At 36.8% G+C, this 121,994-nt stretch overlaps 2 protein-coding genes across 2 annotated transcripts; both read right to left on the minus strand.

The window, feature by feature from the left end:
- Window positions 1-41,616: 41,616 nt before the first annotated feature.
- Window positions 41,617-60,956, minus strand: hs3st3b1b (heparan sulfate (glucosamine) 3-O-sulfotransferase 3B1b). The gene is made up of 2 exons (XM_052571003.1): window positions 60,066-60,956; window positions 41,617-44,494 (listed from the first exon to the last, which is right to left on the minus strand). Exons 1-2 carry the CDS (start codon window positions 60,641-60,643, stop codon window positions 43,876-43,878), a joined length of 1,197 nt encoding a protein of 398 aa, XP_052426963.1. The 5' UTR covers window positions 60,644-60,956; the 3' UTR covers window positions 41,617-43,875.
- Window positions 60,957-65,402: 4,446 nt separating this feature from the next.
- LOC127969200 (protoheme IX farnesyltransferase, mitochondrial) lies at window positions 65,403-102,419 on the minus strand. The gene is made up of 7 exons (XM_052571002.1): window positions 102,270-102,419; window positions 101,430-101,572; window positions 100,687-100,963; window positions 100,063-100,187; window positions 74,739-74,809; window positions 68,892-69,124; window positions 65,403-66,683 (listed from the first exon to the last, which is right to left on the minus strand). Exons 1-7 carry the CDS (start codon window positions 102,325-102,327, stop codon window positions 66,280-66,282), a joined length of 1,311 nt encoding a protein of 436 aa, XP_052426962.1. The 5' UTR covers window positions 102,328-102,419; the 3' UTR covers window positions 65,403-66,279.
- Window positions 102,420-121,994: the final 19,575 nt, after the last annotated feature.

The raw sequence follows: 121,994 nt of genomic DNA on the forward strand, positions 1-121,994 counted from the left end.
TTGGTAGATCAAGGGGCACATTCTCTTCAGAAACAAATGTAATCCACTCCGTCTTCAGCAGCTCAGATGACGGGAGTTAATAAAGACTGCTATGTTCATTATTACATCCAACAACAAAACACCTTGATCGGCCGCTTATGAGACATTCTTGTCTAAATCTGCTCCAGCGGTGAAACATTAATGGATTGATGACAGCTCATTCAGGGCAGGTCTAAGGTAAGACACCAGTCCAGTTTGTGCTGAAACACCACTGTCAATCAAACTATCGTGGGAGGAGCCTGTCTGTGTGATGTCACACAAACAGGCATCTGAGATCAGCTTGATTTGAGAAAGGGGAAATGATTTAACAAGATAAAAAAATAATAATAATAATAATAAAAAAAAAGTGGTGTGGATTTTTATCATTATTGGGGGGTTGTGTACACACACTGCCAACACATATTTCAGTTCAGCTTGTAGAAGTGTATGCATCATCCAATGACCCCTTCAACGGATTTTAACTGGAAAATTAGACCAAAAAATCATTAAGAATAAATAGCATTATTTCATGCAATGAAAATTAATGTATAAAAGTATATTTACTAAAAGTTAATCAATTTTAACATATGGATATTCTCAAACCAAAAGTTCATGGCCTAAATTTCTCATCAATAAAACCTCCGTTTTGATTTCAAAGGCCATTAACAATCTTTCTGGGAAACCAAATGGAATGTTTCAGAGAAACTGAACCTATATAATGTGTATCATAAATTACTTAGGATCATCTAAATGACAAACGAGTAACTAGTCCTCTGAAATTGAATATCATATTTTGGCTAGAATCTTAAACAGATTTATATCCTATCCAAAAAAAAATCCCTATAGAATATCTTAATTTATATTTATCAAGCCTAAGAATTCCGGATCACTTTTAATTCTCATTTTCCATCTCATTTAGACAGACAGCACACAGAGAAGAGAGAAGACGCCCATATCAATATCCATCAGCTTGCTAAAACAAATCAAAATCAGCATAGAATTCCTAACCGGAGAAGATACAGCGGTCCAGCAGGTGTGAGAATCCCATCAGTGAGCATCCCAGACGAACGTGCCCCTTGGGAGAATCTGGAATGGCAAGAATTTACCGCTAGTGTAAAGAGTATAAGGTTCTGAAATGATCCATTGTGTATGAGTACCTAGTCTCATGCGCATGAGGAAGCATAACTCAAAAGAGACTCATGCCCTTGACATTGTCTGGTCATCCATTCCTTTTCCTATAGATCATTCCATTTATGATTCTTCCCGCTCACAAACAGGCATTCATACTGTAAAAGCAGCCTAATGTCAAAGACAGACGGCGAGTCTGTCCACATCCTCCCTCATTGGTCACAGATCGGAGATGGATGAATGTGATAGCAGAATAAATCGGTTTAAAGAAGAGTAATGTTATACTGTGTCATTTGTTGTGAGTTATTACCGGTGTCAAGTTGCAACAACTGGACAGTTACGAGAGTTGATTTGCATGAATAAAACCCAGTGTTTTTTATCATGGTACATTTGGAATATGACATAAAAATATAGTGTGTGATGACATGACTTAGTGTGCTGGCACAGTGTCTCAAAAGAACAGTAAACCCTTTTTCAACATCTAGAACTTTATTTACAACCGATTTCAGAATTTAATGGGCCTTGAGAAGAAAAAAATGGACAATATTAAGATAAGAATATGATGGAGGTTGCGCAGATGTGCAGAGCCTGCTGCAAATGAGGCAAAGAATGGGGAAATTGTCCTTGCATTTTCTTTATTAAGCTGATAGGTAGCAGGCCACACTGCTTCTGGAAAACGTACAAAACGGAGAGCTGCATGGAATTTCCACTAGACGCTCCTCACGCACACATGAGTGTTTTCAAACCAAGCATCTCATTTTCTATCGCCGTTCTGAGCTCGGTTTCAAACCCACATTGCCCTCATAGCACAAACACAAACATTGTCAAAGCCCTCTGAGAGCTTCGGGGGGAAAAAGCCAAAGTCATTACATCTACAATCTAGATCTTTTTGAAGCATAGCATTCACACTAATCTGAGGAAGAACTACATAGGTAGCACTGGCTCAGAGCTCTCTTACCCAAACAAGAGAGAGATGAATGTGAAGTGAATGGGTGAGGAGAGAAGAAGGAAAAGCTCTGCCAGTTGGGATTACATCATTCCATTGAGATGTAGAGATTAAATTGTGGTTTGGATCTGAAGTCTTGAGACCACAGTGTTAGACTGCTGAAACCAGGAATATTTTTAGTGGTTTGTGCCCATTTTATAGGATAAAACGCTCCTTTTCTTGTTATAAAACAGAGTGGTAGTGATAAAGAAGACTTTAAGACTGTCTGAATGATTTTGTCTCCATTGTGAGGTCCAAATGTCCCTGTAAGGACTGCAAAGATTGAAAAAAATGGAATTAAAAAATGTATGAAATATAAAAATTTAAAAATGTAAATAACTGTGTAAAAAAAATTACATTTAATTAAAATAAAGTATGCTCATTGGAACATTCTATTCACCGAAGAATCATGAAAAAAAATATATATTTTTCATTAAAATAATAATAATACCATAATAATGGTAATCATACATATTTTCTTGAATTTTTCTCTCCATGGATGGATAGATGGATGGACTTTGATAGAACGATCTTGGGAACAGAACTTCTTGCTTTACACCTAAAATAGTGCCACACCATGACGTTTGGTGAGACATAACTGTAAATCATACAGATTTATGTTACCAGACAGCAAGATTATTACTTTATGCAAGTCGGCTGACACTTTAAGACAGAAGCAATTTCAAGGGAACGGATATGAAGTGCTTTTTAAAGAAGAGCAGTGATTAATCAATGTTTAGGACTCTCATAAACAGAACCCCTCACATAAAGTTTCACTCCAATCCCTTCTCTCTCCTAATCTAGCTCTCCTGTGTTAACTCGGAAGAAAATAACTTGATTTTTACCTCTCGTTCTCACTGAACAAATAATGTACTCCATCCACACTCTCCATCCTGAGGCCACTGTTTCCTGCTGGTCTTATCTTCCCGATAAGCCTTGTTGCTGCTGGAAATCTGGCATGAGGAGAGAGAAAGAGAGTGAGAGCCTTATCTAACTTCTACTGGTACTCTGGCTGACACAAGGCCAGGCAGGTGGCTTTCCATTGGGTGGAAGTTTCTCCGGAGGGCTCTAGGAGTCTGGAACCTTCTCCAGATTACAGTGTGAGTCTCACTCAAGGTCATTTTTAATTATGTGAAAACAAACATGGGTTAAAATCTCAAGACATTAGCTTAGTTAGTTTGAAATCCCTTTTCCTAAATGTTTTGTATTGGACACGAATGGCACAATAAGCTTAGTTTTACATGATCCTACTGTAAGTACCTTACAGTTTCACCAGGTGAATAATGTGTGACATTTGGGGATCACAAAATCATAGAGACCTGGAGGCGCAAGTATCACCCAAATATTTAGTTAACAGTACAAACAGGGAACAGAAAAATAATGTGACAGGAAGTGACATGCACTACGCTCAAACTTTTTTAACATGAGTTCCATGGCTCAATTGGCTGGACTGCATACTTGCATTTATCAGTGTTTGGGGTAATGCATTACAAAGTAATCCGATATACTTTTTAAAGTAACTAAAAAAGTAATGCATTACTTAAAAAAAAAAAAAATATATATATATATATATATATATATGTATATATATATATATATATATATATATATATATATATATATATATATATATATATATATATATATATAGCTGTGAGTGAGGTGCAGAAGCACTACCTCCATCTTAAAGCTTTTTCATTTCACTTTTGTTGTGAAAGACCTTTACAGTTGCCAAAAATATAACTTTTGGGCTTGATATAAAAAAACAAAACAAATAAGCAAGCCCATCCTTAGTGACAAAAAATAACGCAAAAGTAACGTAATGCATTACTTTCCATTAGAAGTAGATATGTAATCCCAAAATGTAATTAATAAACTTTCCCAAACACTGGTGCTTATACTTAAATATAATCCAACACATGTACAGTACAGACCAAAAGTTTGGACACACCTTCTCATTCAAAGAGTTTTCTTTATTTTCATGACTATGAAAATTGTAGATTCACACTGAAGGCATCAAAACTATGAATTAACACATGTGGAATTATATATGGAATTATATACATAACAAAAAAGTGTGAAACAACCGAAAATATGTCATATTCTAGGTTCTTCTTTTGCTTTGATTACTGCTTTGCACACTCTTGGCATTCTCTTGATGAGCTTCAAGAGGTAGTCACCTGAAATGGTCTTCCAACAGTCTTGAAGGAGTTCCCGAGAGATGCTTAGCACTTGTTGGCCCTTTTGCCTTCTGTCTGCGGTCCAGCTCACCCCTAAACCATCTGGATTGGGTTCAGGTCCGGTGACTGTGGAGGCCAGGTCATCTGGTGCAGCACCCCATCACTCTCCTTCTTGGTCAAATAGCCCTTGATGCCTTCAGTGTGACTCTACAATTTTCATAGTCATGAAAATAAAGAAAACTCTTTGAATGAGGTGTGTCCAAACTTTTGGTCTGAACTGCATCTAGTAAGAAAGACTCATGAGTAGCAACCTTTTTATTTTCGGTATGTCATTTGTGTTTCCATGCCGAAAATGGGGGGTCTAACCCTATAATATATATATAAATAAGCAATATTGAACAGTAAAACGAATCAAAATAAATACAGACCCATCTGTTTTAATAGATCTGCTTTTTAGTTTCTCTAATCCTTCAGCTTCATGTGCTAATAAACTTTCTTCTTGTATAATTCCCATTTTGCCGAAAGCTAATTAGGTACGAAAAGCTTCATTAACTCTTCTAAATGATAGCTCACCTCAGGGCATGGCCACAGTGTGAGTTTCACAAAACACTTAGTCAGCTAATCATCACTGAGAGTTTCCTTAGGATACTCATTATGAATGCATTTTAATAGGCTCTACTATTCCCTTAGCAGAGTATGTGCTTGTGTGTGGCCACTGAAAGCATCCACAATTCACAATGATGTGCTTTAAAAGACAGCACATTCACAGAAATGGGCTTAATTGCTTTCATAAACACACACACAGACACGAAAATGACCCAAATCTTCCACTGTTTATCATCCGGAAAATGGTTTTAAGGCTGTCTGCTTATATTAATGATAAATGTATCTGCCAACACTTATCTAGAATGACATTTATTCATTCTAAAACAAAATTAACAGTGCTAAAATGTGAAAGTGAATGTGGAAATATAGCCAAATAAGGGAGTTCATTTAAATGAATAAAAGCACCACCAAAGTGTTATAAAAGTACAAAAGGAATTGCACACAGCTGTATGAAGCCATTTGATTTTGTGTGAGGAATTTTGTGTGAGGAACAGACTGAAACTGAAGTTGTACTTTCTTTTTTCTTTTTCTTTTTCTTTCTTTTTTAAAAATAATCTATTAATGTAAACATATTAACTCTATTTATTTTAACTCTATGAATCAGTCCATTAATTTCACAAAACCAGACTCATTCATTTACAAAACCATTGTGATTTCAGGTTCAACTCACTAATTCAAAGCTCCAGTCCCCATTTCACCAGTTAATTATTCAAAAATTATCTTCTCATGTTCCACAGAAGAAAACCATGAATCTGGAACGATTTGAGACAGAGTAAATCAAATTTTCATTTTAGATGGAACTAATCTCTTAAAACACTACTTGTTTGCATAAGACTGTAAATGCAACCATAATTGGTTGACCAGGCTTGTTTGAGTAAGTATTGTACTTCTACAGAAATATCTGGTTTGGTCAATTACATGCCACTGCTAAATAGTTTGTTTTATAGGAAATTATTTCCACTTCTTTGGGCCACAAACAGTTGCTTTTAGCATGACAATTCCCAGAGCTGGGTTTAGAGTGACAAACTTCCAGTTCACTGCACATACATCAAAAATGAGATGCCAAGACAAATTCATGCCATTTTCTGGCTTAGTTGCAATTACAGTTTTGTTGTTGTTTGTTTGCTTCAGCCTGCCCAAGGCATACCAGGCTATTTAAACTGAAGTTCTCGTATAGCTTTTTCACAGCACCGGAGGTACTGGGATACTTTTATGGTTTGGCATTTTCATGTAAAAAAAAAAAATGGGGAAACCCAAGCTCCTCCATTGGTATTCCTCTGCATTTTTACGATGTTCTCACCACATTTGTTGAATGCAGCCACTGGAAAACTGGAGAAGATGCCATTGTGTGATGAAGGCCATGGCGCCCTTTCAGTGAAGAACTTTTAGTTTAGATGTGAATTTATCCAGTGACATTTCAGCAGGATTATTTCCTTCTTCTTTGTTTACGCTTGCTGTGTTTATGTTGTCTCCTCTCATTTAAAATGACTGAGACGCACTTGGACTGTGAGTATTGCCTGAAAAATCGAATCACAGTTTTAGAAGTTTTTAAGCAGATAAGTACAGCGTGCCGTGAACTACGCTTTTAAAAGAGTCAAAATGTAATGGGAATGACAGTCAAATGCAATCCTGAGAAGAAAAAAAAGTACAGTTATAATAAAGCTTGTTCATTTAAAACTTTCAACAACATCTTATTTACTTCTAGATAAAATCACACAAGAAAACAGTCCCTTAAAATGAAGTCAAACTTGATGTCATGAATTATTTTTTTTTTTTTTTTCAGAAAATCTCCAAAGAAATACGAAGGGCTTTACTGTTAACATATGTCTATAAAATAATAGGCTGATATATATATCAAATTGAGAATTTATACCATCTACAAAGAGCCATCTAGCCGCCATCGAGCCATCACAACAAGGACCATATAGGTCTTTTATTTGATAGGTTTTACCCTCCAGCATTTCTAGCTAATCATCTCTAACAATCTAACAACCTTTAGAGTTTTAATGCTACATAAACACTTAGGAAGGCATAATATTACAGTAGAAGAGAAGGTGGGGGTCTTTTCAATGTCCAAAACATCAAAATATGTCCGGTGTGTTAGCCTCCGGCTCTGGCAGTCAAAAGAACCTGGTCTCTCGCTAACTGAGAATGAGAACGAGCCTCTTGGAGAACCCCCATTTCCTGCCCAAACTCAAACAATTTAAGAAATGATGAATAAAAACATCTAAGCCCATTAAGGAAACTGAGTGAAAATCCTCATAACACTCTGAAAAGCATAAAGCAGGGAATCCGATATCCTCATAGCCATGGGGAATGCTAGTGTAGCTGGCTAACCTGTCTCTCAATCTGCCTTCAACTACACTAGATTACCTTTCCCGAGTCCCATGGGGAATATAGGTGGTGTGAAATGTCAAGAATGCTACAATCAGATTTAACATGAAAAGAAGATTGTTTCATACAGACTCTCTCTTTCTTGGACTATTTCGTTGCTCTGTGTATTTTTGTTTTTTGCAAGAAGTTGAGCTAATTTGTTGACAGGGTGATGAGGTCATAAACTTAAATGTACCTTTTCACTTTTAAAGTCATCCTAAAGTAAACCTATTTGCTTCGCTTAGCTTCTTTTCCCTCTTAACTATTGTCTCATGTGTTGAGTATGTAGCATCTCTGGCCTGATAGTTTGAGAGCAAACTGGCTGTATAAGCCTTAAATCAGTTACACTGATAGATAAATTTGCAATTTAATCTGAAAAGTCTGATTACCCCCCTTGTAACTACTAGTGAGTCTAGGTCATATTGGTGAACTTCTTGTGAGTTGGGTGCATTTCAGTCCATCGTTCATTACTTCAGTCTATCTGGAGCTTTAAGACTGCACACTCAGCTTTTATTCATTTGACCACCTTATGGGTTTCCGAGTTAATTTAATGTTGGATGTATTGATCTTTTTCTAAATAGCCCCAGGCTACATTCTCACAGACTGTGATTGGAGTTTTGGTGACTAGCATTTGTAAATTAACTGGCAATTCAATGACTTTAGAGACTTGCACAGCAAAGTAATCAGGTCCATTTTGCATTCTTAAGCTTTGCTGAGGTGGAGTAATTACACTACCTTCTTCAATGCAAGTCCCAGACGTTATCGCTATAATGCTGATACAACTCAGAGAATGTCAAAAATTGAAAGTACAATGAAAAAGTGGAAAAACATCCATAAATTTGTACAACAAAATGGAAAAGATTTTATTTTGCGTTCTTGAAAAGTTTCACATACAGATGACAATATTGTCAAAATGATCCCAATTCATTTTGAAAAAAAATGAATAAGTTTTCAGTTATTTGTTGAAAACAGTTTTGTTTTAAAAAAATAAAATAAATAAAAACACTAAAAGAGAACTCAATGTCTCAGATTGCACCTATATTTTTCAATTACAGGTCAGAGAATTTAATTTTACCTCAAATATATCTAATGAAAGGTTAAGGAATATATCTAAAACAAAGTGGATACATAAATAAAAAAAAAAAAAAAAACCTGAACTTTCCATTAAGTCTCATGCTCATAAAAGAGCAACTTCTGAGCAAGACTGTAACTTTCTCCTCTGGGAATTTACATATATTTGTTTTAAAGTTACAGATGATAGATACCACAGGTGATAGTATGAGCTTTCTAGAAGACGCAAAGAACAAATGGTTTAACGCAACAAGTGGAACGCCTCTAGGAACGGTATGAACGCAGCTCATGGCTCAGGACTCTGAAGGGGGTAGAGGTGGATCAGGACTGTAAGGAGGCAGATGGCCCTGGTGGGGTAGGAGCCATACAATTTCACGCTGAATTTTGTGCAGATGTGACTGCGGTAACTGAAGCGAGAGGCTGCAGGAGTCAGTGACAGCCTTGATTGATACTCTCAGAGTCCCACTGTGTAGTCCTTCCACATAAAATAAATAAATAAATAAATAATTATCCTAGATTTACCTCCCTAACCAGTTAAAGAAATAGCTCACCCAAGAGTGAAAATCTTTTTTTTTTTAATTTGCTCATTTACCCTCATGTCATTCCAAACCCGTAGGTGTTTTTTTTTTTTTTTTTTTTTTTTTTTTTTTTGTGCATTTGCGCATTTGTAATACAAACATACTTTTGAATAATATATTGGTTGTTTTACTTGCAAATATACAATGAATGGGGACTGGAGCTTTAGAAGCTTCAAATACGATGCAAAAGCATCAAAGTAGAATTGTGCGCTATATTTAAAGTCTTCTAATACCATAATAGAGCTTTCTGTGATGAACACACTAACATTTACTTGAAAACTCATTAAATCTTGAGTTTGGATTATTCAGACCATTTTTGTTTGTTTGTTTGTTTTAAATGGATCATGTGAGACAAACATTAAAAAGATCTGATTCAGAAGAATGATTTGTTCACAAAAGAAACTTACAGCAAGGAAATTTAACAACTTAAATTTATGATAATCCCTATTATTTAAAAAAGAGTTAAAAAGAGTGAACAACTTTTATAGTACTTTTGTATGGTACTTTCTTGAAAGTCTACAGTCATTACTTGGTATGGAATATTCTTCAAAAATTCATTTGTATGTGTGTGTGTGTGTGTTCCACCAAAGATAGAAAGTCATATGAGTTACATTTGGAAGTGAATAAAGACAGAATATTCATTTCGGGATGAAATATTTCTTTAAAAACATACAAAATATTTGAAACCACATTTAGTCTGGACTTTTTGTGTTTCATCACTGAAAACCGAGAAGAATGAGTGTGTAACCCAGAGAAAAGTACATTTCAAAAGACTGGACCGACTGATGGACATTGATGGGATACAGCTGGTTAAAGGATATTTGACTTTCTCTTGTTCTCTTTCTCTCTCACACCAGTGTGCTGGCTCTATTGACAGAACATGAATGAGTTCATCAATCAACTGACTGCATTATTAAGCAGGTCTTAATTATGCCTCGAATAACAATCCTGCAGTAATGAACAATTAAGGCAGAACACAAAACAAAGAAACACATGGATTCCAGGCACTCTTTATATTTACATTTACCACATTTTTTTATTCAATTTGGAACCTGTGAACGGATCTTTATTTATTTATTTACTCACAAAGCATGCGAAATGGATTTATTCAGCATAGTCTGAAACAAACAATTTAATCATGCTTGCAATCAGCCCTTAACTTCCTCTTGGCAAGTGAACTACATTTTTTGGCTTCTTCACAAATAAAAGGCATGCTGGTAAAGAGAGAGAGAAAGAGAGGAAGGTACAGATGAGTACTTTTCCATTCATTTAAATCACTGTGCCATTTTCCTTGGACGGTAGGAAATTCCCAGCGGATGAGCCAATAACGTGCTGGTGATGCACTATTGGTGTGATTCATTGGTTGTTGAAAATTTAACAGATGTTTCGTTACCAGGACATTTGTCTTGTTCAGTGCGTTCCTAATGTGCCAGATTTTAGCTCCAAATGAAACGAAATGAAAACGTGGATAGCCAACCTCAAAAATTCATCATGCTTTGCTTTTTCCTTGTGTAGAAAATCACATAAGAACAATCCAAACTAATTCCAGTCCGCAACCTCTCAAGCGTTGAGCTGATGAACATTTGGGTCACTTTATGTACTTTAATGCTGTCATGATCTCATGAAAATTAGAATGAGAGAGATTTTAAATGAATTTAAACTGCAATTTGGTTTGATGTCATTTTTAAAAACTCACACCAAATTCATTTGTGAGAATGTTTGGAGTTTCCCCACATTCCTAGTACCACCCCTCACTTTTGATGATGATTGACAGGTCCCACCCATATCCCCTGGCTGTTTCCTTTCGATGTGAAATCACACAAAATGTACATTGAGCATGGACAACATCAACATCACAAACTCATGAAAATAGACTGTTCCTGTTATCTAGTATCACATTTTTGTTTATAATTAGCTATTCCAAGATTTGGAATCATCAACCGAATACAGTATAATGTTAGGTATGCATTTTGAGAATAGCATACCATAATAGCATTTTTTGAGAATATATATATATATTAAAATGAATCCCTGCTCAAAATATGGACTTCACGTGGAGATAACTATGGCTACTGGAAAATAACTGTTCTAAACTTTTTTATGAACTGTTAAAAGCGCTTTAGATAGGACTTGGTGACAGCCTGTGCATTAAGCTCAGTCGCACCTTGTAGCTTGAAGGAGGCCATTGGTGTGGTTGATCTTGTGCGGATGCCAAGAAACTGACAGCGGTCCTTAGTTTAGGCTGTTGCTGGAGGACAGAGGGTAAATATAGCCAAGCAAGAGCAGGTATGTCTCAGGAAGGATAAGGGTGGAAACTGACACATGTGGAGCCCATCCTTGGGCATCCATTGCTGTCACCCTCCCAGTGAGTCTTATCTGTCTTATTTGGGGGGTGACAGAGGAGAGGCTAATGCTACTTACGGGTCCAAGCGATGTTTGGAAAAAACTCCAGACAACAGTCAGGACAGACTGTAATCTGAAGTGCACTGGCCCACTCAGAAGGATTTTAAAACCCTACTGCTTGAGATTAGATAACAATGAGCACAGATGACAACAGGCCATGGACTTCAGAGGCAAGCTGGGAAATAGCTCTAAGGGGGACAGGAAAGAGGTTCTGAAGGGTAATTAGCAACAATGGGAGTCATTCACTATCCATGCGTACACACATATTTGATTCATGATTCATTCATGAGTTTGAAGCTTTGTTGTTGTTGTTGTTTTTTAATAAAAAAATAATAATAATAATAAATAAAAACAAATTTTCAAATGTTATATATTATATTACAATCATGATTTAGTATATTTTCTTTTTTATTTCTAAATGTAAAAGAAAAAGAAAAAATATTTAAGTGTATGATGTTTTTTTTCTATATTTAATTATAATAAGTACATACAAACAATATTATAATATTTATAATATATCATATATTACGGTTTTATATACAGATATGCAATGCATATTTTAAAAAGTTTTGAAAGCATATTACAAAAATAGTGTAAGATGCAAAAAAGTGTGAGATAAAAAAAATATAATTATAAAAGAATATGCAAAAAACCTTAATTTAATTATAAAAGTGTGAGATGTTTTTTCTACATGTAATTATATTAAATACATATGGACAAAATATATTATTATATTATATCATTACATATAGACATATTAATATGCTATATATAATATGTATACCTTTATCATGTATATATAAACACACATATGCACATATATATTTAAGATAATTATATTATGTTTTTATATTAAATACAGTACTTTTAATTTATGAATATAAATATATACATGCAAATATATATAAAAAATACATACTTTGTGTGTGTTTTATACATATATATATATATATGTATAAAAAAACCTTATAATTTAAACCTTATATATTATATATATAAGCTACATAATGCACATTTTCTAATAATTGTTATTGTTCTAATACAATTTTATTAATTTTAATTTTATGTATATTGTGAGTACAATTATTAGAAAATACTTGTGCATAAAAACAGCTAAAATAAAAACAGTTGCTCCTGTAAAAGTGAGCTTGGACAGAACCTCTTCATATGGAGATGGTTTGGGTGTGTATTATGCTAATTACTGTCTGCAGGCATGCACTCCCCAATGTGGATTCATTAACATTTCAACAAAGGTAGGATCAAATTTATTATGTGCGTAACCAGAGAACCTTTTCGGTGCATATCAGAATGCAATTTACACCATTTTAATTCGGCCAGTTTAAAGAACATGTTGAAAAATCGGGGGCACACGTCGAAAATCTGAACAGCCAGTTTTCTAAACCAAACCATCACAGCCACATGTAGAGAAACAGATGAGTGAATTGGTATTTGCTGAAAGATATCAGGACAACATAAGTGGCTGGATTTTGGAACTATCAAAGTCATGCCTCAAGCAAAAGAAGATGGTTTAGTTCCTTCCGAAGGAACCAGCTCTTTTGGCAATGCTCATGTGAAAACACAACCATGTGTGGATGTTGTGTGATGTGGATGGTTGGGTGTGCGTGTGTTATAGAGACTAAAGGAGGGGAAGTATGGTTCCATCTGTTTTGTCCATCTGTCCATCAGTGTCTGCTCATTCTTTTAGACTGTAAGCAGTCACTCTTTCCCTTCACTCTCAATGTGAATGTTCATATGGCTATGTGTCTAAATCTGTGGGTTTGCCTTCTGGACCAATTTCAACATGCCAGGCTTTTTTAGTTCATGATTGCCAGTTTGTTTTTATATATGACATTTTTTGTGTGTTTTCATGAATATGTACTGTATTTTTGTCTTCATATTATGTTTTTGATGTAATATTGGTCTAACTTTCTGTAGAACGCCTCTGATAGGGGAAGTGATCGCCTGTGGCAAGGAAGTGTTCCTTGTCATCACCAGCTCTCTTGTCATCAGCCTCCCAGATTTTTTTTCTCAGATGTGGCTCTCTTGCCTGAAATGTCTCATGCCTGCGTTGTGTTTCTGCCTGCTTGTGTCATGGTTGCTCTTGACAAGAAACCACTTGTTGAATGTTGACCTTCGCTGTGGGAAATTAAAAGGAGGAAAAAATAAGAAACCAATATTTCCAAACAAAAAAAATAGAAACTAACAGCTTGTCCCACTTTCCGTGTCCATGGATCACTGGCACATGTTGGCCACAAAAGTGTCTACTAACTCAGGCAAGATTTACTGACCATTTGCAAACTGTGCCAATTGCTTTGAATTATTGGATGAAGTTATGAGAGAAGAAATGGGCTCTGTCCTGCTCATGTCCTACATCACAAAGAGCAGAGTGGCATTTTCTCTGTGTAGAAACATTTATACTTGACTATTTTTTTATTATTATTGATTTGTGTGTTATTTGTAATGGACTCTGTATTGTTTGAGTGGAATGCACGTATTGCAAATGCATTATTTAGTAAACAAATAATACACATTTCTATGAGGGCTGTGCTTCACCAAATAAAATTTTATAAACACCTGTTTACAGCACTTATTCGCACGTAAATAAAGTTTGAGTGTCGACATGTAATATTTGAGGGAGCGTAGAGCCATGACTGATATAAAGGAGAGCTAGCCCACTGTAAGTCGGGAGATGTGTGCTGGCACCCTCTCGTATTACAATAATGCATCTAATAATGATCCATTTTGTATTGGTTAAAATGTACGTAGACTATTTCAAGTTTTTCAGGATCGGTGCCTATGCTCATATTGTTCCAAACCCATAAGACCTTTGTTTATCTTCGGAACAGAAATTAAGATATTTTTAATGAAATATGAGAGCTTTCTCACCCTCCATAGACAGCTAAGCAACAACCACATTCAAGGCCCAGAAAGGTAGTAAGGACATCGTTAAAATAGTCCATGTGAAATTAGTGGTTCAACCTTAATGTTATGGAGCTAAGAGAATACATTTTGTGAACAATGAAAACAAAAACAACTTTATTGGTGGCACTCTGATGTAGAACCTAGATGCGCTATGCCTTGACGAATGCACATGCATTGAAGACTGACAGGGAAGAGAAGAAATTGTTGAATAAAGTGATTATTTAAATTTTCTTACCAGACCAAAAGTATTCTCACACCTTCATAATATTACGGTTGAACCACTGATGTGACATGGACTATTTTAACAATTCCCTTATCTCCTTTCTTGACCTTGAACATGGAACTTGTGATGCTGCAGGTTCAGAAAACTCTCAGGTCTCATCAAAAATATCCTAATTTGTGCTCCAAAGATGAATAGAGGCTTTTCAGGTTTGGATCGACATGAGGGTGAGTAATTAATGCCAGTATTTTCATTTTTGGGTGAACTAACCTTTTAAAGCAAGGGATAAGAGTCCAGTTTTATAAACTGCTGGCACTGAAAAGAAAGAGCCCTCTAATGGACATTGCATTAACAGTGCCAAAAACATACAGGTGCCTCTCGATAAATTGGAATGTTGTGAAAAAGCTAATTTATTTCAGTAATTCAACTAAAATTGTGAAACTTGAGTTTTAAATAAATTAAATGCACAAAGGCTGAAGTAGTTCAAGTCTTTGGTTCTTTTAATTGTGATGATTTTGGCTCACATTTAACTAAAACGCACCAATTCACAAATTAGAATACTTCATAATACCAAAAAAAAAAAAAAAAACGCACTACTTGGTAGGAGTTCCTTTCGCCACTGCATCAATTCGGCGAGGCATGGAGGTGATCAGTTTTGTGGCACTGCTGAGGTGGTATGGAAGCTCATCTGCATTTTTTTTTTTTTTTTGGTTTCTTGTCTCTCAATTTCTTTTTGACAAGTATACGACAACTGTAGCCAAATTCATTGACACGTCTGTATGCGTTGACCCCAGCCTCAGTCTATTCCTTGTGAAGTTCACTCAAATTCTTGAATCGATTTTGCTTGACAATCCTCATAAGGATGTGGTACTCTTGGTTGGTTGTGCATCTTTTTCTTCCACTCATTTTCCTTCCACTCAACTCTCTTTTAACATGCTTGGATACAGCACTCTGTGAACAGCCAGCTTCTTTGGCAATGAATGTTTGTGGCTTACTCTCCTGAAGGGAGTCAATGATTGTCTTCTGGACAACTGTCAGATCAGCAGTCTACCCCATGATTGTGTAGCCTAGTGAACCAAACTGAGAGACCATTTTGCAGGCTCAGGAAACCTTTGCAGGTGTTTTGAGTCGATTAGCTAATTCACACGTCACCATATTCTAATTTGTTTAGATTTAATTGAATTGGTGGGTTTTTGTAAAATGTGAGCCAAAATCATCACAATTAAAAGATCCAAAGACTTAAACTACTTCAGTCTGTGTGCATTGGGTCTATTTAATACACAAGTTTCACAATGTGAGTTGAATTACTGAAATAAATTAACTTTTCCACGACATTCAAATTTATTGAGATGTACCTGTATATTTCTATTTAAATGTCAGATTCTTAAAAAAAGTTTGGCCAGTCAGAACAGGAGTTAATATCACATGCGCATTAAAAAATGAGAATGTATTTTTTCAATATGGCTGCTTTAGAAATGTAAGTCAAGTCTCATTAAGAAGCCATTCAGCCTTTCTGTACGAACTCAATAAGAAGCCTTTCAGCTTTTCTGTACAAACATGAGTGTTTTTTTACTCTATAAAATGCACAATATATTTTTTAGAATATTTTAATGCTGATTTGGAATATATCATTGAAACATGATCTTGAAAACAATTTTGGACATTTCAATTTGTCTCTACCCTAATTGATAAGATTTGTACTTGAATCCTTATTGCATAAAATAATACTATAAAACAGTACAGTAGAAAATTCTGTTTCAAAACGCCAAATCAAAAAGGGGAGATTTTAACATAGATTTAAAAACAGATATTGAAGGTGCAGATATAATACAGAGAGGCAGGGCATTCCACAATCTATCGAGATTGTGTGGTCACTCCTGCATTTCAGCCTCAATTTAGGGATGCATAATAATCTCTGGTTGGACAACCGGAGAGACAAGAGGGGCCGATGTTCAGTCAATAAATCAGAAAGATAGGTAGGGGTCAGACTGTTTAATGATTTAAAAACTAAGAGAAGAATTTTGAAATTAACTCAGTAGCGCAAGGGTAGTCAGTGTAGAGAATGTAAAACCGGTGTTATATGCCACCGTTTTTTGGAGTACGTTAAAAGCATAGCAACTGCAATTTGAAATATATCTGCAAGCGAGATAGAGCTGCTGACTAATCCCTGCATACAGTGAATTGCAGTAGTCCAATCTCGATGTAATAAAAGCATTAATTACCTTTTGGAAATTTCTACTAGATAGAATTGGTTTAACTTTCACTAGTAGTCAAAGCTGATAGAAACAGGATTTAATGACTGAATTTATCTGTTTGTCAAATTTTAGACCATCATCAAAGATAACACCAATATTTTTTTACTTCACAGATAAGGTTATATCGCCTAGGGTTACTTTAGGTGCACTAAGAGAATCCGATGGACCAAACACACTTATTTCAATTTTACTCTCATTAAAATGTTAAAAATTTAAAGACAACCAGGCTTTCACATCAGACAGGAAAGACATACGTGCTTCCAAACCATTTGAATTCTGTTTTAAGGGCAGATAGATTTGAGTATCGTCTGCATAGCAATGGCATGACAGACCATGCTTCCTAAAAATAGAACCCAAAGGGAGCATATATAGTAAGAAAAGAATAGGAGCTAGAATGGAGCCTTGGGGAACACCACACGACAAAGAATCTACATCAGAAGAGTGTTCACCAATGTTAACTCTGAAACTTCAATTTGATAAGAGTAAAACAATTCAAGAGCAATTTCTTTTACAGTTAATTTTATTGTTCCTACACAGTGTTCCAAGTAAGCAAGCAGGGTGACATGGTCCACAGTGTCAAAAGCAGCACTCAGGTCTAGGAGCACTAGCACAGCATGATCCCCAGAGTCACCAGTTAATAAAATATAATTTAAATCATTTGCGGTCTCATTCGAGTGGTGTTTTCTAAAACCTGATAGAAAAACCTCAGATTTTTATTTTCATTTAGAAAACTTTGTAGTTGTTGCAGAACTACTTTTTCAAAGATCTTTGAAATAAAAGAAAAAATTGAAAAGGGTCTATAGTTAGCTAAAACCGAAGGATCTAAGTTTGGCCTCTTAAGCAAGGGATAGACTGTGGCATGTTTTAACACATCAGGTACAATACTAGTATCCAAACTCATTTTGATAATGAGTATCTTAAAATTTCAAGGGAAATTTGGAGCCGGTCCTTTTTGCACTTATGCTCACACTCTCCTACAGAACTGCCTCAGAGACCATATGTTTTCATCAATCCATGGCTCAGATCTAGGTTTAAGTTTAGAGGATGCTACAGCATCCACACATGTGGAGTTCAGCCTGGACAAGAGATCCTCTGCACTCAAGTCACATTGATTGACATCTAATGATTTAATAACATCACAGAATGCTAATGAAAAGGCTTTGCTGGTCGTAGAGTTAATTAATCAAGATTTACGGGTACACTGAGTGTCTTTAGGAATATCTGAAACCCAAAGAACAGAAAACAAGACTTATTTATGGCAGAGATAGAGATTTTGGGTCAGAAAACCCATTGTCAAACACCTCAGGACCAGACCGAGAAAAGTCATCTGATAGCATAAGATCAAGTGTATGTCCAAGTTTGTGAGTGAGGACATTCACATGTTGTTCTAGATCAAATACATTTAGTAGAGCAACAAATTATTTGGCACTGTGCAGCATACATGTATATTAAATTCTCCACCAGATTTACGAGGTGAGTTAAGAAAACAAACATTTTGGAAGTAAAAGTTCAGATAATGGGCTAAGATCCCCAGTAGTAAGCCAAGATTCTGTAATGAGTAAAAAATCTAGCTGATGAAGAGAAAAATTGTTTATAATAAATAGTCTTATTTACCACTGATCTGACATTTAACAATGCCATTCTAAACCAAGGCGAAAATTTCAGACAATACCTCAGACTATGGTGTCTGGGGAAAAGCACGAAGATGGTGCAAGCACACTCCTCCATGGTGGACTCGGGGCGACCCGTAGACAGGAAGCAGAGCATCCGCAGCCAGAGTCAGTGAAATATTCAAATTTTCTCACTGGATCCAGGGAGTGCCAGCGAATAAAGAAATCACTGGCCAAACCCTTCCCATGGACAGCCTGAAAAGGCCACGACTCACGTTGTTGAGCCAGAAAGTGCTTCAAAGCAAGACCACCGCATCTTCCACACCATTTCTGATGCCTCCTCGCCGTTAGGGAACTTCGAAGGTAGCCATGTATTGACATCATTAATGGAGGAAGTAAGTGGTATGGACCATGTCGTGCTTAAGATAATAGTTCATTTGCGCTAGGTTGTAGGCTTAAAAGCAACGATTTGTCATAAGCACTATTCGGAACGGGACTAGTTTTCTAAACTACGTTTGAGTTTCGATTCTTACCACCTGACGTCTGTGATTTTCATGTACCAATTCGGACGGTATTAACATCTCCGTGTTTATTACAGAGGTGGGAGGGTCTGATTTGTGCATCTGGGCGTCACAGAGATCACGCGCTCTGTATGCGTGCATTGCATTCATTCAGAATGATTGCCTTAGTATTATTACACAATAAATACTAAATGGCTAGTATAGCAAAACCATGTTAATGTGTGGTTCCTTTAGTTTAACTTGTTTTCCTTTTTTTTTTTTTTTTTTTTAAATGTAATTAAAACATTATGTAACTGAGTAAATAAATGAACGTGAGTAATCTTACCTGATGCTGATATTACAATAGCCGGTATTAACAGTTTACGCGATCTTGCTCTTGATTCTATTATTTGTATTATTTTTTTATTATTATTTATTTGCCGCTAAGCAAATATATCAAACATCCGCGCGGTAACAGCATCTACGGTAATTCACGTTGGCCAAAATACACAAGGAAACGCGTTGTGAAATAAAATATCACCGGCAATCACAGACATTCGCATTCGGACGGGATTAGTTTTCTCAGAGGATCACTGAGTTTGCTGAAAAACGGTAGGTAATTTGCGCTGGAATTATCACAGAAGTTGTGTGAGAAAAACACAGACGTGGCAGATTCGGACGGGATTAAAATCTCTATATCTCTAACGACCCCCTGTAAAACTATAGACAAATAATGACAAGACGCACTATATAAAATAAGACATAAAACTAACTAAAACAAACAAACTGAAGATTACACCACAAGACCAACGGCACGCCACAGACACTGATGTGCCATCTTGAATCTTGATCAGGTCTGGAGACATGGTGCCAGGAGACATGGCTACATACAGGCAACAGCTTGCTTATTTGTCCTTCTGTAAATGAAAAAAAAAGTGAGGGGGAGTGATTGTGTGGTCATTTTCCATGCTGTTAAGGCTTTTGTATTATTATTTTCTACGCTCATGTGTTTTGCTGTTCACTGAAGCTTGTAAGCCCCAAAGACATTACAAGGCATGTATTTAATGTTTTTGGGTATTATGCTCTTATCAAGCCAGATATGGAGACATATTAAAGGGAAATATTTTAACTGCTCTATAAATCCGGAGGATCAACAACCATATGTGAAGTCCACTAATCTTATTTGAAAAGGCCTGAAGCATTGAGAGCGACAGTATGGTTTGTATTAGCCAACTGAAACCGATTTACCAAACGCTCCAGCCAAATGTATGGTAGATTAAGGAAAAAGAAAGAAATGGGATTCACTGACGGGGTGTAGGCTACGGTTTTGACAAATCCAGGGAAGACATGCTCTGTGCATTAAACATTCATATATTTATGAACACACGTCCAGCTTAGCACTACATTTTGGCGTAAAGTAAATACAAAACTTTGTAAAACTTAACTAAAGGAAGTTGCTTTAGCACAATCTTCATACCAGGAGAAAAACTGAGAATGAATAAAAGAAATGTAATTCATCACAGACTGCCGGCCTTCTCTTCCGAACCAATTGGAAAAACCACGTTCAAAATGGAAAAGCTTAAGTGATGTCAAAACATCTAAATGAAGTGGCCTGTGAGTATACTGACAGTAATGTGATCATAAACCAAACAATAGTAGAATTAAAGATCTATGATATTTATAGTGAATCTGAGGCTTGCACAGCGGTGTTTAGACTTCCCATGTGGAGGAATGGAAAATCCAAGTAGGATGAGTGTGCCTTTTGTGTGCTGCTCTTTCAGACATGAAAGGGCCTCCAGGGATTCCACTCCAGATTCAGCAATATTGAGCATCTGCAAGCATGAAACCACAGAAGAAAAAAAAAAAAAAATCTTTGTGTTGACATGACTTATTTAACGTGAAGGATGGAGTGCACTTACAAGCGCATATCGGCACAGCGAAGAACTGACTTAATGCAGAGTCGATATGGAGGTAATGAAAGCAACATTAGATTTAAAGCGTTTGGGTAAAATGTCAGAGTTTTGTCAAACAAGCTGAATTTAAAGCATAATGGACAGAATCGGATATTATAGTAAATATACAAAGGATTGACAGCTTCACTGATCGAATTACACATCCAATAGCCCAAACATCCAGATAAGTGGTTCTCAACTGGTTTGTTTTCCGATTCAGATTTTACTTTGGACATCAAAAATGTTTATTGTGTAAAAAGTTATAAATGTTGTTAAAAATGTCCTAAACATACACTATTATTGCAATTTAAAATAACTTAGAAATTAAAATAGCCATAATTAATAAAATTACAATTTAATAAATAATTATTAATATAAAATATTTTAAAATGTGATTTTTTTTTTTCTCTGTGTGATCTTAGTGTCACACAATCCTTTAGAAATCATTCTAATATGCTGATCTGTAATATTTCTTATTACTGAAAACAGTTGTGCTGCTTAATATTTTTAAGGAACCTGTGATAATATAAAAAAAAAAAAGAAAAAAAAAACAGAAAAACTAAATATATTGATATTTATATAATATTGGAATGAACTGTTTGCCAAACAATAAAGCCAAATTATATGCAAAATAATTTTCTAATTATAAGAACTCACTAGTTAAGAACCACTGTATTAACTCAATTTCCTAAAATTGTGTTAATAATAACTATTTACGGATTCCATGTGAATGATTTAATCTTAGATCTAGATTTAATAATCGACACAAAGAGGAAACCCTCTTCCATGCTGATAATACTAGGCAGTTTGAAACTATATGCATGGGTTTGCAATGAAAACCAACCTTGTTATGTGAAATATTCCAGAATATAGACATAAAGAACAGTGGAAAGAAGCCTTGGGCTTGGAAGCTTTGGCTATATCACAGCAAATTTCTATATATCATATTATACAGACATTTATGTCAGTATTAATCATGGATAACTATTAGAACAGAACGTCCATACATCCGGCATTCCAGAAAAAGTCTCCATGCTGTTTTCATGGGATGTGTACATTCATGGGCATCAGTGAACCATCCATCACTGGAGCACAGGGAATGAATGAAACATGGCAAACAACTGAAAGAGGAACTACGGTGAGAGCAGAAGTATGCCAATAGCAATGTGTGGATTCGATTGAGGAAGTGATTCTGGGAAGCAGTTTAGTAGTGAGGAAGATGAACAGTAGAGGTTCAGTAAAAACCATAGAGCTGGTGCTGCTGTTTCGAACCGAGACCAGAACAGCGAAGGGGGAGAAACTAACCCAAGAGACAGAAACCAGGCAGTTGTTTAAGACATTACTGAGGAAGACACTAAGAATGGAGGGATGAACTTGAATTAAAGCATGACACTTCATGACACTTGTTTTTTCCATCATCTTAGCACTAGGAGAGGAAAATGAACCTCAGTGTATTCAGAAAAAGACTTTCAGCCATTAAAATCCAAATGAACATGAATTTAAAGGATGCATGTCTCAAATTCAGCTGATGCTTTCAGTACATGGTCTGGTGGTTCCTGCAGGCGTATTAAATAATGAAAAGTGCTGAGAACAAAATATTGGCTCTGTGATTAAACGAAAAACATCAATTCTCAGCCAAAACATTCTGGCCTTTCCCAGAGTTCATGCCTTTCTATCACGTCTGCTGAGAAACTGAAATGCCTGCTCAAGAAAAAGACAAAAAATTGAAGAGATTTGAAGAAATTACTTAACCTTCATATTATGTTCCAGTTAATTTGACCCCAGAGAGGATTTCATTTCCCCTGAAAATGCTAGTTTGTGTGATCATATTGGACTAAAACTTACTGACTGTTCTCTCACAGGGAATATCAACTCCTCACCCACATTGTTACTTATGGAGCTCCCAAATACCTGGCCACCACAAATAGCTCATAAATGTATTGCTACTCCATACTATTACCAAATAATGACAAATGACATAATGACAGATTTACAAACAATTTTTAAAGGCCTGTGATTTTGGACCAGGAACACTAAATTAGCACAAAAGTTAGCTAATATTATATCTTGATTCTTCTTTTGGTCAATGATTTTTATCTTACATATTTCAACCCCCCCCCCCCAATACATATGCATAATATGTATGCTTAATACATCCCACAACCCCCTTCCGCCTGCTCTTTGCTGACCAGTGTCCGTGAAGAGATGCTGACCTCTGACCTCTGTCTGCTCTGGTGGTCAGTGTTGAGGCCGTTGAGAGGCCATTGTCCGGTCCTCTGGAGGAGGCAGAGCTTTGTGTGGCTAGGACATGACGGATGCTGTGTGACCCCTGCAGGGGTTGAATGTGTACCCTGATGCCGGGGCAGCTTCTGTAATTAGGCAGGATTAGTCCCCTGACAGCCCAAAGTCACGGCCCTCCCACGCTCCAAACTACATCATGCTCTCATAGCAGAAGTGCAGGGGCTGGTCTTCATGATTTACACTTTTTATGTTGGCTCTGGGTGTAAGGGTATGCACAGGAAGAAGGATGAAAATGGTCAGTTGTATTCATTTTACTGAGCCTAGTGAGCCATCACAACCTCAATTAACACTACTGTAAAATAATGCATTAATGTGAAATCTCCTTCAAACAAACTTTTTTTTTTTTTTTTTTTTATTAATAAAATAAAATAAAATAAAATAAAATAATCAGAATCAACACTAACTTTCAAGAGCGTCTCTTCCTCTCTGAGATTCTTTGGTACTTTGGTCCATCTTTCTTCTGCTCATCTCTTCTATCCATTAGACAGTTTTCCCAGAGTGTCAGAAGAGAGACATCAAGCTGTCCTCTCGGTTTCTCTCTGGAGAGCTCTTCACAGCGTTCACACCATGCGGACAGGGCTGTGGACTGATGAAGTGGGAAATATATTCAGCATATGGTGTTTTAGATGACACAGAGTCATCACAGTCACTGTAAGCAGTTAGCTCAATGCATGAACACTTATTCTGCCATGCTTTGCTAGATTTTAGGCTTGTTCCTATTTATTTTGCTGTACTTTTTTTTTTTTTAATGTAAGCAATACACTGCAAAACAAATCTGAAAGAGCTGCTATAAAACACTGTATAAAAATAAAAGGGATAGTTCAGACAGAAATTACAATTCTGTCATTAGTTACTCATCTTGTGTCCTTCTAAACCCCGTAAGATCTTTGGAATACAAATTAAGATATTTTAGATGAAATCTGAAAGCTTTCTGACCCTACGCAGACAAGCAATGCAATTGAAACGTTCCCAGGCCCAGAAACATAATTATAAATACCAGTTGGTCGTCTAATCAGTTCCGCTACAAACTTCTTCTGTCCAACTGCATGTGGTTAATATGACTTCAGTAAACAATCTCAATGAATCTCAACAGTAAATATTTCAAAACCAGCCTTCCAGTCAAAGAATTAAATTCCAGCGAAAAACAAAAAAAACATTCTCAACTGATACCAAATTGGAGAAAGAAAGGATATTAATTATTAAACCAGTTCTCCACGTGAACAATGCATGTTCTGCAGATGGATGGTTTGTATCATATGACCCAAACGTGTTTCCTATACAAAAGCTATATACATCCAAACAGAAGATGTCATGTGTGATGCTGACAGGCCGTTCAGACCCCTTGAGCTCCTGAAGAATGATTATGTAAATGCAGGCATTCTCCACAAACGCCTCTTCTTGTGCCATTGTTTTTGTCTCATATGCAAATGATAAATAATCTATTGATCAGTCATTTACCCCTTCAAGCTGTTCGGGGCCTGATGGGGCACGCAGGGCACGAGTCTCACCACCCCTTGGGGTCAGGATGGGCACTGATATCAGCTATCGGGCAAGCCGTGATGCAACAACGTGTACAAGTCCGCATGTGTTTGTAAGTGGGTGATTGAGCGCACAAGTGTGAGCGAGCCTGTAAACAGAGTGAGAGTGTGTTTGCATTAGACCATGCAGAGAACAGACTGCGTCTCACACACAGCAGGGCTCCTTTTGGGAATTGATCAGTTAACACCAATAAACCCGGCAAGACTCCAGAGACGGTGAGCAACTAGACAGACTCAAGACAGACTGAAAACGTCTCCGCAATGTTTATTCAGCCTGCCTCACCTGTCTCAACATACAACATACAAAATAAAAAATAATATATGTTCCAATATAAGACTGAATGTGACCCTAGAAGGTTGTAGGCTATGAAGGCTGCAGACTACAGTCCCTAGATGTGCAGTACTTTGTAATTGTGTATGTCAAGCATATCATACTAGATTAGAAGGGTGATTCGGTTTACATTAATAGAATAATCGATTTCCATGCAAACAGGTCATTTATGAGAGAGAGAACATGATTTCCCCTGTCACAGTGTCACGCTATTACATATAACAATTTGAGAAATCACAGAGCAAATTTCATGCATTTTACAACAAATGGAAAAAAGTCAATTACATGCAAATAAGCACAGCGGAAAACACGCCCCCCTGCTCACATGAGCACATATCACAAATGAGAACCATCTGACCTCAGACGGCCCCATCGCTGAGGAGAAGGCCCGAGTTTTGTCATAAATGCCTCCCCCGTCTTAAGGGGCCCTGAAAAACAAAAGGTCTCAAATGACTTTCATACCGCTGTGAAATTAAGTCTCATGGAAATCAAAAGGAGATGAAAAGAAGACATGCTAAAACAACTAGCTCCCTTCACAATCAGTTGGAAATTAGTGAAATCACACGAACAGATGGTAAGGACTACAGACATGAGCTCATGACATGACTGGGTCTGTGTTATAATGTTATATGACCTTTACATATGTGGACTGGTAAATAAATACTATATATATATATATATATATATATATATATATATATATATATATATATATATATATATATATATATATATATATATATATATATATATATATATATATATATATTTATAGATATTTATATTTATTTTGTATTTTATATAAGTAAAATACTTTTTGTATTTTTATTCAGTAATGTAAATTGCAAAGTAATTGTTGAAAAAAAAGCTCAATTTGAAGTTTCAAATAAATTCATAAATAAATGTGATGAACTGTGGCTGTGAGTTTTGCAGACACAGGACCAGAAATGATCAAGAAACTAAAATCTGACATACTGTACAGGAGTATCAAAACCCTGCATGCCGAGTACTGGACTTACAATAGCTTCATTTTTATACCAAGGTCTTCAGATAATGAATGTGGAAAATTCAAACATTATAACAAATCCAACTGTGGAGTTTGTTGCTATCCCATCCTCCCTGACTTCTTCTCGTGATTCCAGAGAAGACAACATTATCTCCAAGGCCAGTGGGAGTTGAAACAAAGAATGAATGTCTTTGTAAAACATGGAGGAGAGGACTGTGTGAGAGGAGAGAGAAAGCTGGTGTTTCTGCACCTGTTGTCACACACTGCTGTGGTCCAGACCGGTCGCTGGACAGCACTGGCCAGTATCTGAGGGGGGCTGGGAAGGCCAGTGGAATTCTAAACCTTAAATGACAGCTATGGCTGGGTCAACATCCCTCACGTTACTGACAGCAGGAGTGTGTGTGTGTGTGTGTGTGAGTTTCACCTTTTTCAGCGAGGTGGCCCAGGGTTGAGGTAATGTTTGTGGCATGTTAAATATTAGCTTAGCTGTGAAAGTCATTAGCAGTGATTTCATTTAGCCACCAGTTATGTTGTTACACAGTTAGAGAGTGCTTCAGTCTGCCAGCGTTGAGAGAATGTAACCCGGTGTCCTCCTTTTCAAAACAGAAAATACAAATAAAACTACAAAAATATAGGCTGAGGATCTCCATGTGTATATATATATATATATATATATATATATATATATATATATATATATATATATATGTGTGTGTGTGTGTGTGTGTGTGTGTGTGTGTGTGTGTGTGTGTGTGTGTGTGTGTGTGTGTGTGTGTGTGTGTGTGTGTGTGTGTAAAACAAAAGCCATTCTGCTCTTCTCTATTAAAACAACACCATTAAAGAGAATCAACATCAGAAAAGTTGTCCATACAGCTCTCATCCTCTAAAACCATTTTGTTTGTTTTTTTTTGTTTTTTTTTTGGAGAAATGAAATTTACATTTTGCCTTGAAAATCTCATTTGACAGCCATTGTCACCATTCACTTTCACTGCATGGAAAATAGCTCTTGGGCATTCTTCTATAAATAACTCCTAAACAACAAAAAGTCATACAAATTTCAAAAGACATTTGGGTGCCTACATGATGACAATTTTCCTTTTTGTAAAGTATCCTTTTCAAATAATAAATAAGTATTGAATTAACTCTAAAAAAAAAAGGGGGGGGGGTTATTTACTGGCAGAAAAGGAGATTTTCTGTTAAATTACGGATATTTCCTTCAACTTTAAAATAGGAAAATTCTGTAGATTTACACTAAACAGGCCTATTTTTAATAGTAAATAAATGCAGCACAATTTGAATTGAACATGGTTTATTTTAACCTCATTCAAACATTCTTAAAAGAGCATTCAGCGGCTTTTGTTTGCTTTAAAATATTATGACATTATTAATTAAATAATGTGTAAAGCTCCATTAAAATGCTTGTATTGTTGAACACTTTTTAGTTATAAACAGCAACAGACAAAAAAAAAAAAAAAGAAAACATGAGCAGGAACTTTTACAATACAGGTGTTGCACCAAATAGCAGTCACAAATATAAACTTGAACTGAAACTGCCAAGATTAAAAAAATGAATACAGACATGGCTGTCATTAAAAACTGCTATGGACTTAAAGTTAAAACTCAAGTTAAATGTTCCAGTGTTGACACCATTTTCCTATTATTAAAAAGGACAGTTCACCCAAAAATGTGAATTTGAAATCTCTGTGATTTATGTCCCTCCATTGACAGCACATGCAACTACTATTTCAAGGTCCAATCAGGTAAAGATCGCAGATTTCATTAAAAAGGATCTATATTCGCATTCCAAAAATACACCAAAGTCTAACAGGATTGGAATGAGATTTTTCAAGTAATGTTTTGGGTGAAATAACACTTTAAGTAAGATTACTAACCTCTTATTCATGCTAAATGATCTGCATCTACAATTGAGATGGTTCTCCAAAAATATATAACAAAGATGCATGCACTCATGCCTCATGTTTCAATCGTAATTAAGAGCAGGGCTCCAAGTGTTTGTGTGTTTTTAGTATGTCTTGCCATGTGCTAATTTGAAGAAACTACTTTTTTTTTTTTCTGTATGTTCAGTCCAAGTTCCACGTTGAGATTAAAGAAAAAAAAAAAAAAAAACCCTGTACATGGATTCTTGAAGTTGTTCATACATGAGTGTTGGAAGCGAAGCCATTTGGTTCACTTCATCTGAACCTATGACCCTCGTTCAGGATTTCTTCACAGGAAGACTATAAATGACAAGAAATGAAATGAGTGAAACTGAAATACAGAGTAACATGGAGAAAAGGTTAAGATGGAATAATCAGCTGCTATTCCAAATCATTTCCAGTTCAAACATTGTTTATAAAATGCTAAACTTGGATTTCCAGGGGTCTCCAATTGCATCTGTCATGTAATCTTGTCAACGTTTTATGATATACTTAAAGGGATAGTACACCCAAACCTGTAAGACGTACGTTAATCTTCCATGCAACATCGTTCAGTTACTGAATTAACTTCTTGTGTGTGTGTGTGTGTGTAGCAAAAACAAGACAATAAAAAGTCTAAACCTACCTTATTTGGTAGAAAAGGGGATGGTGTTATCCTTTAAGAATTCCGTGATGTCAAATTTTCACCTAGTCGTTTCTTAATCACTCTTAAATAATAATAATAATAATAATAAAACTCGTAACGTTAAATGGTGTCTTCTTTTTTTTTGAAAATTCCTCTGCCAGCTCCTGTTGAAGGCATAAAGTGCTCTAAACTGTTGTGCTGGACTTCAGATTGAACATTATCACATCTGCTTAACGTCACCTTAGATACGGCAGATGCTTTACACATGCTCAGTAACAAATACACCGCATTTACAACAATAATAAACAATTGAGCACACTGTAACACGTAGGCTACCTCCACGTCGAGTAAGATGTGATGCTGAAAATGTTGAATACGACGGCTCAGACATTGCCAAACCAGCCACACAGCAACAATGTTCCAGTTTATGTTGCAGTTAACAAAAAAATATTTTACTGCAGAAGTGTAAGAACGGTTCCCCAAACCCAAAATCTGACTTTAAAATTAAACTTTGACCGAGACTATCTTCGTGAGTAATGGTGCCCACTCTAGCACTGTTTTCACACAGATAATCAACTGAGATTCTTGTGTAATTCAAAGCGCAATTCAAAAATATATAAAAACACCTGTAAAAACCAAATACTGAAAATTCCTTCTAATTATTATGGTATATTGCAATGTATTTTCACAGATTTATTTTTTTATTATTATTATTATTTTGACAGACAGTGTTGTTTGCATTTAATGGTTTATTTCAAATCGTTGTTCCTTTGTGTCTTTTGCATTCACATTTTAGAGATTCAGAGACTCTGGGCTCAATTATTCATGTGTGCTCAGCGCTCCGCTGTAATCCTGGCCGACACTAAAAGTCTGTCTAGATTTAGCATCATGAAATTTTCATGGTTAAGAGAGAGGCTCTTTCTCCATCTTTTCACATCTCTGCTGTACACTTTTCTCTCACTCCACACACAACAGTCTGCTTTACGGTTTCATATTCTCCCTCTCACTCTCTCTGTCTGTCAGAAACACACACACACACACACATACACACACACACTTGCACACCTTACACTTCTCTCTGCACTGATGATGGACAAGGCCTTGAGCCCTGAGGCAAATCAACCAGGACACTGAAACACATCTGGGTTTGTTTAGTTTCTCTTGATAAGAAATTTATACAGGTCTAAACCAATAATTGATAACAGAATTTTCCTTTTTGGGTGAACTAGCCCTTTAATCCAAACAATTATACACAATACCCAAACTATATAGTGAATATTCAAATGTTTAATTTCTCACATAGGACAGAAACTGAATTAAGGCTTTCCACTAGTCATAAAAGATGTACTACACTATCAGTCACTGTGCATGTGTGTTTGTGTAACTGCACTGTAGGATGTTGTTTTCTGCTTCTGTCTTTCCTCAGGCGTAGAAGCAGCAAAATATCAGATCATCAAGATCTCGCCAAATGGTTATATGGCAGCAGTTTACTGTGCTAACAAGAATCATTTGGTTTAGCTTTTTTTCTGTCATGAAGACATCTGCTTCCTGTTCTCCAACTCATCAAATAAGAGAGAGAGGGGGGGAAAAAATCATGGTATAGGATTAGGTTGCGCAATAAATTTCCTATGGATCAAAGGGTTGATTCTTCAGGTTTAATGGAAGGGTTTGCACCTGTATCGGCCATATATCTCCTATCTTAATCTTTTCTTTTTTAACAGAAAGACAGAAAGCGCTCTTTGTTAATTTTCCTGAACCCAAGAGCAAAGAAATCTCCCCCAACTCCCTCGCCACCATCTCTTGACAAATCATAAATACATCATTTATCATACTGAAAATGGCTCCAACTGAGCACTTACTGTACATGGAGATCATTTTTATGATTTAGAAGTGCAGCTCATTTTTGCTTTTAACATGAAACTCTAAATCAAACCCAGACAAACCCGCTGCTTTTCCCTCATTACACTCATTTTCAGTGTCTTTCTGAAAACCAAATCCCAATTTTCACTCTTTATGCATTCCCTTTCAACAAAAGACATTGATTACAAGAGAAAATGTACTTATGGAGACCAGATTTGTGAAGCAACTAACTAAAAGTAGTGACATTCTACAGTACCATGATTGTTTATTACCACACGCAGCTATGGATCATGTTTTTGCCATTTTGTAGAATTTCTGCAATTTTGCAACAGCCAAGCAAACCAAAAAAAAAAAAAAAAAGTAAATAAGTTTTGGTGAATTAGCTTGTTAGTTAAAAAAATATATTTGTTGTAGAAAAAAATAAATTAATGAATAAATAAATAAAAATAAAATAAAAAAAAGTTAAAAGCACTTCTACAGACAGGCCAGTAAGTTTTCACTGCAAATTATCTGACATTAATTCCTGGAGTGATGGCAATATTAGCGTAGCAAATGTTAGGCCACGGGAAGTCATGGCCTAATGGTTAGAGGGTTGGACTCCCAATCGAAGGGTTGTGGGTTGTGGGTTCTAGTCTCGGGCCTGACGGAATTGTGGGTGGGGGGAGTGCATGAACAGTCCTCCACCTTCAATACCACGACTTAGGTGCCCTTGAGCAAGGCATCGAACCCCCAACTGCTCCCCGGGCGCTGCAGCATAAATGGCTGCCCACTGCTCTGGGTGTGTGCTCACAGTGTGTGTGTGTGTGTGTGTGTGTGTGTGTTCACTGCTCTGTGTGTGTGTCCATTTCGGATGGGTTAAATGCAGAGCACAAATTCTGAGTATGGGTCACCATACTTGGCTGAATGTCACTTCACTTTCACTTTCAATATTAACGTTTCTCCCGTTATCTCAGTGTAAATGATTGCGTGGGAGAAAGACAAGGCCGATAACTTACAATGAGTCTTTCTAATTACAACACAAATCTTCGTCTACCTTCCTCATCATCAGTTCTGTTCATCATTAGACCACCCACTCCACTGCAACATAATCTGTAAAAAAAATCATGGAAATATCAGGGAATTTAAGAGTTTAACGTCTTGGAAATTAATGAGATCTTAAAAGAGTCATGGAAACATCCTGAGAAATAATGAATCAACAAGAATTGTGAATTGTGAGTTAATCTTTCAAAAGTAAATAAATAACTCTTTATTCTTTAATAATAAAAATTGAAAAGTCATAAAAATGGGTCAGTCTAGGACGTTTTTTGGAACAGAGACCCTTTTTTTTTACTTCTGTACATGGTTATTTTCATGAACAATTTCATATTTCATTTATATACAATTTAAAATGTGAGGGCTTTTAAGCGAAAACAAGTTTATAAAGTCACATTTGTCTCATTTGAACCCAGTTGGGTAAAGAACAAGTTTTTGAGGGTGTATTTGAGCGGTTTGTTCCCATTTCCCCGAAGTCCTGAAGCCTGTGAGTCCATTCTGCTGAACCCTACCGACAGAGTTAAGTATGCATGGTCAAGCATTTTTTTATGGCTGGTTTTATAGGCCACATTTTATGCAGGTTTATATTGCACTCCGCAACACAGAAGAAAACTAACCTCTCTCCCTGTGGTCCCCTCTTTTGAGAGAAGAGACCCATTAAGCCTCTGTTTTCTTATTTAAAATGGTAGGTGTAAAAGCATGTCAGGTCTTCACCTAAGATGTGCTTTATGAACCTCGATTTAGTGCATCTACTGTCACATCTTCATGACTTCACCTGCTTAAGAAACCGCCTCGAGTTATGATGTGAAAGTGAGCCACAAATGCTACCGACAGGGAAAACAATGAAAATGGGAATACTGTACCCCACACACTAGCCACAAATGTGTTAAAATTCAGACTTCCATGAAAAAGGAATAACATTCAGTTAGAAAAAAAAAAAGATCTGAGTTTGATTGGAATGAGATGTATATGTGATCGAAAAGATGATCTTAAATGAACAATTTAGCTTTAGAATAGTTTTGTAAACCTCTGAATCTGACTATTTTCATGCAAAAAAAAATGGATGTTATATTCTTTAGAATATATTATTTCATGGTCAACAGGAAAAAGAAACTCATACAGGTTTAGACCAGCTTTAATTGAGTAAATGATGCATTTTCCATTTTTTGGTTGAACTTTTACTTTAACACTAACAATAAACTTCATTTTTGATGAAGCTCTTACAAGTTGAACTTGAGAGTAATTTTTTTTTTTTGTGGGGGTGAACTCTCCCTTTAAATGATAGTGTTTAAATCAGTATGAAATCAAAATTGATGATTAAGTTTGTTTATTATGTTATTTGTATGTACACCTCATTAGTATCCACCAATCTAATCAATTCCAAGTCATGCACCAACATTTGTTTTTCTCATTTTAGAAGCAACTTTACTCATATATGTCTCAATAGGGAAATAATGATGATCTCAAATTTTGCTGACTTTAAGAGGAGTACAGGCATGGTCTGATATTTTGTGTGGTGCATATTAAATCTGTGTATGTAAACAGTCACTAACAGGAACTAAGCAGCATCTAACTGATGCTAAATGATGCATGGTGTTTACTAACTCCCTGCGTTAGTGTCTGATCGAAGTTTGCAGTATGATTCCAGCTGTCGGAGCGCATACACACACACCACATGGTTCCTGGAGAGACTAATCCCTCAGTGAGACAGACAACATGAGGGATGAGGCCACCCAGATCCTCTACACACTCTTCTTCAAATCACCCATCAGGTTTTTCTCTACATTTTGCTATCTCAAAGCCTCATGAACTCTATAACAGCCTTTTTCTACTAGCCACTTTAACATCTCACTTTTTCTCAAAAGAATATTTTCATGTTGCTGGCTTGTCAAGTGGTAAATAACTTTCAGACCATAATAAAACTACACAGTACATGCATATATATTATGTAAACAAAAACATTTATTTTGGATGTTATTAATCATATATTAATCATATATTTGGCATATATAAATGTAAACCAAATTCTCGTATCATAATATGATATATTACATGATTCAACACACTAATGATCAAAAGTTTAGAATAATTATGATTTGATATATATATATATATATATATATATATATATATATATATATATATATATATATATATATATATATATATATATATATATATATATATATATATATATATATATATCAAATCATAATTATTCTAAACTTTTGATCATTAGTGTGTTTGAAACCTGTAACACTTGTAAAAAACAGGACCTCAAGATTAAACACATACTGTGGACCTAGGTGATTTTTTAAGACATGAATATCATTATCATCAAAAAAAAAAACATAACACAGAAAAATATAGAAATATCCCATAAGCCCTGAAAAAATAATTCCAATACTTCAACAGAACGCCTTGCATCAGCCAGATCAAAATTTTATTTTGTCAGCTATTAATTCTGTTAAACAAATTTAATTTTGTATTCAATGGTATTTATGCTAAGAAGATTTTAAAAAATGTAAAAAAACAATTGCATGAATGGAAGCCTGCCAGCATGGACTTCTATCATAAATGTTTATGCATATCTAAAGTGACTTTGGCCATGTGCTGTAGTTATGGCAGATATGTAATGATGCATGCCTGAACTAGTTTTGGTTGAGTGATGACATGCCATTTCTGTAATATTCACATACATACACATGACTGAATGCACAATCTCACCCGGCCTGTAAATATCAGCAACTGTCCCCGTATTGCTATAGGGGATTCGGTCAATCTGCCAGGTGGGAGATGCAGATGTTAAATGGCTGGAGGTAAATTTATTGACTTCATTCTGTCCTGAAATGCCACACAGCCATGTGATGGTCCCAGGATGAGGGGTGTTTAGAGACACACACACCCAGACATACACAATCACACCTACGCACACACACAGGTTTTTGGACCCCAATTGCATCAGTGAAATTTGCTAGTGAAACTTTTTGTCTGGCAATCCCAGAAGTCCAATGCCGGTAGCTTATTAAGCTTATTAACCAGCCCTGTGGTCACAGGAATATATGAATACATTATTACACTAATGCAATGACCTTAAAACTGTGAGAGGCATTCACACTCTCAACCATGTTGTAATAGTTATAAGTGGAAAAAAATGAAAGGAATCTGCAAATCATTGCAGTAAATATCACATGGCAAATCTGTACACATTTGTTTCTATCCTACAAGTATTGGGGGATGATCTGCATTAAACTACAGAAAGAGTCATATGATAGTGAACATAAAGGAGAGAGACAGATGATTGTTCACAACCATTATTCCCTTTGCATTTATGCTATGAATGTGAACCAAAAAATTCATGCTAAACACTATTATTAAGATTTCAGTCTTAGATGTTCTATTGAACTAATACAGGTGAATCATGTTATCGCTATTTTTTAAAACCCTATAATTTGAACAGAAAAAAATAGCAATTTTAACAATGCATCACATTCTGAACTGATAGATAGATTTACTGTTTTTCAGACCCCCCCACCACCACCACCACACACACACACACACAAACACCCATCCCCAAAATAGAGTAAAACTGCACATTTCAGAGTGGCCTTTTATTGTAGCCAGCCTAAGGCACACTTGTGCAATAATCATGCTGTCTAATCAGCATCTTGATATGCCAAAACTGTAAGGTGGATCTCAGCAAATGAGAAGTGCTCACTAACACAGATTTAGACAAATTTAAGAACAATATTTGAGAGAAATAGTCCTTTTGTGTACTTAGAAAAAGTCTTCGATCGTTGAGTTCAGCTCATGAGAAATGGGGGCACAAACTAAAGTGTTGCTTTATAATTTTGTTCAGTGTAGATAGATATAATTAAATTTTCTTCAAAAACTGTTAAGGTCAATTACATCGGTGATACCATCACTGAGAATGAGAACTAGTGAAAACAGAAACAATAATGGATAATAAACGAATGGAACTGCAGGGTTTCCTTGCCTATCACACACGCACAGACAGAAAGGCATCAGCAGCTGATAATGTGCTCGATAGACTGTCTAATACCTATAAATGTTTTTACCATTAAACACACAACCACACACACACACACAAATGTGAAGAACACAGTCCACTCGATCTGTTCATTAGGGCTTTGCTGAGCCTCCAGCCTTTGAGAATGACTAGAGTCTCATCAGACAGCAAATTAGAATCATCCTTTCGTCTGTGCGGGAGAGACTTCCTGAAGGGACACGAGTCAATTGTCCCATTGCCGTGCTCACACACAACCAAAATGTTCCTGCTCTCTGAATTATTGATGGACTTCAGTCAGTGTGTCTGACCACATTTAAGTGTTTCCACGGGGGGTCCAAAAGCAATCAAAACACACATGAGCACGAGCATGAGCACAGCTGGTCGTTTCGTATCTTCATCAGTTGTCTTTTGTTATGATGCCACGCCACTCGTTGCTATTGATGTTCGCTAATAGGACACACAATTAAACTAGTATTTGACATGTCCTTATGCCAACTTAATCTGAGATAATCATGCATGCACATATACTGAATCTCTCCAGCTATGTACTGAATTATCACTAGCTGAATACACTCCGTTAACACTGTACACTGCTTACTACTGTGTTTTTTTAACGGTAGTTAGGCACTATGCAATAATAAATGCTTCTGTAGTATATTTGATTGTTGTCATATGTTGTCAAATTATTAATTCATCCTATATTCTGCAGACACACAAAGTGTAGTATGCTAGTAAATATTATTGTATATTGTACTATTGTTAAGTTTACTGTGCAAAATTCAAAATAAATAAATAAAAATAAATGTATGATTTATTTGTTTAGTTTTTTGGCTATATGATAAATAGCTGTCTAATCAAAAAAATTGTCAAGAAAAGAGATAGTTGTTGAATTCGTCAGTGCATACTACTCTTAATATTTATGTCACAAAAAATATAGTAGGAAGAATGGTAGTTAAGCGCAATGCATTGTATAGCAGTGTTCTTTATAGTTAACTGAATGCTAGAATACCTCACATTTTGTAACCTAGTATGTCTTCTAGGTATTCAATGCACATAGAAGATTCACAAACTGTGCACAGATCAAATTCTGTATAATGTAAACAGTAATAGCATATTAGAAACAAAGTTCTTTCATTCAAATTCTAAGCTGCAGAAAAGGGCGCACGTATCTACAGTGCCCGTAAGATTCAATCCAGCTCTCTTTTAAACACCACACACCTTCATCCAGCCACAACTTTTTCCAAACCCTCTGTTTTCTTTGTATGTCTATCCCCACCTGCGTACATACCATGGCATTTATTTACATTTCCTCTTCTATGTCTACACTAAGCCAACACCATCATAAAAAGACAGCTGCATGATCAGGCATGCTGCTTCCTGCAATAGTCACCCCATCATAAACCTCAGTGAGATCCTGCACAGGTAACCTGTGGTGTTTCCTGTCACTTGTCTGTTGGCCAAATGCTCCTCAGTAGGTGCGATGATCAAAATTTGATATTTTTATAATAGTAAGTGATGGAAAATGTTTAATCTGGTTGGCATGAGTGTAGATTATCAACTGAAAGGAAGCACACAAGCATATTCAATGGAGTAACACACACTCTGAGAAAACCAAACTGAAGGAAACACCTGTGAGAGTGTTGTATGTCACACAGAATGGACAGTTCCTTTACACCGTGAACGTGATTCACAGCAAACACGAACTTGTAGAGTAGTGGAATTTTCCAGACATTTAAAGAGCATGAGAAATGCGCCAGGATAACTTGTTTATAACTTGTTGATTTTCAATGTCTAAAACAATGCTCTTGGATTTCCTTCAAAGATTCAAGACCACAGCACAAACTCTGGCAAAAGCAGCCACAAGTTCTTGAACTGAACTGGCCACACCTCACAGGAAGCTGAATTGGATTTGAATGGGAGAAAAATGAATTTGTTGAACCGTAATTCAAAACAGAGGTGAAAACATGTCAAAAACATGTTGAATGCATGCGAAAACCACCATGAAGTTGTAATTCTGAGTGGGAAACTGGATTTTATTTGAGCCTCAAGTTTTCAAGTTGGAGACGAGAAAGAGGACGCCATTGATGCAGCAACTGCATTATTAGTGAATTTGTTGGAATTCAATTAATTTACAGTAAAACTAGCTAAGATGCATGTACAAAATATGACAGTACTTATAACATTTTTACATCACCTACATGGATTGAAGAAAAAAATAATAACATATAACAATAACATAACTGATGTGCATTTTTTATTTATTATTTCTAGAAGTAGTTAAAAAAAAAAAAATATATATATATATATATATAATATTTTTTTTTTTTTTTTTTTTTTTTTTTTGGTAAAAAAGTAGATTGTTGTCTTGCTCCAACCAAAGTGATTTGAACATACCTGATGTCAAAATTCTGATTTCTCAACTCATAAATACGAACTTCCCAGTTGCAACACCATATCTATCAGTCTTTAACTTTTAGAACTGAATGTTTTTGTTGTTGTTGTTGTTGTTTCAAACAAGCCAAGCTAATAGTCAAAATTTGGAAGAACATTGCTTTCCAAGATGAAAAATGATAATAAAATAATTATATTAATTTTAATTATTACTTCTTTTCATTCAAAATGAGTTTTTTACCTCAATTCAAATTCAACTAAAATGTAGGAATTTATTCGGAATTCCAGGAAATCCAGTTCTGATTGACACACTCTTTTGTAAATGACCCATAATTTACTGCCAGTTCTATTTCCTCCATCCTTGACAAATGTGCAACAAGAGAAAAACAAAGTTGGTTACATTCCCAACTATAACAAAAAATGAAGGAGTGTTTTGTCATGAAAGTGCTTCTGCTGCACACTATGTGCCACTTTTTAATGGAAAGCAGCATCATGTAGTTCACAAATGAATGTGGTATCATGGGGTCTGAGCACGCTGAATTATTGATTCCTACCTTCTTTACTGCCAGACATATTTTTCTCCATGGTAGGCCTTCAGGAATAGTTTTGCTGGTTAAATCCAGTCGGATCAAATATGCATACAAAGCATTCACAGTCATGGGTGGTGGGGGTGGGGGGGGGGATAAATACTGGGGCATGAGGGCTTTGCGTGTCAAGAAAGGGCCAGGTGTCTGCACCCATCCAAACCTCAAAAACAATAGCAGCGGTACCCACAACATCCCTGCGGCGGCTGCGACGACAGCAAGTCATCGGTTAGGAGTAAATAGCAATTACTGGATACCATTCAGTGCCCAGAGCTTAACAGCAGCAGCAAAAACACTTCCTCTGAAGGTGTCCTGGATCCGAGCCCTCGTGTCTTTAAGGAAGAGACATGTCATTCACCTGTAAACCGCCAAATCAGGTTCATCATTTATCGGTTTGGGTCATGCCAACAGAATGAGGATTTGGATGGAGGCCAGTAAAGTCGGAATGATGTAAACAGGCTAACCGGAATGAAGTCTACACTTCGGCTTATGGTGAGCAATTATCTAGTCTCAGACACGCCGGTGTTGACTGTTATCTTGATGAAAGGAAAACAATTATGGCATGACGCAGAAAAATGGAAAACTGAGACATGTCTCACTCTTCACGAGGCCAAGTTTGTTCCCTCATGGCATTATTTTCAGCTATCTCTAACAGGGTATGTCAGTTAGCTAAATATGTGACAAATTCCAGCAGGAATGATTTGAGTTAAATCTTCTAAATCCTTCCAATCAGCAATTACCAAAACAATAAGTAGACTGGCGGTTTTGGGATTAATTTACAATTATTGTAGCTGCACACAAACAACATGGAAGTGTTGCCGTGTGGGCAGCAGACTCCCTGTTGTTTACAGCAGAGCATATGGCTCTTGCCCTCATCTCTATTCCCTAGAATGCTTTGCTCCCCTGGAGGACAGAGGAGTCACCCAAAGCTCGTCTTTGCTCTATTCCAGCCAAGGATCTCTAAGATCGGGTAACACCTCAGCTCCATCGGGGGTTCTCCAGAGCCAGCTGTGTTTTTAGTACATGTCAACCCTACAGAATGTCAGCCGGCCCTTAGAGTGGAAAAAAAGAGCTGGAAACACAGATGAAAGTGGCAATAGTCACTATAGAAATAGGGTAGTATTTGATTTGATTCAAGAATGAATTAATATTCAATTGATTTAAAAATTTCATACTAGCATTTATGTATCCAAAGGTAGGTTTCCTTACAGATATTTTATGCAATTTTTGAGATATCAAAAAAAAAAAAATATTTATGTGATTCACTAATTTGACCTTTATCATCTCAGATACTCAGGAGGAAAAAACTGAAAATTGACACAGGAAATTGCAAACAAAATTGCTCAGGAAAGATACAATACTGCAAAAGCATTTTGACCTTTTGTTGTGACAACAGCAAATTTTGTGCAATATTGCATTTTGGGGGTGGGGGTGGGTGGGGATTTGGAATGGAATCGAGACACTAATATTTCCAGAATGCATTATGAAAAAAAGATATGCTTGCGTGAGGTGGATACTGTATTCAGTACAAACACAGGAATATGCATGAATACACATTTACTCAACAAATGCATCAAAGTTATTTGATTTTGTTCAAAAGTCATGTGACTGAATAATGTGCTGAAATTATTATGATTACTATGAACTACCAGAACTGTCTGAATGTGATAGTTTTGCTGTGTTCTTGAGCAAATAAATGCTGATTAATACAAACATTACATTTTCAGTTGGATGGAAACAACTACTGATTTCAAGAGCAGGCCAGTAATATAAATACAACAGCATTTCCTACTTTTAAACTGTCCAATCTGCCTATATGGCACACATACACTTACAGAAGAAAAAAAAAAGAAAAAAAAAAACTTTTTTTGGGGGGGGAAATAAAGTAGTTTGAAGCAACCTGCGCAACCAGCAGAACACAAAAGATCCCTCATACATCCCCAGGTGACCCATATAGGGCTTTGTAAGGTGTAAGGTTTTAGTGTCCATGGCAGATGCTGCTCCACCACACTTTCTAACCCAGGTGCAAATCACCTGTCCCCAGAGACTGCACTGCCCGAAAAAGAAGAACTGCAGTCTTGTTTGATAGCCAGCGGCTCTGACCAGCAATAAGTACACCAGTGTGTTTGGTGGATCTCACCACAGGTACATGGACAGAGATGTTCTTTCATTAGAGGGTCAGTGGGTGGGCTGCAGGAATGTATCCACCGACTGTCTCCTCTATATGAGGCAATATGGAGAAAGAAGGTGTACTACAGTAGGTGCTGATGTAGATGCTGCACAAATCCTTCTCCGAATCATTTGTAAAGAAACTACAAAGACCTTAGACTAAACTACCTTAGAGAAAACCGTACGGTCTAGAAAACTATTCTAAAAACCCAGTTATTGCTGTGAAAAAGGTAGAGTTCACTAAAGCACAACCCAGCTATTTGTGACAACATGATCAATAGCTGCCATAACCTAAATCTGCCTTTAAATAAACGAGTACAGTGATTTGGCAGCAACAGGGGAAAATGAAGTCACACAGTAAAATGAATCACAAAACAAGCCATTAAACAGTAAATATATACAAAACACTACAAATGGTGGGGCGCATTAATAAATCTTAAGCTTTATAGCAAAATAAATCATGAGTTGTGAACGTGAATTCCTTCCTTTCACTTTCAGACCATGTTATAACTATTTTCAGTGATGACTGTATCAAAATCTAGCTTATATTTAAAAATGTTTAATGCATATATATATATATATATATGGTATAGGGGATCTCAGAAGGGTCATGTGCAAATATAGTGACCTTGCTTGACCTTTAAAAGATTTCAAAGTCAAGAAACTACATGTAAAATGCATACTTGTATAGGTATATAAAATAAAAATAAAAAAAATAAAAAAAAAAAAAAAAGGTTCAAACTAAGATTCTACTGAAATGTACACTATGCAGATTTACTTTTTCACTGAGGATTTGTAACTGGTCTTAGAATTTATTTTACATCAAGATGCAAATTAAAGCTTTAATGGGAGAACTGAACCGATTAAAAATTTGATTTTTCTTTAGAATGATACCAAATTAAAATTCAGAAACACATTTCAAACTTAATGGTCAATGACTGTTTATCTATCATGTCTTATACTACAAGGCGGCACATTAATTGTGACCAGAGACAAGACAGAGTCGAGTAGTTTGGTAAAATATATATTTTATTTTATTCTTCATACAAAGCAAAAGTATGAATGTTGAGTATTTAATTATCTAGAAACATCCGTTCCATTTTCTCTTTTATGGTGTAAAATTAATTTTTGATACCACAAAATACTTGGTTTACATGTCTTCCTCACCATTTGTACATAAAGATCATTTCTAGTCTATGTATTTGTGTTATACTCAGAGTAAGACAAATATTTCTAACATCTGGATATCTCTATGAGGTTGAATAAAACTCAACCATTAAACAGATGCATCAGCACACACTGCCTGACCGTGAACAAAGATATGAAATGTTGCTCATACCAACTTTTGACAGATCAGAATTCATATGCAGTTCACATGTAATCAGTGAGGGACAAACTTTACCCAGAAAATGCCTGAGCAATAAAGCTCCTCTTCAACATCCCGGGACAGTTGTTTCTGAACCCAAAATCTCAATTGCACTGGTAAAAATCGCAGGAGGCCCATGGGTGAGCATTTGATGACAATTTGCTTGACCCTATTTCACTGCCATCATCCAACTGATTTGCTTTTAAATGCAATGTGAATGCAAGAAATAAGCTTTGATGATTTGATTACAGTTCACATTGTTTCTCTTTTGCCTCCTCAGAACATTACTTGATGAATTGAATAAAGTAGGGAAAATGCCCTGGGAAATGTACCTTAATTCAGACTAGAAGGCCAACAAGAATCGTACGGCTGTGTCCTCACAGCTGATAAATATTACAATCTCCTCTCTAAATGAAAGGAAGTTGGCTTAGCACAGGACTGGTCCGAGGCACAGCATGTTGCATCAGCTGATACAGAACTTTTTCATTTAGTTTTTTTTTTTTTTCTTTAAATGCATCCATCCAAAAACAAACAATTAGATAAACACTTCCCTCTGCATTTCATTTTCCAGTAAATTAAACAGGGGTGAAAAAGGCGAAGATTCAGTACATTCGTAATGCTATATTCTGCCTTAAAACCTCCCTGTGACCTCACCCCTTCAATTCTGCCCCAGGAACAGCATCTTAGCATGATGTTGGCATAAAAAGTGACATGTTGGCTCCATGCACCCTTCAGACTCTACACCTTGTGAGCTGATCCTGAATCAGGTGCTCTGAGTGAACAGTAACCAGAGCTGCATGAAGCCCAGTCATTCATCTTGCCTTCGAGACAGCCGCCATCTCAGTGGTCACAGGATGAATTTCACAGATAAAGAGCGACCGACTGTCTTCCGTGCTTTCAAGTAGAAACATAGACAAAAGCACAGAAAGGCTTGCATGAGAAAAAGATGAACAATGAGGCATCTCGATTCAAGCTCGTTAAAATTTGGCAAGAAGAACAGAACTGAGATGTGGCGGAAAACGCGTTTTGATGGGGTGAATGAGAAACGCTACTCCTTCACGCTAGGGGTTTTATATTCTAGTATGAGTAAAGCTTCTTCATAAACATAGGGGCCTGCCATCTATGAGGCTTATATGTCATCATTTGGCTCTTGCTTTTTAAACAAATCCAGTTCCTTTCAATGCTATCTTGACCTTTGAACCTTTCAGACAGGACAGCAGGCCGTTTCTGAGGTGGGAGAAAAGCTAATCGATCAGTTCAGATATGTTACGCGATTAGCATAATGTCGACATGCTGCCTTGCTGTTGTCTGAGATACGATTTAGCCATCGGCAGATTGGTCATTCATTACAGGAAAGGCCAGCGGTCGACTCTAAACATGAGTGACACTGTAAGTAGCAATTAGGGCTATTGAACGTCATGCTATTGAGTAAAGAAACACATCGGATCAGCTCTGTTGCTTATCGGCCGAATGTAGAAGGCCAATATGGAGTGTAATGAAACACGAAATGCGGTCAGAGAGTGAAATATAGTCCATTCCCAAAGATACACATCACTATACAAGTAGAACTGTATAAAGTCGCTGTTGGTTTGTAAATGCACAATACCCGTAACAAACTTTTTTGTCTGTCTTTGAATTTCGGAAGCACCATTAAATTAATTGTGAATGGAAATACGCACAGCAAATCAAAAATGTGGAATGTCGGTGGTGAGACTAGAGTTGGGCCGGACGTTATGTACAGTATGTTTAGGCAGCTTAGTGAATTAATTGCTTAGAAATTAAAAATAAATTATTATAAAATAGATTTCTGTACATTTTACATATACATAGCAATCATCTCAATGTCTTTTTGCCATTTCAAATACACAGAAAAAGAAAGAAAACAATGAGTCTTCCATTCACGGTTAATCCCAACCAAAGTTATGCCCAGTCATCTGGTAGAACTTCATGTTGAAAGGCCTGTAGAAGTCTCTAAGTCTCTGCACGACCTCAGGGTGAATGTTTGGATGGGTCCGGCCTTTGGTTTTACCCAGGCAATGGGGCTTGCTGCTGCCCTCTGCCTTTTTGAGACAAGGGAAGCCCTTGGTCTGGTTGAAGTAGAAGTGTTTGTCTGTGATGATCCTCTTGAGCCCCAAGAAGTCCTGCACGCGGCCCAGCTCTCCGGCCGGGTCACTGATCAGCCGCTCTCCACTCACGAACAGGATCTGGCTCATGGGGAAGAACTGCAGCCAGTTGTCCAGGTGTTTGGCGTAGATGCCGATCTGAATGGCGCTCCACGAGGTGTCGATCAACCCTGTAGTCCTGTTTTTGAACGTCAGGCTCTCAAAAGTAGGAATGTCAGGCTTCTTGGACAGTGTCTGTGTGTAGTCAGAGATGGCTCGAGTGACAGGGTCCCGGACCACCACGATCACCTTGGTGTCGCGGGACATAGCATAGATCCGGGCCGGAGCCTCGCGGGTCACAAAGTAGCTTGGTGTTTTCTCCATCGTGATCTGGCCATCAAGGGTCTTAGGCATTAGGTCCCTATGGAGAAAGAGAGAGAAACGAAATGGGATAAAGATGGAGGTTTAATGAAAACAAAACTTTTCATAATGCAATCAAACAGATGGAGCATGTGGCACTCCTCAATCAATGAGTCGATTTCAAGGCCTTGATTCTGGGTTAAATGTGATTTGCATCGGTTGCGAAACAAAACATGCATACTATGACACAGATGCATAAACCATGTTAAATGGCATGGCTGCTACTTTAGAGTAAGGGTTTTCTAATGAAATACAGAAGCATTGGAGAAGTGTTATTTGCTCCTTTGTTTCCTAAAAATCATGCCTAGATCAACCAATATTGCATTTTTCAAGTCTGTTCATACAGACTACTACATAAAAACATATGCATTATGAATATTGAGTATTGACAATTAGTATTATAATCATATATAATGTTAGTATATGATTATAATTAGTATTATAATCATCATTACATTAATAGACATAACATTATAAAGTTTATTTTAGAAGTCCCAATATTCAACAATTAATGTTTATGCTTCATTATTTTAACGTCCAAATATATATAGCGGATTCTGAATATGATTCCAATAATGTTCCAAAGTATGACCTCAACAAGGGTCTTACACTACTGACCACCCAAATCTAAACAAAGACTTATACTTCAAAGAGGCCGACACAAATGACCACACTTAGCAAAGGCCTTCAAAACATATGTGGATTCCACATGAAAGTTGTTCAGCCTTGTTTAAAGACAGCGATCCGCTTTAAGGCAGTTACAGGGTGAAATGGATAGGGTATGTACAGGACCGCAATCAAGGGACATTTTTAAATGAAAAGTGAACACGCATGTTAACGCCAAGCAAGCTTTGGTTTCACAACTCTGTCCAATCAGGAAGAGTGGATTATGGTGGAAGAGGTGATAACAGAGGACGTTGATGGACACATGGGGGTATGGATCCCATTTCATTGGCACACACGCTTAGAAACTTTGACGTGTTAAAAAGTGCGGAAACACATCTGAAGAAAGTTTAGCTTCTGCTGACTGAAAATTTCAAGGCATTGAAGATGATATATAATGAGAAATCAACCAAAGAAAATAACAGAACACCAAATTTAAGGGATGGAGATAAGTATAGATAACATAGTGTGAATTTCAACCATGCTCAGACGTCAACAGACCTAGAATGAGCCTCCTTGGGGTATCAGTGGGCAAACAGATAAAGCTCTTGCTGGCCTGTTGTCTCTGGAGTATCGAGCCTTGTTGTTCGCACCAGGGCTAATTTACTGCCGCATTGTGAAGTGCGCTGTCAGCGTCTGGTGTAATCCTGCTTTGCGTATTTACACCCTGCGGAAACGAGGCTACGGGCAATTCAAGAGTCTGCAAACAATTTGTTGAAGGATATCACACACACACTTCAGTGGATCAGTTTATTCCAACTCTCCAAACAGTCTTCAGTAAAAGCCGGACTATTTTTACCACTGGTGTTCTCTAGTTAGAGGTGAGAGCCCCTCAGCACCAAAGCAGCGAGAGGTGTTATCATAAACAAAACCAATGGAGAGTGTTTCAATGCGGACATAAATTTCAAAACTATATACCAGGTGCTGCTGTAGACCTAGATTTTTGCTGCACTTTGCTATTTTTTTTTTTTTTTTTTGCTATACAGCAACTGCAGTGCACTAACTCTCTGCACTAAAGGATTTTTCAAGATCACACAGCTGAAACTATGTGTGAAAAAATCCCCATTTTGCAATTGAAAATCAGGCAGCGCTGGATTCAGAAAGCGAGAACAGCCTAAGGCTGCAGGAGGTAACGTGTTGATTTATTTGATGGAAAACTGTTGGCAGATTTGTGTGGTTACATGGCTTCTCTAAAGAGCTGGCCACAGATCCAATTATGATTATATCAGTTTGATTACTGCTCTGTCAGAACACTGGAGTGAGAGTTTGAGGGAAAGAACACAAGGGGAAAAAATCCTCATTAATCTCTGTGAAATGAAAACAGATTATGTTAGTGCCTTTTTATGCAGTGACGCACTCTCGTACCATCATCTGCACGGTTTAACTGTTTATCTCTAGTCTGGAAGAAATATAAATGTGTTGGCTTACTAATATTTAGCCTCTTAGTGTGTGGTTTTAGAAAAAAAAAGGATATTTACTAACTATTGCACAATAGGAGCAAACCAGTTGTATGTGTGCATGTGTGGTGCTAATGAGGTGAAGAGATAATGCAGGCTTTTACAGTTAAATGAACCACCCACACCTACTGTGCTGGGGAGTAAAGAAACACACACACACACACACACACACACAAACTGCAGATACAAAACACACATATATCCCTGTATATAAAGGATTAAAATTGCTAATAGAAAAACAAGGAAAAATGAATGGATGAAAGGATAGATAGATGGATAGATTACAAGACACTAAAAAACGTAAAAGCCTCCAACGATTCTCTCACCTCACTTCTTTTACTTTGGCAGAGGGCAAAAGAAAAGTTAGGGAGGGAGGAAAGGGGTTGAGGAAGACAAGTAGGCATGCTCTCGGAAAAACAATAGCCTTTCTTGCCGGTTTTGATTTATGAGGTGCTTCTTTTTAGACATTCCGTCAGCACACAGGCAAAGCTTTGACACCGGGGCCTTCTTTTTTCCCCTCTTTTCTTTGAAAACCGAGCATTGTCCTTCAATGATCTGAAAGCGCAAGGGCCGTGGAGAGGCCATAGAGAAAAGGGGGAGGGTGTCCATTGAAGGATGAGTGGAAAACACTTCTCCAGCTCTCTCAGGGCTGGGCGAGAGGAGGCTGTGGAGAGCTCTTGAGCCGAACGTGTGCCTCGCCGGCATACAGGCGCACGCTGCCACTGGAGCAGGTAAAGATACTCTGTGTATTAATTATTAAAATGGGGATTAGAAAGTGGATATGAGTGCTCGAAATGATTCTACTGATAAAAAGGGTCACTCCTCTCAAATGATAAGGCAAGGTCAAAGACTGCCCTCGCCTCTTGGGTTTTCTGTCTAATTCATTCATAATGCAATTCTGCCCATAATCATAGCTGTTCTGGATCAACTCTGGATGTGTGTTTAGTGCACCTTGTTTAAACTGGAGAGAACATCAGAAAGTTAACTTTTTTTTCACTCCAATATATTTTACTCCATGACCCTGAGGGGCATGTTGAAAGGCTTTCTATCCAGTAGAGATAAATCAACAAAGAAGAAAATGACAGACCAAAGCACAACAGAGAACAAAAGACACAGAAGGGAGTTTTTATAACAATGTTTTTGTCCTCTGTCGAATTTGTTTTATTAAGAAGAGCATGTTTTGCTTAAGATAGACACAGTAGCCCCCAAGCTTGCTTTATCTATGATCTCAATGCTTTCAAGTGACAAGGATTATAGTATATCTGTCTTTCAACTCGGGCATTATTATGGTTATATTCATGCCAGCTGATTGGGACTAGAAGCATGTTTTATATCTACCGCTTTGAGTCTTGGAGGGATCAGAGAAACACAGACATATCTGCACTTTGTTTCTGAAGAGCAAGTCAAAACAAACACAACTTTGGAACACCTGTGTGTGTGTGTCTTTCATAGACATCTCCTAAGCATAAGAACTCACCGCTGCTGCAGTAGCGGCAAGCTGAAGAGCTGTCTGAGTAAACTGCAGTGCAATAAAGTCTCAGCAGTCAAATAAACTTAAATTAATTGCCAATGAGTTTAACAGCTCAGCTGCTTGGGCTTGGTACACTAGTAAGATAAAGAGCAGAGCAGCAGAACAGTTATGTGAAATGGCAGTCCTTGTTCCAGAATGGTAGTTTGAGAGTTTGCCTGTGCATGAGAGTGAAAGTGTGTCATAATCATTAAGGGCTCGTTCACTCATAAATTAATGTTTTCATCATTGATTCTCCATCATTTTGTCTCAAAGTTTTATATGACTATATATATGTGTAAATTGTATGTGCATATATATATATATATATATATATATATATATATATATATATATATATATACTTTAATAAAATCTGTTAAATAAAATCATTTGATAATACAATATATATAATAAATGAAAAATAACAAATAACAAAATATTTGAAACTCATTTTAGTGAGTAAATAAAATAATAATAAAAAAGAGTCTTATACATCTGCAACCAGTGGTTCACACACTATAGCCTCGGTTCCATAATCAGACTATTGATTAAAGTGTTCTAACCCCAGACTACCAGTGTCACGAGGATCAGAGTGTTTGAGTGACACTTCACCCTACCAAAGGCTGGCACTTTTACCCCTTGCACTTTAGACTGTCAGAAATGGAGGATGGAAATAAACAGATGTGACATTCATGCATGAAAAGACGATGGCCAATACTAGAAATTGTTCAGGAGAAAGTCCGCTGCCACGTCATGAACGGGTGAGAGTGAGCTGATAAGCGACCGTCTCTCTCTGGGCTAAATCATTTAAAGTTCTAGTTTGAAGCATGACTTCAAGTGACCACTTCTTTACTGTCTGGAAAGCCTGCCGGGACGGAGGCCGTGTGGCTACATCTGGTAAATCCAGGCACCTCCCATGCCGCTCCATACAGACAATATTTTCTGCTCTTTGTCGTCATAGAGACCTTAGCTAGGCTGTAGTTTTGAAATACACCCCGCAGAGTCTGGAGCCTTGACAATATATTTAACCGCAGAGCAAAACTGCAGCCGTAAATCTATGGAGGAAAGCTGGATTTTATAGCACAAGCACCAGGAGAATGGTAATGGGGTGGCGAGGGGAGAAAAGAAAGAGAAAAATAGCGAGTGACAGAGCCAGGATGAGCATGTGTGCAGCAGCTTTAAGTTACCGCTGTATTTTGAAAGGTACGCAGCCACTTAGAGCCTCCTGACGGTTGGTTTCCTGAGTGAGAATTGCCAGAGATCTCCTCTTAACCTGCAAAGCTGGAGCCAAGACAGTAGATTGTACTAGCACGAGTGTTTTATGAATATCCCAAATTCTAATGGCTATATTTTACCTTTTCCTTGCATAACCTTTCTCGTTTCACGTCTAGCTCTTCCTCGGGTTTCTCCTCAGCCTCTGATCTTTGCCATGCAACCCTGGCGTGAACATAAAGAGGTGTAAACGGCCATCTCCGTCGGGCCCGTCTAAGGTGTTGGTGTGTCTAAGCTTCAGTTTCTGACATTCTCGCTGATGGATCTCGTCACTGGATCTGCATCCGATGGACGGAGAAAGCCTCTCTCACGTGGTTCGACTGCTCTCATTGATAAATAATGAAAGAACAGAAGGATTGTAGACATTTCCGACCTGCCTTTCTCTGAAAATAGACACACTCTTCCTTTAGAGTCGTCTCTAAAGAGGGTTATACCTTAATGCTGATCTAGTTTCTCATTAAATTATTATTGCTGAGCTAGCAGCCAGACTCAGGCTTTCTGAAAACTACTTCATCGGTGTCTTAAGGGCTAAAAACATCTGCTTGAAACTGTGAACGGTTGGCCCCTCAACACTAAAGAGAAACATTGAGTTGTTTAATCTGTATATTTTCTCTCTCAGAGCAGGGGGCTTTGGTTTTGGGATCAAGACTGGTCTGCTTTAGGGTGTCAAGGGCAGAAAAATATATTTAGGTCTCCCTGTAGTGCTGTATATAGAAAGACATTGGACATAAAGTGAGTATCGTGAGAGAGGGTATCTACTCAGCAATCATACTGAGGTCTAGGCTTGACTTGTGCCAACCACAATTTCAGGCCCATTTTCTTTCTTCTTTTCTTTCCCTCTCTCACTCTCAAACTCATTTGAAACCACAGCAGCCTCTGAGAAGGACAGAACACACATAAATCACTGAGACCTCGGGCTCTGTACATTGCAATCTGCCCAGACTCTGTTTCAGCTTTATTTGCTGCCATTCAACACCTACCAAAATCTCTTTAAAACAAGAGAAGGGTGTGTTTTCTGCTGTCTGAAGAACACATTGAGTTACGTCCCCTACAGTTGTGCCAACTGAGTGGAATTACTGTGTGTTAGCGTAGCAACAAGGCTGCGCAAGAAGAGGCTGCCATCAGCTCTGAATAAAAGATGGAGGGATGAGATGGTAATAAAGTGCACTTTTCTCTCAATCAGGCATGCATCTTACAGTGCTGTAGCATGTACTTAAGATCTGTTTGTAGGGCTGGCAACTTTGACTCTATTGGAGAGGTGCTTCTGTTTAAAAAAGTAAGTAGGATGAATTTGTCACTGCTCATCTGACCCACCTGACCATTGTGGTCTCTGAATATGTCTATTTTTGACTTTTTTTTTTTTTTTGTGTGTGTCTTTTGTCTGAAAATTAAAGGTCTGATAAATTAACATTTTAACATTTTGCATACTATGCCCTGTAAAAAGTGAGGTTTTGGACAAAATCAGCATAAATCATTATTTTGTACATAAATGACTTTGCACTGATAAAAAAACAACACATTTTATAAAAGTTTTAATTCAGAACATACTAGAACAAAAGTACTAGAACTATGTTTTGATGTTTACGATTAAGGTACGTCGACCCAAAAATGCGTAAAAAATAAATAAATAAAAAATAAAAATTGGCTCATATTTAATCCAGTAGGCATTGCAGGCATTTAAAATCATTATTACCTGTCCTTGACAATCGCAAGCTACTTTATTAGCAAAAATAAATTATTTACGCTGATAGTAACCAAAATTCAGTTTTGTCTAGGGTATTTCCAAACATTTAGGTGGTAAATGGATAACCTGAAAAGGTAAATAAAAAGTAAATTAAATAAAAAATTCAGTTTGTTGAATGCAACTCTATATAAAAAAAAAAAATAATAAAAATAAAATAAATAAATAAATAAATAAAAAAAATATTTTATATATATATATATATATATATATATATATATATATATATATATATATATATATATATATATATATATATATTTCATTATAACAAATCGCCCAATGCATATAATTTTGTATCCTATATTAAGTATTGACTGCCCCATGTTCACTCGCAGTAATTCCACAAACAATAGCCTTTCCATTGAATCTACTTGAGTTATTAGCAGTGATCAAGCCAGTACCCCAGTGTTTATCTTGCTCTTGCTAATCCGCAGTGATAAGCTTGTTTACTTTGGGTGTTTGTAGAGGGTTTTAACGGACTCAGTCCCACACTTCATTTACATTCCCACTGAGTGACACAACGAGTCTCTAGACTGTTAGCGGTGTTTAGTGTAACTAGACTTGATGAGATTTTAACTTGTTTACTAAGGCTATTAGCAAAGCTACAAAGCCAGTGTGCAGTTTTGCTTTGAGTCTAAATGTTGCCTTGTATTTTTTTTACACATACTATTGACGCTGGAAAGTAAAATAGTTCTGCTGGCATGTCAAAAAGATCATCTCATCGGACAGTAGGATACCTCGCTAGATTGTTGTAAAATTGGCAACAAGACTTTCAAGATTTCAATAAATTTTTCAATGTTCAAAGCCATCACACTCAAACACAAGAACACACATGCATGCACGTATTATATCCTGTTTTGCTTGGCACAAGATCTGCTCCAGCTGAGGAGCTTTTGAAGACAGGTGAGCTTTAAAGAGCTGGGAATTTCCTCCAAGTCTGTCAACTGGTTACATCAGAGGCTTCCAGCACAGCTGCACTACTTTGACGCTGCAGGATAATGGTTTACAAATTCTTCCAGACTAGTATTCTTCATTGTTTACCCATAAGTAGCTAAATTAAGTGGTGATAGCACCAGAAATGACAATTAAACTACAGGTATAAGACAAGACGACTAACAAGAGTGTACAGATCTCTCCTAAGGCAACTCCACAAATGTATTTTTGGCCGGTAGCCTAGCTACAGTCCACTTTGGTATATCAGCACCAGTTGAAGACAATGTAACTGGCATGAAACACAAAGAGATCACTGTCAAATGCTTCTGCTGAAAGTAATCAGCCGAGTGCGGATGTCACAGGTGTAATTTGATTTCAGGGGTTGCTATTTCAGCAGGCATGTTGATGTATTGCGAGTACGATGACAAATGTTTTTGCTTTCCTTTCTCTCTGCTGTCCGTGTTCCAGAAGGCCTTAGGGTCTCACAAGAAACAAGATCTGAAGTCTTGGTGCCAAGAGGACAAGCCATTCAACCACATAATGCAGATTTGAAGAGACATTTGAGAAATGGGCTATGAAACCAAGAAAAGCAGTCAACTAATAACGTGCTAGCTTGGTTTGTTTTCAAGTCTTTTCATTCCTGATATGACTTCAGCCAATGATATTCTTATTGGTTGCTGAAGTGAAAACATACAGTACTACAGAGTATGCATTCAATTAAGTATGCACTAATATTTAAATTCTGACTCATGTATAATTGTACTTATTGTCATGTTGTAGCTAATAAGTAAAAAAGGGCAATTTTAAAATTGCATTCTGAAACAAAAAAAGGCACCACAGCATTATAATGAATTTTAGCTGTATTGTAAATTATAATATAAATGAACTTATGCAAATGATTTAAGTGTATTAAATATTTTATTAACTGTTAAAAGCATTTTTTTTTACAAGTTAATCTAAACTTAAAAATAAGGAACAACAGGGAAAATGAACATGCACTTATATATTAAAAATAGTGGGACATAAACAATTCAATATCTATTTATTGTGCATCATTAAATGCAATGAAACATTATATACAATATAATATATAATATGAGACTATGAAGTAGAAAGTAACAGAGTAAATCTGTGCATTATTGACAATGTAAAAAAGTAAAATTCTCACTATAAAAAAAGATGACATACAGACTTGTCATATGTTCTTACTTATTTTCTAATGGCTGGTTCTTTTCCTAGAAGAGCAAGAAAGAAAGAAAACAATGCAAAAAGCTAAAAAGAGAAAGTGAGAGGACAAAAGTGGTGACAGTTCCTGGGCTACAGGGAGACACTGGCTTTGTTGCCCTGGAGCTCAGCTCATGCTGTGCTCCTCTGGGCACATCAGCAGTGTGTGTGTGTGTGTGTGTGTGTTCCTTTAATTATCTGCTCTTTTCTCGCTGGGGTTAATGGAAACCTCAGGGGGTCTCTACTTCTCCCTGATCCTCTGCTTTTCACTTTCTTCACAGATAGACAGACAGTCACACACACGCACAAACAAACATTGTGCCTCTAAAAAAATAATCTGCAGTCAGCGGTTATATAGTATCACTTCAAGCTTCTTCTCACTTCTCACTGCTTCTGCTAATAATCCTCCTTAGGGCGTCAAACTTTCAGAAAATGAACTCTGATGATCACACACTTGGGAGGAGACAGACCTGGAAGGAGAAATGGGCCAACAATTACCGGACCGCGTGCTGAAGCCCCCAGGCTCCTGTAAATGCTGTTTATTTAGCTATAATGAATGAGCATTTACTTGTTGAAGAAAGAGAGCATTATTCTAACATCCGACATCCAAATTATCGCCTCGTTTAAAAAGAGCCCAATTCACTGCAAGCTCAGAGGGAGGGTCCGTACACAACAGGCCACTGAAATGTGAAAAAAGGTGGAAGGGGCTGGGTTTTATCTTGCATATTTGCATATAGCTGGTTTTAAACGGTCCAATCAACCAGAGAGAGTTTATACGTAAATTATTTCCCAATACTAGGAAGAAAAAAGTTGAATGATCAGTTATAAACAATCCCTCATCTTCTGTTTGTCACTGGTTGCATATGTTGGGTGTTTGAATGTGTGTATGAGAGATAATATTCCAGTAGGAAGGTTAGAAACACGAGCTTTTGACATCAAGTTCCTGTCTGCCTTTATTTTATCCTCCAACAGGAGGTTCCTGCTGAGGGCGGCCATGTTATTTTGCTTTTCTCTGGAGGAGACTGTAGTTTCTCAATGGCAGACCACCACAGTGGGCCTCTACTGTCCGCCTCTCCCCATGCCATCCCTTTTACAATTAGCCGGTGGTAATTTGGCGAATGAAAGCCCCTTTCTCTAGACTAAGACCCTCCTTGCTTGGTCTACCCCACTGGTAAACCCATGCCAGCTCAAGTAGGGGCCCACTTTCTCTCTGACCAATGTGCCCGGTTGGGGGTGGCCTTATGTGGGCACTGAGGCCTACAAAAGCCCCGCCTCTGATGGGGGAACTAGAGCTCGATGTGGGGCCTGACTCTAATATAAGATACAAGGAGAGAAGACACGTACGAGAGGGTCTTTATCTATGTTCTTCTACAATTACACATCATATATAAGTCAAAATGTGAGGTTTAGCAGAAAAAAACAAAGAGGAGATGGAGAAGATAAGATGGACCGAGATTCTCTTCTCAGAAGTGTGAGAGATGAGTTCCACAAGAGGAGAAAGCAGAAACAGAGCTGAGATTGAACACAAAAGCAGAGTAATCCTTTGGTCTAAAGGATGCTGAGCAGTTTTGCCAACACTAAAGCATCATTTGGAGGCAGTCCTTTGAATGTCCTCAGTCAGCTCTGCTCACGCTTTCAATAGAGGATGTCAACCTGCTGACTGCTGAATGGATGACCGGTCAAGGTTCAGATCCAGCTGAGTAGAGGAAGTCTATTCGACTATGAGACCGAACTGCTTTCATGGATGCTGCTCCTTAATCCTGACCTGGGATCAGTTTATAGTTTTAAATTACACCAATTACCAAAGTGACTGAAGGCAAAGTATCTCAATCAAAAAAGAAAGTACTGAACCAATTTCTATATATATATATATATATATATATATATATATATATATATATATATAGAAAACATTTCCATTTAATTCCCATCAATTTTGGAGTTTAATAACTAAATGTGTGTGTTCAGGCAGGATGGGGCTTGATCGCGCCTCACCTGCAGTGCAGATGGTCTTTACAGAGACAACGTTGCTCAACTGATTCACAGATAACTCAAGCCACAAAGACCTTTGACCCAACACTACACAGAGCCCGGCACAGCGTAAACTAATCAATACATGTAGTCCCAAAGAGTCTTAGCTATCTGTGCGAGTGTGGGTACGTTACTTTTAGAAATGTCACCAACTCCCTGAATCCATCAGAGCAGTCACCAAATCAAGTTATTAATTTCAGTGATAAAATATTTAAATAAAATATACTAACAATAATAAAGCAATATAATATCATATGTCCTGATGTTCATTTTTAAATTACTATTTACTTTTATTTTGTAATGTGCCAAATTAGAAGCTTCCCTGTATAACTTACAACAATAGTTGAAACTTTTTCATATGTGGCCCCTGCTTTGTACAAGCGGGGAGGAGGGGGTTACTGGCCCCAGTGTCCGTATGGGTCACCTACATGATTGTTTGAACACCCCATGGAGTGTGGGTACAAAAGCAGAGGCATCCATCCAAAACTAGCCATTCCATGGATGGAAGTGCTTATCTGGACAAGGTGGCAGGGGGTTACAGCCCTCCAAGCACTTCAGAACTTTCAAGTGACATGCTTTCAAGAGCGTTCTCTGGTCCGATAGCGGAACGGGATTTTTTGCGGAGCACTTCCCTCTTTTGGAACAATGCTCCGCTTGTCCCTTTGTTGGCCTGCGGTTACAGACCGTGTTGTTTAATGGCTGCTATTCAGAAAACACACCCTTAATCTCAGGATGGAGTCGGGGATTGCATTGTGCTACTAGATACCTGACATTCAAACACTCGCTGGAGAAAGATACACAGACTAAAAGTAACCAGATGAGTATCTGTTTACAGTATGGTTGAAAACCAGCAAGGAGGAGTCGACTAAAAAACTGCTTTGGCAGAGTTGAAAATTATGTAATATTAAGTCAAACGCAGCACCAGGGCCTCCACAACGTTTGCCGTTCCAGCTGGGACCCTGACTGTCTGGGTGGGTGTGTGGGATTTTTGAGAAGCCAACTCAACTGCTTATTAAATCATCAGAGTCTCCGCGAAAAAGCAGCAAAACCAGCAGAGATTTTGCAAGGTCTCACAAATCAGAAATGTAGTTGAAACTGAAAACTGCGAAAGGAGAATTGCCAAAGTTATTACTCAACAATTCAATCCACTAAGACTTAAGCTATTCACTGTAATATCTCTAACAAATAAACTGGCAGTTGTTATAAACTTTACATTGACCAGACATTCTTGGGAGAAGATCATAACAAAATGTGAAGTGCCTGCAGATAATGTTTGAATGTCTATGAATCATACACCAGACTTACAGTATCTAAAACAGCCTGAACAGGTCTAACCAGTACTGAGGAACAAAAGCTCATCTGCCATATTTCTTTCTATAGCTCACTGTAGCACAAAAAGGTTAATCACTACTTTCTGATAAACAGAGTTAACAGATCCACAGTAAAACACCTTATTAAAAATGACTTGCATGCTTTCCATGCGCTGGGATTATTTTAAAATGCATCGTTTCTGCACTATGAACTCTTCCATTACACAGAAAATCACTTTTACTGAATATGGGACACTCTTAAAACTTAAGATTTAGAGTCATTTTCAGTCCTGAGAGAGAAATTAAAAAAAAAAAAAATACTTTGGCCATTCCACTTCTTTAAAAAGACAAGAAGGGACCAAACGGTCATGTCAGCACAGAGGGTTTACACACTCTCCAATGCCGTTTTAGACCAGGTCACACAGAGACGTCGGAGAAATAAAAGAGAGAGAGAGAGAAGTAAGAGCAAATGAAAAAAAAAAAAAGTCTGTATTTGTTTGTGCCCCGTATCTTCAAACCAAACAGCAGTGGCCAGATATAGAATTTCGCTGTAGCATCGAATGTCCAACTCAAACCAGCTGCGATGGCATGTGAATCCTGTAAAACTTGAGACAGAAAACTCTCTCATAAGAGTAGAAAACAAGCATTATACCCTTCAACGCCCAGTGTTTTCATCTACTGGATTTGTACATGTAATTTATCTGGTGTTTACTCGACAGAGTTACTTTCAATCAACTATGTAACTTGGGAAAGGATCTGCTCTTCATTTGGAGCATTTTCCTTTTTTAATATGAAGGACAATTTTGAATAAAAAGACATTTTAGAGGAAATCCCTGGTTTTACATCCCACATCCACTGACCAGACAACTTCACTTTTTCCAGAAAGAAAAAAAAAAAAGTTACTTGATTTGAAAAAAAAAATAAAAAAAAATAAAACCCTGCCCTGGTGATTTTAAAAATAAATTGTTTCAGGTTTCTTTTCAGTATAACTTTAATTGAAATAAATTAAATTCCATTTAACACTTCTGGCGGTTTTCTCATTATATGTGTGTGTTTTAAAAGATAGGATAATCCATGTGATCAATTAATTTAATTTAGCAAATGAAGGACATGTAAGAATCTGAACAATTTTTGAACAATCTTGACTGATTTTGCTGTACGAGCCTAAATTTGCATTAGGCTGAAGTGAGGCCCCAACATTTAAATAATTAATCAAATAAATCTTTGTTTTTTTTTCTTCTTTCTCAACATCCATGAATATAACTCCCTTTTCATCTAAGCTGGACTACCGAGCATTCACTACAACGCCCATTCTTTCACCCGTCCTGTTTTTTGTTATAGGGGCCCTGATACGTCGCATATATTTAAAAGCACTGGGCTTTCACCCCCTCAAACCTTTGCAAATCTGTTTAGAGAGACAGGCGTGCAGTCCAGTACTGTTTTATCAACTTAGTGAGTGTTTCTTTCCGCTCTGTGTCTGGGGTAAGCAGAGACTCTGGGGCAAAAAGGAAGAAAAAAAAAAAAAAAACATCTCCCTTTCTTTCTTCAGCTTCATTTCATACAAGCTATACATTTGTTTCAATACATTTTACAGTACAACATTAATAATGTTAACAAATAGTTCATCAAAATGTCATCACATTTAAATACTGCAACACAGGCCTTTAAGTAGGCTAACTAAAAAAATCCAAAATCTACTCCGAAAGTTAATTTGAAACAAAAGTTTGGAGTTCTTTAAGCGAGTGTGAATTTATGAGCTCTCATACTGTGCTCTGGCACATTAGTAAATAAAATGGAAAAGACCGATTAGTAATGTCCAAAACAAGCTCAAAGGAAACTGCTATGCGTAACTGTAAATAAAATTTCAAATAAAAGCCGAAATGTTTAACATGAAATTTTACGGGTTGTCAGAACACACAAAAAAAAAAAAAAAAAAAACAGCTGTGCTGAGCTAAACTTATATTCAAGACATTATAAACAAATATAGTACAATTTTCACAAGCTTCTAATTTTATTGGTCCCATTATGTTTACTAATTACATTCAAGTATGATTATTATTATCCATTTAGTCTATTTCTCTTGATTAAGAGACCGAAAATAAAGGTCAGTCACACTTCTGAAATGCTCGCATCATTGTCATCCAACTTTATGAATCGACAGTAATTTCTGTCATTTCTACTTTTTTTTTTCTCTTATCATGTTGCATTCGTGTTTAAGATAATTGTAGAGTAAAACTGAGGTCTGTGCCAAAAAGGAATAAAAAATAAATAAAAATGCAGAACGTATATTTTACAAGTTTTAAAAGTGAGCGCAAAAGCAGAGGTCCGTTAACCTGCAATGATCAGTGTGTCCAACAGAGACCACTGCGTCATCTGCGGTCGGACACGAGTCACCTCCGAAGATATTACAATCACAAAAAACCTGTGTCATTGCCGACCTATTGTGTTTATTTGAATTATATCCCTCTGAATTAATGTGTATTCGTAGCACTGTGCTCGCTCAACTATTCAGCGCCGAGTCTGATAGCTGGACAGTAGCAGGAATAGCGATACCAAAGTAAATGTTTAAACTGGAATCTGAAAACGACCGCTTCTACAACTATGCGTTTCTAGACTGAATGGAAACCATACAGAACATGCCATTTACATAATAATAATTACATTTGTTTGCCTAGAAAGGTTTGAGATCGAGCCAAAGGGTAAAATTACATAATGAATGACAGATAACACAAAAAAGACCAATGCATGAGGGAAGACAAGGTTCGCTCTTGAAAAAAAAGAAAAGAAAGAAAAGAAATAGTGTTATTTTATAACACAGTGCTTATTAAAAAAAAAAAACACGCAGCAGTCAAACTATTAAAGCACAGATAAATTATTAATTAAAAAAGGGAGTAGCCTAGCTGAATTCAAAAGCAGTGTAGACTACATTATATTTTCCGTGTTCTCTCATTTTGAATATATCGTAGGCGTATTTCTTACTGTATAAAAATAATTGTAAAAAAGTTGCAGGAGTCCATTCATTCCAATTAAAGCTTAAATTTACGATTAATTTACGATCTTACAACTGTGAATTTTAGGGTAGTAGGCTATTAATTAAACTCAAAGTGGTCGTAAAAGTACAACGAAGTTATTAGTTAGTCAATATGAATTAGGCTATTATGTAAATGTGGCAATTAAACGCGTAAAATTTAAGTCGGGATTAAATTTACAACTTAACTATAGTTGAAAAGAATTCCAACACATTGTTAAACTTCTGAGGATCAAACTAATTAAACATTAAATTAAAAATCTTTAAATAATAAATATAAAAAAAAAAAAAAAAAGCTATTTTGGAAAGGGTAGGATCTACTTCATTTTAGAACAATATAGGCGAATAGAAGTAGGCTACATGACGTGTAAATTAGCATATTTATTATTAACGTTCTTACCTGTACCAGTCCATTCCGTTGTCATAGTTACGGTCGAAGAAGTGAGGTTCGGCTCCGACCGCGCGAATATCTGGATGCACGCGCAGAAACTCCAGCAGCGCGCGCGTTCCGCCCTTTTTCACCCCGATGATAATCGCCTGAGGCAGCTTCTTACTGCCCGAGCCGTTGGAGAAACTCGACAGCGGAGAAACTCTCCTGCCGTCGTCCCACTCCTCAGCCCGGTCCGCGTCCGCTTCATCTTTAGAGAAGTCTCTGGGAGCTCTCCGGATCGAGGGCTCGTCATAATCTGACTCTACCTCCGTCCACGAGCTCTGCGGTCTGGACAGGAGCTTGGACATCATCAGGTCCGGCCGGCCACTTTCTGCCTCGGCATGTTTCCCGAGGAAATCCGTCTCCTTCGCTCGGTTGTTATTATTATTGTCCACAACTAAACTTGGTGGCATAGTGGCACAGTAGCCCACGCAGGAGTACAGCATGTAGACCCAGAGGAGCAGCATAACGAAGAGGAGCCCGAGTTTCTTCTTCACGGGACTGACAGAGAGTGCGTAAAAATGGTGACAGAACAGGCTATATTCCATAAGCCCTGTGCATGCAGACCATCACACTCCAGCTGGACATATTGACAAGTGACATCAGGTACAGTTCTGTCCAGGTCGAATCCCCTCCTCAGGAGTCTTTAAAAGCCATTGGAGTGCACAATAAAATCCTCAGACGTGAAATAACCCAAAGTATTTCATTTCAAACCCAAAGTGAACGGGACGTCTTGGAATGCGAGTTCAGTCAGCTGTTCTTGCTCATATCTGCGGGAGGAAACGAGAAAACTATCGAGACCGACCGGTGCACTTGATCCCCAGCCGCAGAAGCTGCTCCCGGCCGCATCCTCGAGTGTCTGAGCGCTTTCCAGAGAGAAGACCTTATACAGCGTTGATGCGTTTGATTGACAACAGGGCCAGCCTACCGCTGAGCGCTCATTTGAATAAAGGCGGGGCTGTTTCAAGACGCCTGCCAATCAGAGAGCAATATAGGCGGGAATTTTAGACAAGGCACTTGGTCGCAGATGCGATTAAACGCTCTTATTGGATAGAGAACCATCGGAATCCTTTTATAACGTTTTCTGGGAGTTTCCAAAGTGTTACAAATTTAACGCAGATGAACGGTATAGAAAAGAATCAGGATTTGGGAAGTTCAGCAAAGTTCTCGTAGAAACTATAAGCCTAGTATATTTAATAAATCTCAGCATACAAATATTTGTATAGAAGCACATTCACTTCTAGCCAACTCAAAGTAATGAATAGCCGTTAATAGCCTAAACTAAGTCAGTTTTTAAGAGTAGCCTATTATTCTGGATTAAACAAACGTAAAATGAACAATGTTAAATTTTCTTTTCATTTTAAGTGCAATGTTCATTTATAGCTATACATAAGTCCGAAATAGCTGAAGAATCGGAGGACATCTACACAAACGTGCAATGCAATAAGAAAATCTGCTATACTCAGTCGCATTTTGTCAGAAAATCTGAAATTTAAAAGGCACGGTAAATCTTTATATACACAAAGACGTGTCAACTAATGAAAGCAGAAAAAAAATCATATATACATAGATTCCCTAAAAATAATAATAAAACAGTTTTAAAAAGTAAATATTTTTTTTATGATTTTTTTTTTTAAATCACTGAAAAAACAATACAACCTCATTAAACTAGCAATTTATCTTACCATATTATTGTTTTGTAATTTATTAGGTAGGCTATTTTCATTGTCTTTTTTTTTGTTTGTTTGTTTGTTTTTTGCAAATATATATTTAAGATGTTAAAAAAATATATATATATATATACTTTAAAACCACTTTTAAATCCGAAAGTTGTTCTTCGCTGCAGTACATATTTTTCAGTCATGCTGATGGAGTTTTTGTGCAGTTTTGAAAAACAAAACAAGCGGCTCTTCAGCTCGCTATTATAAACATGACGCTTATTATTTACACTGCCTAAAAAGTGAAAAAGAAGCACTTTCCGCAGTCCCACATCCTCTGGCCAATGCATTTCCATGACTTGTTCTGATTATTGGATAAATACATTGTACAACATTTCTAGCTGATTAATTATTTCGAACATAAATAGAAACATTAATCATTATCTTATAAGAAACACGGACCTCAGAATTACAGATTTTTTGTAATTAAGTTTATGGGACTTCGGGAAGCCTGCACTTCATACTTCACTCTCATGACCAACTATACATACGAGACACATATTAAACATTATAAATAGACTAATAGCGTTGTTCATTCAAGTTTCTAAAAAGCGTTAGTAACTTCATCAAATCGAGTCAATATTTCACATTTTGTTTGAAACATTTGAAAAAATCTTTTTTGAATCAAGCAAAGTCTAATTTACGACTTAGGCCCTGCATGGACATTAATTAATTAATTTAGAAGTAAAGAAATATATCCAATTTATTTATAAAATATATTCAATATCTTCTCAGAGAAAAGAGGGGGGTCAGAAGAAAAAAAAAAGTATATATATATATATATATATATATATATATATATATATATATATATATAATCTCTTTTGTATAGTGATTCACCATAAATGTAAGTGCCAACAAAATACTAAAATTATAGTTGATTTTATGATAAGTAAATATTGATAGCCTGAATGCACTGTAAGTCGCTTTGGATAAAAGAGTCGGCTAAATGCATACATTTAATTTAATTTAAGTCTCCAAAAATTGTAAACAATAGCACACTGCTAGTATCACCAGTCATATGCTTCTTTCAAAATGCCTACCCTGAATCTCACTGGATAAAAGTTTCTGCCTAAATGTGCATAAATTTATATCAGATGAAACAAATGACAAAAAGTTCCCTCCAAAACATACTCAATGATGAAAGAAAAGCAACATTTTAAAAAATCAGCACAGATCTTTTTATGTTACAATGTATTATTTTTACATCATTATTGACTCTGGCACAGATCTGCGACTCTTGTCACCTTTCACCACTATAAAGTACTGTATGAACTAGACCACATTTCTGAGATTGATGTCACTGTGCGGGTTCAAAAATAAGTGACTCCCTTAAGGCAAATATATGTGTGCGAGTTTAAAGAAGTTTAGGGAATACTTTGCCCAAGAAACATTCGTCCACCTCATGACTGATTTCAAGCAAGTGGCGAGTATGTATAAATCAGTTTCTAAAGCCTTTTGCTATACTGTTTTCCTTACACACTTTGTGCCAGGAATATTTGATGCACTGCTGCTCGACGTCTGCCAGAATTGTTTGTCATCCTGCCTAACATGCTTATACGGCAGTTAAAGAGCATTTTAGAAAAATACTGTTTATAGCCGTCACTCAGCGTTGAGAGTCCAGAAAGATTTATTCTTAATTGTAATCGGGGTTTGTTTATAAACTAAACCAAGTAAACATTTGCTTTAACAACCATAACTGAAATCATCCTGCATTTCAGTGTAAGATTTCAAAGCATTTTGTTGCCTGTAAATGAAAAGAGAGGAGAAATCCACCTGTTGCTGTTGCAACAAATCAAGGTCTGGGAGGCTGTTAAAACTGTAATGAGAATCCAAGCTGGATGAGAAAAAAAAAAAAAAAAAAAAAAATGCAGAGAGCCAAAGATCATTATGGGAAATGTGCTCACCTCCTCAGGGTTCACAGCTCATAATGAATGAACGCACTGTGAGAAACTCGCTCCGTGACACTCAGTCAAACAATATTTTTCCTGAGAAGAGGATTACTCCATTTATGATGCATTCGTCAAGCCTGACCTGATAAAGGAGGGAAAAAGGCACTTAAACGGGAAAAGCAAGCAATTTCCACATGCAGCACTTGTAAACTGATGCATATGACCATAGCAATACCCTATAAAAGAGTGCAGGACGTCCCATCCAATGCTCTTGTACTGGAAGGTCTGTGCCCTTCGTCCCACACAGGCTGTCCACCACAAAAACCCTACAGAGCGGAAGCTGTAAAAATCATGGTGGGAGAGTCGACGGACCCCAGGAGGGCTGGAACTGCTATTTAATCTATTGACATGTTGGGAACAGCTGTTTCTCCCCCTCCATGCCTTCACTGCCTCTCTGATGTGAAAGGCACTGGCTGCATCCAGAGCAGATCTTTACGAGGGGTGGAATGCCTCGCCCTTCCGCCCTGACTAAAGCTCAGCATACAGTATATGTGGGCATCTAATGGAGGTGCTGAGAGAAGTGGAACCATAGAGGACAACTGGGAAAGAAACAGCGGAGTGGTATCGAGTGTTGTAGCCGGACAGGTGCAGAGGTCGATACTTAGGAGATTATATGAGCTGATATTTTAGCCAAATGTGTCCAGAGCAGTCAGACATTATTTCCAGGCCTGTCTGGAGATACAACAACCACTGCTTGGTAAACTACCTGCCACGAAAATGAACAATACAAATATTATTGACAAAAATACTATAATATGCAATAAATAAATATGTTGTATTACATGTACTCTGGGTTATATAATCAGATTCCAAAAATACTTGTAATTAGAGTATATAACATTTTTAAGTCTGATAATCGGATTATATACATTTTTATGGACTACATGATTAAACATTATTAACAATGGCAGTAAATTATTCAGAATTTTAGTTTTTTTCTTTATTATTATTTGTAATTTCCTCTCTAAATGAACATAGCATTTACACAGTTTTGGGAAGCAAAACCTGCTGTAATGTAACGTTTAACGCATTTCATGATGTTAGTAAAGAATTCTTATTTTTTAATAACCCCATTGAAGTCTACATGATACGAGTTCAAAAATAATCTAAAAAGGTCAAAAGTAATATAAAAGTACTTAAAAGTGGTTAGACTACATTAACAGATTATGTTACTAACTACACTTTATCATATATTTTGTAAACAGTCCTGGACTACTTTGACTACTTGTCAAATTGTAAAATAAATAAATAAATAAAAAAATCCCTAAAATAATTTATAAATTTATAAAGGTCATTGAAGACTCGAGAATAAATAACATTTTTAAAAATTTAAATAGAAAAGTTACTTTCAATTGTAATATTTTAATATATTTGTTATTTTACTGTATTTTGAAAGAAATAAAGCATAAAACTTTCAAAAAGTTTATATATATATATATATATATATATATATATAATTTTTCTTTTTTATTATCATTTTTTTTTCAATTGGCATAAAATATCAGCTTTCCCATACATTAAAAATAATCAAAGTCAAATAATTAAATGAAGAAAATTAAAGCAAATAGAATAGAAGTACACTGTGATATTCCATTGCATTAGCAAGATTTCAAATCAAAAAACAAGCGGACACAATCTTGATCACAACACATTTTAATAAGAACTTTTATTGTTTTTGTGTCTTACACAAATCACTGGTACAGTGATGGCAGATAAAGGTAAAACGTAGAGGCGCTGAATGTAGCTGTTAGGAAAGAGCAAACAGTAACGAACAATGCATGGCTGCAGTCAGTCATATTCAGCACTGTTACATTCAATGAATCAACAGTATTCAGTTCTGGGGAGTTCAGATGAGTTGACTGAGTTTATTTGACTAGAGAGGATCTTTGATGGAGCTAATACCCGAGGGCTCTCCAAAACGATCATCCTTTCAACATCTCAACTCAGACTCAGAGGGACGGAGTTTCACACAGAATAAAGACTTCTGGGCCTGCTGTGAGACTCAGGAGTTTCTTTAATGACTCATTTATTGCCGAAGTGAAAACTTGGAAAATGTCAATTAGCAAGTAATTAGATGACAACAAACTTGGAAATGACTTGATAGGTGCATTAAAACAAACCCTTCTCCATTATTGAGCCTACATCGCATCTAACCAGAATATCCACAGTAATGGGGGCATAAATTGCAAATTCTTAGCAAAATGTTTCGTCTTAATTTCAATGATCCACATAGACACAAATCAGTCTACGAGTTTACAGACAACAGAGGGCTGCGTCAAATAAATATAGAATCTATTTACACACACAGAGCACTGATTTGTTACCTGAGCGAATTCAGGGATTTTTATATTGTTATTCTTCCCTGACGGAAACTTTTACGACAATAGAAAGAGGTCGTATCTTCCCTCTCCAAGGTACACAACTTTTGGTGTCTTTTTAGCTCCAAGATGATTCATTTTAGGGCTGATCGCAGTTATCTAGCAAGTATGGATACGGCAGGGGACTGCGTTTGCTCTACAGAGCCACAGATGCCTCGTCCTGAGGCATGCGGCTCTTCTTGCAGGTGAGGGCCAGCAGCAGCAGCATGGGCAGGTGCCAAAGACTACAGAAAAACAGCTTCCGGGCGTTCTGCCTGTCGCCACAGCGATAGAACCTGAAAGCCAGGTAGCTGATGTAAAGGTTAATGGGCAGAGAAACTAAGGGGAATGTCCAGGTGGTGACGTCCAGCACGGGGCCCAAGGCTGAGAGGCCAATCAGGCCCACGCTGTGGCGGAGGGCCACGCGTTTACAAAGGTCTGGATGGGTGACGGACATCATTCGGTACCCGCCGCGTGAATAGTCCTCCCTTAGATTCCAGCTTAGTGCATTAAAGTGAGGAAACTGCCAGGAGAACATGAAACCTCCCAGTAAGAGTGCTCCTAGAGAGACAGAGAGAGGAAGAGAAGAAGTGAATACACAAACAAGATCTCCCAGATCATTTAAACACCATGGGAAGTGCATGTGTGCAAGCAGGAAATGAGAGTGTGCAGAGTCACTACGACAGAACACTTGAAAAGACGTCCCAGTTCCTTCACATCCTGCTGTGGAGGAAACAAACACTATTCTCCCGCGTTCAGAAGCTGGAGAAGTGGAAAGGTGACACCGCACAAACAGTGGCCCGTGCAGGGGTAGCAGAGCGTGACGCAGCGCTGCCTTTGTGTGTGAGATCTTAGAAACACAAATCCTCTGGGAAACACTGCACAGGGCAACATGACCGAGACCTCAAACACTCGGGTCATCTATTTATGCTTTGTGTGTTCTTGAACTTACTTTGAGAAAACAGTCCAGTTGACACCAGAGTCTACAAATATAAGATCAGTGCACTCAGTATACTCAATATAATTCTGTCCGAGTTAAAACACTTTTTATTCTGTTTGGTGTCACCAAGTGAAGTAATTCCAATAAATAAATAAGCACAACATTTATTCAATTAATTGAAAAAAACGAACTTGAGTTTAAAAAAGGGAAATGATTAACATACCATGTAAAGTAGGGCCCTATGATTAACACGATGCAGAACAGTTAATAAAAATGAAATGTATTGTGTATAACAGCATGTCAAAGAAAACTGGCTTATCCAGGTGAAAAAATCAAATGTACAGCTGTACATTCATTTGATTACATTAAGAAAATTACATCAGCTAAAACTAGGGTCAGATACACACAGAGTCAAAGATCTTCACTACAACAACATGCCAAAATAAAAGATTGGTTGATTAAAGATAAGCTTTTTTACATTATATAAAATATAAGCAATGTTATATATGTTATTCAAAAGTAATATTAACAATAATAATCATAACAGATAATTATCTTTTTTAAATATCATGAAATAATCACAAAGATGTAACTTTGTAAAATGTAACTGTAAACGGTTATTAAACAGCACTTCGTTTGCACAGAAATGAAAGGAATTTGATTATCACCACTGATTACTGTATCACAAAACAGAATTCAGAAAAATCTGACTAAAAAAAAAAAATAAAAAATAAAAAAAAATAAAAAAAAGTCTAATAAATTATAGAATTGTTTAAATTTAATGAATTCAATTTATTAGATATCATTTCCAATCATTAAAATTTAAGGACATTTTTTTTAACAGAATCCAAAAAAAAAAAAAAAAAAAAACTTTAATTGAAAAACAGAATTCATAGGGAGGGAGGGGTAGAATTGAATTTGGCCATAATAAAACTGATTTTATTGGGCCCTTATGCAATTAGGATTGTTGGCAAGTTCTCCGGTTGATTAACAAGCTAAAACGATTTTTCTTAACTTTAAACTGACCCCTCTTTAGCACTTCCACAAAATATATTAAAGATGCAGTTTCTCAGAAAGTTCTACTAAATCTACGATATAAAATAAATTAAACATTGAGTAAAGTTATAGCTGTTTTGATCTATTTCATGTTGTGACCTCACTCTAGATGGGGTCGTAACAATATTTAGGTTTGCACATCCTAATAAACAGATGCTTTGGAAGGGCACTGAAACAACTACTATAAAAAAACAGATGCAAGCGCAGGGGAAAAACTTGTAAATATGCACACAAACACTTCAGTCTTTCGCTCCTGATCTCATGGTTGCCACAACAGCACACTTTTAATAGTTTGCAAAAAAGGCCAAAGACCCTGCTTTCTTCCACAACCACTTAATCTTAGACGGGAGACGTCCTCGGAAAAAAACACAGGATGCTGGGGGTATATGTAACTACAACACTCATAAGTGGACAGTGACCTCAGGTCTGAGAGAAGAGTCTGTAAAAGGCAACAGTGCCATGTGGAGCACGCACATCAAGCTTCACTTCTCTGAACTGGGAGATAAACCTTGATAGCACTGGAACAATCACAAAGAGGGCTTTTAAGACTAAAGACACATATCGGTGTGAGCCTGATATGAGAAGAACCTCTAAAGCTCTAGAGGTAAAAAAAAAAATATATAAAAAAAAGTCTATGCGAATTGATGAATGTGGACCTTTTAAGCTAAAACTTTCATTTTTAGATGAATTATTTGAATAGGAGTAAATATGTTTTATCAAAGTCAATCCGCAGGAACTGTAGTCAATAATGTGCTTGTGAGAGGAGTTTGTACCTGGATCGAGAGAGCCAGTGGCTGCTGTCCAGCCCATTACAGGTGGGATGGCGCCCACCACGGCACCCACCCAGGTGTTGGTGATGCTGAGGCGTTTCAGGGGAGTGTAGCAGCAGGTGTAGAGGAAGATGTTCAGGGCGCCCAGGAAGCCAGTCAGGGGATTTGCACCCAGGGTCAACAGGGTCACACCTGGGATCCCACACGCCAGAGCGAATGACACGGCATGCAGAGGACTGAGAGAAACACAGAACAACAAAAACATGATTCCTGTGTGCAGCTTAAAGGGATCATACTTATAGGGTTACTGAGGCCATTGTGTCAAATACAGTCAATTCAATTTTTCAGAACCAAACAGACTTGTTTTAGAAAAATAGAATTTGATCGGATTTAAATTAGGCCTCCTTCTTGTTGAATATCTTGCTTTGCTTAAAAATATGGCAGATTACAAAGTAAAATGGCTATTAGACAGCACATCTAGTCGACTGTTAATGTTGATGTCAGCAAGTTTCAGGACAATTTTGGTTTCCTGAAGAGTACACTGAACTCTTATTTCAAAAGACAAAGAAATGGTTTTATTCTTAATTCTTTAAAACAAACCAGCATGCACTGGCCCAGAACACATACATAACGCTGGCTTACAAATCTGAAACCACCACCAAATGCGACAAACTTCTAAATCAAACCAAGAAATTCTGTGCAACACATTGTGATGCATGAAAGACACGAGTGGTCCGAAAGAAAAGCAGGGATAAAGCGCATACATAACATTAGTTTCTGAGATAAGCTTTAGTGTGGTTTTTTGAGTCACATCAAAACAAAGGCTTGTGGGTCTCTGCTATAGATTAAACTCTCCTGGCCACAGACGCTATTCTCTGTGCTCCATTGGACAACCACTTCCTCTAAGGTTTATTAAAAGCAGTCAGTTGCAATCCTGCAGAGGCGTCTGGTTCAAATTCACAGCTAACTGCTCCATAAATTAGAGAGGATTGAGACGGAGACCAAAGCGGAGAGGAAAAGAGGGCACATTTTCCGCCCAACAGCAGGAGATTCCATTTTAATGTTCTTATCATTGTTATGGCTGTTTTATGTGGTGGAGGGGTTTAGAGTCTATATGAGTCCCATAAGTTAACGGGTGAGATGAGTTGTTAGAGGGATAAGGCTGAATAACTTTAGGAGCAAAGCCACTGGCATTTCCTTCACTACATGAATAAATGGGCTATTCTAATTTTCAAGTTTATTCATTATTGAATTTATCTAGGGTTACTAAGGTTTTGTTCATCTGATGGAGCATATAAAACAAGCACTCTGAGTTGATCATTCAGATCTATCTGACGTCATGGTCTCATGCGGCAGATTTTCCCAGGAATCCAAAAAAGAATCCCAAATGAAGCTAAAATCATGATGAGTCTTCGTGGGAAATAAATTGGTTACATAGAATAGTTTACTTACACTGACATTATCAAGATATTCCCATGTATATATGTCTTAATGTAAAATTGTACCACTACTATTAATAAGAACTTTCTTATTATAAAAAAAAAAAAAAAAAAAAAAAAAAAAAAAAATATTAAGTATTGAATAAGTTTTAAGCATAAACCTCAGTTGGGTTGTATTTGTTGTATTTTCATTAGCTTCCTTTATTTACCAGAAAATAAATGGAATACCCAAAACAGCATTTCTGGAAAAATAAATAAATAAATGAATCAATTTTAAAATAAAATCAGTTAATTAGAGATAACTTGTTTATTAATAATAATTCATTAATAATAATAATAATAGTAATAATAAGGCCCTAAAATTTTTTCGTTTTTTATTAAACTTTTTATAAATTGCAGTTAAATTGTGTAAGTTTTATGATTTCAATTAACTAGACATGCCTTTTGATTAATAAAACCTAATCATTAAAAAGACTCTAGAAACAATACAATGGGGGTTGGGGGAATCCAGAAAAGTGTAAATGGAAAAATAAAAATAATTTTAGATTAAAAAAAATATATATAATGGAATTTGGGGAAAACTAAATTTATTTCATAGGGTGTCTGTGCCTTCATTTTAAATAAATGCTTTTCTTTTCAATTTTCTATCAAATAATCCAAAAACATATTTCATTGTTTCCACAAAATATAAAAAAATATGGCATCAATATATTAAAATATTAAAATATATATTTTAAAATATATAAAATAGATTTTAAATTGTAATTGTAAACCTTTTATAGTATTTTTTGTAATATTTCACCATAATTTCTACAGAAAAAATATATTTAAAAAATCTCACAAACCCCAAACTACACAAATTAAAAATGAAGAAGCCATTGGATAAATAAACATGAAGGAAGTACAAAAAAGAAGTACACAGCTATCTTGAGAAAGAAAGGTTTCACAGCTGAGAGATGCTCTCATGCTCATCTCTGTCTTCAGACTTACATCATAAGAATGTGATAGTCACACACACACACACAAACATCAAAGAGGACCACGTCATCTCAAGTCTACATAATAGCATACTGACAGACACACAAATGCATGTTCAGGCATAAACAGGTTGCGCTAGGACACATCTAATGTGTGTAATGACATGTTTTGTTAGTTGACTCTACTGTTAGCATGTTGTGCATTTGTGTACGGGTCTAGAGTGTCTGCAACGGTGTCAGGTGAAGATATGTAGTTACGACGCTGATTAATTCCTCCTGTCATTGACAGTCTGGATCAGCAATTTATCTGTTGGGAGTGACAGAACTGGAATGCATATGATAGCTGCCAAATCACATTCGTCTGCTTTCATATAAACACTGCTCTTTAATCCACCTGCACAGACCTCCTACAGCGCGGCTGAATTAGTGTCGTGCTACTGCAAGCTTAAAAAACACAGTAATTAAACCGCTCTGGGGGATGTTTCCAGAAGTCTGAAATACCGCTCCATTTATCTGCTCACCTCTTTATCTTTTGCTCCGAAACGGTTTTAGAAAACGTGCTGGGATTTAGGCTGTGAGGAATGCTGTGTGTTTGAAAGGGAGTTAATTGCACAGCCATACATTTTCCAAATGAAGATAACGTGTGACATGACAATGGCCAGCAAACATCGATCACACAAGAACAGCTTTAAAAAAAAAAAATAAAAAGAGAAAAAATAAGTGTGCATGCATTCCCCCTTGATTTCCTATATTCCCTTTCACTACTCAGACTGTCACTACCGTAAATAATCGCAGGGCAAAAAAAAAAAAAAAAAATTATATATATATATATATATATATATATATTTTTTTTTTAAATAAAAATTTTAGTCAGGTCTTTTTTTCGCTCACTGTAGTTTATTGTTGCAGGTTAATAAATTTATTCAATATTTAAAAATACATAAATATACTAAGCAATTTATTTAGTGTTTCTGTAGCTCAATTGGTAGAGCATTTTGCTATCAAGCGCAAGGTTGGGGGTTCGGTTCCCCGGGAAGTCGGTAAGTCACTTTGGATAAAAGTGTCTGCTAAAAGCATAAATTTATTTACATTTATAAATTTATTGTGACTTAAAACAAACAATCTAATCTGCCTGTAAAATTACACAACTATTTTTGTTTCAATTTTGCTGACAAAGACTTTTTTTTTTTTTTAATTCAACAAATATTCGAAATTCAAAGCTTTTCAGTTTGATACTGAACTGTTGGCCGACTACTTTTCACAATTTAAAATAAAAGGACACTAGTGTGTAGAATAAGCTGGAATGGGTCAACATAGCTGACAGTGATTTTACGAAACGTACACGTTGCTCATGATGTCTTCGTTTGTGAATGTGTGTTTGATACACACAACAGGATAAGCCTGGGTGTTTGGTTTGGGCTGTTTGGATTACTGTGACTGCTTGAGTCATTTCTTAAACTCTCACGTCAACAGATCTGCCCCTTTTGTTGTTGGAAGGTGACCCTCGAGGGAGTGAGAGAGGGCAGGGGTCCCGTTCAGCTAAATTCCCTTAACACACCCAGTTAGCAAAAAGTAATGGCTGTCAAATGTGTGGTGGTGTTTGGTATGGTATTTCACTCAAACACCTATGAAAAGATGCCGGAGATGGATCCAGAATACTTCATGACTGTTTAAATCATCTATTTTACACAGAGCTCTAGTGTGGGTGTTCCAGATTTCGTGCTATGGTGCTTATTTGGGTAATGTGGGATTGAGCCCAGTCTGCAACATTACTCATAGAGTGCTGATGATGCATTTTTGTGCTTAAAGGAGTAGTCCACTTCCAAAATGAAAATGTCCTGTTAATTTACTCACCCCCATATCATACAAGATATTTCTTTCTTCAGTCATAAAGAAATTAAGTTATTTTTTTAGGAAAACATTTCAGGAATTTTCTCCATATGATGGACTTCTGTGGTGGCCAACGTCAGTGCAGCTTCGGACGGCTCTACATGATCCCAGCTGAGGAATCAGGGTCTAGTGAAAAGATTGGTCATTTTCTAAAAAAATTAATTAATTATTTTTTTAACCACGAATGCTCACCTTGCAAAAGCTCTGTGATGAGCATGCATTTTTTCCACGCATTGTGTAATCATGTTGGAAAAGCAACGCATGGTTAGCTTCAGTTCAGGGCATTTTATTGTTCAGTCAGTCAGCTTGTACGCCTATGTGATTATGTAATGTGTGAGGTCAAGCTAGTGCAAGATGAGCTTTTGTACTTAAAAATTATATACATTTTTATTTTTCTTAGGACGAAAATGACAGATCGTTTCGCTAGATAAGACCCTTATTCCTCAGCTGGGATCACATAGAACCCTTTGAAGCTGGATTAAAACTGCAATTTTGAAGTCCACTATATGGAGGAAAGTCCTGGAATGTTTTCCTCAAAAACCTCCATTTCATTTTGACTGAAGCGAGAAAGACATGAACATCTTGGATGACACGGGGTCCGTAAATAATCAGGAAATGTTCATTCTGGAAGTGAACTACTATAATTTTCATGACATCCAGGTTATGTGACTCTGCTGGAGCCTACATTTTGTTGACACTTATGGCAATTGTATTCAGGCTTCAAAATGTATTAATGCTGCACACACACAAGATTATCAATATTATAAAACATAAAAATCAAACTTTTGTTGGTCAAAGATTTTATGCCTTGCAAGAATTCAAAAGCTGGCGGGAAATCATTTTGGGTTTTTGTCATTGAAACATTGAAAGTCATTATATTCCTGCTCTTTTAACCCAATATGAAAAAAACTGCATGCTAGTCTAACAGCTTTGCATGCTAACACCCTTTCTTATAAGTCACAACTGTAAATGCCTTCACTTTAAAGCTTCTAAAGCTAAAACACAAATTACTCCACTTCACTACTAATCAACTAGTCTGTTGGCGGAAGAGCATCCTGACCCATCCTCTGTCAGAAGTGGAGTGAGATGGGAAGAACAGAGAGAGGCACACCTACACACACCTGGATCAGGTTACGCTGGACAGGTGCGTGAGCGGCTGGCCAGCACTACAGATATTAGACAATGGCATAAAGTTTCTGATACTGGCAGGCTCGGCTACACACAAACACCGGGCTACTTGAGAACAATGTAGAGAGTAAACGCTGTACATAATGAGGCTAAGGAAAACATTTTTATTCTGCAATGACTAATTTACACAGATCTAGGATGCGTTTCAAAACCAAGTGAGTTGTCTACCTAGACAACATTTTTGGACAAGTATACAAGATATGTTTTTTATGATATATAATAATATATACACATATATTTATGATATAAGTATGTGTGAATCTACATGAGATGCTCAAAAATGTAGTCTAGGTTAGATGCTGGCTAGGTTTTTAAACAGAGCCCAAAAGAGAGATACAGGTTTTGAAGGACCTTACCTGATTTGTCCTCGAACCAGAGGACGGTTTTTGGTACGATTCATATTCGAGTCAAAGGGCACCTCAAAGTACTGTGGGGAGAAAAAAAAAATATGAAAATGAATACACAAGGCACATTAATAACCAAAAAACAAAACAAAAAAAAAACAAACAAAAAAAAACAATGGTAATTGTGCATATCCCTCTCTTTTCCAATCTAGAACCTTTCCAGTCTCAAATCAAATATTCTTTCAATCTAATAATAGACAGAACCCAATTGTTTGGTTATATTTTCCACATGAATATTTTGGTGTTATGGTGAAAGTTACTGTGGAATTATGAGAACACACACTTGATCATTTCTTTTTTAAATCAATCCAAACTCAGAATCACTTCAAATATATAAATTATGCAACACATCACAGTCCAATACAGAAGGCGAAAAGAAAAAAGTTGAATTAAAACATGATCTCACATTTTTGAATCATAACACACTAAAGAATGAATCACAATATTACATTTTGACTCAAATATTCATAATATTGAATACATTTCGACTTAAGTATTACATAACATTACACTTTGTGAACTGTTATGCACATTTTCTAATGATTATTTGATTAATAGAAAGTTAGAGCATTTATTTGAAATAGAAATCTCTTGACAAAATTGTCTTCACTGATCAAATTGAAGCATCCTTGCTAAATAAAAGTAATAATAAATTTTGTTTTTAAAGTATAGCAAGAAAAAGCAATTATACTACAAGTAATAGCACAGCTAATGATTGTTTTCACTTTTTTTCTTTGTAGCATGCAAAAAAACATCAAAGATGGACTCAGTTTCTCAGGTATTTGCTCTGAAACATCTGCTGAAGTTATCCAATAAATGCATGAAATTCAAACCCGTAAATGGATGGATATGAATGCATGTGTTAGAGACAGAAAGATAGGGGTTGCTTAGGTGCATCGGGGACGATTAAGGTAAAAAAAAAAAAAAGTTTTTGTGTTTTATGGCCTTCTGCTGGGGAGTCTGCACAAACCTCACCTCGGGGAATCTACAGTGTGAGACTAAAACACAAACACATGGGGCATTTAAAGCCAGGAACCGGTTATTCAGTCTGTGAGAGACAGCACATGCACCTAATGAAGGAAACAGATAGCTCACTTTTCAGCTGAAGAATTTCAGGATCCATTTCTCCTAAAATATGACCTCCATAAAATAACTAATAAACAGATAATCCATTTCTCTTTTCCTCTCTTAATTTACTGTCCGTTTGACATCGGCGCTTAAAAATGCTCTTGTGGTAGGTAATACATTTCACACAGACTACATTTATATTTTGCTAGATACCTCCGAGAACGGGACCATCCCACTGCGAAGGGGAACCGGGGGGGGAATACACATTATCTGTGACGGTGCGTGTCTGTTTGGCCTTTCTAAGAGTCCCCTCGAGTTTAAAGGAGACGACCGCTAGTGCTATTTGCTAACAAATGATAACATCCATCAATTACATGATCCTTCCCAGCATGCTCTTTTACATAAGGATAAGGACAAAAAAAAAAAAAAAATGAAGAAACATTTAGACTAATGCACAACAAATGGACAGGACAATAAAACATCTCAAGGAGGTTATAAAAAAAAAAAAAAACGCTCTCTGACAAACGTGTCTAAAAGCTGTCATGGGAGATTGATGCTTTTTCATTTAGTTTCAGCTATTTTTGGCAGCGTTTTCAAACTCGGACCAATGTCATCCGAAGTGATAAAGTAGCCTGATACAGTGCAGAGGAAGTTGAAGCCCAAAGTGTGTTGTATAAAGTTGAGTGGAGGGTCTGCTGAGTCTCAAATTTATTCTCTGGGCCATCAGTGTTATTGCACTCGAGATCCTGGACGGGGCAGGGCACAGATGTGGCCGGAGCTGAGGCCCCTGCAGTTTTTGGGCCAAGGTGTTAATTCTATTTCCTGGGTCAGGAAGCGCGTCAGAGGGTCACCGCGAAGAGAGAACCGGAGCGAATTTCTGGTGCTTGAATAGTCTCTGAAGTATTAGCCGGATGCTAACATGACCATTCCAGAGTGTATCTTGGCTACAACTGCACATTTTAGACCTGGGAGATTTCAAAAGCCTTGTTAACCTGCAAAAGGACAAAGTTTACATTAAAAGACTCCCAATAGTAAATATAAATATGGTCTTGGAGCAAGAATACGAATACGTAGACTGACAAAACTGTATTTTGCGCCACACTAAGAAACTAACTGGGGTTTTGAGTGTTCTCATGATGGTTTTTTTGTGCCTGTCTGAACCAGTTAGTTCTTGGGCATTGTCTTATTTCACAGTTCATATTTATACAGTTTTTTTCTCTCGTATATCATCTGGTCCATATCAACACCCCCAGACTCCTGACAATTCTTTTTCTGCGTTTATTGCTGGTGAAGATCGTGTTTGTAAAAACGGAAAGAATGTGAAAGCGTAAATGAACAAGAAGTGGGTGCATGAGATTACAGGCTGTCAAATCTGCATATCTAAAGTCCTGTATAATCAGATTCTTTGTTTCTTCTGTGAATCTGCGCTTATCAGAATGTGTTAACAATTCAATAATGAAAAGGCTCTATATTGTTATCATATTGAAGAGGGGAAAAAAGACAGTATGACTAGATCTTCAAAAGCGCATAAACACTATATACATGCACAAAAAAAATATAAAAGTTAAAACATTTGGGGTTGGTAAGAATTTGTGATGCCTTTAAAAGAAGTCTCAAGGCTGCACTTGTATGTTAAAAATATATAGGAAAAACAGTAATTTTGTGAAAAATTATTACAATGCAAAATAAAAACAAATTCTAGTTCAATATGCTTTAAAATACAATTTACTCCTGTTATTGCAAAGCCGAATTTTCAGCGGCCATTACACCAGTGTTCAGGGTCACATGATCATTAAAGAAAACATTCTAATATGCTGATTTGGTGCTCAAGAAACATTATTCTTATGTTGAAACCCGTTGAGCCACTTAATATGTTTTCAAATGAATAGAAACCATAAAAGGACACTTTCTTTTGCAACATTTTAAATGTCTTTTACTGTCACTTTTAATCAATTTAATGCATCCTTTATAAAAAATATTAAATAGCTTTAAAAAAATAAAACCCTACTGAAAAGTAATATACATATGGGTAAAAAACAAAATAAATGCAAATTAAAATAGTGCAAAACTAAGATTAAAGGTACAGTAGGACATCTTGGAAAATGCTAACTTTATCCTGATAGCGAAGGTCCCACCCTCCCTGCAATCGCCTTCCAACGCAACACCCCCTGAATGCATATACACTCACAGACCAGAACACCAGAGATAACATTACTACATCAGTGGTTCCCAATTCCTAAACTTAAACTTAAAACAGATTTCCCACTGCTCAGGGAGGAGGGAGCAATGAACACTGTGTAGGGATCACATCGATCGGAACACAGTTCATGCAAATAGCTCACTTCTAACAAGCTGGTTATCTGAATGGGGTGTGTTGAATAAGTGAAACATACAAAATATGCAGAGTGGGACTGGAATCGGGAACCGCTGGGCTACATCATGTGTCATTCACTGGTGAGAAAACTTTAAAAGTACTACAACACCAGGAAGGAAGACCGTGTTGTTTGTCTGCAATTCTAGCTCTGTCTGCACAGCATGCGTGAACGCGCTGATGGCATTTTCTGTCTGGTCAACAGAGGTATGCAGTTTAAAATTAAACGCTCAGACCTAGCGTTTTGATTGGACGTACATTTCTTGGTCCTACGCCTTCCACAGAATATATACATAGTATACATACATACATACATACATACATGTTAACACGTTTAACTTAACTTAATGATTGCTTAATGATTGCTATAGGGATGTGAAGAGACTTTCAACCAGCATAACAAAAGTTTCTGAAGACAATCACCTATTGCACCTTTCAGTTAAACAAAAAAAAAATATTAATAAATAATAAAAGTGTGTGAGTGATCATTTGCAGTGTCAGCATGGAGCAGACAGACGGCCAAGGAGAGCAACCAATCAATGATTCTTTGGACAAGAGGTCCATCAGAGAGGTCAAAGAAGTGGGTATCAGAAGCCAGCGAACTTCTGTCAAAAGAATGAAGTCTGAACCATTATTTCTGATAGGGATGCACCGAAATTTCGGCCACCGAAAATTTTCGGCCGAAAATGGCCTTTTCGGTTTTCGGCCGATAGACTTTTATCACCGAAACAACACGGCCGAAATGTTGTGATGACCTGCGACCTGCACGTGCACCTGCAAAGCGCAGACCACGAGCTCCACGCGACATTCACTTAACACCAGTGAGAACATTCTCTCTCTTCGTATTCCTTTATTCGCAGCACTAAAGCGTCTCCTAACAAAGAGATTAAGACGGACCACGAAGTAAAAACAAAGAAAAGTACAGTCTTATAGAGTCTGTTAGCACACGTCTCACTGAGATCTTGTCGGATCCTCTTCACTTCATCGCGAATGTGCTTGATCCGCGTTATAAAGACCATTACTTGGATGCGGAAATAAGGCAGCGCGCACGAGAAATGACCCAGGCCGCGCTGGATGCGGAGAACCCGCGTTGAGACGGAGAAGCGCCAAGCGCAGGAGACAGATCAGAGCGCAGAAAAAAGACTGGTCTCTGCACCTGATGAGTGGCATGCACCATCGTTGTCTGATATGTTCAGTGGAATTCTGCAAGAAAGTGCCTCAAATAATAATAATACGTTGGCTATTTTGTTCTTAGGCTACTATACACACACACACACACACACACACAAACATACATACATAATATCAGATTGTAGCCATATTTATGCTAGATTGTCTGCTAGATTTCTGCTTTAATTTGATAAAAAAATTTATTTATGCCCTGGCCCTATTTAAATACACTCTCTCAAATATTTCTCAAATGTCAGGCAGATGACAAGCTCAACTGCTCAACAGCTAGATGGTTATCTGTCTGAAGTCCCCATCCCCAGAAGTGATAACAGTCTTGCCAAATGGAGAAGTAATGCACTTTTTAGTCCTACAGAGAAAAATTTCAAATGCACTTCACCTAAATGCACTATGTTTTTATGAGAGAACTGTTCATTTTAAAACCATTCTGCAGGCCAGTAGGCCCATTATTATTAAATATACACATGAGTGGGATACATTTTTAGTTTGAATTAAATTTTATACTGCATTGTTGCAATATGCTTAATAAATATTTGCATCATTTGAAATGTATGTATTTTTATGTTTTTTTTATTTTTTTTTATAAGTTATGTAATTGTAATTATCTTTGAAACTTTAATATTAATTTATTCAATTGCAATGTCTTAATTTTAGTAAAGTTAGTACACGGTCATAGCAATAAATGCAATGGTACTAATAATTGGCATAATTTCTTTCGGTGTTTCGGTTTTCGGCCTTGGTTTTCTCTTTTTCGGTTTTCAGTTTCGGCAAAGAATTTTCATTTCGGTGCATCCCTAATTTCTGACTATGTGATCAGAGTCCTGAACATGACAGAGGCTGCTCGAATCCGAAAAAGCCTTCGAGCAACAGGACATTTAGGTACAGTATAGACAGTATCAAAGAAACCCTTTCAGTGTTTTCATCTTGAACTGATTCATAAAATATCTTTCTTTTCTGCCGTCAACATAAAAGTATGTCCAAACCATTCACTAGTCAAAATATTGAGTCTTTGCTGCTAGCAAAGTTCCACTACATTTTGTGTGCGTATCAAGAAACCTCTAACTTTAATCCTCATTCCGTTCTTATCGACACCACAGAGTCTCAGTTTATTTATAAAATGCTAGATCAGCACAAGAGTGATACTGCTAAGTTCACTGTACTTGCAGTGACAGGGCTCTGGGTTCACTCACAGTGAAAATCACTGTGACTGCAGCAGCATGACGGGACAAAGTGACAGGCACAGCAAACAAACGCTGGCTGGACTATGAGACCATACTAACACTGATGAGAAACTAACTGTAACACTGACAGTGTTTACTGAAGATAAGTGCATCCGAGGGCAAATGCACTTACATAAACACGCAAACAAACACACAAAATTCAGGCTAAATATTCTCACGGAGAGAAACACACGTGCATGGAGTCTGTGTAAATAGACATTTACAACACAGCTGCAAGTATATGAAAAAGACATCGGCGTCGATCAGTAGAAATGGGTTAAAGCAAACACCACCTGCTCAAATACCTACTCAGAAACTTTTTTCTTCCACCTCTGCAAACAAAAAGCACAATCCAAATTCTCAATCAGCGCTGCGCACATTGTAAGTACATGCAGTTCAGTGACAATTCCTCATGCTGTCAAAGTCCAGGTGCAGAACCAGAGTTCAGGAGTTGAAGAGGTATAATACTCCATCGATTTAACAAAATTACCTGCCAAATTTCTAAAGAACAGCAGCAGAAACTATCAGCTGCGAATCATCTCAAGCACTTATGAAAGACAAATTCCTCTTTAGTGACAGCGGCCGCTGAATCACTGCGGTTCAAGTTCAATCTGAGCTACGTGAGTTTTGCTGGAACCCTGCGCTGCAGACCGGCAGAAACGGTTTGCCAGACTGCTATGCTCACCATGTAGCAATTATATGAAAAAGCCTGCACTACGGTTATGCTTTAAAAGTGCACGACTGGATCACGCTCCACTGAATCACAATTATAAATGTATATATGAATGTGATGAATTATGAATGTATATACGAACATGTACTTCCCCATTTTGTGAAAATCAGTGAAGGAGAAAAAAGTTGGTTGGCAAATAAACAATCTCAATAAGAAAGTATTCTTCTGTACTGTGATTTGTGAATACACTTATATGACAAGACAGCTGCACAGACTTAGTTGCATTTTACCTCACTTACATATCTGAAGAAACAATGTAAACTAATGAAACCTGCACACAGGCATGTTCATGATGCTCCAAAACCAAAAAAAAAAAAACTGACATAACCCGGTATGGTGCTGATAGATTGTGCATCCCCATTTTTGGAATAGTGTGCACTATAAATCATCAGAATAAGACAAATAGCATCTATTAATAAAGTAAATATGACCCGTAGTAATAAAAAAAATGACTTCAAATTTAGCCAACCAACCAAAAAAGTTGCTGGATGTACATATCCTGATTGAATGGAGTTCCATTTAGATTCAGATACTTCAGAGTCCATTTAGTCTAGGTTCATTCTGAGCACTATTTAATATCCCTTCTCCCTGCTATCTCCATACAAAGTTATGATGCAGGTCCTTCTGCCCCAGCCTGGTATCCAAGCTGTGATCATTTGGCCTCTCCAGCTTGGAGCAATGCAAGTATCCTGGCAGTAAGTCAGCTGGCACAGTGACAGGCTTGATTAATGGCCCGTGCAAAACCGTCCACATGCTAATCAGCCAATTACGGATCTTCTGCTCTACACCAATGCTGCCTCAGTGCAAATCAATGTATTTAGTTCTTTTGCCAGCGGGCACCAGAGAAGATAGTGAGGCTGGGAATGCTTAGGTTGCTGTCCTGACGTAGTAAGGATAAAATAGCATATGGAAATCTGTGCATCATCAGTTTAACCAAACTAAGACTTACATTTTGGTCTTGTTAGCCAGACACACCCAGGAAAAGACAAAGGCGCCATGATCTTCCTCCTTTTTCCAAGGCATCTTGGTTTGGTTCCAGCACTACCATTTGCAGATGTTTTTGCAACGGTTGTTCCAGTTATTACGACAACATTAAAAGGTATTTCATGGCGTTGACATAAGATGGATGAGCGCTGTCTAGGTCGGCTGGGAGTTGAAGCCGGTGGTTTGAGAAGCCGAGAACCTCCTGTGGGAAAGACGAGCTAGTTCATCATCTTTGGCCCGATGTCAGTTCACATAACCTAGATCATCACTAAGGTAAGCCTGTTGTTTGCCATCGTGATCTCACACCACAGCGCCTCCTGTCCCTATATTTTCATTGAAAGAGTCCAAATAGCTGACAGTACTGGTTGCGGCGAAGTAAAACAACTGTGATGGATTGAAAATTAAAGAGTTTCATTATTGGTCATGTATTTTGTGTTACAACAAAAACAACAAGACCTCCTCGAAAAAAAAAAAAATGAGGCAATTATAAGTTAATCAAGTCATTCACAAGCAAGCCAAAACAAGCCTTACTTCAAAAGATCTGGCACATATGGAACAATCAAAATAATAACCGGTATAAAAATTTTAGTGATTCGGTGATTTGAGCAGAGTTACACCATGTACTTCGGTCATGATGTTAAACGAAGGAACTTCTCTAAAGTAACAGCCATGCGTAGGCATGTTTATGAAAAGAGCGCTCTACTAAGAACCCTCATTAATCATGCCCCTGATTATCAAAGCTCATTTTAAGTCTCTGGCAAACGAAACAAAGACACATTTGAGTCACAATTATTTTAGCTGAGGACGTAAACATACTCAGTGTGCCAAAAGGCCTTGTTTCGCTTTGATAGGATGGGCTAGCCATAAGTCTGTTTTACCTGTGACACATTGGTTAAGATTAAATGTTGACATTCCCAGATTACTATTAAGCCCATGAACTGTTTGTGAAACGGGGTCATTTAGTATTAGCGTTTGCGAGGATGTCAAGCAAGCATGCGTTTATGCAAGAACGCATGAGTGTGTGTTTAGATTATATCTGGGAGCCTCCAGCTGTGTGTGACAGCACAAGCCTCATGAGAAAAGCAGTCTTGTGCAAAGGTCCGTCCCTTAAATGCTCATGTACATGCTCAAGTGTTTACATACAGACCTACAGTTTATATCTTCCCTGAGGTTGAACTCCATTCTCTACCAACCCAATTCCCTTGTGTTGAATTGGTCGCCATCAACATCTTGTGGTGAAAATGCACTTTTCTTCCAAACATTTTTGCCAACGGATGTCTACGTTTACTTCCCGAGAGGCTGGCTCACATCAAATGGACACGGTTTGCTTGAACTTTTAACATACCACCTCGAAAATAAGTGGACAAAGATGTGACATAAGACTAAACATTCATCATTAAGCCACCTCACAAATGGAGATCTTTAAGAAGTTGTTTTCTTATCAAAACTTTCATATCAGCACCCTCTCCATCTACATGATCCATGAAGCAAGCATGTCAGATTTTGAGCAGAAGTGTTTTTTGTGTGAAAAATATTCAGGCATAACGTGCAAAGCTTACACACATTCCTAGTGCTATTTCACCTATAGAAACCCTTTTAATGTCTAATCTGCCAGTTGTTCTTTTTTTTATTCTTTATCAGAAGTTTACGGTAAGCGTTTAGACATGTCTGGACATGGGTCAGAAGATCTATTTTTTTCTTTTTGTGAAACCACAGGCTGCCGTTAACACCAAGACCCCAAACGGTGCTTGCATTCCATAATTAGGACTCCTTTTCACATCTCTTCACTGCCTGCAAGCTGTGGGTAGGACACCAGGAAGGGTAGATGAAGGATTGTGTTGACAAGCAAGAAGTTCTATTGATTAGAACGGAAATAGAATTTTGAAATTCTAAAAGAAGGAAGAAATAAAAGGTATCCAATGAGGATGTGCAGAAAAAAAAATTATGGTTAAAACCAACAAGTGGCTGATCTAAAAAAAAAAAAAAAAACACCAATAAAAAAAAATAAAAACAAAGGTTTTAAATTCTAAAAGTATATATATATATATATATATATACATACACACACACACACATTTAAATTAGCAATGCCAAACTTGTATGTTGCATGAATATTTAATGCAACTAATGCTTCAGTTTCATTTTCTCTCGACAAGAAGTGTCACAGAACGTCTTTACGACCACATCAAACTGGAAACTTTGCTGACAGGTGCTCCAACTTCACTTCAGAGCCAGTCGCTAGTAGCGCATGCGCTTTAATTATATGCCCAAAGACACCGGCGTGCACTATACCCTGTATCTTTTCATATCAAAGCGGAAATAAACTATGTGCATGCAATGTTGTGTAAAAGAGAGTTGAGAGAAAATATGATGCGTGTCAAATCTGCATCATGTTCAGCAGCAGTAGTTCTTAAAGAAATAACAGCCCAAAACCTAGCTGCTGTGACGTCTTGTTATATCGGAGAAAGAAAGAAAAAAAAAAGAGGAAATCAAAAACTTTTATAGCTTTAAGGATTCATTCATATTTAATTTAGAATTTAGAGTTTGATAGATTCAAATGGCATCAACCCAATTATTAGGCGGGATTAATCGCGTTCAATTTCAGAAAATAAAGTGATAAGTAATTTTTTTTTTATCAATTGACAGCACTAAAATGAACTTTCCAAATTATAAAAACTATCCAAGATACTCAGTACATTGAATTTAAGGTTTACACTATGATTTGCAGGGATAGTTTGACAGCTGAGCCATTCCAATCTCACTTAATGCATGTAGACATGGAAAGACGACAAGAACACATTGAAGACCAAATAATGAGAAAAGAACATATGTATTCTGTCAAAACTGGTCTGCACAAAAGTAAATATCCAAGAAACTGGAGGTCTAAGCATTGGAAGATTGTCTGAAGGGCTCTAGCTTAACATACTTGGATTTGATCACCATCCTCTCCAGCATTAAAGTTGGTAATTACAAAGCAGACACTAATTGTGGTTTTTCAAACCCATATGACAGGGTGCCGAGCAGCAGCATCCATGGAAACCAAGCCTGTTATTAGCCCGAAGGCTTCTGACAGATGGGGTATGGATTGAGTTAAAGATGCAAGTCTTGTTTTAATAGGGGCCTTACATTAACCCCTTTATAAAAAAAATAAAAAAGGGGAGCTCATCTCTTCTGACCAATTCCGAAACCATCAAGGAGCCACTGGAGAAGAGTTTGAATTATTCATGCCTGAAGAACAGTGCCATCCAAGCTAACAGATGGAAGCAGGATGGTGTTGAAGAGCTTGACTACGTGCAAAGAATTTCTGTCAACCTCTGTCCACTCTTGCTTCATGCCTTCGGCCCCCGAGACCCTTTCGCTCTTCTTCTTGTCCCCTAGTCAGGCTTGTCGAAAGCAATGTCAGGCTGTTAGCTCTGCTGTCAGGTCCTCTGAGTAAGCCGTCAACCATCTGTCGCCATTAAAAAAAGCAAAATGCTTCCTGTCAGAGTCAAAGCAGATTAGCGAGGACGACAGAATGATGCTTCGCTATGGAACGATGAAAGGCAACGAAACCAGCTATAGGACAGTGTACAGTACGAATAGCAATAGTCAGTTGGTGTTTGATAGAAAAACAGCTGCCAGAAGCTTCGTGGCATCATGTACAGCAACAATGGATTCAAAACGGATATGCTCAACACTCCCACACGTTCTGAGGTTAGCCACCTTTGACGCAAATTTTGGGACTCAATTGATAGGTTTAGTGGTTAAGCGACAGGAATTCATGCTCCATAAACCTCTAAAGCTCAACCACACACAGGATATGGCCAATCAGCAAATCATAAGCAGAACAGGCATAATCACACAGAGTCAGGCCCCAAAAGAGACCTCTTCCGATGGTTAGCCAGTCGATGCACCCTAGAAATCTGATTTATTTCTTGATTCCAGTCTTGTAGCACTTGCATTTCCTGTAATCTGATGTAATGACGTGATATTCATCAAACAGGCTTTTTTCTAAGTGCACCCATGCCATGAAATCAATGAGGAACATGTTGAAGAAATGCCAGTGGGAAGATTCAGGAGATGTAAAGAAAAAAAGAACAGCACGGCCGATCCCCTAGATGGATGGAGAAACAGAAATCGCTTTCATCACCTGCCTGTAATGAGAGCAGTGTCCTGAAACTAACGGCAGCTGGCTGTTTAGTGCTTTTTGTGTTCCCTGGATTAAGTGAAACAACAGATAAAAGACAGAAAACCCTTCAAAACGAGCAAATAAAAGAAATGGCTCGACACTCTAAAGCCTCTCGGCATTGTAAAGAAGAAAGCGGTGGAAGGATTTCAAAGAATTGAACTCAAAGAAACAGTTGCCAAATGAATTCATAGATGTAAAACATGAAAAAGAAAAATATGGTAAAAAGATGTTAAGTTCATAAGTGCTATAAATCTGAATAAGAGGCAAAAAGATGATAAATACAAGAACACTGCTTTAACTTCGAATGAAAAACAGGACACTGAAAATGCAACTGCCAATTTATCACACTAAAGTGGGTGAATACATCTGCATTTGACAGGGAACTGGAAAAACCTCCACCAAACTCTGTAAATTGAAGTCGACCCTGCTCACTGTCATTCTTTAATCAAGAAGCTTCATGAAGACATGCATGCAAAGATCACAGGAAGGAATTAGCACATGCACAAGGTTAGCTAAGAGCTGAAAAATAAAGCAGGAGGTGAGAACATATTCCTTTCAAATTTCTAGATAATAGAACAGTCAAGTTATATGCACAGCCCACAAAGAACAGATCTGAATTTGATAATAATAAGGAAAAAAAGGTTTCTTTTAAAGCTATTTTTTTTTTACAAAGGAGAAAGAGATGGAATAATAGCACAAATATGGTGGCTGTAGGAACAAAACAATAAACTTCCTTAAAATAGTATTTTTTTATAGCAACATCACACATAAAACACACATTTGCTGAACCAGCCTGAAAAACCTAATATTTATAACACGATTGACAATTTGACATTTTAAATATGATATCTTAACATATTCAAGACTTCAGACTTCAAAATCAGCAGTCTTGATAATCTCTTTAAAAACAATGAGTACATATCTTTCAAGCGGAGCAGTAAATACCTAGCTATCTGCGTGTGTACACTGAATGGGACATATTTTCTCGTTTCTATTAAAAAGCCTTTTTACTTAGCTAATAAAAGTTTAGAATGGCATGTGAAAAACAGACATTGACTCAGAGCTTGTCTGAAATCACAAAGTATCACCACAAATTCGGGCCCACAGGTGAGTCATGCGCTAAAAACCACAGTCTTCCAATGGCTTCTTCCGCTTAAAAAAATAAAATAAAAAATCACTACCACACCTTTTAAACCACTTACACAGACAGTAATCAACAATTATACCACTCAAGTCAGTCAACAAATCACCTGCACAAAAACCAAAGTGAGCTTTAAGATCGGATGTCAAGCTGATGAGGGAGACTGATCCATACAGGTGGTTTTTGATCAGTTCAAACCCTAAGAATGCGCATTTGAAAACTCTTAAAATAGGTTAAATATATTCACAGGATTAAAAGAATGCTGGATAATTCAATGGTTTGGCACCGAAGAGAGAAAAAAAAAAGATGATTAGAAGGAACAGCTACTCCTTTATGTTCAGAGCAACTATTAGTTAAAAAGCTTGCTTTTGTAAAAACATGCAAAATAACAAACCAGCAACTTAAATTGACAACAAAGTGTGCAATTATTACTAAACGCAAGTTGAGTGCCACCGTGGACTTCAAGAACAGAACCATTTTAAATAGCTCATCACAAAACCGCTCTACAAAGTAAGTTTTGCTAATGGAGCAAGGTGCAATCTCAACAATATAACTCTGAAGATTCCTAAGCGTACTTATGATTTTGTGGCATAGGTAACAAACTCTTGAGTTAAAATTAGCATTCAACACAAGCTTGTGAGTTCGGTGCTAACAAGGCTGCTTTTGTTAATTAGTTACTCATCTCAGTACTAAACAAAGTGTTCCTATTGCTGTTGGCTGATACCTTCATTCAAAACAAAGAAAAGTAGACTTAGTAAACACCTAGTTTTAAGCAGATAACATTGGATAACTCCTTTGAAATGGGTAGAAATTTCTAAATTGATCTCTCACACCACTACTCAACACTAGCATACTGAAATCATCTAAATACTCCTGTGAGGTAAACAAGAAAATGGATGCTAAGATAATGCATTATTTCTCAAATGACAGACGTCACTAGCCTTAATTTCAATTTCCTCCTATTTTTCGCTGCCCACTATTACATTCAATTACAGTGTTGTTTAGATGCTCGGACCAGCATACGGGCTACAAATGAAATGTCTCATTTTTTAAATCATTTCGTTCTAAGAAAGAACATTGGGACCAAATGGGAATCACTAAAATAGCACAGTCTGGAAAAGTCAACAATAATTGGCGAAAGTCAGAGCCAGTCTGCAGATTTTGGGCTGTCTTGAGTCGATGTATTTCAGCATCAGAATTCCACCAAGAGGATATCAAAAATGTTTGTGTATGTTGCATTAAGAACAGCTTCAAAGTCTGATAACATGCAATCCTCAGTTGTTTAATGCATGATACAGAGTTTTTCTCTGTAGCCATTTCCAAAGTCGGCAAGCGTATGATTCCTACACTTTTACAAATCTGTTTGGAAGTGGTGAAGTTTAATCCAGCCTTGAAATGTTATTACGACATACAGGATTCATGAACTTTAACCTCAAAAGTGCATAACACAAAATTCTAATTGATCTAAGATGGCCAAAGCTCTCCTTAGTATGAATTGCATGATCCTTATGGACAGAATTGCCCAAGGAATCAGATCTGCCTCTGCATTTGTGGTATTCCTAGTCAGCAGAGACTGCCTTAACGTGGGAGTTTCCCCACCAATTTACTAAAAATCCACTGAATGCTGATTAATTGGTCAACAAAGACCATGCAATAGCAGCAGCACCATGTCTAGACCTGTAACCTCTGCTAACATGAACCGCATGCCAAACTCTTCTCTTGTGTTGATGTGTACTCTCCGCAGAGGATTGTGGTAAATAAAAGGATGATAAAGTGATGAGAGCGGGGTGAGACATCTTGCATGCAAGGGTGCCAGCGCTTTGTGAAAACCCCTTTGATCAAACGTGCAGACGATGTACGGCTGCACCTGAAGGAGTGAATCCACTGGGGAAGGTTTGTTGTCTTTCCTTTGTCAAGGTCCCGTCTGGTTTTGACTCTACCTGTGTGGCTGGTGACATGTGAAGCCAATGAAGCCTCACAGACATGCAAACAAGTCGCACATGGGTGAATGCCTAAACCACAAACACAAGGACCACGAGAAAAGACAAACCACAATAGCACCAGCGGACCCACACATGCTTGAAAGTCTGAATAAATATAAGGTAGCCCAAGGCTGACCAAAAGCACCACAAATTGTCCATTGCTCAAGACAACAAAACCCACTATGACTAGCACTTCATCAGAATGCAAGACTTACCCTGAATAAATGTAACATGCCTGAAGGTGAAAGGCAATAGTTATTGCACAATACAAGCCAAAGGAAAAAATGTAGAGGATCGTTTTTTTGGCTTCACCACGACTTTTGACTTTAAATAAGGTCAAGGGATATCAAAACTGACACTGGTAGAGCAGATTACCCTGTCCCAGAGAATAACTGTGCTATACTAAAGACCTCACCAAAATCATATCACTGTGACAGGACATTCATTTGGCATCTGCGAAACCTTTGAGCAACCCCACTTTCAACAAGCTACAATAAACACGCCGCAGTACACATGATGTGCAATGTTGATACTGCTAAGGGCGTGATCTGTAACATTACGTGTTATTTTATTCACATGCTTCCTGGCGAGAGAAAAATTATTCTTGAAAAAAAAAGGTACCGGTACTGACTTGTAATATTGAAAATATCATGAAAATGAGCATCGGCCTTTTGGAGAGAACTGTAATATCGATACACCCTAATGAGTGTTTCTTCAGAGAATAAAAGACATGCAAAGGTAAAAAATGATGCGCAACCTTCATAATCTTCATCAAATTGCAGTAGACTATCCCTAATATGCTTCTCTAATTTCAATATGCAAAAGAAAATGAAACCCAACCTCACTAGTGAACAAATTACGGTATTAAATTTCCTGTGACTAAACCATGTTTTGGGGTTGACATTTACTAGAACAATACCACAGCTCAAGCACATGTGTTCGTATAGAGCCTGAAGCATAATATCCTCCCATAGTGAAGGGTTTGACATAGATTGACACCCTGCGGATCGCCGAGACCGGGGAAAATTAACTATTAAACGCCAGCCTCTGTTTAAATATTCATTCTTATCCTGAACACCGTGAAATAGGCCATTGAACAGCCTGTGTGCCACCGTGCCATCTGATCAGAGATCGCCCACTGATTAAGAGTCTGTCTTTTCACGCCACCCTCCCCGACGGATTCAAAGCTTACGGCAGAAATGAAAGCCGAGGTGACTCATCCCTATTGTTAAGGAAGGAGTGTTAAACAGGCTCTCAATTTAAGCATCTATTAAATGCAGGGATCACCTTGGTGTTAATTCCTTCCTTAGACACGTTTTCATCTCCGAAAAAGGTGGTCTCGCTTCGAGCGCTCATTCATCGTGATGGCAAGAATGCACTTTCAAGGAGCTGGTCACATTGTACAGTGGAACTAATGTGATTACAGACAGGAATAAAAGATTCATAAATAATTGATATAATACAGCATGAACCCCTAAGAGAACACCATGGGCACTTTTTGGGCAATCTAAACAGAGCTGTCAATTTTTGTGCATGCTAAGACTCCAAAATGTCAAAAACAAAAAAGAACTAATCAGGACATCTTTAAAGAGTTTCTCAAGTACCACCCGGTCTTGCTTTGAGGATGCAATGGCATTAAACTACAGACCACAATGTCGTCATGCCGGTGGAATTTGCAACCCGTTTGAAAATGTATCATCTGTCACTGCATCTCATGGGACAACAGATAAAACTCCAGGATGGGGTGCTTTAAAACGAGACTGGCTGGAGCGATGTCTTTGGGGGCATCTGGTTACAACTTATGGCTCCTCCAGAGGTTCTGCACAGCAGCGTGGGACTCCTAATGTGAAGAACGATGGTAACAAAGGTCGTGAGGGACAAAAAGAGCTGTCGAGAACGCCAGAGCTTTAACAGATGTGTCCAGTGAGGTAGGAATTACAACTCAAAACTTTAGAAATGTGGCCCAAGTTAAGATTCAAAAGATGCTGTCAGCTAATATGAGATTAGACTTCAACTAGAAGTGAACTGTAGTGGGTATAAAATAAATATAATGTGATTGCACACATTTATATAATCACAAATATATACACTATGATCCAAAAGATTAGGGTCTGGAGTAATGGCAGCTGAAAATTCAGCTTTGCCTTCACAGGAATAAAACATATACACACACACACACACACAACTTTTTATTTTTAATGTTGCGTTGCAACCTTAAGCTATGAAAGGAATGCATACTGATATACAAGATGTGTTTCTGAGAGGGTAATTTCAATATGCAAAACAATTCTGAGACTACATCAATGTTAGATTTTAATGATAGTCATCAAGACATAAACAAAGCTGTTCATTCCTCTCAGAGATCAAGTTTTATGTTCCAATATTTCTCTCCAATTTTCTCTCTCGCTCTCACTCGGTTACAGTACATTGCTTCTGAAGCAGCCACCCTACGCATGCAAATATGGATTTTAAAAATGCATGGAAACTACAAGCAGGCGACAATCACTCTTCTGTCTATGTCACCCAAGATTAAGGGCGAGATGCCTGCAGTCAGAACAAGAAGCCTCATGGGATAGCGGAGGCCTTTCAGTTCCTCTATCTGCAGACAACACTATGTGGAAAAACATTCTTCGGATATGGAGATTTGATTACTTGGCTTCAATGTGATGGCTCCTGCTCTTGTTGATCTGATGACGTTAAGTCGTCCCCAAACCAGGACGTTTTCTTTATAGATTAGGCATTAAAATTTCATAGCAGGCCTCATTAGAGAACAGAGAATCGGTCTGAATAGGTACAAAAACACAATGACAAGCCAATTTAAATCATCTTTTTAACAAAATCAGAGAACTATTACAATTAACATTATTACGGGAAGCAGAAACAAAGATGTTGAGCACTTGTACATCCCTGATCAAACGCAGAACACAACAGGAATTAATGTTTTCCAGAGCAATAAATTACTTCAAAGGGTGATTTGATATGCTGCTTCTCGAAGTCACGCTTTTAAATTTGCATCTGAATATCTCGAGAGAGAGCTCCTCAGATGAAGTAGAAGGTGCAGAACCTCCTGGAGGTTTAGATCATTTTATATCAGCAGCGAATATCCAAGATAATTTCAACATGGAAACTCCAGAATTGACTATGAACGTGTTTAAATGTTTTAGAGATAATTATTATTACTGCAAAAATGTCCAAAAGCAACATTTAATCTACTGAGATGGGATAGTGCTATTAAGAAGATTAAATAATCAAGAAGAATCATGCTCAGGTTTTATTCTGCTTGGATCTTAAAACTTGTTCAAGAAAGAGAGAGGATGATTAAAAATCATTATTGTTAAACATCAGAATAATTCTTAACAATCCTGACATGTTTCATCTTTCTTCTGTTGGTCTAAGTATATATTTATATATTTTGGGTAAGAATTAATTGACCTACCCTTATAAATGATGAACAAAACTTACAATTGAATCTGATAAACATGCACTCTAAAAATAATGGGGTGTAATAATATTAACAGTAATATAAAAAAATATATAATAAGCTATAATAACAGGAGAATGTTATATAAATAGTCTTTAAGAAAAGTATGTTATGGTGCGTTCACACCAGACGCATCTTACGAATTGTGCTATTCGCACGTGGACGCTTGAACATTTTGAGTTTATTCACTGCATACATGCGTGAAATAAACTTCACAAAAGTTGCGAATTCACGTCATGGGAGGGGCCTCTGCCAGTTGAGTTCATGCAGCATTGTGATGTCAACCACCATTTATTTTTATAATTTAAAATATTACCGTTATCATGTTAAAACAAAGATGTTGAAATGTAGTTTAAGTATAACAGGTGAGAATGTAGTTGTTTTAAACTCAAATATGCTGTTTATTTATAACGACAGGGCCTATTTAAAAATGTTTTTCGCAGATTTCGGAGACTATCAGTGGGAACACAGTTCTCGTGTTATCAACAAGAGCACACTCAACTCGGCTTAGTCCTTCTGACATTTGCCGGTTGCCCAACAGTGTTCTAGTGGTTAAACAAATGATAATTCGTTTTTGGGTAAATCTAACAGATAATCTTTGGTCTTTATTCAAATAATATATTAATATGTTAAAATTAAAAAAGAGGCAATGCCGTTTGATATAATATTTTGTTTCATTGAACGCTTCATTCATGTCTGGTGTGAACGCACCATAAGTCTCTAAAAAAGGTTTCTCGAGACTGTCTAGTTGTTTTGTCTCTCAGACAACCCACCCACTAGTTGACAAAAACATGTAATAAAAAAAGACAGGTAACAAAAGTGAGGTGAGGCATAGAGACAAGGTCAAGGAGCTAGGTGTGTTTTGCTTCGGCTTGTCAGATGCTTGTCATCCTCTGACGACCCACCGCACACTCACACCCATCCATCCCAACAGGAGATATGACACAAAACCGCCCCTGAAATACCAGGACTGGATTTACAAAAAACAACACTGACACCTCACAAAAAAGGCAGTGGGAAAATGTCCTTGTTGGCAAGAGGCTGCACAAGAAGTATTTTCTTTGCTGTGGCCCCTTCACCCGACTGCTGATTTCTAACCTTTAGCTTGAGAAAAAAGCCTCTTTGGAGTCAATTATCAAATGAAGTGGAATTTAGAGTAAAGTTTTCATAGCGATCAACAGAACGCCCATGAAGCTCTACTTAGGCTGACCTCAAAGCTACATCATCACAACAGCAGATTAAGACATTACAGAGTGTGCTGGGTTAAAGTTATCATCATAAACTGAAGCAGCATTGTTCAAATGGTGAAGTATGAAACTTCTGGAACACCAGTGGTAGAAAATAGAGTTAAAATCACTGACACAGCTAATGCTATGTGGGGAAGAAATGACTGCATTACTGTATATAAAACAGTACAAAGTAACAATAAGTTCATGGGTTAAATTCCTAGATTGAAACACATAGACTGAAATGCAAGTCATTTTAAATGAACGTTTTTTTCTTATGCTACTGTTCAAAAGTCTGGAATCAGTAAGTTATGTACCTATAAAAAAAAATAAAAAAATTAAAAGTCATGGTTTATAACATTGATGATAATAATAAATGCTTCCTGACCAGCAAATTAGGATTTAAGAAGGATTTCTGAAGGATAAGGTGTCAAAAAAAAATATTGCTTTGCTATCACTTTAATAAAACTATATATAAATAAACAGAAATTTAGCTATTTTAAAATGTGGTATTTCACAATATTACTATTTTAATATAATGTTAATTTAATGAATGCTTCCTTGATGAGTATAAGAGACTTTAAAAAAAAAAAAAAAAAAACATTTTACAAATTTTACCAACCCCAAACTTTAGAAAGGTAGTATTAAGATAATTAAGGTAATAATAAAGGAACTCATTACCTGTCAGTCCATCCACTAGACAAACACTTTGACAAACACAAACCATTTTCTTCAGAAAAGATTAAAAAAAAGTTAGTTATTACTGCAATTCTCTTTAGTGCCAGTAGTGGTGCAGAAATCCCTGTACCTTTAAAAATGTAAATGTTTTGAAAGATCCAAATCCAAACTTACAAAAGACGTAACTGTGTGACATATAGATATACAACTGAACATTCTGTCCCTTGGCGGAATGCAGTATCAACTTTGGCTGGCCATTGTTAGGGGATTCGGGGGTTTTACAGCATTCCTGACAGTTTCCAAACAAGGTTACACTGAAATAAGAAACCACAAAATTGCAATGTGACTTCAGGAAATACTCAAAGGAACCAAAGGCTAAAAGCTACAGCCACTGAATCCCAGGCCTGTCGTTCACATCTCAAAGTAAATCTCATCACTGTCACAAGAAAACACAAACAGAGACGAACTCGGCTGGCTCCTGAGGTACCAAAAATCAACTGCTTGGTGTTTGATGTTCAAATCCACAGGCAGCAAAGCTTAAAGGGATCCACCTTAACTTTGATTTGTTTGTTGTTTGTTTAGTGGACTCTACCAGTTTAAAACCATCATCTTTGATCATGAAAAACCGCACGGGGGTGGCAGGGATGCTTTAGAATGGGAGAAGAAAAAAAACTGGCACCACATCTAAGGACATCATCCTTTTATTTTCCTCTCTAGAGTTATAAAAACCCAAAGGATGAGTTAAGAGCGGAGATCAGTCACCGCCAGGTATAGGTGTGCCCAAGACCTGTCACATTACACAAGATGAGTCAGGACTTGAAGAATGAGATCAGAGAGTAACTACAATGACCACATGGCTCGTGATTTGTGGCGGCGTTCTACCAGCTGCTCGGGGTTTACTACGAAAACAACCAAAACAAAGCTGCTCTTAACTAAGAAAGAACAGCGTTCATCACATAGACGGCACCAATCAGGATGGCTTTCATTAGCCATGTGTAACGCAGAACTCTGTCAGACGGGTACACGCACCAGGAATTTGTCTTTGTACAAGCTGCTAGCGGAGACGATGACAATCACGTCACAGTTTCTGCATGCACACAGAGCTAAGACTTCAAAAAGCGCTTGAGGCTTCAGGAACAAAGAGAAAGATTGTAAACAATATCGGTGTTATTCTGTTGCACTCTATTTGCACAGCATAAACAAATCTGCCCTCAGGTACCCAGAGTAATTTACATCCAACACTTGGATTTTAAACCACCCTTTTAAATACAACAATAAACTCTGCATTACATTTATTTCTTGAGGCAGATCCAAAGTGACATTTTACCACTGTTGACTTTTAGATTAAAACTCATGATTTTGGTGTCAATCTGATTTACGAGATTGAATGCATATGATTTTTGACCAGTGTGACCGTATTAATCCACATAAAAGCTGGTAAAAGTGTTGCTAAAACATCAATATTTCTGACCTGTAATAAGTAGACCGGACTTTAAATCCAAGTAAAATGTACTGAGTAGCCTTTAAGAAAATACAAAGTGGGAGTCATCACAACCAAGACAAGAAAGATGATGTATCTTTAGAAATTGTATTATTAGAAGTATTGTGTCTCTCATTTTTAACTGTGTTATTATAATAAAATATACACATTAAAATAATATATATATTATAAAATAAATGATCAAATGCTTTTAACTTTGTTAATAATATAATATAATATAATATAATATAATATAATATAATATAATATAATATAATATAATATAATAGTCCATGAAGTCCATGTTCCACAAAAAGAGGGGAAAAAATAAGATTAAATTAAGTAATTCACTTAATAATCAAAAATTACAGTATGTCTATTTTTAGCAACAATAATTTAAAAAAATCCAGCAAAAATACTTGCTATATATACAGTTACAGTCATATTATGATTTTGGTCATCCCACACACCCCTGCTGGTTACTATGACGCACTACTATGGCTGAAGTTAAATGTGTACACATCCACCACGCAAAACCAAGCTACAACTCAGAGTAGGAGGCGAGACAGAGAATCCAGACACAGGCTCTGTCCCTACTGTAACGTGTGGAGTGAAGACTTCGTGCAAATGCCAACCGCTTGCCACAAGAAAGACAGCTCCACTGTCTATGGGTTAAATGTCCTCTGAAGCCACAGAAATCCTATTAGTCTCAGACTGAACATTCAGAAACACTCGCAGAATTCAGAAGGCCATCTAAACAGTACAGAGCGAAGTTAACAGTATGCATTAGAAATATCCAAATTCCACTTAAACAAAACTAGCATCTGATACCCGTGTTTCAACATGCTTTCTGGCATAGAAAAGCACATGTGATTGATGAACCTGTTCTAAGTACTCCATCCCTGCTCACTGTTCCTGCTCAATTAAAACTTCAAAGACGGCACATCAAACGCAATAAATTTACAGAGCACCCATCTGTCCGCCTTCACTCGCACCGCGTTCAACCGCTACCTCAGCCTCTTAGACCTTGTATCCATTTCATTGTTAAATGCACTCTAAGAGCCCTGATTTTAACTTGCGCAAAGATGCCAATTATAGCTACTTAACCTTTTCTCCATTTCTATAACTTCAAAAATGACTTGGAGAATGAGTTGGCTTCTTAACTCTAAGATTTCTTTAAACATTGCGTAAGTTCTTCGCCCATGTTTTCCCCAAGTCATCAATGCATTACTAATTTAGCATCAATTCAAAGGTGCACAGTCTGTTAATCAGCATGCTAATCATCAAGATGCTTCTGGCACCTTGTAATAACTGTAATTATCAAAACTTGAAAATTCATTATTTGATTTCAAACAAATGCTACTGAACTTTTTATTCAATAAAAAAAATCCTGAAAATAAAAATATAAATGAATGAATTAATAAAACAATTAAGCAGCACATGTTTCCAGCATTTTTTCTGAAGGATTGGGACAACACTGGAAAGACTGCTAAAATTAAGCTTTTTCATAAAAGGTATAAGTTGCATTTTAGCTTGTATTTATAGTTAAATTGTAATCATATTTTAATATTTTACTGTACTTATGATCAAATATATATATTAAGCAGAAGTGGATCAAATCTAGTCAGAAACGTGAACTATACGTGCCTCTATTGATGCAGGCATATCAGAAAAAGGTTAGAAATCAATCATGAAATGGCTATGAGATAATCTGAATGTTTGAAGGCATTTATGCCCAACCTGAGAAGCAAATATTTGCTTGTTCGTTTCTGTACCATCTAGGCCCTCATGTTAAAAAAAAACAAAAAAAAACGGCCACCAGCATGAGACACATTGAGGTCGAGAATATAGAACAACGCAGTGAGTAAAAGCACTGCAGAGATGCCAATAAAGAGGAAAAAGGTCCAAGCGTACGATGATATGATCTTGATGTTAAAAACAGGTCATCAGGTGAACTCAGCCCAGTGGTGTGAGTGATTATGACCAAACACAACTTCAACAAACTGCAGGCCGCGTCTGGGTATTGGTCAAGAAGCCACAGGCCTTAAAACAAACTGATTTAACAATCTTCAATTTGGCTAATACTCCTGAGTCACGAAGAGCATAACTGCACAGAACGTACTCCGCTTGGAGCAGAAAACTGATTACAAATGGAGCAAACCAGAGTGTAGCAACGCGTGCTTCTCGCTCTCTATTTCTTCTCATTCTAGCTTGGCAAATGTCTTCATCTGAAAAACATCAGAGCGGCACAGCTAATCTGGCCTAATGTATTTTTTAGATACACAGCAGGAGTGGAATGCAAAAGACTCTACAATTGGCTCACTTAAGTGCTGATTTCTTTTCTTTCCCTCTAAACTAACGACAAAGTGCACAGGGAGAGCACATATCGAGTGTTTGTGTCCCGGGTTTGTGTAACACACAATGAAACTCTGCTGGGCATTGCGGGACTCACTGAAGTCAAGCCAACACTGCAATGAGACTTCATCCATCTAGCTGTACACAACCAAAACAATAGAAAAATCAACAGACCGCCAAGAAGGCAATTACTCTGACTGGAATGCTTGTTCAGAGTCGAGGTTAAGTACCAAAACTAGCGGGTAATACATTTCTAACCATCTACAACTGGATCTGTGTGGTCTGCCCTGGGCCTGCATCAACACATCTAGCCAAACTCTGGTCATCGCATTTTTTAGATGTCAGATGTCTACTTGTGCAATCATGACTTTTAAACCACGGTAAAAGCTTCAATGCAAGTACATTTTTATTAGTGTGCAAGTAAAGGTCATTGCTAGCGAAATATCTAGATTACAAAAAATAAAAAATAAACAATTCTACACACCACTCACTCAAATTTTATAAAATTCAGTAGATTTTTTTCAGAAATTACTGATACATTTTAGAATTAGTCTATTAGAAGCTGCAACTTTTAAGGATGATAAAGCACATTTTACCTCCAAATCCTTCTTACTATAATGCTTCTATAGCTGGCTCATTTATTTTTTATTATGATTCATTACAACAGTATTCTTTTATCATAGTAACAAAAAGTTAATTACAAAAAAAAAAAAAAATAAATAAAGAGTTAATTTCTTTATTTAAAAAATGTAATACTACAATATATAAAAAATATTTTATAAATACTTTTTTAGTTTTAACAGTTTTTGTTACAGTAACAGAAAAATATAAATAAATGAATAATGCTGTAATTAGCATTGAAAACTAAACGTTAACAAAAACAAAATATTTAAAAATAAATAGGTAAAATATGCTTTATCGTCAAGAAGCAGGGAAATTATTATCCTAAAATTAAGTCTGCGATACAAAAGAAAACTACATCTACACACAGATCTAAAGGTACACAACATCAGACATGCACAGCTTTTTAATATACACATGCACCCATGTGCGGGCGATGAAGTGGTCTAACACTTGCTAGCTTGTTCCATCTGGATGTCAGGTCACTCGGCTTCATTTGATGTGTTTGGTCCAGTCACAATCTGCTCACGATCTGGCATGAGTGTGCTGTTATTTTATGAATGTGCATGGGGTGACTGACCTGATTGATGGAATTGGCTGTACAGGAGGAGAGACACGTTCCGACTGAAGCCATCAAAAAAGTGACAGGGTCAAAGGGCACCGGAGCCATTGCAAAGCCAGCAGCTGCCGTCGTAACCACAAGAGCTATGGACAAAAAGAAAGCGCAAGGTTACAAACTAGCTTATTGATTTCGTTAAAAGGGTAACTGCAGTTTCTGCAAAAATGTAATGCCACAAGTATATTAAAAAGAATGAACAAATAAATAAAAGTGAAAAAAGAAGAGTGTCTGTTATTCATCCTATCATGTCATTAGGCTATTAGACATCAATAAATACTATGCTATCATATCACTAAAAGTCAAAAGTATAACTTCCAGCATATTATGCAAGTTAATTATGCAGAACCAATAAGTGAAATTCTTATCACATACAATATAATTCTTTCCTGAAAAAGCTAAAGAAAATTTAAAAGGATTAAAACTACGTAATTAATGAGCAGATACTATTTTTTAAAATGATTATCATCTAATCATTAGTCAGTGTTTTTTTTTTAGAGTAAGCATCACATTTAAATTTCCATGAACTTCATGATTGTCAATATGACAATATGACTTTCATTTATACAAAATACATAAAACATATACCTGTTAATTTAAGTTTGGAGAGCCGTGCGTAAATCCCTGGTAAATCACTGTATTCAATCTTTAACTCTTTCCATTGCCGGGCTTCCAAGCGCTCTGCCCTGGCCGCTTCTGGTTCAGTGGGGTCAGATGGTGGCACCACAGTACCTGGTTCAGGCTTTAAGGCTGGTATCTGCTGAACCTGACTGACCACCGAATCATCTCGAACGTCCAGCACAGAGACAACATGCTCCTGCTTGGGTCTCGCTCTCTGGCAAAGACCGCTGCTGCTCTTCACATACTGGGGGAAGAGGGAAGAAATATGGCAATGACATTTGATGGATTTCAATTTAATCAGTTCATTCTGTTAAAATTAGGGCTGCACGATAAAAACGCATGGACAACAGCTCTGTGTAGTTAATGCTGCTCCATGTGGAAGCCTGCAGGTGATGGAGATTTACCACTAATTACTGACAAGATGCGCATTAAATATTGCATGCCATTTATCGTGCAGCCCTAGTTAAAATGGGAAGATACAGGGAATTTGAATTTGCATAATGCAATTTGCAATAATCTAAGGAATAACTGATTAAAAGAATATGAATATAGAAATAGTATTCCCCTGCAAAAGTATTATAAGAAAAAAATGCTAGATAATAATTAGTATATCAATAATGTCTACATATAGCTCATTTTAGATCTGAATCGCCTTGGCCAGTAATGCTGGTTATGCATCCATAAAGGCAGCACTTCTCAGCCTCTTATACCTGTCTCTTCAGAAAGCAGAGATGCTGGAACGTGATCCATTCTGCTTGATTTTTCCTGCAGAGCTGAATGAGACTCCTGGCACTCGTCAGACTCCTAGCCGCATTTGCAATAAGCTTCTGCTGCACGCTGACACCAACCAAACCTTCAACAACACAATACATTAATTCATACCGAGAAAAACAGAAGAGGATAAAAAAACAGAAGAGGTGCCATAAAAAAAGGTCAAAGCTGGTCATACCTGCCTTTTAAAGTTATATATGTGTATAGCAACATACATTTTGGAGTAATTTTTTAAAGCGATAAAAAAATAGTTTTGAAGTCAGACCGTAGATTTACATGAATCTGAAAGTGTTCGATTAGAAATAACAACTGCTTCACTATCACTATGCAAACTCCACTCAATTTACTAGATATCTGACAACTTCATAGTGACATCAATATCATAACTGACACCTGCAATGGACACAATACAACATTTTTTTTTTTTTTTTTTTAATATAAACAATATTTGCACATCAATCTCTCTCTGACACTCACACACGTATGTATATAACGTTACATGATCATACAATGAGAAATTTAAGTCAAATGATTTGTCGCAAGCAATATGCAGAAATCAGAGTAGATAAACTGTATATCTATGTTAATGCATGTATTTACGGGATTCATTTTAAAACCGGATCACGTCGTGAAAACTGTGTTGTTATGTTATTTTAAGGTCATGCTGCAGCAGTAGAGCTCCATTGGCTAGGCTAACCGGCTAGCAAAATGACAAAATAACAGCACGGCTCGAGCGAAAGCACACATATGCCTCATTAACATGATATAGTTATTAATACCATCGCATGGAAGGCATTTCCAGACTCCCGTCAGTCTACTACATGATGTTTTGTACATGTTCGACCGGCTGCGGCTGAGTCCCCTTCACGTACTGCAGCGCGCCATCTTTATCTCGCTGTGGGAACAGAAGTGTTTCCTGTGACGTATATCCTGCTGGAACGCTCGAGCACGCGCACGAAGCAAAGCACACAGTGTGAGCATTTTGAGTTACATTGGATTGCTTTCTGATTTAACAGATTCTTATTGTAACCTTTTTTAGAAATATTATTGCAAAGTAACAATAAAAATGTGCAAAAGCTTTATTTCAGTAAAGACTCTACTGTACGTGTCTTAAATAACTTTAAAATTATGAGAAAAAAATACTTTTGTACAAATGGATACAATAAATAAAATATATGGGCTATAATGTAAAATCTAAAAAAACAAAATTTGGGGGAGATGAGCTACAGATAAGCTACCAAGACCTGCAATGCTCTTATATTTTAATGCATGTCTTGTATGTGATTCATGACTTCTAATACCGAAACAGTAGTTTGCGACATCTGATAACCCTTTAAAAAAAAAAAAAAAAAAAAAAAGGAAAGATGATTCAGCCTACTTTTTAAAAGCAACACAGATTATGTTCATATTGTTTGTTAAAGATCTCCTAATAAGATCAATTTCCATTTTATCAGTAACTACACATTTCTTGATGATCTTGAACATCTTCCTCCAGTATTAAAGGCCTGATGATTGAAACCCGCTATCCAAACCCATTTCCCTGATTCATCTCATTCATTACGACCACTTCCTGGCCAGCCCTCCCATCTTCTCCTAGCAGATTACATGATCTAATCTCGCTCCCCTATCCAGAGCTCTGATGAATGTCAGCAATGCCCAGCGGTACGTTCTAACAGCTCTATTCGGCTCCCACAGACAGGAGTTGTGCAACAAGATTGCAGCTTTGACCCTGTGAACTTTTTTGAGAGTGGTTTGATTCGAGGTGCATGCTGTTGTGTTGGTGGGTTTTGTCTGACTTGAAATCACACTATAAGAAAATACTAAATCAGAATGCAGCACTTTACAATAGTGCAGCTCATTTTTGTGTACATGTACTGTTTTTGTGTAGTTTGGTTTTCTATTAATGTAATTATTTAATGTTGTGCATATGTGTACATACAATATATATCTTGACCCAATATGCTCAAACCAGTGCCCTAAAAAGTTGAACACAGTATGACACAATCATACAAAAAACAATTTGAAGTTTAATTTGTAGATAATTTGGGTTATTGAATAATTAGATTTGACTATGCAATCATAACTAAATAACAGACAAAAATGTCCTGCTATATATATATATATATATATATATATATATATATATATATATATATATATATATATATATATATATATATATATATATATATATATATATATATATATATATAACAAGTGATAATTCTTAATAATAATAATTATTATTATTATTATAATAACTTAATAATAATAATAATTATTATTATTATTATTATTTATTATTGATATATATATATATATATATATATATATATATATATATATATATATATATATATATATATATATATATATATATATATATATATAAAATAGAAGTATATAAAAATATCAGGATTAGTATGTCTTACATAATCAAAATAAGTTTAAAATATTCACTGTGGTAAGATATAAGTTCATTATAGCCTGTAATTGAATTACTAAAATAAATAATACATCTTTTTTATTATAACTGAACTAATAATAATAAACTTTTCAAAAAAAGCTGTTTGACCTTTCGTGATGAAGTACAGAAAAAAAAGCAGGGTAATTCAGTTGGATTCATTGTTATTTTTCTCCACGATTTGCAGCAATCCATGTAATCTGATTCCCCAAGAATAACATCATTTGTGTGCTTGTTGACAATGCATTGAATGGAAAAAAAAATGAGTATGAGGAAATAAGATCAGAAAATTGTTTGTTTATTATAATAGATTTCCACATGCAGTGACAAATCTGATTGGACACTTGCAATTATCAGCAAGAAATATTCATCATTTATGAGAAGAGACTGCAGAATGTATTTTAAAACTGACATTATTCCTTTTATACATTCAACTCGAGTTGACTGTGACCTGCCTTCGCAAAGACAATATGGTAAACATGTGGTAATGGTTCTCACTGTGTCCCCAATGCCATTTGTAACCAAGGATGCTAATCAAGAATGCTCACACTCTTTGTTCTTCTATAGTGCTGCCCTCAGCCTTCAGAATAGACACCTACAATGACTATTGTCATATAGAAGTGTGTGATAATTGAATTAGATGCTCCATAGGTTAAAGACTATAGATATGGGGAGGTCATAAAGCTAGACATGCCTCCACATCCTGCTCAGCACAAGGTTTTCAGCTTTGACCAACCTGAGAGGCAGATGGTGTGGAGGACTTCAGAACAATGCAGCCTGATTGGGTGGATCTGCTTAACACACGGCGCTTTTCAGAGCACACAGACAGAGGTCTCATCCACTGTGGTGGTCTTTCATCATGTCAGTATGTAGCATCTTGAGATAGACTGTAAGCATTCTTTCAGGGCAAGGAGAGAGAAAAGAAGACACATGAACAAAGGAACTGTGACTGAAATTTCCTGAAGGGTTTCTGTCGGGGTCATGCACTATTTTATTATTTTTACTTCATTATATTTTTTTCCAAACATTTTACTTTTAATTGACAATTTTTATACTTATTTTGCCTTATTTGATTTGTAAAATCACCACATTATTAATATTTTACATTATTAATGTTTTACATTTTTGTTTCAAGCTTTTCCTAACACAGTTATGTATTTGTTTAGCACAAAACAACATAAAAATTGTTAATTTTGTCCATACTAACAAAATGAATGCTATTTTGGCTTTATATATGCTATTAATATTTTAAATAAACGTTTTTTTTATTATTTTAATTTTAGTTTTCAATTTGTATTTACTTTTATTTCGGTAAGCCATAGCATTTTTTCCCCCAGTTGCGTCTTTAAAGTTGGTAAGTTATTGTTTTTTGTTTTTTTATCTACTATTTAGATTTATATTTTTTGCTTTATTTAAATAAAATAGATTTTTAATTGTTGCAGTTTTAGTTAACTATAACAGCTCTGCATAAACCATTATAAAAGTGGTCTTTACATTACATACATAAAAAGTAGTAGTAATAGCCAAAAATACATTGTATGGGTCAAAATTATTGATTTTTATTTTATGCCAAAAATCATTAGGATATTAAGTAAAGATCACATTCTATGAAGATATTTTGAAAATTTCCAACCGATATCGAAACTACTATGAATTGCTAAGAACCTCATTTGGACCATTTGGCAAAATTAGGTTCTATTTTAACTACCCATACATCAATAGAAAGCTTATTCATGCAGCGTTCACATGATGTATGAATCTCAATTTTGAAAAATTGACCCTTATGATTGGTTTTGTGGTCCAGGGTAACATAATTTTTCAAGATGTCACATAAGGTTTGACCTCAATGATGAGGCACAAGAAAACATTTGATGTCATTGATGCCAGACTTGATGTCTAAAAGCATCGTATTTGAATTAACACAAATTCTTCTTTTTGTCCTTCATCGACTCGAAAATAGTCATATGGGTTTAAAAGGGTGGTTCTTTCTTGTGGTTCCATCGAACCCATCGTTTCATCACAAGTTCACCATCCAGCATCAACCATAATGCCTTCAAAAACAGAGTTATGAATGATGCTCAGCTGCCTTTTCAGACCACATTGCTAAAACTGCCTGGTCCTGCAGATTTGCTTTATTCAACATCAAGAAGATCAGGCCTTTTCTTTCGGAACATGCTTCAAAACTCCTTTTTCAAGCTCTTGTTCTGTCCAGGCTGGATTATTGCTATGCTGTCTTGGCAGGTCTTCCAGGTCCTTCTTCTTTACAATTAATCCAGAACGTGGCAGCAAGATTAATTTTTAATGAGCCAAAACGAATGCACATCACACAGTTTATCAATATGCACTGGCTACAAAGCTGCTCGCATAAAATTCAGGGCATTAATGTTTGCCTACAAATCTACCACTGACTCTTCACCGCTTTATGCAAATTCACTACTTTTCTAATTCTATTCTAAACAATTAAATAAAAAATAAAGAAAACGTACCAATTTTTGACTTGCACTTTATTCATTTACTGCTTATTGTTTTAATTTTGTTTTACAATTTTCAAATCTTTTTGTATTCTATCTGTTTTTCTTATTTATTATACAATTAACAAAAGCAAAAAAAGGCCTCTAACACTAGCTTGCTCTATTCTTTTTCAATTCTCTCTGTTTTTATTTGATTTATTATATAATAAAAAAAAAATTGCTACGTGTTTTGTGTTAAGCTAACTGAGGCTTATTATAGCACTTGCATATCATTGCTCTTTTGTTGATTTTGATTGCTTCCATTTCCTCATTTGTAAGTCGCTTTGGATAAAAGTGTCTGCTAAATGTCTAAATGTAAAAGATTTGTGAACAATTACTTTAGACCCTCCCTGGGTTACTTTATTTCAATTATGTAGCTTTGAACTAAACTCACTCTTTTCTGTTAATCAGCACAGGATTTGGTATGAGTTGGTGCAACTGAATGGTGGCATGCTATAACAATTGTAAGTAACCCGGACCCCAGGTAGTGTCATTAGTGGACCCTCAAAGATTGGGAACCCATAACTTCTCTTCACAAACTTGTCTGCACCCCTTTTTAACCAGTCAAAGCCATTTTTTATGATTGTTTACTTGCTGGAAACAGGAGGCCGGGCAAAGCAGATGCAATGAGAAACACCCCAACTGCTCCCATAAACTGCTCATCCCAATAAGCAGCGGGTGCCATGACCTGTCATCACTCTTGCTCACCCATTCATGATTTACACACTCTGTCCCTGTGGGTTTAAAACTCGCAGTAATCCTTCAGGGATGGCCGTTTGAACCGCCGTGGAAGCTGCCCAAAGAGAGGGAGGATAAAACCGAAATCCAAGACAGACAGCCCCACAAAACTGCGAGCAGAAACAGATGCAGGGAAGCTCCTGTGTTTATAATTGATTTTCAAGGGCAGCGTCTTGTTGTCAGAGTTTGTCTAACAAGCTTTCGCCTGGCGCCCTGGTGCTCGTCAACCACGGGGCGTCAGATGCGCCGCCCCTCCTTTCTTCACTCGGGATGGCACCATCCAGAAATACCAGGATCAGGCTGTGGAATGAGATTATTTTAAGAGATAGTCTTTAAGTCTCATCTATAGATAAAAAGAGGCAGTGTTAAAGGGGTAGTGCATCCAAAAATAACAAATTGCTATAATTTACTTTTTTAATTATAAAAATTTACAGATTTTTTTTTTGTTTTTTTTTATGTCAATGTAACCCAAAACGTAAAATAATAATAAATAATACACTGTTCATAAGTTTTTTTTTTTTTTTTTTTTTTTTTTTAAACAAGGCTCTTATGCTCGAAGCCCCTTAAGGCTACAATTGCTGGATCAAAATTACAGTAAAAACAGGAATACTATGAAATGTTATTAGAATTTATAACGAATTTTCAGCGGTCATTGTTCAGTGTCATTCAGAAATCACTTAATAGTTGTGCTACTTAATATTTTTGTGACAATTGTGATATTTTTTTTCCCCCAAGGAGTCTTAATAAAGTTTATAATACCAACATGTATATGAAAAAGAAATCTTTTGTAATATTATACGTCTTTACCATCACTTTTAATCAATTTAACACATCCTTAGTGAATAAAAGTATTCTTTTTTTTTTTTTTAAGAAATGTGTAAAATTGACTTACCTGGTATTGACTGATATTGAAGCATTCACTCATTCTCAAATCAAAATATCGTTCATATTTAAATTTTGTGTATACATTCTTTGAATAATACTTTGATTTTATAAAAGAGCGATGAACATTCCAGACAGTTTTTTTTTTTAGGGAAAGGCTTACATATTGTGGAGCCACAGGTATTCCCAGCCCCTATGTCTTGGTCCTATGTGTTTACGTCCGAGCTCATGCTTTCTTTGCGAGACTCAGTGGCTAAGCCAGTAATTGGCCATGGATCATCAATCTTACAAAGCTTCCCAAAAGCTTTTCACCCAAACTTGTGAGAAGACGAATGAAAGTGAGTTGCCAGCAAGCAGGCCCTGGGTGGAGCGATCAAGCAAGTCTGCGGTCTTGGAGAAACCACAATGTCGGTCCTACTGAAGAGTCCATCTGGTTTATGTCACATAACCCGTTCTTTGTGTCAAATGTATATGAGACACTTCATGTCCCTTTGAGGACGCATGGCAAGCAGACAGACAGGCAGGCACATTGTTTGGATAGGGCTGGGTGGAACGCAGACCTGTCGCAGTCATCAAAAGAGTTCCTCCCTGCTTATATTACACAAATGTCTTTTGTATGGTTTCTGTGCCGTGCATGAAATTGAAAATGTCTTGAGAATTTCCACGTGAAGAAAAATGACTTCAATCCAGTCCGCATTTATGGTTTCAACTTATTGTTTCTGTCTGATTTATTGACTGGGTTAGAGTGTTAGGCAGCGTTGTCTTTAATTTTGCGTTTTTCTTTCTTAATGGATGTGGGGCTCTTGCTGTTGGTAAAAGAAAAAGAAGGGAATCCATTTGCCGGAAGCCGTATTTACAAAGCTATCAAGCCATTTAGTCCAGCGTGAGGTGAGTTGAACCCTAGCATTTGTTTTCAGACTGTATTGGGTTTGGCTGAACTCTGGATGTCCACGGTTTGGCCTCCACAGAACGCACAGGAAGACTCACAAATTTGTCAAAACGAGAGGGATGGAGTCGAACGGCTCCTAGAGCAAGTGTGGTTTCTGGGGTCATGACAATGTCTCTGCATTTCTCGTCGATGGAGATACAGTATGGGTTTCCCATCAGTCTGCATATGTTATTTATCGACTTGGGCTCGTCCAAGTTAGCCTGTGTGTGTCCATAAGCGAACCCCGGAGCTGCTGCTTTGGGACAGAGACTCGAATCTAAGCCCATGCTCAGTCCAGGTCTTAAAGACGGAAAGGGGTGAAAAACAAACTGTGTCCATTTCTCCTCGGCGTCCAAGAGTAATCAGGGGTGTCATTGTGCCCGTAAATCTCCTGTCCGGCAGTGGCTGGAGTCCCAGATGAGAACCCATCCCATCCCTCCACGTCGTAAATCAGGAAGCATCCTTGCAGAACTGGATTTCAGCTGTATATTCCTCAAAGTGAGGGGCGGGTGGCTTCAGAAATACTGCAGAACTGTGGCCTTCGAAGTCAATTTGTAAAGTGGGGCGCATCATATTTCTGTGTGGATATGAAAGTACAGTTCTCCCTCTTACTCTTTTCAATATCGCTTTCATTCTCCTTTCCTATTGAGGCAGAGCTGCTTTTCAAGTATGCTTTTCTGCTTCAGAAAACTGTGAAATTTGATTTAAAATAATCCTGTTTATGTTACAGGAAAGCGGCTTCTTCCTGTGCCTCGTCCTGGGATATGACCTGTTGTTAAGCCTAGGACACATAGAGTGACAGACACGTGAATGGAAACAGAAATATATTATGCATATAGTAGACAGGAAAAAATATGCTGCTAGTCATGAATGAAGTTAAAGGGATGAGAAGCACATTGAAAAGCACTCAAACGCAAGTCCAAACCTTTCTGACATTTATTGCTGTTTTTAAAACATAAGGCAATTGTCGAATTTCCTATCAATAAAAACAGACAAGAAACTAATTCTTATCTCAGTCTGGCTGATGGAGACATCTGTTTTCATCTCCGTAACTGTATATCTTTCACAGTCAGGCATCTGAAGCACTTTATATTGATTTGGGATGTGAAATTCAACTCGATTGTGTAGATGTTGTGCAGCCTTTTTCGCTTAAGAATTTCAATATCAAAAACAAGCAGATGTTTCAGGTCTGTGTGCCAGATTGAAACCAGCACAAGTCATGTGGTGAATAATATCGTCTTTCCAAAGTCCACTTACATGACATCTTTGGTCTGAAAATACAATACAAGAGCAGAGGTGCCCAAACTTTTCACTATGAAAAGTAAAAAATAAAATAAAAAAAGTCAAATCAAATTCACTTATATTCTTTACATTTCAATGCACAAACAGAATAAATTAGAAATGAAGATATGCTCCAGTGGCATGTTTTTTGGGATGTCTTTTGCGATATGGCATGATGGGCCAAATCAAAGATCAAAGAGATAATGTTAAATATATTATTTTTCTGTCATCTTTTACTCACCCTCATGTTGTTCCAAACTCATATTCTGTGGAACACAAAAGCACAGATGTGTGAATAACATCCTCTTTTAAATATAATGAAAGTGAATAAAAACGGAGACTGTCAAGCTCCAAAATGACAAAAAAAGCACCATAAAAGTATCATAAAAGTAGTTCAAATGACTTGTACCAATATTTGCTAAGTCCTTTGAAGTCATTTAATAGCTTTGTGTGATGAACAAACCGAAATTCACTTTACAAAATCTGACTTTTTGTGTTACAAAGAAGAAATAACATCATACAGGTTTGGAATGGCATGAAGGTTTAGTGAATAATGGCAGAATAGTAATTATTGTGTAAATTCCTATTTTAATATTTAAACTTTAATATTTGAAGGTGTGTTAGTGTCACATTGGGACGGTTGATCTCACTGTCCCTGGTGTTTGTCAGATCCTTCAGGCAGTTTGGCTGCCGGACACAATGGGCAGGAGGGCCTCAGCAGGACTGTTAATCATTGCACACACTAAACGAACGTACTAATGAGACACCAAGGTCACTGTCTGTCGTGTGTGAGGACTGATTCCCAGCAGCTGTGATACATTAAAGACATGGTGTCTTACACTGATGGTTTGCAGGCATATTCATATCTCTTGCTATACCCTACATGTTTAACTGTAACCTTTTTAAATGACACTAGCTTGAAATAACATGATTTAACCATGGAGTATACTTTTAACTTGGAATAACAGTCCAAGCAATCAGATTGTAGAGTTGAGGAGAGTTGTTTTGCTTAAGATTTTGGATAGTGTTGCTCTAGGACCAGCAAAAGATTTTCATCACGGAACATGTTCTGTATAAGTCAGGTTTTGATGAAGATTCAGGCTAGTAATTTGTAAGAAAGCGAAGATTCTGCATGACGAAAAAACACAACCAATCAGGACATATATTATGTAGAATGGAGAAAGATTTTGGACCAATGATATTTTAGTAGGGATGGGGCTACACAGAATATAGATGCAGGAATGGAAACCAAACAGCTTAGTTATTGCAGTCTAGGCCAGTTTGGACAAAAAGTTGCATGGAAAAGATTTTAAGGCTGGATAGTTTCGTGTAGACTGGTTGGGCCACTATATAAAGCTTATACCAATATCAAAGTACAAAGCAAACATCCCTCTATCCTGTAATATTAACGTTCCAAAGATAAAAAAACAAACAAAAAAACAATTGACTGAAATGCCTAAAAATTGTCATTACAGACAAGGTTCTAACTGAACCGTTGGTGGTCTACGTTATTTACTGCCCTCGATTTTGTTAGACCTATATGCAATTTTTTCCAGTTTGCTTTCATAACCCCCTTCCTGACTAAAAAGTGCCAAAATGACAGAGTGCAATAAAGGAGCACGGTGGCACAGAACGCACCAATCCCATCAGTGCATGACTTTAATTACCAGGCCATCAGTTTGGCATAATGGGGAAAAGGTGGATATGCAAAAGACTTCAATAATTCTTCCAACTTTTTCTCATTTAAACTTCTCTACATTCTTTTCTCCTTTGTTTTGTTCTTCAGCTCATTTCTCTGAAGCATGCCCAATAATTTTCTTTTAACAAAAAACATTTGCATAAGCGAAATTATCTGCGCACAGCGTGTCACACAGAAAGAATGAGCTGAGCACAAGAGCACAGGTGGCTGGAATCAGACTTTATGGCTCACTGTGTTGCCTTCTCACTCTCCCTTTCCGTTTCTCCCATGTGCTAACTATCTCTCTCTTCAACTATAATGGATATCAGTGTGGCAGCATGGTTACTCCCTGGTGTTCATGACTAGAGGACTAAAGCTGGTGTTGCTACAGTCTCTTTGAAGAATGAATAATGCTGTGGACCAGATTTCATCTATCTAGAAAGACTCTGGAGTCAATGCCTCTATAAAGACTTGGTTACAGCTACCCATTATATTAAGCTCTAATGTGATGTGCGTCTGTCGCCCATATGTTTGCATGCCAAGGTGGGCAAGTTGTTTGGAGATTTGTATACCCAAATATGACATTATAAAAACATGTAGGAAATGTTCTAAATCCCCAATTTTAGGTATCGTTATGATTTATGTACATATTCTGTCAAAGACATCTAGAATTGTTTATTAGCATTAAAAAGTATAATATATTTGTTTAGTTTTATATTCATAGTTTTATATTCATTCTACATACATACACACATACATATATATTAGATTAGATTCAACTTAAATTAGATTAATATATATATATATATATATATATATATATATATATATATATATATATATATATATATATATATATACAAATAGCTTGTTTTATATCTAATTTAATTACTTAATATTATAAATTGAGATTTACAAGAAATATTTTAACTGCTACTATGTAAAAGGAACACTGCTGAAAAAATCAATTTATTTGTTTGAAGTGTTTGCAAACCAAATGTTATTGCACTTGTGTTCATATAGCAGTACTTTTAAATGAAAAAGTGCACAATACACTACTTTTGAATGCATTATTAATTTTGTACATAATGCAATTAATCGCATACAATCATATGATTAATGTTTTATTTTTTAAAATTATATATATATATATATATATATATATGTGTGTGTGTGTGTGTGTGTTTTATTATAACATTTGAGTGCAAAGTAAAACATTATATTTATGCATGCTGCATGTATTTTTCTTTGATGCAAAAAAATCTTTAACTTTTTTTCAGTTTTAAGTGTTTATATATATATATATATAGTGTGTGTGTGTGTGTATCGATCTATAACAAAATAATATCTACATAATATCTGTATAAAATTTCCAAGATTTCTTATTGATTTAATTTATTTGTCGTGAAATTGTCTAATTTCTAAAGCGTTGTTCATTTTCACATTTGAATGAGACTTTAAAAGTCTGATATTCAGATTTTTGGACCCAGTCTTGTCATATTATTTACACAACCCTGTATCCCCTGCATGTATTTGGTTGATTGGGACAATTTTCTAATGTTTAAAGCACTATTCATGCTGATATAAATTTCCAAACAATGAGTCATGCAAACATATGGACAACAGTTGATGTATCAAGCAAACTGTCAAAAATCTATTCCCAATCACACTATGATAATCTACAAGTAAACTGTGAAAGAACATTGTCATCTTACCATCACTTTAAGATGTTAGAACAACAGTCAGAAGTGCCAGCAGCTCTTGTCAATCATCTGCTGGTTGTCCTTTCTCTTAAACGCTCCACTCATTGCGCTTTGGCTCCAGTTGACCTTATTTATAGATAATAAAAACCTTCATTAGGCTGAATTCCAGCACTTGTTATAATAAACACAAGCTGTCAGAAAACTAGCCTGTCGCAGGACTCAAACAGCCCATGTGTGCCTAAACATTTACTTGTAGGTCAGAGAGAGTGAGAGGTCAAAGGTCAACATTTGAAACTAAACCTGGGAGAACATAACTGTCTGTTTGTTCGGAATTAGGTGCTACTTTCTCAAGAGAAGTGAAAAGCTTCCTTATGCCAAGTGTTTATCTACAACTTAAGAATATTAAACAAGCCTGAAGAAAACGTGTGAACACAGAAGGTGTAAGAGCTCAGCTATTTGAATGAATAGGTGCCCTTACTTATAAGGCCTTGGCCGTTACCTACCTCGTTCTGGTTGGAATAATCATTATCGTTTGTTAAAGAGGACCATCTCGGAGGCATTTACATGCTCAAACTAAGTACTTTAGAGTCAAATAAAACAGTATGATGTGAAGAGTCAAAATATTGTTTCATATCCTCAAAAGCCGTTTGCCATTGAGGCAGTTTTGCTACGCTGGCCCAGATGTTTCTGGCAAAGTTTGATCAGTAGTAAAATCGTTCATCCACAAAAACCATTGCATTCCAAGACTGAGCTGGAATAACAATGATGACACCAAAAGATAGACGTTGAGTGAGAGGGATAATTGTTGGACGAAGCACTTCTGCACAAGTCTTTGAAGTGATATAGCACATTCTGGCATCGGTAGTTGTCTTGAGGATTGAGGTCAACATTAGCATCTTTCATTCTTTTCTGTCTTAATCTGCATGCCATCTACAATCATACTTCTTATTTTCCATCTTAGACCTACCCAGAGGAACATTTTATCACTCAAATGGTGGTCTTTCATTGCTCAGGAGACGTAATGGATTTCCCAGTTTTGTTTCATTAAAGTATCGACTTCATCTCAGATTCGTCTCTTAAAATTCTTAAAGAGAGGAAGAAATAGAAAAAAATGAAATGGTGGATCCACCAGCATGTTCATAAAGGCTGCTAAAAATAGATGTTGGGTTAATTTGATTTAAACAGAAATTGAAACATGCTGTGGCCATTAAATTACAACCGGCTGGCAGCCGGGCCTGGTAGACACCTGTGGACATCTGTGCACTGAAATGTCCTATCCATGTTTTATTTTAATTGTCTGAATAATGTAATGCAATCATTCTCTGTCAGGGTGAAATGTTTTAAAAGAAGTGGTGGTGGTAGCATGAAAAAAACCTTGTATGGAATAGATCAAAAGCAATAATGACATCTGTGGTGTTATTTAAAAAATTCTGGATCAAATATATGCTGTTTTTTTATTTATTTAGAAAAAAAGCTAAAAAAATAAATAAAATAAAAAAACATTTCCTGTATAATTATAATGAATGGGTTGAGCATTGTTCACCCATAAATTAAATGATTGTCATCATTTACTCACCGATTATTTCAAACTTAAAGGAGTTTCTTTTTTTTTCTGTTGAACACAAAAGAAGATATTTTGAAGAATATGGGTAATCAAAATATCTTCTTTTGGGTTCAACAGTAAATGATAAAATGATAACAGGATTAAAATTTCGGGGTGAACTAACCCTTTAAAGTAATGTCTGAAGTATAATGAGAATGGGGCATTGGCTGTTGAAAATTTAGCTTTGCATCATAGAAGTAAATTATATGTTAAAATATATTAAAATAAGAAACTGTACATTGTAATAATATTTCACAATATTGCTGTTTTACTTTATTTTTTGTCAAATAAACACAGCCTTGGTGAGCATTAAGGACTTTATTCCACGATTTAAAAAATCTCCACATTCTTTTAACAAATTTTTGTCTATTCGTTTTAGTTTAATAACAGAACATTTTACAAACATTACTGTAAACCTGTTTCACCCCAAATCTACACCTATGCTTATAAAGTCATTGTTCTACACTGAAATAAGAATATTATACCATAGGGGCCTCTGAACCAACCAAGTTTTTTAGCTGTCTGTGTGGTCCACATGGACACACACCACTGGTGTGTATAGGAAATCACTCTCCAAGGGCCGCATCTCTCTCTTCCCAGGGGACAGAGCTCCACGCAACACAAGAGTTCGAGCAGTTTTGTGCGTGCTTCATGCCTCTGATTCAGCTTCTGCCTGCTACACAAGGTCTATCTGTCATCCGCATGTCTCCGTTTGATTTATCCAGCTCCAGGAATGCTTTTCTCACGCTACCAAAGTTTGTATTTTTTGCCTTTGCCTTGAGTGATGGTATCAATCATTCCTGGAGACGTACTCCCTGACCCAAATTGACGGAAAAAGCCACAGAAATCTTCACCCGAGGTTGCATATTCCAGTTCCTCAAACTGCTGATCGAAATGTAAACATACTCTATGCATTTTTGACAATGCAGATAGAAATCAGATTGATTATGTTATTTTGCACTTCTCCAAGTATTGACAATATACCTTTTACTACTCTTCTAATTACCTGAACCTTTTTAATAGCTTATGTAACCAAAATGTGGCCCCTTCTTTACATTGATCCAAGTGAATCTACCACGGTCCAATCACAGAGCTAATTAAAAGGTTAGCGTGGGGCTGGTGAAAAGGAAATGGAGAAACTTGCATTGCTGCGGTTAAAAATCGTAGCGGAAGCCCTCCACACCGGCCCCTGAACCTTTCCTCCAAAGACGAGCTGGAATCCTCTAAGTATTGTGCGGGCAGGCTGTCTTCCAAACTGGCTTCCTTCTCCTTAAAAGCTTTTCAAGAGGATGGGAGAATGAATGAATAACATTGATAGTGTGCACTGCTTTTTAAGATGCAGACTGAGAACGTGGCACGGTGCCTAAGCAAACCCTAAAGCGGTTTGCCCCATTTCTATGCATCCTGACACAATGCATCATGTACTGGAACATCTTGTCTGAAGCCTAGAAAACAATCGCTTCCTTTGAGTATTATCAAGCTCATTGTGGAAGAGCTGTCATTCTCAATGGCATTGCCATGGCCGAAGGTGTACATTGAGTTGATTCTCTCCTTATGTTGAGACTCTTTACAATGAAACCAGAGACTGCAAGCATCTGGCAGAGAGCTTTGGGTGTTAAAAAAAAAAAAAGTGCCTTAAGTGCCTTGTGTGACAAGAGTGAATTTAATTTTCAAGGCATTCAGCCGATATCAGAGGAAGCCCTAGTTTGTTAGGGCTATGGTAGAGATATTGTGGAGAGTGAGGGTGGATTTCTGTTGACAGCAGCATGTGAGAAACTCATCTGTGGCACTGAGGCACTTCAAATTTCGAGTTCTGACAGCTAGAGTTCCCATGGAAATCCAAGAGAGGCCTCAGGGAAGACCTGTGTCAGATTCTCCACAGGAGATTCACTGCTTCTTACATCAGTCTCTGGTTTAAAGAGGGCGCCTCAACCACTGTCAGAAACAATACCATCTCTGCTACACGTTATGTCATTTTTTCATTGTATTTATTTATTTATTTTTTTGAAGATGAACATACTGTATGAACTTTTTACTTCGAAAAAGCTAAATATTAATGTAGATTTAACAATATATATACCGTACACTACCGCTCAAAATATGGATTTTAATTAATTAAGATAAATTAAATTATTTTAAAGAAATTAATACTTTTATTCAGCGTTGATGCATTGAATTGATCAAGGATGCCAGTTAGAATATTACAGAAGACTTCTTTGAATAAATAATGTTCTTTTGAACTTTCAAAGAACCCTGAAAAAAAGTTTTGCACAGAATATTAAAGAAATGTTTTCAACATTGATAAGAAATGTTTCTGGGGCACCAAATCAGTGCGCGCACACACACACACACACACATATATATATACATATATGGGTTTGCTGGTTTACTAGCTAGATCACCGAGCCAACAGAAATCTGAACCATGAAACTGGTCAATTCTTCATTTTAAAATGGCATTTGCAATTATTTTTCTTCAGTATTTATCAGTAAAACAGAATATTCAATAAATAAAACAATGTAAAAATAAAAATGCTGGATGAATCTTGATTAACTTGAGTAAAGCAGGTGGAATCAGGTGGTTGGGGGTCTCACCTGCAAAAGAACAAAAATATGTATATATTAAAAAAAACTTGTTACTAAACAATGCAAAACATTAACACATTTAGAAAAACCTAAAAACACTCATCTCACTGTAAAATTACACTTTCTTATCTTTCTATTTTAGAAGAACACCTCTCGAGTGTCGTTGTTCTTCTTCTGTTTTCATTATTAATTGTTGCTGGATGGTAAGAGTTTAGGTTGGACTGAAAGACGTGGCTAATGTGCAGATATTGTTCTGCCTGGGTGGGCTTGAACCTCAAGATAATCTCAGCCTCACATCTGCTACAAACAACAACAGGGAATAAACTGAAATGTGTTTAACTTTGGTTAAACGTGACCATGGAGGACTACTCATTCAGCACAGGTGTCACGTTAATACCTCTCATATATCAAGAAGTGAGCAGGCAAATAAAATAGAGGAGCACCATATGGGTTGGCGTGGAGAGGAGGATTTCGCTTTTTAAAAGCCTCTGTTGCTCCTCTATGGGTCTGGACACCATAAAGTGGATACGTTTATTATGGTGCCATATGGTTATTTGGACACATCAGAAGGTCAGCAGACATTTTTTATTACTATCTGACCTTTGGCCAGACAAATATGTCAGCACATGGGTAAAGGAATTAAGATGATAATTTAATTTTTCCCCCCTCATCTCTCTCTCTCTCTCTCTGTAATTATTCAATCATGCTTATTTGCTTTTGCTCTAGTGTGTGGTCTAGGTGAGAGAGAAAATAATAAGCCCTCGTTTTATTGTGAAAGCAAATTGCTTATTCTTCTTTGGTAGACAGTTATAGAGATAGAAAGCGTCCTCTTGGAGGACACCGGAAGACCACAATGTCCAATTAATCTGAAGACTTGGTAAGCCTATTCTCCTTGGGCTTTCATGTGAAAAATCACAAAACGCACACATATACACATGCACGTATTCAGACACACTCTTACTAAATGATTCGCAAAAGAAATCAAGAGATGGCCATTATAAAGGAAGCTTTCTGAAACAAACAACGATTGATCAGTGCAGTTCATTAAAAGGTGATTGATGATTAGTGTGCTGTGTGACATATGCTAAATGGGTGGATGATTATCAGCTGAAAAATGAAACACCTCTTGTCCTTGGAAGCGTTAAGCTCTCCTCCCGTGCTTGTCTGTTTAAATCCTCCCTGGCGATAAAGCCGTGTTTATTCTCTCTCATTATAGACCTCAGAGGCTGGGGAACGGACAAAGGAATTCAAGTGCCTCTGAAGTTTCTCATTCAAACACACACACACAGAGAGAGAGCGAGAGAGAGAGAGAGAGAGAGAGAGAGAAAATAGTACAGATTTTGGCTCTCAAAACCTAGGAAAGCCGCCTATCTAGACAACATTGTTGTGCATGAACACTCAAAACACAACCGAAAAATTATGTGTATACGTCAACCTATATATTTAAACATAATTAACAAAATAAAATGAAATAAAACTAAATTTATTGCACATATAACATTAGTTATGATAACATACAATTGATAATTTCATGACCTCTACGGTGGGACAAGCCAAAATCACCATTTTACGGGTGAGACAAAGACATCACGAGCTACTTTTTATGCTAGGTAAAATTTATGTCCAATAGAAGACTAAAATTATCTGATTTCAAAGAATATAGGTTTGGTGCCTTTATTCAATCAATCCCAGCATGTTATGCAACATAGGTTGCCTTCCTACCACAACATACCTTCATTTGCAATATATCGCTGAATCTTCTTGAAATTCCTCTTTGCAATTTGGAGAAGACTGAATGGCTTTGTTGGTGCTTTTCGTTCTTGCTGTGAAGAGGATGGAAGGATTAATCAGAGTGCCACTTGTCTGTTTAATGTTAATGATTTATTGTCGACTTGCCCTTCAGCTGACTGTAACTGACAGACAGATTTTGACAGGAAATTGCTTTTAGCTGACTGTCTCTCCTGTGTCCTCTCTTTGTCTGACCATCATTTTTCATTCTGTCCCCTGCAAATGAAAGTGGTAGACAAAGAGAGAAGGAAAGAAGGGGATATTTCCAAAAATGATGGAAAGAAGGAAGAGAAACAGGGGAGAAATCATCAAGAAAGACCTAATGATATAAATAACCCTCATTTTTAGGGTTGGTGAATCTTAATCGTCTGGCGGGAAACAGACTGTTGCTTGTTCTTTTAAAAAAGATTTAAATAACATCTTGCAGCCTTATTTTCATAATGCCACTGGCTCCTCATTTATTTTCAAGCTTGATTCACTATAAAGGAATTACAGTATGTTATGCTTTCTAATAAATCAAATCAAGCAAATAAGGGGGCTAAAAATCATGTCCTGAAGTTTGAGTTACAGCATTGATTGCATTCAAACTGTTTTGCTGGAAGGAGAGAGAGAGATTGATTGGATCATAAGACATTTTTTTCAGTCACTGATAATGATCCCAGAGTTGCATTTGCAGCCATACACAATCCATAACTCTGGCGTTATGAATATGACCCATACTTTCCATTGGGCTCTTGATATCTTCTCTATTCTCTCTTATTGTCCCGTAACACCACGAAATGACAAAATGACCAAATACAAAGCAGCATTGCCAACCAAGACTTATTTAATCACATAGTCAGTTATTTAAATGTGACACTTTAAGCTTCAGTTGTTTGAAATAAAAATGGGACTGAGAAGAATGATATCACATTGGTAATATCCAAATCAACAAAAACACGCTTAACAAATTGACAAATTAAAATGAAAAGCATAAATGAAAACAAAAGCTAATCCAAAATATTAATACAAACTATAACAGGATGTAAATAATATTAAAATAACACTGCTCTAGTGATTATCTTTTGGTGGTCCACAGGTATATATATATCTCACCACAAACATTCACTAATTCCCCAGTTTCCTTAATATTACAGTGAGAAATGAAACTGATCCAGAAGAGAAATATTTTCACAATTAATTTCATATGATGGTCTGATAAGATTCACATTTAGCATAACAAACACTGGCTTCGATATTCTCTTCGGACACATACTGTTACCAATCACAGGACTGGCTCAAAGTACAGTGTTTCAAATTCTTAATCAATGTAACTCTCCCCAGAATCCCTATCAAAACAACGAGTCAGTCAAGTTGTGTCCGTCCTTTAAAAATGTTCGCCCCCGAGATGTGTTAGATTGGCGGACACAGTCACAGGTACTCCCAATGCCATGTTTAATGCTGATCTCAGATGGACTAGTTTTTTTATGCAGCCCTCCAGTCATCTTCTCGCAAAAGTTAGGAGTCATTGTTACGTTGCTCCCCAAGGTTCAGGATTAGGCCCAACTGTAGATTCCTTCTCGATTTCCAAAGTATTAAAACACTAACGTTGCTCCAGCAGAAAAGTAGTTTTTCACAAAGCTGATGGAAATCTGAGAGTAAGTGCAAAGGATGAAATTGGCAGGCGTCCCTCATGTACATTTCTCTACTTATCTATATTTTGGCTAATGGCTTACATAATGGCTTAACTCACCCGTTTTTGTTTTCAACACAGTATGTTTCGTGCACTGTGCGGTTATATGTTTATCGGTCTGATATGGGTGGAGTAGTGTCCATCTGCAGGAAACCTGATGTAATCTTGTGGAATATGGGCATGAACATTACTGTGAATGAGGAATGTCAAACAATGTGAGTGCTGTTTTGACAAAACGAGAGTCACTGAGACATTCCTGGAGGTCATACATCATATCTGTCTAAGATGAACCGAGATATGCTGGATGTCGCAAGTACACTCTTAAAAATAAAGGTCCATTATTGGCAATGATGGTCAAAGAACATCCATTGAAACTTTCAATGGGACAAAGGGTTTTTTATAGTGGAAATAAGCTGTTCTGGTTATTAAAATGGTTCTTTATGAACTACTGACTGAAAGGTTCTTAAGGGAACCAGAAATGGCTCTTCTATGGCATCACTGAAAACTAAAAAATAAAAAAATAAACTTTTGGAAGCCTTAAGAGTAAAGTCATAAAAGACTGATATATCTTTGCTGCAGTACACTGTTTCTCAGGGGTTGCTCTTTCACAGCATATGTTATTTTAATGTATCAAGTTTTGGTTCAGATGTTTCTCCTAAATTTCAATATTAA

The sequence above is a fragment of the Carassius gibelio genome, chromosome B12 (assembly GCF_023724105.1).
Source record: "Carassius gibelio isolate Cgi1373 ecotype wild population from Czech Republic chromosome B12, carGib1.2-hapl.c, whole genome shotgun sequence".
Taxonomy (NCBI): Eukaryota; Metazoa; Chordata; class Actinopteri; order Cypriniformes; family Cyprinidae; genus Carassius; species Carassius gibelio.

Excerpts from the sequence above, each read along its gene's own strand:
- LOC127969200 (XM_052571002.1), bottom strand. The coding sequence starts at position 102,327 with ATGTACAAAACATCATGTAGTAGACTGACGGGAGTCTGGAAATGCCTT. Across the intron at positions 100,188-100,686 it reads CTCCAAACTTAAATTAACAG|CTCTTGTGGTTACGACGGCA; the intron begins GTATATGTTTTA and ends TTTTGTCCATAG. Across the intron at positions 66,684-68,891 it reads CACTGGCTCTCTCGATCCAG|GAGCACTCTTACTGGGAGGT; the intron begins GTACAAACTCCT and ends CTGTCTCTCTAG.
- hs3st3b1b (XM_052571003.1), bottom strand. The coding sequence starts at position 60,643 with ATGGAATATAGCCTGTTCTGTCACCATTTTTACGCACTCTCTGTCAGT. Across the intron at positions 44,495-60,065 it reads AACGGAATGGACTGGTACAG|GGACCTAATGCCTAAGACCC; the intron begins GTAAGAACGTTA and ends CTTTCTCCATAG.